Source organism: Bufo bufo, chromosome 11, assembly GCF_905171765.1.
Source record: "Bufo bufo chromosome 11, aBufBuf1.1, whole genome shotgun sequence".
In the NCBI taxonomy this organism is placed as follows: Eukaryota; Metazoa; Chordata; class Amphibia; order Anura; family Bufonidae; genus Bufo; species Bufo bufo.
The window spans coordinates 103,054,995-103,199,173 of NC_053399.1; the positions used below are offsets into that span (position 1 = coordinate 103,054,995).

Sequence of the window (144,179 nt, forward strand, 5' to 3'; positions counted from 1 at the left end):
ATCCTTTACTAAGTGTCACTTTCACAGTAATCGAAGACAAGTTGTAGGATCTACCACCCATGACGATTCACCTGCTACACCTTCCCCTCTGGATCACTGACTGATTCTGTGTATGCATGGGTGAAGCAGCCATCACTAGTCACTTGACTCATGCGTTGATACAGGAGACAACTGAGGAGAAATGGTGGGAAAGCAAGATGTATCTCCAGATCACTTATCTCCTGCGTGTATGGTGCCTGTGACAAGAAGCAGCTGGTCTGATGATCGCACATCACAGCGTTTAGACATCAGACAGACGAGCAAAGTGTGGCCAGGAGATCGTGAGGAGCGCCTTGGAGATCTGAGGTGATGCCAGCTGTCAGCCACCGTGCCAGGACCAGAAGAGAACAGCTGATCACTACACCGGGACAAGCAGGAGTTTAATTAAGACCTATCCTTTCTCATTGTCAACAAGATGGACATTTTCAGTCGTAATGGATCATTGTCCGCAAAGTGATTGAATTTCTCCAGACAGCAGCCGCGTGCTGCAGAGCCATCAACCTGATTGGGAGAAGGCAAAATCTGATTTGGAATGACTGAGCCATGAATTAGTTTTATCAATGTCACCATCAATGGGATTTCAGGTGGGTTGTGGTTAGCGGACAGTCAAGCTTCAAGGACGCCCTGAAGTCTCATCTCAATCCTTAAAATCTGAGAATTGAGGTCAAACTCAACGAAAATGAAAGAGATTGCATCAGAAGGTAGCTGACTGAGTCTACGGCACACATCTGACTGGCCAGAGCGCACCCTCCCCTAGGCTGGGGCAATGGATGGCTTGGTGTTCACATCCACCACTGGAACAAGAATCATCCTCACCAAATCGTGAAATCATCTATTTGTTTCGACATCACAATCCGCTGGATAATTGTCCTAAGATGGCTAAGGAGTCCAGATCTTGAGACATGGGCAGGAGATTTTAGTTGAGGATTGCTGTTTCTTTATGGAAATAGGGGAAGAAAAACCTAGACTAGAAACCTCCTGTCTCCTTCTCCACTAGCCTAAAATCACTGGTCTTGACAGAAATGGGTGAGCATTAATATGAAAAGTTGGGGCTTAGATGGCGTCCACCCAATCTTAATGAGCCAGCGGGAGAATGAGGAGCCATACCTGGACATTGCTGTCCCACCTTCTAACTCCACAGCACACAAAGTGACAACCAAGAGCTGAAAAGCAACTGGCATGTTCTGTAGTCAGAACCAGACCCTGATGATGACTACACTGTTCCTGGGGACACATGAAGATGTGGTGAACCTGGACTCTCCTGGTCTGGTCACATCCTTGAGATTCATCAATTCTGTAGTCAAAAGGTGGTGCACACAATGTAGCAGGAAATATAGTTACAAAGGGCCATTAACCCTTACCGCCAGAAACATCTGCAACTGGACAGTCAATTGTGGTGCTTTGCCCCCTACCGGATTGGTGTGGTATCTGCACGGAGGAGAGGACGGGTGTGCTGCCCTCTACAGGACTGGTCTGGTATCTGTACGGAGGACATGTGTGTGCTGCCCCCTACTGGTCGAGTCTGGTATGTGTACGGAGGACATGTGTGCTGCCCCCTACTGGACGAGTCTGGTATGTGTATGTTGGACGTGTGTGCTGCCCCCTACTGGACGAGTCTGGTATGTGTACGGAGGACATGTGTGCTGCCCCCTACTGGACAAGTCTGGTATGTGTACGGAGGACATGTGTGCTGCCCCCTACTGGACAAGTCTGGTATGTGTACGGAGGACATGTGTGCTGCCCCCTACTGGACAAGTCTGGTATGTGTACGGAGGACATGTGTGTGCTGTCCCCCTACTGGGCGAGTCTTGTATGTGTACAGAGGACATGTGTACTGCCCGCTACTGGACGAGTCTTGTATGTGTACAGAGGACATGTGTACTGCCCGCTACTGGACGAGTCTTGTATGTGTACAGAGGACATGTGTGTGCTGCCCCCTACTGGACGAATCTTGTATCTGTATGGATGTTAGGATGGGTTTGGGTTAGACTATGTCAGTATCTCTGCCTCTAGGTGTAAACAGATAACGTGAAATATGTTGTACAGGATGGGGCAATACACGGATGCATTTCATCCAGGAAAAACGCCTCTCCTGTCCGTGTGTGGTATTGCAGCTCTGTTACAGCGGAAGGGACTGAGCGTTAATACCACACACACAACATGGACTAGCGGTGCTGGGACTGGAAGAAAGTACAATCGTAGGGATTGGTGGAGCCACACACCATGGACTTATTGGAGTAGATGCCCACCCCTAATGTAGTGGAAGAAAGCTGCCATATTTGTTCTTCTCCTTCCTGCCGTTGATTGTTCTCTTCATCCTATCTAATAGAAGTGAAACGTCCCTTTACGTACTCCCTGCGCTCTGTCCTCCACCTCTCCTCCCTGCTTCGGCCGGTGAACAGGTCGATGGTTTCCTGATGGTTGGTGGTGAGAAGCTCCTCTCCTCCCTCTGATCTGTCCTCCCCCTCTCCTCCCTCTGATCTGTCCTCCGCCTCTCCTCCCTCTGATCTGTCCTCCCCCTCTCCTCCCTCTGATCTGTCCTCCGCCTCTCCTCCCTGCGCTCTGTCCTCCGCCTCTCCTCCCTCTGATCTGTCCTCCGCCTCTCCTCCCCGGGCTCTGTCCTCCGCCTCTCCTCCCTCTGATCTGTCCTCCGCCTCTCCTCCCTGCGCTCTGTCCTCCGCCTCTCCTCCCTCTGATCTGTCCTCCGCCTCTCCTCCCCGGGCTCTGTCCTCCGCCTCTCCTCCCTCTGATCTGTCCTCCCCCTCTCCTCCCTCTGATCTGTCCTCCGCCTCTCCTCCCTCTGATCTGTCCTCCCCCTCTCCTCCCTCTGATCTGTCCTCCGCCTCTCCTCCCTCTGATCTGTCCTCCCCCTCTCCTCTCTCTGATCTGTCCTCCGCCTCTCCTCCCTGCGCTCTGTCCTCGCCTCTCCTCCCTGATCTGTCCTCCGCCTCTCCTCCCTCTCATCTGTCCTCCCCCTCTCCTCTCTCTGATCTGTCCTCCCCCTCTCCTCCCTGCGCTCTGTCCTCCGCCTCTCCTCCCTCTGATCTGTCCTCCGCCTCTCCTCCCTCTGATCTGTCCTCCGCCTCTCCTCCCTCTGATCTGTCCTCCCCCTCTCCTCCCTCTGATCTGTCCTCCCCCTCTCCTCTCTCTGATCTGTCCTCCCCCTCTCCTCCCTCTGATCTGTCCTCCCCCTCTCCTCCCTCTGATCTGTCCTCCGGCTCTCCTCTCTCTGATCTGTCCTCCCCCTCTCCTCCCTGCGCTCTGTCCTCCCCCTCTCCTCCCTCTGATCTGTCCTCCGCCTCTCCTCCCTCTGATCTGTCCTCCGCCTCTCCTCCCTCTGATCTGTCCTCCCCCTCTCCTCCCTCTGATCTGTCCTTCCCCTCTCCTCCCTCTGATCTGTCCTCCGCCTCTCCTCCCTCTGATCTGTCCTCCGCCTCTCCTCCCTCTGATCTGTCCTCCGCCTCTCCTCCCTCTGATCGGTCCTCCGCCTCTCCTCCCTGCGCTCTGTCCTCCAACTCTCCTCCCCGTGCTCTGGTCGATGGCTTCCTGATGGTCAGTGAGGGGTCTGAGGTGAGGAGAAGCTCATGCTCCTGGTGCTGATCTGCCTTCTCCTGAGACAAACCCCGCCTCTGTGGCAGCCATTTTGAATAATTACATTTTCAACCAATAGAAATTGAGCTCATTTGCATAATTACCCATAATGCATTGCAAAAAGTCTCCCTAAGTTAAATGAGCGTTGAAAATAATATATTAAATCCAAAATTGGAGTTAGAAAACAGAATTTTAGGACAAAGTGGGCGGAGCTTAGGGGGTTCAAAGAAGATGGGCTGGCCACACCCTCCGGAGCTGCTGACGATCATGGCAGACAGAATGGGCGGAGTGCAGCACCTGAAAACTTCAGCTGTAACAATGTAGGTTAATTAGTAAAAATATTTATCTTTTTGTAACTGCTTATGTACTTTCATGTTAACCTCAGGTGTTATTACTGGTTAACCTGAGGTCCGGACAAGTAGGCAGACTGTTCCCACTCACACCGGTAAGCCTCAGGCCTCCACCAGTAAGCAGGTGTTCCCCATCATAGATGGGACAGAGTACTCTTCACATGGGTCAGCCTCCAGCCAGTGACCACTCAGGCCTCCAGCCCACATGGGCCTCCCAAGCATGTAAAGCACTCTACACCTTACCTCGATTACACACAGGGGTACCTTCACTGCAACGCTCATTAAACCTAAGGAGAGGAGCATTTCTTGCTGTGCACTATGGGTAATTTATGCAAATCAAAGAGCTGATGGTATGCATATATTAATCCTATAGGAGGAGTCACAAAAGGGAAGTGCACCACATGATCTCCTCCCTTGCTTCTCCATAGGGTGCCTTCTCCTGAGATAAACCCTGCCTCTGTGGCAGCCATTTTGAATAATTATAAAAAATTACCCATAATACATTGCAAAAAGTTTCCCTAAGTTAAATGAATGTTGGAAAAAATAAAGTTAGCCTCAGGTGTTCATAGCATTTAACCTAAGGTTTGGATAAGTTAGCAGACTTCTCCCACTCACACCAGTAAGCCTCAGGCCTCTCCCAGTGAGCAGTTGCTCCCCAACACAGATGGGGCAGAGCACTCTTCACATGGGTCAGCCTCCAGCCAGTGACCACTCAGGCTTCCAGCCAACATAGACCTCACAAGCAATAACTTGAGTACACACAGGGGTACCTTCACTGCAATGCTCATTAAACCTAAGGAGAGGAGCATTTCTTATAGGAGGAGTCACAAAAGAAAGGAAGTGCACCACATGATCTCCTCCCTTGCTTCTCCATAGGGTGCCTTCTCCTGAGATAAACCCCGCCTCTGTGGCAGCCATTTTGATTGACCTGATTTGCATAATTACCCATAATGCATTGCAAAAAATCTCCCTAAGTTAAATGAACGTAGGAAAGAATATATCAAATCCAGTAATAGCACTTAACACACAGAAATTTCTCAAGCGGGTTTTATATAGGCTACAACCCTGCACCATCTCGACCTCCTGGGCCTCGTAAAAAAAAAAAAAAATATATATATTTTATATATAAATTTTATGGATTTGATATAAATTTTTTTTTAGAATTTTTGTTTTCTCCTCCATGAAGAAGTAGCGCATTATACAGGGGGCACTATTCACACCAGTCAGCCTCCTACAACCACACTCAGCAATAGTGCAGACCTTCACCATCACAGACAGGGAGCAATGTTCACACCAGTCAGCCTCCTGCCACCATACACTGTGGTAGCTCAGGCCTCCACCAAGGAGCAGACCTCCAAGTCCACATGGATTTTATAAGGTCAAAAGGCAACCAACATATAAAACCCTGTACATACAGTGGTACCTTCACTGCAATGTTATTATAACCTAAGGAGAGGAGAGTAATGCACTATGGGAATTTATGCAAATTAAAGGGCTGATGTCACACCACGACAGAGAAGAGGAGGAGCATCACACAAGCTACTCCAGAGAAGAGGAGGAGCATCTCCAGAGAAGAGGAGGAGCATCACACAAGCTACTCTCCTGCTCTTCTATACACATCCTGACCTGCACTGTTGGGGTGGGGATAAAAACTATATGACACACCTTTCTTTAAGGTCTTCACTTTCACAGAGTCTATAATTGGTCAAATCTAGATTAATTTTCTGATTGAAACGTCTTTATTACAATCAGTCGTCATACTTTTATACTCTAGTACTGTGACGCAGCACAGGCCACGAATCAGTACATAATAAATGACTTACAGTCGTCTTTGCGAGCACGGCATTGTTATGTAGCGCACAGGCTAGCCTACACCTGCATACCTGTTCAATCACAAAACCTTCCAACAAAGCATTTAGACTGTGATGAGGGGGATGGGAGGGGGGATCACATGCCCTTAGCTTTATTGAGAAGACAAATACAAAGGGGGGGAGAGGGGGAAGGAGAGCAGGGTTTAGTCCTCTTCTTCTTAGTCGACGTCCAAGATGTTGTAGTCCCGCAGCAGACTGTGGATAAGCCTATGTCAGTCCAGGACGGACTTGTTCTCCCTCCTGAGGATGAGCCGGTTCCTAGCAAACCAAATAGCGTCCTTAAAGCAGTTGGTAAGGCGCCAGGCCTCCTGGATGGCTCCACCAGTATGAGTCCCAGGAAATAGTCCGGACAGCACCGAAGTGTATTGCAGGCTGCTCCTGGGCACAGAGTCTTTGAGTTCATGTTCCAGGGCGTCCAACAGGCGCTGTGCAAAGCGGCACTCCCAAAACAGGTGGTAAGATGTTTCCTCCACGAAAGGGCGCCTGGGGCAGCACCAGGTTTTGCACAGGTTACGGGCATGCATGAATGACCGTATTGGCAGGCCACCCTGAATGGCCATCCATGACAAGTCCTTATGCCCGTTGGTCAACCTGTTTGTAGTGATGTCCGGATCATGAACGAATCGTTCTTTTGAACCGATTCAGTTCACTGATCCGGAAGAGTCGGTTCCTCTGACTGAGCCGATCCGAATGAAACGGCTCAGTCAGATTAGCATAGAGGCAGTGTAATAGGAGCCGACAGTGGGAGCTAGCCCCGCCCCTCCCCGCCCTCCAACCAATCAGAGGCAGCCAGCACTGACTCACAGCACAGGGGAAGGAGTCGCAGGGACTGAATCGTCGGAGTCTATTAGTTAAAAGAATGGAATGAGTCAGAGACTGTGTCACCGAGTCCCTGCCGGGCTTCCTGCTCTGCGGCTCCCTGTCTCCACAAGTCCGTCAGGAGGAGGGAGGGGGCATTAGTCTAGCATGTAGCGGAGCTGTGTGTGTACAGGGTGCATGCAGCAGTGTAGCATCATGCTACACTGCTGCATGCACCCTGTACACACACAGCTCTGCTACATGCTGTAGCAGAGCAGGAAGTCTAGTAGGGACTCGGTGACACGATTCTTTTAACTAATAAACTCTCAGACAATTATCTGAGTCCCTGCAATTACTATAGCCACTACATCACAGTCTGCTCCACTGCAGCAGAGCTGTGTTTGCCTCCTGACCTTCGGTTCACTTGAGAGCCGACTCAGCAAGTGAACCGACTCAGCAAGTGAACCGAAGATCCGATGAGCTGAGCATGCGCATTGATCTTCAGTTCACTTGCTTCTGCCGGCTCAGGAAGTGAACCGAAGATACGATTCATGAATCGGTTCTTTTGAGTGAACCGATTCATGACAAAGATCCGAACTTCCCATCTCTAGCTGTTTGACGACACATTAGTTAATCTAGATTGATACAACACCCGCAGAAAGAACAATGGTCAACAACCATCTTCAAGAGATTCACCTCACTGTTGCCCAACAATTCCAAAACTTTCCAGACACCCTAGCCCCATATCCCAGGAGACTCCTTCAGTAAGACATTTAGTACACCTAAGGAGAGAAGACAATGCATTATGGGACATATGCAAATTAAACAGTTGAAGGTGTGTTTATTTTAGGTTTCCAGAAGAGGAGGAGTCAGAATAGAAGGGAAGAGCCTCACACCATGTGGAGATCACAGTGGTCACCAGATGTTTATCCAAATTTCTCTTTAACAGCCTGGATAATATGACGTTTTCTTTTCTGCTGCTCCCTTTATGGACATGGAAGAAGAATAACGACATGGTCTATAACAGGGCTGATGCTTTAGAGAAGACCTCCCAAAATAAAAATCAAACATCCCTCATGCCTGTAAACCAGAAAGTCCTAAAAAAAATTGTTACTAAACAAAAAGAAAAAAAATTCCCCCCAATGTTTTAACCTTGAGCCTAAGGCAAAGTCCAGCTACACCTTGTGGAGAAAGAAGCCAAAGAGATTGAGCAACCTGAAGGCCACACATACCCCTTAAGGTATAACCTTGTAGGTAGGAAGGGACAGCAGCAATAACTCAGGGGCCTCCTTTATTGAGACATATATTAAACCTAAGGAGAAGACAATTCATTATAGGAAATTATGCAAATGTATTTGTTGAAGGTGTGTCTATTTTACGCTTGTAGAAGAGGAGGAGTCACAGAGGAGGAGGATCACACAAGCCCTCCCTGTACTCCTTAGATCCAATGTTATTGTGATCCTGACCTGCACAATGGGAGATGTGAATGACTACATGAACAGTGCAAGGAGCTTTTCCTCAAAGTGTACCTTCATTTCTATGGAATTTACATTCTGACAAATCTTGACGGACCAACTGCCGATAGGTGTGATGTCCACAGTGGACCGCAGCTGTCTACAAGACTTCTTTCACCATCAAAAACATGCACTAAGGGTTGGTTCATCACAGGCCTTCTCCATAAGATCCCAGCCCCTCCTGGCCAGAAGGCAACTGCAAAAGACCAGGACCATCCCACACCAAAGCTGGAGAAGAGCCAGTCTTGCTCTTTTTTTTTTTACACCAAGTATTGACCAAAGGCAGCAGTCTACAGGAGATTATAACCCAGCAGAACCCATAAAAATAAAGCAAAACCCAGGAGATCTCCTTTAGTAATACTTCTATTACACCCAAGAAGAAGAGAACACCCATTGGAAGTCTTAGGTCTTAACTAAACAGACCTTTAAACCATCAGACTTCTCCACAGCCCAAAGAGAGCTCTATATATAAGACCTTATACACACAGCACTACCTTCACTGCCATGCTCATTATACCTAGGGAGAGGAGAAGGCGATGCACCATAGGAAATATGCAAATCTGAAGGACTAGTTATACCCTTTTTACAGCTCGTGACTCCTCCCGGTGAGACCAGTGATTCAGACTAGATGACACTTGTAGAAGATCTCCATACACTGAGCAGTACCAGGAGCTTCTCTATAACAGGCTCCTTCCTTTCTATATGTGTAATACTCTCTACAGAGCTGCAGTATCTAAGGCGACTTTCACACCAGCAGTTTTACTGGATCCGGCAGGGTCCAGCAAAAACACTTCCGTTACAACATCTGCATCTGTTTGAACGGATCTGGTTGTATTATCTGTAACATTTTTAACATTGATAAAAACGGATCAATTTTGAACTCCTTTGAAAGTAAGTGGGGGACGGATCTGTTTTCTATCATTTTTGCTCAGAATCCCAGGGTGGAAAGAAAACCACAGCATGCTGAACAGAACGGAATGCATTTTGGAGCGCTCCGTTCACTTCTGTTCAGTTTTGTCCCCATTGACAATGGATGGGGACAAAACTAAAGCATTTTTTTCTGTATTGACCCCCTATGACAGAACTCAATACCGGAAACTATTAATGCTAGTGTGAAAGTAATAATCCTGTCATTTGTGATACTGTCTATATTTCTCTCTACGGGACAAATCTAGTATCTGTACGGAGGAGAGTACGGGTGTGCCCTGACCTCTACTGGACGGGTCTGGTATCCGTACGGAGGAGAGTACGGGTGTGCCCTGACCTCTACTGGACGGGTCTGGTATCCGTACGGAGGAGAGGACGGGTGTGCCCTGCCCTCTACTGGACGGGTCTGGTATCCGTACGGAGGAGAGGACGGGTGTGCCCTGCCCTCTACTGGACGGGTCTGGTATCCGTACGGAGGAGAGGACGGGTGTGCCCTGCCCTCTACTGGACGGGTCTGGTATCCGTACGGAGGAGAGGACGGGTGTGCCCTGCCCTCTACTGGACGGGTCTGGTATCCGTACGGAGGAGAGGACGGGTGTGCCCTGCCCTCTACTGGACGGGTCTGGTATCCGTACGGAGGAGAGGACGGGTGTGCCCTGCCCTCTACTGGACGGGTCTGGTATCCGTACGGAGGAGAGGACGGGTGTGCGCTGCCCTCTACTGGACGGGTCTGGTATCCGTACGGAGGCGAGGACGGGTGTGCCCTGCCCTCTACTGGACGGGTCTGGTATCCGTACGGAGGAGAGGACGGGTGTGCGCTGCCCTCTACTGGACGGATCTGGTATCCGTACGGAGGAGAGAACAGGTCCGGTATCCGTACGGAGGAGAGAACAGGTCTGGTATCCGTACGGAGGAGAAGACGGGTGTGCGCTGCCCTCTACTGGACAGGTCTGGTATCTGTGCGGAGGAGAAGACGGGTGTGTGCTGCCCTCTACTGGACGGGTCTGGTATCTGTGCGGAGAAGACGGGTGTGCGCTGCCCTCTACTGGACGGATCTGGTATCCTTACGGAGGAGAGAACAGGTCTGGTATCCGTACGGAGGAGAGAACAGGTCTGGTATCCATACGGAGGAGAGGACGGGTGTGCGCTGCCCTCTACTGGACAGGTCTGGTATCCTTACGGAGGAGAGAACAGGTCCGGTATCCGTACGGAGGAGAGAACAGGTCTGGTATCCGTACGGAGGAGAAGACGGGTGTGCGCTGCCCTCTACTAGACAGGTCTGGTATCTGTGCGGAGGAGAAGACGGGTGTGTGCTGCCCTCTACTGGACGGGTCTGGTATCTGTGTTGGAGGAGAGGACGGGTCTGTGCTGCCCTCTACTGGACGGGTCTGGTATCTGTGCGTAGGAGAAGACGGGTGTGTGCTGCCCTCTACTGGACGGGTCTGGTATCTGTACGGAGGAGAAGACGGATCTGTGCTGCCCTCTACTGGACGAGTCCGGTATCCGTATGGAGGAGAGAACAGGTTCGGTATCCGTACGGCAGAGAGGACAGGTGTGCGCTACCCTCCACTGGACGGGTCTGGTATTTGTACAGAGGAGAGGACGGGTGTGCGCTGCCCTCTACTGGACGGGTCTGGTATCTCTACGGAGGAGAGGACGGGTGTGCGCTGCCCTCTACTGGACGGGTCTGGTATCTGTACGGAGGAGAGGACGGGTCTGTGCTGCCCTCTACTGGACGGGTCTGGTATCTGTACGGAGGAGAAGACGGGTGTGTGCTGCCCTCTACTGGACGGGTCTGGTATCTGTGCGGAGGAGAAGACTGGTGTGTGCTGCCCTCTACTGGACGGGTCTGGTATCTGTGCGGAGCAGAGGACGGGTGTGTGCTGCCCTCTACTGGACGGGTCTGGTATCTGTGCGGAGGAGAAGACGGGTCTGTGCTGCCCTCTACTGGACGGGTCTGGTATCTGTGCGGAGGAGAAGACGGGTGTGTGCTGCCCTCTACTGGACGGGTCTGGTATCTGTACGGAGGAGAAGACGGGTCTGTGCTGCCCTCTACTGGACGGGTCTGGTATCTGTGCGGAGGAGAAGACGGGTCTGTGCTGCCCTCTACTGGACAGGTCTGGTATCTGTGCGGAGGAGAAGACTGGTGTGTGCTGCCCTCTACTGGACGAGTCTGGTATCTGTGCGGAGGAGAAGACGGGTCTGTGCTGCCCGCTACTGGACGAGTCTGGTATCTGTACGGAGGAGAAGACGGGTCTGTGCTGCCCTCTACTGGACGGGTCTGGTATCTGTGCGGAGGAGAAGACGGGTCTGTGCTGCCCTCTACTGGACGAGTCTGGTATCTGTGCGGAGGAGAGGACGGGTGTGTGCTGCCCTCTACTGGACGGGTCTGGTATCTGTGCGGAGGAGAAGACGGGTCTGTGCTGCCCTCTACTGGACGGGTCTGGTATCTGTACGGAGGAGAAGACGGGTGTGTGCTGCCCTCTACTGGACAGGTCTGGTATCTGTGCGGAGGAGAAGACGGGTCTGTGCTGCCTTCTACTGGACGAGTCTGGTATCTGTACGGAGGAGAAGACGGGTCTGTGCTGCCTTCTACTGGACGAGTCTGGTATCTGTACGGAGGAGAAGACGGGTCTGTGCTGCCCTCTACTGGACGAGTCTGGTATCTGTACGGAGAAGACGGGTCTGTGCTGCCCTCTACTGGACGAGTCTGGTATCTGTGCGGAGGAGAAGACGGGTCTGTGCTGCCCTCTACTGGACAGGTCTGGTATCTGTGCGGAGGAGAAGACTGGTGTGTGCTGCCCTCTACTGGACGGGTCTGGTATCTGTGCGGAGGAGAAGACGGGTCTGTGCTGCCCTCTACTGGACGGGTCTGGTATCTGTACGGAGGAGAAGACGGGTGTGTGCTGCCCTCTACTGGACAGGTCTGGTGTCTGTGCGGAGGAGAAGACGGGTCTGTGCTGCCCTCTACTGGACGAGTCTGGTATCTGTGCGGAGGAGAAGACGGGTGTGTGCGCTGCCCTCTACTGGACAGGTCTGGTATCTGTGCGGAGGAGAAGACTGGTGTGTGCTGCCCGCTACTGGACGAGTCTGGTATCTGTGCGGAGGAGAAGACTGGTGTGTGCTGCCCTCTACTGGACGAGTCTGGTATCTGTACGGAGGAGAAGACGGGTCTGTGCTGCCCTCTACTGGACGAGTCTGGTATCTGTGCGGAGGAGAAGACGGGTCTGTGCTGCCCTCTACTGGACGAGTCTGGTATCTGTGCGGAGGAGAAGACTGGTGTGTGCTGCCCTCTACTGGACGGGTCTGGTATCTGTACGGAGGAGAAGACGGGTGTGTGCTGCCCTCTACTGGACGGGTCTGGTATCTGTGCGGAGGAGAAGACGGGTCTGTGCTGCCCTCTACTGGACAGGTCTGGTATCTGTGCGGAGGAGAAGACTGGTGTGTGCTGCCCTCTACTGGACGAGTCTGGTATCTGTGCGGAGGAGAAGACGGGTCTGTGCTGCCCGCTACTGGACGAGTCTGGTATCTGTACGGAGGAGAAGACGGGTCTGTGCTGCCCTCTACTGGACGGGTCTGGTATCTGTGCGGAGGAGAAGACGGGTCTGTGCTGCCCTCTACTGGACGAGTCTGGTATCTGTACGGAGGAGAAGACGAGTCTGGTATCTGTACGGAGAAGACGGGTCTGTGCTGCCCTCTACTGGACGAGTCTGGTATCTGTGCGGAGGAGAAGACGGGTCTGTGCTGCCCTCTACTGGACAGGTCTGGTATCTGTGCGGAGGAGAAGACGGGTCTGTGCTGCCCTCTACTGGACGGGTCTGGTGTCTGTGCGGAGGAGAAGACGGGTCTGTGCTGCCCTCTACTGGACGGGTCTGGTATCTGTGCGGAGGAGAAGACGGGTCTGTGCTGCCCTCTACTGGTCTGGTATCTGTACGGAGGAGAAGACGGGTGTGTGCTGCCCTCTACTGGACAGGTCTGGTATCTGTGCGGAGGAGAAGACGGGTCTGTGCTGCCCTCTACTGGACGAGTCTGGTATCTGTACGGAGGAGAAGACGGGTCTGTGCTGCCCTCTACTGGACGAGTCTGGTATCTGTACGGAGAAGACGGGTCTGTGCTGCCCTCTACTGGACGAGTCTGGTATCTGTGCGGAGGAGAAGACGGGTCTGTGCTGCCCTCTACTGGACAGGTCTGGTATCTGTGCGGAGGAGAAGACTGGTGTGTGCTGCCCTCTACTGGACGGGTCTGGTATCTGTACGGAGGAGAAGACGGGTCTGTGCTGCCCGCTACTGGACGAGTCTGGTATCTGTGCGGAGGAGAGGACAGGTGTGTGCTGCCCTCTACTGGACGGGTCTGGTATCTCTACGGAGGAGAGGACGGGTGTGCGCTGCCCTCTACTGGACGGGTCTGGTATCTGTACGGAGGAGAGGACGGGTCTGTGCTGCCCTCTACTGGACGGGTCTGGTATCTGTACGGAGGAGAAGACGGGTGTGTGCTGCCCTCTACTGGACGGGTCTGGTATCTGTGCGGAGGAGAAGACTGGTGTGTGCTGCCCTCTACTGGACGAGTCTGGTATCTGTGCGGAGCAGAGGACGGGTGTGTGCTGCCCTCTACTGGACGGGTCTGGTATCTGTGCGGAGGAGAAGACGGGTCTGTGCTGCCCTCTACTGGACGGGTCTGGTATCTGTGCGGAGGAGAAGACGGGTCTGTGCTGCCCTCTACTGGACGGGTCTGGTATCTGTGCGGAGAAGAAGACGGGTCTGTGCTGCCCTCTACTGGACAGGTCTGGTATCTGTGCGGAGGAGAAGACTGGTGTGTGCTGCCCTCTACTGGACGAGTCTGGTATCTGTGCGGAGGAGAAGACGGGTCTGTGCTGCCCGCTACTGGACGAGTCTGGTATCTGTACGGAGGAGAAGACGGGTCTGTGCTGCCCTCTACTGGACGGGTCTGGTATCTGTGCGGAGGAGAAGACGGGTCTGTGCTGCCCTCTACTGGACGAGTCTGGTATCTGTGCGGAGGAGAGGACGGGTGTGTGCTGCCCTCTACTGGACGGGTCTGGTATCTGTGCGGAGGAGAAGACGGGTCTGTGCTGCCCTCTACTGGACGGGTCTGGTATCTGTACGGAGGAGAAGACGGGTGTGTGCTGCCCTCTACTGGACAGGTCTGGTATCTGTGCGGAGGAGAAGACGGGTCTGTGCTGCCTTCTACTGGACGAGTCTGGTATCTGTACGGAGGAGAAGACGGGTCTGTGCTGCCTTCTACTGGACGAGTCTGGTATCTGTACGGAGGAGAAGACGGGTCTGTGCTGCCCTCTACTGGACGAGTCTGGTATCTGTACGGAGAAGACGGGTCTGTGCTGCCCTCTACTGGACGAGTCTGGTATCTGTGCGGAGGAGAAGACGGGTCTGTGCTGCCCTCTACTGGACGGGTCTGGTATCTGTGCGGAGGAGAAGACTGGTGTGTGCTGCCCTCTACTGGACGGGTCTGGTATCTGTGCGGAGGAGAAGACGGGTCTGTGCTGCCCTCTACTGGACGGGTCTGGTATCTGTACGGAGGAGAAGACGGGTGTGTGCTGCCCTCTACTGGACAGGTCTGGTGTCTGTGCGGAGGAGAAGACGGGTCTGTGCTGCCCTCTACTGGACGAGTCTGGTATCTGTGCGGAGGAGAAGACGGGTGTGTGCGCTGCCCTCTACTGGACAGGTCTGGTATCTGTGCGGAGGAGAAGACTGGTGTGTGCTGCCCGCTACTGGACGAGTCTGGTATCTGTGCGGAGGAGAAGACTGGTGTGTGCTGCCCTCTACTGGACGAGTCTGGTATCTGTACGGAGGAGAAGACGGGTCTGTGCTGCCCTCTACTGGACGAGTCTGGTATCTGTGCGGAGGAGAAGACGGGTCTGTGCTGCCCTCTACTGGACGGGTCTGGTATCTGTGCGGAGGAGAAGACTGGTGTGTGCTGCCCTCTACTGGACGGGTCTGGTATCTGTACGGAGGAGAAGACGGGTGTGTGCTGCCCTCTACTGGACGAGTCTGGTATCTGTACGGAGGAGAAGACGGGTCTGTGCTGCCCTCTACTGGACGGGTCTGGTATCTGTGCGGAGGAGAGGACGGGTGTGTGCTGCCCTCTACTGGACGGGTCTGGTATCTGTGCGGAGGAGAAGACGGGTCTGTGCTGCCCTCTACTGGACGGGTCTGGTATCTGTACGGAGGAGAAGACGGGTGTGTGCTGCCCTCTACTGGACAGGTCTGGTATCTGTGCGGAGGAGAAGACGGGTCTGTGCTGCCCTCTACTGGACGAGTCTGGTATCTGTACAGGGGAGAAGACGGGTCTGTGCTGCCCTCTACTGGACGGGTCTGGTATCTGTGCGGAGGAGAAGACGGGTGTGTGCTGTCCTCTACTGGACGGGTCTGGTATCTGTGCGGAGGAGAAGACGGGTCTGTGCTGCCCTCTACTGTACGGAGGAGAAGACGGGTGTGTGCTGCCCTCTACTGGACGAGTCTGGTATCTGTGCGGAGGAGAAGACGGGTCTGTGCTGCCCTCTACTGGACGAGTCTGGTATCTGTACAGGGGAGAAGACGGGTCTGTGCTGCCCTCTACTGGACGGGTCTGGTATCTGTGCGGAGGAGAAGACGGGTGTGTGCTGTCCTCTACTGGACGGGTCTGGTATCTGTGCGGAGGAGAAGACGGGTCTGTGCTGCCCTCTACTGTACGGAGGAGAAGACGGGTGTGTGCTGCCCTCTACTGGACGAGTCTGGTATCTGTGCGGAGGAGAAGACGGGTCTGTGCTGCCCGCTACTGGACGGGTCTGGTATCTGTGCGGAGGAGAAGACGGGTGTGTGCTGCCCTCTACTGGACGGGTCTGGTATCTGTGCGGAGGAGAAGACGGGTCTGTGCTGCCCTCTACTGGACGAGTCTGGTATCTGTGCGGAGAAGACGGGTGTGTGCTGTCCTCTACTGGACGGGTCTGGTATCTGTGCGGAGGAGAAGACGGGTGTGTGCTGCCCTCTACTGGACGAGTCTGGTATCTGTGCGGAGGAGAAGACGGGTCTGGTATCTGTACGGAGGAGAAGACTGGTGTGTGCTGCCCTCTACTGGACGGGTCTGGTATCTGTGCGGAGGAGAAGACGGGTCTGTGCTGCCCTCTACTGGACGAGTCTGGTATCTGTGCGGAGAAGACGGGTCTGTGCGCTGCCCTCTACTGGACAGGTCTGGTATCTGTGCGGAGGAGAAGACGGGTGTGTGCTGTCCTCTACTGGACGGGTCTGGTATCTGTGCGGAGGAGAAGACGGGTCTGTGCTGCCCTCTACTGTACGGAGGAGAAGACGGGTGTGTGCTGCCCTCTACTGGACGGGTCTGGTATCTGTGCGGAGGAGAAGACGGGTCTGTGCTGCCCGCTACTGGACGGGTCTGGTATCTGTGCGGAGGAGAAGACGGGTGTGTGCTGCCCTCTACTGGACGGGTCTGGTATCTGTGCGGAGGAGAAGACGGGTCTGTGCTGCCCTCTACTGGACGAGTCTGGTATCTGTGCGGAGAAGACGGGTGTGTGCTGTCCTCTACTGGACGGGTCTGGTATCTGTGCGGAGGAGAAGACGGGTGTGTGCTGCCCTCTACTGGACGAGTCTGGTATCTGTGCGGAGGAGAAGACGGGTCTGGTATCTGTACGGAGGAGAAGACTGGTGTGTGCTGCCCTCTACTGGACGGGTCTGGTATCTGTGCGGAGGAGAAGACGGGTCTGTGCTGCCCTCTACTGGACGAGTCTGGTATCTGTGCGGAGAAGACGGGTCTGTGCGCTGCCCTCTACTGGACAGGTCTGGTATCTGTGCGGAGGAGAAGACGGGTGTGTGCTGTCCTCTACTGGACGGGTCTGGTATCTGTGCGGAGGAGAAGACGGGTCTGTGCTGCCCTCTACTGTACGGAGGAGAAGACGGGTGTGTGCTGCCCTCTACTGGACGAGTCTGGTATCTGTGCGGAGGAGAAGACGGGTCTGTGCTGCCCGCTACTGGACGGGTCTGGTATCTGTGCGGAGGAGAAGACGGGTCTGTGCTGCCCTCTACTGGACGGGTCTGGTATCTGTGCGGAGGAGAAGACGGGTCTGTGCTGCCCTCTACTGGACGAGTCTGGTATCTGTGCGGAGAAGACGGGTGTGTGCTGTCCTCTACTGGACGGGTCTGGTATCTGTGCGGAGGAGAAGACGGGTGTGTGCTGCCCTCTACTGGACGAGTCTGGTATCTGTGCGGAGGAGAAGACGGGTCTGGTATCTGTACGGAGGAGAAGACTGGTGTGTGCTGCCCTCTACTGGACGGGTCTGGTATCTGTGCGGAGGAGAAGACGGGTCTGTGCTGCCCTCTACTGGACGAGTCTGGTATCTGTGCGGAGAAGACGGGTGTGTGCTGTCCTCTACTGGACGAGTCTGGTATCTGTGCGGAGGAGAAGACCGGTCTGTGCTGCCCTCTACTGGACGAGTCTGGTACGTGTTCATGCAGCAGTCTGGAGCTCGTTCATACAGACGGGACATGAATTAGCAGCAGGGCTCGTGTTGTCTCAGGCGGTATTGGCGCTGATGAATGCGATGCAACCAGACTGCCCCGTGGCCTCCGGCACCGCTGCATGAAGATATGCACATACATGTACACAGTGTCGGACTCACAAGTACAATTCATTCAGGGAGCCCACCGTACACAGACGCTACAAGAGGACTGATTCTGGGGGGTGGCGGCCTCTGGACCTAGATCTGACCCTGCCGATGCCTCTATAATTATAGACCGGATCGTCTACACTGCGGTTTTTGGAGATGCTGTGCTGCTGGACTGGGGGCCCACCTTCCTCGGGGGATTGGGGGAGAAGCGGACGAGTACCATGCCACGTCTGTAGTATCTGCGACTGCAGCGCCCTCTGCTGTACAGGCGCTCACACCGCAGCTTCAGTCACAGGCAAAGCTCCAACCTGCAGGGATACGGAAACAGCACAGCACTCCAAGGTGCATTGTAATAATCCTGCAGCACATTGCACCACAGAACATCATTTTCCTGAAGCACATCATTCCATTATGCATTGTAATAATCCTGCAGCACATTGCACCAAAAAACGGATCAGTGGCTAATCTTTTATTTTCCACACAATTTCTGACGTAAATCATAAAATCCTGAAATCTTCACAGAAGACAGAAAAGCCCCCAGTGTGGGGGAGGGGCAGCTGCCATATATCTGGGGGTCCTCATCTCAGCATCTCGTCTTCAGTCCTGGGGGCCCGGACCACCGAACACCTCCTGTCCCCTCGACAAACTCTGATCCAGGTCCAGAAAGGAAATCGTGGAGGAGTTACGTGGCCTGAAACAAAGGTCAGCAGACGGTCAGTCCACGCGAGGCTATCAGCCATTTCAGGGTGCACTTCAAACCCTCATCAACTACCATATCTCTGCTTGCTGTCAGTGGGTGGGGGAACAGTTACCTTTCCAATCCATCCTCTCGTCTAGGATGATCACCTACACTGTAACAAACCCACAACTGTCAGCAGGCCAAGGTGAATGCTTCCATTCAGTGACGGTAAGCAGAGATATGTGAACAGGTGAGTCATGGCACCTACCTGGCGGGAGATCGGAGGCGCAAGGTTCGGGGGTCTTTCACTACTCGTTCCGTAATAACGTGTTCAGGAGCCATCAGTGCTGCTGGGAACTCCGTCTACAGGAAGAGTGCGGGGCCCCACGGTCCAGGAGGAAGGGCCCGAGACCCCAGCGTCAGCACCAGAGGAAGATGAGACATAGAGTTAGGAGGAGGACGGAGGAGGTGAGGGGCCCGGCTGAGGAGTTTCCACTCTGCCTCCGGGAATCTGCAAGAAACATAGAACATTGAGGTCGGGGGCCACAGTATCCATATATGCTGTGCACCAAGAACGGCTACTTACCGCCCTGAGAGGGTGACCTCCTGCCAGGTTCCCCGCCCCGAGGCTGTGACTTGGGGACCTCCGTGACGGGCCGGCCTGCAGGAGAAAGACAAAAACAGAGGTCACCCCCCCAAAACTAGTAATGACCCCCATGTAATGCCATTGACCCCAGGAGGCACTTACTTGTGGGCCGACAGCAGACCGTCACGCGGAGCCTCTGACATTTACCTACACTGCCCTCGTCCGGGACCGCTGCAAGAGAGGAGATGGCGTTATATGACCTATATACCACTGGGGGCACCATCAGGCCTCTACAGACCACATCAGGCCTCTATACCACCAGGGGGCGCAGTCCAGCCTAGATATACAGATGACACCAGATATAACATGTATATAATCTATATACCACCAGGGGGCGCAGTCCAGCCTAGATATACAGATGACACCAAATATAACACATACATATAATCTATATACCACCAGGGGGCTCAGTCCAGCCTAGATATACAGATGACACCAGATATAACATGTATATAATCTATATACCACCAGGGGGCGCAGTCCAGCCTCTATATACAGATGACACCAGATATAACATGTATATAATCTATATACCACCAAGGGGCGCAGTCCAGCCTAGATATACAGATGACACCAGATATAACATGTATATAATCTATATACCACCAGGGGGCGCAGTCCAGCCTCTATATACAGATGACACCAGATATAACATGTATATAATCTATATACCACCAGGGGGCACAGTCCAGCCTCTATATACAGATGACACCAGATATAACATGTATATAATCTATATACCACCAGGGGGCGCAGTCCAGCCTAGATATACAGATGACACCAGATATAACATGTATATAATCTATATACCACCAGGGGGCGCAGTCCAGCCTCTATATACAGATGACACCAGATATAACATGTATATAATCTATATACCACCAGGGGGCGCAGTCCAGCCTAGATATACAGATGACACCAGATATAACATGTATATAATCTATATACCACCAGGGGGCGCAGTCCAGCCTCTATATACAGATGACACCAGATATAACATGTATATAATCTATATACCACCAGGGGGCGCAGTCCAGCCTCTATATACAGATGACACCAAATATAACATGTATATAATCTATATACCACCAGGGGGCACAGTCCAGCCTCTATATACAGATGACACCAAATATAACACATACATATAATCTATATACCACCAGGGGGCACAGTCCAGCCTCTATATACAGATGACACCAGATATAACATGTATATAATCTATATACCACCATGGGGCACAGTCCAGCCTAGATATACAGATGACACCAGATCTAACATACATATAAACTATATACCACCAGGGGGCGCACAGTCCAGCCTAGATATACAGATGACACTCGATATAACATGTATATAATCTATATACCACCAGGGGGCGCTGTCTGGATTCTATATACAGATGACACCAGATATAACATGTATATAATCTATATACCACCAGGAGATGTCTGGCCTCTATATACAGATGACACCAGATATAACATGTATATAATCTATATACCACCAGGGGGCGCAGTCCAGCCTAGATATACAGATGACACCAGATATAACATGTATATAATCTATATACCACCATGGGGCACAGTCCAGCCTAGATATACAGATGACACCAGATCTAACATACATATAAACTATATACCACCAGGGGGCGCACAGTCCAGCCTAGATATACAGATGACACTCGATATAACATGTATATAATCTATATACCACCAGGGGGCGCTGTCTGGATTCTATATACAGATGACACCAGATATAACATGTATATAATCTATATACCACCAGGGGGCACAGTCCAGCCTCTATATACAGATGACACCAGATATAACATGTATATAATCTATATACCACCATGGGGCACAGTCCAGCCTAGATATACAGATGACACTCGATATAACATGTATATAATCTATATACCACCAGGGGGCGCTGTCTGGATTCTATATACAGATGACACCAGATATAACATGTATATAATCTATATACCACCAGGAGATGTCTGGCCTCTATATACAGATGACACCAGATATAACATGTATATAATCTATATACCACCAGGGGGCGCAGTCCAGCCTAGATATACAGATGACACCAGATATAACATGTATATAATCTATATACCACCAGGGGGCGCAGTCCAGCCTCTATATACAGATGACACCAAATATAACACATACATATAATCTATATACCACCAGGGGGCACAGTCCAGCCTCTATATACAGATGACACCAGATATAACACATACATATAATCTATATACCACCAGGAGGAGATATCTGGCCTCTATATACAGATGACTAAGATATAACATGTATATAATCTATATACCACCAGGGGGCACAGTCCAGCCTCTATATACAGAGGACACCAGATATAACATGTATATAATCTATATACCACCAGGAGGAGATGTCTGGCCTCGATATACAAATGGTACTTACATCACATCAGGTTTATCGAGGGGGGGGTACAGCTACTTACAGATGTAGTAATAGTCTTGTCCCGCATGGAACTCGAACCCCAGAGAATATGGGGAAAATCTGTGGATCTTCTCGGAGAAATAGATGGGCCCGGCGGGAGCGTGCGGCCGGTTACATGGCCACCGTTTGTGGGACGCAGGGGTCGTGTAGCAGCCCTCATAACCCTCACGGTCCACTATATACAGCATAAAGTTCTCAGTTTGCTCTACAGGAACCTGGAGCTCATAGTGCGGACAATAGATGTCCAAGTAATCGTTAATGGCCACCTGCACCGTGTAGTCCTCCTTCAGGAACCTGCGAGGGACAAAAAAAAAGTAGTCAATGACAGTGCAAAGGGGGCAGAGGGCAGACTGGAATACTACAGAAGTTTAAAGGCAGAAGAATTCCTAAGGGAGAGGAAAGAGACTGGGGATTCCCAAAGGGAGCAGAGGGCCTCTGTAGGAGGTGAGTTAAATAGGGGAGACACATGGAGGGTTTTACAAGGGGGAGGAGTGAGACATAGGGCTTCCCGACAGGACCAATGAGATTGGCAGGGACGGATGGATGCTTGGCTCAAAACAGACCAGAAGACTTCAGGACAAGTTTACCCCAATTACCCACCTCAGATATCAGAAGTTATTATCCCTCTGATCATGTCACACCAATCCCTCTTCCGAGGAGGCCGTGGGCATCCAGCCTCCATAGTAGAAAACCATGACTGAGGGTACCAAATAAGGAAGATACTCATTTAGGCCAAGGCAGCGAACATCAGACCAGTGGAAATCCGTCCTTTGGTCTTACGAGTCCATATGAGTATTTTGGCTGTAATTGCTAGTAGCGAAGGTGAATGGACCCCATAGTGAAGAATGAAGGGTGCAACAGAGTGTGGGATGGGGACAATGCTGGAACTGAGGACACACCTAACTAGCTACTATGGTATTCTTCCACCATAACTGGTGCGCATCAACAGGACAAAACCCACCTCCAGGTTGGATAGCAGGGTGACGGGGCTGTGTCACATGACCCGACTATGGATGGAGAGGCCAGAAACTGACATCTGTCCTGCCTTCCTCCTGGGTGGCAACCACATTGAGTTCGAAGGCACAGGGCAGCTTCTGAAGAACATGAGACAGCTTTGTCACGTTGACCTCCACCAGATTTGTTCTGAAATCTGTAAATTTAAGAAACCCAAAAAACTCTTCTAGAAGAAATGGTTTCTGAATCCCTCAGCATTGCATTTATTATAAAAATTTAGCTCACAAGTCATTACTAAAAAGCACCCAGCTGACACAAGCACCCACCGCCTGGCCCTGCTCTCACACGTTATGTTCGCAGGGGCGTACAGCCAGGGAGTAAATATTTGTACAAGGAACTTGTATGCGAAAGAGGAATGTGTAAGAGTTCAGAAGGAACACGACAGGCAAGTAACACACCCCTGACTACAAATCCCAGCACGCCCTGAATACAACTATTGGATCATAAGTTTCCTGAGGAGCAGGTCTACAAACCTACACAATGGCGGCAGAAGTCTGTATGCCGAATGCCTCAAAACATCCAGAAGATGACCTGGAAACCTCACAACCAGTGATGACACGATTAAAAAGAACGCAGATGTGTCCCCAAATCCTAACCATCCAAAAATCAGATGTTCCTATGAACCTTCTGTCCTGTTATTGAGAAGGAAAGGGTCAGACCTCACTACAAGGCTGAGGCAGATGTCCTTCTATGGCCATCAAGACCATCCCATGTGACCGACGGAGTTTGGGCTCCTCCACCTTAGGGGTTCTATTCATAAGACCAAAGCAGAGGAAAATGGACAATTTCAACCCTAACAGTTTGTCAAGTGAAAAAAACATTTAGATGACTGATGATGACGACATGTTGCCCAAGGTCAGTTATGGTCAGTGTGAATGGCTTTGTCGGTTGGTAGATCAACCATCAACCTTCTAATGTTTATGGTCACCTTAAGGAAAAACTTCCTCGGTCTTTTATGACCATACACAAGAACTCTGACTTCATAAATGCCAACACCAGCCCCACCCATGGCACAACGCCACATTACACGCGCCTTGCAGGTGTGGATTGATGAGCAGACAGCATGACCCTGCAAGGAATGAGCAGACAATGGAGCTGTTGTCCCCACTGTCGTCATTGGCGGAGGGTAGAGAAGTGGTGAGGCGATGGACGTTACTGGGACCTGCCTTGCAGAGCTGACACGAGGGAGGGATGGTGGCTCCAGGTGTCATGTTTAGCCGGCACAAACCATTCATGTAAAGTTCGAGAATTGTTTCTTTGAAGTTCCAGACATAAGAGCGCAGGGCGTTGGAGCACAAGAACATGGAGGTGTCACACCACTAACTACAGAAGACCCTGCAAATGCCCAACTTCACAACCTCCTGACATGGATTGTCTGAGGTCGCCTCTACGGCCTGAAGCAGAAACTGCAAATCTACAAGACAAGGAAAAGAGAAAGAAAAATGTGCTCCCCATGGAGGAGAGCTTCATTACAATCAGATCTGGCTAAACCAGGCACGGGGGAGGGGAACAGACGAGGGGGAGGGGGCCCGCACCAGCAAGAGCAATCTACATTCTTATAAAACACAAGGGGAAGGTTCAGACTGAGACATCTGAAGAAAATGTGAAATATGTTATTAAAAAGGTCAGAGTGTCAAATACACGTCTCATCTACACGTGATCTCTATATAATCCTCACACGTCTCTTCCTCATGTGACCACAGCTCTATATAATCCTCACACGTCTCTTCTTCATGTGACCACAGCTCTATATAATCCTCACATGTCTCTTCTTCATGTGACCACAGCTCTATATAATCCTCACATATCTCTTCTTCATGTGACCACAGCTCTATATAATCCTCACACGTCTCTTCATGTGACCACAGCTCTATATAATCCTCACACGTCTCTTCATGTGACCACAGCTCTATATAATCCTCACACGTCTCTTCTTCTTCATGTGACCACAGCTCTATATAATCCTCACACGTCTCTTCCTCATGTGACCACAGCTCTATATAATCCTCACACGTCTCTTCTTCATGTGACCACAGCTCTATATAATCCTCACACGTCTCTTCCTCATGTGACCACAGCTCTATATAATCCTCACACGTCTCTTCTTCATGTGACCACAGCTCTATATAATCCTCACACGTCTCTTCTTCATGTGACCACAGCTCTATATAATCCTCACATATCTCTTCTTCATGTGACCACAGCTCTATATAATCCTCACATATCTCTTCTTCATGTGACCACAGCTCTATATAATCCTCACACGTCTCTTCATGTGACCACAGCTCTATATAATCCTCACACGTCTCTTCATGTGACCACAGCTCTATATAATCCTCACACGTCTCTTCTTCTTCATGTGACCACAGCTCTATATAATCCTCACACGTCTCTTCCTCATGTGACCACAGCTCTATACAATCCTCACACGTCTCTTCTTCATGTGACCACAGCTCTATATAATCCTCACATGTCTCTTCATATGACTACAGCTCTATATAATCCTCACACGTCTCTTCTTCTTCATGTGACCACAGCTCTATATAATCCTCACACGTCTCTTCTTCATGTGACCACAGCTCTATATAATCCTCACACGTCTCTTCTTTATGTGACCACAGCTCTATATAATCCTCACACGTCTCTTCATGTGCCCACAGCTCTATATAATCCTCACACGTCTCTTCTTCATGTGACCACAGCTCTATATAATCCTCACACGTCTCTTCTTCATGTGACCACAGCTCTATATAATCCTCACACGTCTCTTCCTCATGTGACCACAGCTCTATATAATCCTCACACGTCTCTTCTTCATGTGACCACAGCTCTATATAATCCTCACACGTCTCTTCTTCATGTGACCACAGCTCTATATAATCCTCACACGTCTCTTCTTCTTCATGTGACCACAGCTCTATATAATCCTCACACGTCTCTTCTTCTTCATGTGACCACAGCTCTATATAATCCTCACACGTCTCTTCTTCTTCTTCTTCATGTGACCACAGCTCTATATAATCCTCACACGTCTCTTCATATGACCACAGCTCTATATAATCCTCACACGTCTCTTCTTCTTCATGTGACCACAGCTCTATATAATCCTCACACGTCTCTTCTTCATGTGACCACAGCTCTATATAATCCTCACATCTCTCTTCTTCTTCTTCATGTGACCACAGCTCTATATAATCCTCACACGTCTCTTCTTCATGTGACCACAGCTCTATATAATCCTCACACGTCTCTTCATATGACCACAGCTCTATATAATCCTCATATGTCTCTTCATGTGACCACAGCTCTATATAATCCTCACACGTCTCTTCTTCATGTGACCACAGTTCTATATAATCCTCACACGTCTCTTCTTCTTCTTCTTCTTCATGTGACCACAGCTCTATATAATCCTCACACGTCTCTTCATATGACCACAGCTCTATATAATCCTCATATGTCTCTTCATGTGACCACAGCTCTATATAATCCTCACACGTCTCTTCTTCATGTGACCACAGTTCTATATAATCCTCACACGTCTCTTCTTCTTCTTCTTCATGTGACCACAGCTCTATATAATCCTCACACGTCTCTTCATATGACCACAGCTCTATATAATCCTCACATGTCTCTTCTTCTTCATGTGACCACAGCTCTATATAATCCTCACACGTCTCTTCTTCATGTGACCACAGCTCTATATAATCCTCACATCTCTCTTCTTCTTCATGTGACCACAGCTCTATATAATCCTCACACGTCTCTTCATATGACCACAGCTCTATATAATCCTCATATGTCTCTTCATGTGACCACAGCTCTATATAATCCTCACACGTCTCTTCTTCTTCATGTGACCACAGCTCTATATAATCCTCACACGTCTCTTCTTCTTCATGTGACCACAGCTCTATATAATCCTCACACGTCTCTTCTTCATGTGACCACAGCTCTATATAATCCTCACACGTCTCTTCATATGACCACAGCTCTATATAATCCTCATATGTCTCTTCATGTGACCACAGCTCTATATAATCCTCACACGTCTCTTCTTCTTCATGTGACCACAGCTCTATATAATCCTCACATGTCTCTTCTTCTTCATGTGACCACAGATCTATATAATCCTCACATATCTCTTCATGTGACCACAGCGCTATATAATCCTCACATCTCTCTTCTTCTTCTTCATGTGACCACAGCTCTATATAATCCTCACACGTCTCTTCTTCATGTGACCACAGCTCTATATAATCCTCACATGTCTCTTTTTCATGTGACCACAGCTCTATATAATCCTCACACGTCTCTTCTTCTTCATGTGACCACAGCTCTATATAATCCTCACACGTCTCTTCTTCTTCATGTGACCACAGCTCAATATAATCCTCACACGTCTCTTCTTCATGTGACCACAGCTCTATATAATCCTCACACGTCTCTTCTTCTTCATGTGACCACAGCTCTATATAATCCTCACACGTCTTCTTCTTCTTCATGTGACCACAGCTCTATATAATCCTCACACGTCTCTTCTTCATGTGACCACAGCTCTATATAATCCTCACACGTCTCTTCATGTGACCACAGCTCTATATAATCCTCACACGTCTCTTCTTCATGTGACCACAGCTCTATATAATCCTCACACGTCTCTTCTTCTTCATGTGACCACAGCTCTATATAATCCTCGAAGTCTCTTCTTCTTCATGTGACCACAGCTCAATATAATCCTCACACGTCTCTTCTTCATGTGACCACAGCTCTATATAATACTCACACGTCTCTTCTTCATGTGACCACAGCTCAATATAATCCTCACACGTCTCTTCTTCATGTAACCACAGATCTATATAATCCTCACACGTCTCTTCTTCTTCATGTGACCACAGCTCTATATAATCCTCACACGTCTCTTCTTCTTCATGTGACCACAGCTCTAGATAATCCTTACACGTCTCTTCTTCATGTGACCACAGCTCTATATAATCCTCACACGTCTCTTCTTCTTCATGTGACCACAGCTGTATATAATCCTCACACGTCTCTTCTTCATGTGACCACAGCTCTATATAATCCTCACACGTCTCTTCTTCATGTGACCACAGCTCTATATAATCCTCACACGTCTCTTCTTCATGTGATCACAGCTCAATATAATCCTCACACGTCTCTTCTTCATGTGACCACAGCTCTATATAATACTCACACGTCTCTTCTTCATGTGACCACAGCTCAATATAATCCTCACACGTCTCTTCTTCATGTGACCACAGCTCTATATAATCCTCACATGTCTCTTCTTCTTCATGTGACCACAGCTCTATATAATCCTCACACGTCTCTTCTTCTTCATGTGACCACAGCTCTAGATAATCCTTACACGTCTCTTCTTCATGTGACCACAGCTCTATATAATCCTCACACGTCTCTTCTTCTTCATGTGACCACAGCTGTATATAATCCTCACACGTCTCTTCTTCATGTGACCACAGCTCTATATAATCCTCACACGTCTCTTCTTCATGTGACCACAGCTCTATATAATCCTCACACGTCTCTTCTTCATGTGACCACAGCTCTATATAATCCTCACACATCTCTTCATGTGACCACAGACCCAGAAAACTATACATTCAACCACCAGACGGAGGCCACAAACACAATGTGAATGTGTGGAAGCTTCTGGCATGACTTAGGGCTTCCTGGCCCTGAAGACGAGACTTTCTTCGCACATCACCTTCTAATGACTGATGGCACAGTCCTGGAAAGCCAGGAGGGCGACCCATAATCTGCCCATAACAAGCGCTGACACAGCGAGTTCACGGGTCACATGTTCAATCACTGTAACGTCTTCCCATGTAAACCCTTCCACTGATTGAAAGAAACCATCGGAGGCTCATTAGCGCAGTGATCGCAACTGTTCTCAGGACATACAAGTCAATAATTGTCAGCATGTTTACATGGGGCAATGATTGGGAATGAATGATCACTTGGGCAACGGTTGCTCTATGGAGCCTTTCCTTGACACTATGTACAGTCTCCTTTAGAGCGCTCTATGGAGACTTTCCTTGACCCTACGTACAGTCTCCTTCAGAGCGCTCTATGGAGCCTTTCCTTGACCCTACATACAGTCTCCTTTAGAGCGCTCTATGGAGCCTTTCCTTGACCCTATGTACAGTCTCCTTTAGAGCGCTCTATGGAGCCTTTCCTTGACCCTACGTACAGTCTCCTTTAGAGCGTTCTATGGAGCCTTTCCTTGACCCTACATACAGTCTCCTTTAGAGCGTTCTATGGAGCCTTTCCTTGACCCTACGTACAGTCTCCTTTAGAGCGTTCTATGGAGCCTTTCCTTGACCCTACATACAGTCTCCTTTAGAGCGTTCTATGGAGCCTTTCCTTGACCCTACGTACAGTCTCCTTTAGAGCGTTCTATGGAGCCTTTCCTTGACACTATGTACAGTCTCCTTTAGAGCGTTCTATGGAGCCTTTCCTTGACCCTACGTACAGTCTCCTTTAGAGCGCTCTATGGAGCCTTTCCTTGACACTATGTACAGTCTCCTTCAGAGCGCTCTATGGAGCCTTTCCTTGACACTATGTACAGTCTCCTTCAGAGCGCTCTATGGAGCCTTTCCTTGACCCTACGTACAGTCTCCTTTAGAGCGCTCTATGGAGACTTTCCTTGACCCTACGTACAGTCTCCTTCAGAGCGCTCTATGGAGCCTTTCCTTGACCCTACGTACAGTCTCCTTTAGAGCGCTCTATGGAAGCTTTTCTGGACCTCGTGTACAGGTGCCTTTAGAGTGCTCTATGGAGACCTGATGTCCCTAGACCATCTGTGGGAGCTTCGGGGGCTAGACCATATGAGAGATCCGCAGCGGGGGGGCCCAGTTGGCACCACCACTATCACAAAGCACCATGACATCTCAATACAAATGTTTCTACGAGTGGCAAGTAGGATATGGCACTGCATGGAAGGGACCAATCACAACCACCACTGACCACACAACTGACACCAACTTCAGAAAGACACACCTCACGTCCCAGCACTGCTCGGAACAAGGGCCAAAACATTGATGTCTGGATGGATCGCAGGGAAAAAAAGAAAAAACATAAAACCCATACCCTGCAGAGTACACAGAATCAGGGGCCCCATGCAAAGCTGTCCTCACACCGAGGGGCCCAGCTGGAAACAACATGCACATCTGGTAACTATGAGCCCCACAAACAGCCCCCTGAGCTGTCACTGCAGCCAAATTGGCTGTCACCCAGCGCTGCCACCATGAGACAAGACCAGCCACAGGACTACAACTCCCAGCATGGCCTGCCGCTCATACAGCACAAAGATAAAGTTAGGAAACAAGCAGAGCTGGCGGCAGGGTGCAGAGCCAAGATAAACAGCGCCATCCATCCACGCCGCAGCCTGCGAGACGGCAAAACACAGCCCGCTCCAACATAAGCACAGGGGCCGCTGCCCAGAAAAACAAGCCCTTCCTGGAGGAGGGGAGGGGCATCGGCTCCTGGGGGCTCCGAACCTGATATAGGGGAGCCCACTGCTACAGACAATAGGGGGGCTGGGAAATGATATTCAGCTTCCAGGGCTAAGCCCCCTCTGGTTCTCATTAAAGCCTAAGCCCTCTAACAAAGGGGTGGGGGAGGGAGACAGAGTCACCAGATACAGTGTTAAGGGGTGGGGGAGCGGAAGAAAGCAGATACAGTGAGGGGTAGATAGTGTGTGTGTGTGTGTGTGTGTAAGGGGGGGGAAGACGGCAGATACAGTGTGTGTGTGTGTGTTTAGGGGGGAGACGGCAGATACAGTGTGTGTGTGTAGGGGGGGAGACGGCAGATACAGTGTGTGTGTGTGTGTGTAGGGGGGAGACGGCAGATACAGTGTGTGTGTGTAGGGGGGAGACGGCAGATACAGTGTGTGTGTGTAGGGGGGAGACGGCAGATACAGTATGTGTGTGTAGGGGGGAGACGGCAGATACAGTGTGTGTGTAGGGGGGAGACGGCAGATACAGTGTGTGTGTAGGGGGGAGACGGCAGATACAGTGTGTGTGTAGGGGGGAGACGGCAGATACAGTGTGTGTGTGTGTGTAGGGGGGAGACGGCAGATACAGTGTGTGTGTGTAGGGGGGAGACGGCAGATACAGTGTGTGTGTGTAGGGGGGAGACGGCAGATACAGTGTGTGTGTGTAGGGGGGAGACGGCAGATACAGTGTGTGTGTGTAGGGGGGGAGACGGCAGATACAGTGTGTATGTGTAGGGGGGAGACGGCAGATACAGTGTGTGTGTAGAGGGGAGACGGCAGATACAGTGTGTGTGTAGGGGGAGACGGCAGATACAGTGTGTGTGTAGGGGGGAGACGGCAGATACAGTGTGTGTGTAGGGGGAGACGGCAGATACAGTGTGTGTGTAGGGGGGAGACGGCAGATACAGTGTGTGTGTCCGTCAGTATAGGGGGGAGACGGCAGATACAGTGTGTGTGTGTAGGGGGAGACGGCAGATACAGTGTGTGTGTAGGGGGGAGACGGCAGATACAGTGTGTGTGTAGGGGGGAGACGGCAGATACAGTGTGTGTGTGTGTGTGTGTAGAAGGAGACGGCAGATACAGTGTGTGTGTGTGTGTGTGTGTGTAGGGGGAGACGGCAGATACAGTGTGTGTGTGTAGGGGGGAGACGGCAGATACAGTGTGTGTGTAGGGGGAGACGGCAGATACAGTGTGTGTGTGTAGGGGGAGACGGCAGATACAGTGTGTGTGGGGGGAGACGGCAGATACAGTGTGTGTGTGTGTAGGGGGAGACGGCAGATACAGTGTGTGTGTGTGTAGGGGGGAGACGGCAGATACAGTGTGTGTGTGTGTAGGGGGGAGACGGCAGATACAGTGTGTGTGTGTGTAGGGGGGAGACGGCAGATACAGTGTGTGTGTGTGTAGGGGGGGAGACGGCAGATACAGTGTGTGTGTGTGTAGGGGGAGACGGCAGATACAGTGTGTGTGTGTGTAGGGGGGAGACGGCAGATACAGTGTGTGTGTGTAGGGGGGGAGACGGCAGATACAGTGTGTGTGTATAGGGGGGGAGACGGCAGATACAGTGTGTGTGTGTAGGGGGGAGACGGCAGATACAGTGTGTGTGTATAGGGGGGGGAGACGGCAGATACAGTGTGTGTGTGTAGGGGGGAGACGGCAGATACAGTATGTGTGTGTGTGTGTAGGGGGAGACGGCAGATACAGTGTGTGTGTAGGGGGGAGACGGCAGATACAGTGTGTGTGTAGGGGGGAGACGGCAGATACAGTGTGTGTGTAGGGGGGAGACGGCAGATACAGTGTGTGTGTAGGGGGGAGACGGCAGATACAGTGTGTGTGTAGGGGGGAGACGGCAGATACAGTGTGTGTGTGTAGGGGGGAGACGGCAGATACAGTGTGTGTGTGTGTAGGGGGGAGACGGCAGATACAGTGTGTGTGCGTAGGGGGGAGACGGCAGATACAGTGTGTGTAGGGGGGAGACGGCAGATACAGTGTGTGTGTAGGGGGAGAGGCAGATACAGTGTGTGTGTAGGGGGGAGACGGCAGATACAGTGTGTGTGTAGGGGGGAGACGGCAGATACAGTGTGTGTGTGTAGGGGGGAGACGGCAGATACAGTGTGTGTGTGTGTGTGTGTAGGGGGAGACGGCAGATACAGTGTGTGTGTAGGGGGAGACGGCAGATACAGTGTGTGTGTAGGGGGAGACGGCAGATACAGTGTGTGTGTAGGGGGGAGACGGCAGATACAGTGTGTGTAGGGGGGAGACGGCAGATACAGTGTGTGTGTAGGGGGAGAGGCAGATACAGTGTGTGTGTAGGGGGGAGACGGCAGATACAGTGTGTGTGTGTAGGGGGGAGACGGCAGATACAGTGTGTGTGTGTAGGGGGGAGACGGCAGATACAGTGTGTGTGTGTAGGGGGGAGACGGCAGATACAGTGTGTGTGTGTAGGGGGGGAGACGGCAGATACAGTGTGTATGTGTAGGGGGGAGACGGCAGATACAGTGTGTGTGTAGGGGGGAGACGGCAGATACAGTGTGTGTGTAGGGGGGAGACGGCAGATACAGTGTGTGTGTGTAGGGGGGAGACGGCAGATACAGTGTGTGTGTAGGGGGGAGACGGCAGATACAGTGTGTGTGTGTGTAGGGGGGAGACGGCAGATACAGTGTGTGTGTAAGGGGGAGACGGCAGATACAGTGTGTGTGTAGGGGGGAGACGGCAGATACAGTGTGTGTGTAGGGGGGAGACGGCAGATACAGTGTGTGTGTAGGGGGGGAGACGGCAGATACAGTGTGTGTGTAGGGGGGAGACGGCAGATACAGTGTGTGTGTAGGGGGAGACGGCAGATACAGTGTGTGTGTAGGGGGAGACGGCAGATACAGTGTGTGTGTGTAGGGGGGAGACGGCAGATACAGTGTGTGTGTAGGGGGGAGACGGCAGATACAGTGTGTGTGTAGGGGGGAGACGGCAGATACAGTGTGTGTGTAGGGGGAGACGGCAGATACAGTGTGTGTGTAGGGGGAGACGGCAGATACAGTGTGTGTGTAGGGGGGAGACGGCAGATACAGTGTGTGTGTGTAGGGGGAGACGGCAGATACAGTGTGTGTAGGGGGGAGACGGCAGATACAGTATGTGTGTAGGGGGGAGACGGCAGATACAGTGTGTGTGTAGGGGGAGACGGCAGATACAGTGTGTGTGTAGGGGGAGACCGGCAGATACAGTGGTGTGTAGGGGGAGACGGCAGATACAGTGTGTGTGTAGGGGGGAGACGGCAGATACAGTGTGTGTGTGTAGGGGGAGACGGCAGATACAGTGTGTGTAGGGGGGAGACGGCAGATACAGTATGTGTGTGTGTGTGTGTCCGTCAGTATGGGGGGGGGGGGGGCACAGTAAACCACTCGGGGGGGGGGGGGGGGGGGTGCACAACCAGTACAGGGGGGGGGCCCATTGGGCCTCTCGGGCTCGCGCTCTCTGACCTGGGGTTGCTAGAGTTCCAGTGCACGGCGTGGTGCAGGCTCCGGGCCGGGCTCAGCCGCTCCAGCAGGGCGCACAGACACAGCAGGAGCCCCGGGCCCCTCATCTCTCGGCCGCCGCTTCTCTCTGGGCGGAGGAGTCTCTCAGCAAACTGCAAAGGTACCGGCCCCGCCCACAGGGGCGCAGCTCCAGCCAATCAGCGCCGCCGCCCACAGCCGCTCTACTACAAAGTCTCAGACAAAGTAAAGCTCGGCAATTAACCCGTCACTGCCCGGGCCGCCGCGAGCGAAACACTAACCCCCCCCCCACACACACAACCCCGAAACAATACAGAGCGCCCCGAAACAACACAGAGCTCCCCGAAACTACACAACACAGAGCTCCCCGAAACTACACAACACAGAGCTCCCCGAAACTACACAACACAGAGATCCCCGAAACTACACAACACAGAGCTCCCCGAAACTACACAATCCACAGCTCCCCGAAACTACACAACACAGAGCTCCCCGAAACTACACAACACAGAGATCCCCGAAACTACACAACACAGAGCTCCCCGAAACTACACAATCCACAGCTCCCCGAAACTACACAACACAGAGCTCCCCGAAACTACACAACACAGAGCTCCCCGAAACTACACAACACAGAGCTCCCCGAAACTACACAACACAGAGATCCCCGAAACTACACAACACAGAGCTCCCCGAAACTACACAACACAGAGCTCCCCGAAACTACACAACACAGAGCTCCCCGAAACTACACAACACAGAGCCCCCCGAAACTACACACCCACAGCTCCCCGAAACTACACAACCCACAGCTCCCCGAAACTACACAACACAGAGCTCCCCGAAACTACACAACACAGAGATCCCCGAAACGACACAACTCAGAGATCCCCGAAACGACACAACTCAGAGATCCCCGAAACGACACAACTCAGAGATCCCCGAAACGACACAACTCAGAGATCCCCGAAACTACACAACACAGAGCTCCCCGAAACTACACAACCCACAGCTCCCCGAAACTACACAACCCACAGCTCCCCGAAACTACACAACACAGAGATCCCCGAAACTACACAACTCAGAGATCCCCGAAACGACACAACTCAGAGATCCCCGAAACGACACAACTCAGAGATCCCCGAAACGACACAACTCAGAGATCCCGAAACTACACAACACGAGATCCCCGAAACTATACAACACAGAGCTCCCGAAACTACACAACACAGAGATCCCCGAAACTACACAACACAGAGACCTCGAAACTACACAACACAGAGATCCTCGAAACCTACACAACTCAGAGATCCCGAAACTACACGACACAGAGATCCCCCGTAACTACACGACACAGAGATCCCCGAAACTACACAACACAGAGATCCCCGGAACTACACAACTCTCTCTCTCCAGTCTCCTCCAGTACACATGCACTCTCAGTACAGCTGACAGCTCTCTCTCCAGACTCCTCCATACACATGCACACTCAGTACAGCTGACAGCTCTCTCTCTCTCTCCAGACTCCCCCATACACATGCACACTCAGTACAGCTGACAGCTCTCTCTCTCCAGACTCCCTCATACACATGCACTCTCAGTACAGCTGACAGCTCTCTCTCCAGACTCCTCCATACACATGCACTCTCAGTACAGCTGACAGCTCTCTCTCCAGACTCCTCCATACACATGCACTCTCAGTACAGCTGACAGCTCTCTCTCCAGACTCCCCCATACACATGCACTCAGTACAGCTGACAGCTCTCTCTCCAGACTCCCCCATACACATGCACTCTCAGTACAGCTGACAGCTCTCTCTCCAGACTCCTCCATACACATGCACTCTCAGTACAGCTGACAGCTCTCTCTCCAGACTCCTCCATACACATGCACTCTCAGTACAGCTGACAGCTCTCTCTCCAGACTCCTCCATACACATGCACTCTCAGTACAGCTGACAGCTCTCTCTCCAGACTCCTCCATACACATGCACTCTCAGTACAGCTGACAGCTCTCTCCCCAGACTCCCCCATACACATGCACTCTCAGTACAGCTGACAGCTCTCTCTCTCTCCAGACTCCCCCATACACATGCACTCTCAGTACAGCTGACAGCTCTCTCTCTAGACTCCCCCATACACATGCACTCTCAGTACAGCTGACAGCTCTCTCTCCAGACTCCTCCATACACATGCACTCTCAGTACAGCTCTCTCTCCAGACTCCCCATACACATTGCACTCTCAGTACAGCTGACAGCTCTCTCTCCAGACTCCTCCATACACATGCACTCTCAGTACAGCTGACAGCTCTCTCCAGACTCCTCCATACACATGCACTCTCAGTACAGCTGACAGCTCTCTCTCCAGACTCCACCATACACATGCACTCTCAGTACAGCTGACAGCTCTCTCTCCAGACTCCCCCATACACATGCACTCTCAGTACAGCTGACAGCTCTCTCTCCAGACTCCTCCATACACATGCACTCTCAGTACAGCTGACAGCTCTCTCTCTCCAGACTCCCCCATACACATGCACTCTCAGTACAGCTGACAGCTCTCTCTCCAGACTCCCCCATACACATGCACTCTCAGTACAGCTGACAGCTCTCTCTCCAGACTCCTCCATACACATGCACTCTCAGTACAGCTGACAGCTCTCTCTCCAGACTCCACCATACACATGCACTCTCAGTACAGCTGACAGCTCTCTCTCCAGACTCCTCCATACACATGCACTCTCAGTACAGCTGACAGCTCTCTGTCTCCAGACTCCTCCATACACATGCACTCTCAGTACAGCTGACAGCTCTCTCTCCAGACTCCTCCATACACATGCACTCTCAGTACAGCTGACAGCTCTCTCTCCAGACTCCCCCATACACATGCACACTCAGTACAGCTGACAGCTCTCTCTCCAGACTCCCCCATACACATGCACTCTCAGTACAGCTGACAGCTCTCTCTCCAGACTCCTCCATACACATGCACTCTGTACAGCTGACAGCTCTCTCCCCAGACTCCCCCATACACATGCACTCTCAGTACAGCTGACAGCTCTCTCTCTAGACTCCCCCATACACATGCACTCTCAGTACAGCTGACAGATCTCTCCCCCCCCATACACATGCACTCTCAGTACAGCTGACAGCTCTCTCTCTCCAGACTCCCCCATACACATGCACTCTCAGTACAGCTGACAGCTCTCTCCAGACTCCTCCATACACATGCACTCTCAGTACAGCTGACAGCTCTCTCTCCAGACTCCCCCATACACATGCACTCTCAGTACAGCTGACAGCTCTCTCTCCAGACTCCACTATACACATGCACTCTCAGTACAGCTGACAGCTCTCTCTCCAGACTCCCCCCATACACCATGCACTCTCAGTACAGCTGACAGCTCTCTCTCGAGACTCCCCCATACACATGCACTCTCAGTACAGCTGACAGCTCTCTCTCCCCCCCCCATACACATGCACTTCAGTACAGCTGACAGCTCTCTCTCTCCAGACTCCCCCATACACATGCACTCTCAGTACAGCTGACAGCTCTCTCTCCAGACTCCCCCATACACATGCACTCTCAGTACAGCTGACAGCTCTCTCTCTCCAGACTCCCCCATACACATGCACTCTCAGTACAGCTGACAGCTCTCTCCCCCCCTCATACACATGCACTCTCAGTACAGCTGACAGCTTTCTCTCCAGACTCCCCCATACACATGCACTCTCAGTACAGCTGACAGCTCTCTCTCCAGACTCCCCCATACACATGCACTCTCAGTACAGCTGACAGCTCTCTCTCTCCAGACTCCCCCATACACATCAACTCTCAGTACAGCTGACAGCTCTCTCTCCAGACTCCTCCATACACATGCACTCTCAGTACAGCTGACAGCTCTCTCTCTCCAGACTCCCCCATACACATGCACTCTCAGTACAGCTGACAGCTCTCTCTCCAGACTCCCCCATACACATGCACTCTCAGTACAGCTGACAGCTCTCTCTCCAGACTCCACCATACACATGCACTCTCAGTACAGCTGACAGCTCTCTCTCAGACTCCCCATACACATGCACTCTCAGTACAGCTGAACAGCTCTCTCTCGAGACTCCCCCATACACATGCACTCTCAGTACAGCTGACAGCTCTCTCTCCCCCCCCCCATACACATGCACTCTCAGTACAGCTGACAGCTCTCTCTCTCCAGACTCCCCCCATACACATGCACTCTCAGTACAGCTGACAGCTCTCTCTCCAGACTCCCCCATACACACGCACTCTCAGTACAGCTGACAGCTCTCTCTACAGACTCCTCCATACACATGCACTCTCAGTACAGCTGACAGCTCTCTCTCCCCCCCCATACACATGCACTCTCAGTACAGCTGACAGCTCTCTCTCCCAGACTCCCCATACACATGCACTCTCAGTACAGCTGACAGCTCTCTCTCTCCAGACTCCCCCATACACATGCACTCTCAGTACAGCTGACAGCTCTCTCTCCAGACTCACCCATACACATGCACTCTCAGTACAGCTGACAGCTATCTCTCTCCAGACTCCCCCATACACATGCACTCTCAGTACAGCTGACAGCTCTCTCTCCAGACTCCTCCATACACATGCTACTCTCAGTACAGCTGACAGCTCTCTCTCCAGACTCCCCCATACACATGCACTCTCAGTACAGCTGACAGCTCTCTCTCCAGACTCCTCCATACACATGCACTCTCAGTACAGCTGACAGCTCTCTCTCCAGACTCCCCCATACACATGCACTCTCAGTACAGCTGACAGCTCTCTCTCCAGACTCCCCCAATACACATGCACTCTCAGTACAGCTGACAGCTCTCTCTCGAGACTCCCCCATACACATGCACTCACAGTTACAGCTGACAGCTCTCTCTCCCCCCCCCCCATACACATGCACTCTCAGTACAGCTGACAGCTCTCTCTTCTCCAGACTCCCCACATACACATGCACTCTCAGTACAGCTGACAGCTCTCTCTCCAGACTCCTCCATACACATGCACTCTCAGTACAGCTGACAGCTCTCTGTCTCCAGACTCCTCCATACACATGCACTCTCAGTACAGCTGACAGCTCTCTCTCTAGACTCCCCCATACACATGCACTCTCAGTACAGCTGACAGCTCTCTCTCCCAGACTCACCCATACACATGCACCTCAGTACAGCTGACAGCTCTCTCTCCAGACTCCCCCATACACATGCACTCTCAGTACAGCTGACAGCTCTCTCTCCAGACTCCTCCATACACATGCACTCTCAGTACAGCTGACAGCTCTCTCTCCAGACTCCACCATACACATGCACTCTCAGTACAGCTGACAGCTCTCTCTCCAGACTCCCCCATACACATGCACTCTCAGTACAGCTGACAGCTCTCTCTCGAGACTCCCCCATACACATGCACTCTCAGTACAGCTGACAGCTCTCTCTCCCCCCCCCCCTACACATGCACTCTCAGTACAGCTGACAGCTCTCTCTCTCCAGACTCCCCCAGACACATGCTCTCAGTACAGCTGACCGCTCTCTCTCCAGACTCCCCCATACACATGCACTCTCAGTACAGCTGACAGCTCTCTCTCCAGACTCCTCCATACACATGCACTCTCAGTACAGCTGACAGCTCTCTCTCTAGACTCCCCATACACATGCACTCAGTACAGCTGACAGCTCTCTCTCCAGACTCCCCCATACACATGCACTCTCAGTACAGCTGACAGCTCTCTCTCGAGACTCCCCCATACACATGCACTCTCAGTACAGCTGACAGCTCTCTCTCTCCCCCCCCATACACATGCACTCTCAGTACAGCTGACAGCTCTCTCTCTCTCCAGACTCCCCCATACACATGCACTCTCAGTACAGCTGACAGCTCTCTCTCCAGACTCCCCCATACACATGCACTCTCAGTACAGCTGACAGCTCTCTCTCCAGACTCCTCCATACACATGCACTCTCAGTACAGCTGACAGCTCTCTCTCTAGACTCCCCAATACACATGCACTCAGTACAGCTGACAGCTCTCTCTCCAGACTCCACCTTACACATCACTCTCAGTACAGCTGACTGCTCTGCTCTCCAGACTCCTCCATACACATGCACTCTCAGTACAGCTGACAGCTCTCTCCAGACCTCCTCCATACACATGCACTCTCAGTACAGCTGACAGCTCTCTCTCCAGACTCCTCCATACACATGCACTCTCAGTAACAGCTGACACTATCTCTCCAGACTCCCCCATACACATGCACTCTCAGTACAGCTGACAGCTCTCATCTCCAGACTCCTCCATACACATGCACTCACAGTAAGCAGCTGACAGCTCTCTCTCCCAGACTCCCCCATACACATGCACTCTCAGTACAGCTGACAGCTCTCTCTCCAGACTCCTCCATACACATGCACTCACAGTACAGCTGACAGCTCTCTCTCCAGACTCCTCCATACACATGCACTCTCAGTACAGCTGACAGCTCTCTCTCCAGACTCCCCCATACACATGCACTCTCAGTACAGCTGACAGCTCTCTCTCCAGACTCCCCCATACACATGCACTCTCAGTACAGCTGACAGCTCTCTCTCCAGACTCCTCCATACACATGCACTCTCAGTACAGCTGACAGCTCTCTCTCTAGACTCCCCCATACACATGCACTCAGTACAGCTGACAGCTCTCTCTCCAGACTCCCCCATACACATGCACTCTCAGTACAGCTGACAGCTCTCTCTCAGACTCCTCCATACACATGCACTCTCAGTACAGCTGACAGCTCTCTCTCCAGACTCACCATACACATGCACTCTCAGTACAGCTGACAGCTCTCTCCCCAGACTCCCCCATACACATGCACTCTCAGTACAGCTGACAGCTCTCTCTCGAGACTCCCCCATACACATGCACTCTCAGTACAGCTGACAGCTCTCTCTCCCCCCCCCCCCCATACACATGCACTCTCAGTACAGCTGACAGCTCTCTCTCTCCAGACTCCCCCATACACATGCACTCTCAGTACAGCTGACAGCTCTCTCTCCAGACTCCCCCATACACATGCACTCTCAGTACAGCTGACAGCTCTCTCTCCAGACTCCTCCATACACATGCACTCTCAGTACAGCTGACAGCTCTCTCTCTAGACTCCCCCATACACATGCACTCAGTACAGCTGACAGCTCTCTCTCCAGACTCCCCCCTACACATGCACTCTCGTACAGCTGACAGCTCACTCTCCAGACTCCACCATACACATGCACTCTCAGTACAGCTGACAGCTCTCTCTCCAGACTCCACCATACCACATGCACTCTCAGTACTGCTGACAGCTCTCTCTCCAGACTCCCCATACACATGCACTCTCAGTACAGCTGACAGCTCTCTCTCTCTCAGACTCCCCATACACATGCACTCTCAGTACACGCTGACAGCTCTCTCTCCAGACTCACCCATACACATGCACATCTCAGTACAGCTGACAGCTATCTCTCTCCAGACTCCCCCATACACATGCACTCTCAGTACAGCTGACAGCTCTCTTCCAGACTCCTCCATACACATGCACTCTCAGTACAGCTGACAGCTCTCTCTCCAGACTCCCCCATACACATGCACTCTCAGTACAGCTGACAGCTCTCTCTCCAGACTCTCCATACACATGCACTCTCAGTACAGCTGACAGCTCTCTCTCCAGACTCCCACCATACACATGCTTCTCAGTACAGCTGACAGCTCTCTCTCCAGACTCCCCCATACACATGCACTCTCAGTACAGCTGACAGCTCTCTCTCGAGACTCCCCCATACACATGCACTCTCCGTACAGCTGACAGCTCTCTCTCTCCAGACTCCCCCATACACATGCACTCTCAGTACAGCTGACAGCTCCTCTCCAGACTCCCCATACACATAGCACTCTCAGAAGCTGACAGCTCTCTCTCCAGACTCCTCCAACACATGCACTCTCAGTACAGCTGACAGCTCTCTGTCTCCAGACTCCTCCATACACATGCACTCTCAGTACAGCTGACAGCTCTCTCTCTAGACTCCTCCATACACATGCACTCTCAGTACAGCTGACAGCTCTCTCTCCAGACTCCTCCATACACATGCACTCTCAGTACAGCTGACACGCTCTCTCTCCAGACTCCCCATACACATGCACTCTCAGTACAGCTGACAGCTCTCTCTCCAGACTCCTCCCATACACATGCACTTCAGTACAGCTGACAGCTCTCTCTCCAGACTCCCCCATACACATGCACTCTCAGTACAGCTGACAGCTACTCTCTCAGACTCCCCCATACACATGCACTCTCAGTACAGCTGACAGCTCTCTCTCAGACTCCCCCATACACATGCACTCTCAGTACAGCTGACAGCTCTCTCTCCAGACTCCCCCATACACATGCCACTCTCAGTACAGCTGACAGCTCTCTCTCTAGACTCCCCCCCCCATACACATGCACTCTACATGTACAGCATGACAGCTCTCTCTCCAGACTCCCCATACACATGCACTCTCAGGTACAGCTGACAGCTCTCTCTCCAGACTCCAACCCATACACATGCACTCTCAGTACAGCTGACAGCTATCTCTCTCCAGACTCCCCCATACACATGCACTCTCAGTACAGCTGACAGCTCTCTCTCCAGACTCCTCCATACACATGCACTCAGTACAGCTGACAGCTCTCTCTCCAGACTCCCCCATACACATGCACTCTCAGTACAGCTGACAGCTCTCTCTCCAGACTCCTCCATACACATGCACTCTCAGTACAGCTGACAGCTCTCTCTCCAGACTCCACCATACACATGCACTCTCAGTACAGCTGACAGCTCTCTCTCCAGACTCCCCCATACACATGCACTCTCAGTACAGCTGACAGCTCTCTCTCCAGACTCCACCATACACATGCACTCTCAGTACAGCTGACAGCTCTCTCTCCAGACTCCCCCATACACATGCACTCTCAGTACAGCTGACAGCTCTCTCTCCAGACTCCCCCATACACATGCACTCTCAGTACAGCTGACAGCTCTCTCTCCAGACTCCCCCATACACATGCACTCTCAGTACAGCTGACAGCTCTCTCTCTCCAGACTCCCCCATACACATGCACTCTCAGTACAGCTGACAGCTCTCTCTCCAGACTCACCCATACACATGCACTCTCAGTACAGCTGACAGCTCTCTCTCCCAGACTCCTCCATACACATGCACTCTCAGTACAGCTGACAGCTCTCTCTCTAGACTCCTCCATACACATGCACTCTCAGTACAGCTGACAGCTCTCTCTCCAGACTCCTCCATACACATGCACTCTCAGTACAGCTGACAGCTCTCTCCAGACTCCTCCATACACATGCACTCTCAGTACAGCTGACAGCTCTCTCTCCAGACTCCACCATACACATGCACTCTCAGTACAGCTGACAGCTCTCTCTCTCCAGACTCCCCCATACACATGCACTCTCAGTACAGCTGACAGCTCTCTCTCCAGACTCACCCATACACATGCACTCTCAGTACAGCTGACAGCTCTCTCTCTCCAGACTCCCCCATACACATGCACTCTCAGTACAGCTGACAGCTCTCTCTCCAGACTCACCCATACACATGCACTCTCAGTACAGCTGACAGCTATCTCTCTCCAGACTCCCCCATACACATGCACTCTCAGTACAGCTGACAGCTCTCTCTCCAGACTCCTCCATACACATGCACTCTCAGTACAGCTGACAGCTCTCTCTCCAGACTCCCCCATACACATGCACTCTCAGTACAGCTGACAGCTCTCTCTCCAGACTCCTCCATACACATGCACTCTCAGTACAGCTGACAGCTCTCTCTCCAGACTCCACCATACACATGCACTCTCAGTACAGCTGACAGCTCTCTCTCCAGACTCCCCTATACACATGCACTCTCAGTACAGCTGACAGCTCTCTCTCGAGACTCCCCCATACACATGCACTCTCAGTACAGCTGACAGCTCTCTCTCCCCCCCCCCATACACATGCACTCTCAGTACAGCTGACAGCTCTCTCTCTCCAGACTCCCCCATACACATGCACTCTCAGTACAGCTGACAGCTCTCTCTCCAGACTCCTCCATACACATGCACTCTCAGTACAGCTGACAGCTCTCTCTCTAGACTCCTCCATACACATGCACTCTCAGTACAGCTGACAGCTCTCTCTCCAGACTCCTCCATACACATGCACTCTCAGTACAGCTGACAGCTCTCTCTCTAGGACTCCTCCATACACATGCACTCTCAGTACAGCTGACAGCTCTCTCTCCAGACTCCTCCATACACATGCACTCTCAGTACAGCTGACAGCTCTCTCCAGACTCCTCCATACACATGCACTCTCAGTACAGCTGACAGCTCTCTCTCCAGACTCACCATACACATGCACTCTCAGTACAGCTGGACAGCTCTCTCTCCAGACTCCCCCATACACATGCACTCTCAGTACAGCTGACAGCTCTCTCTCCAGACTCACCCATACACATGCACTCTCAGTACAGCTGACAGCTCTCTCTCCAGACTCCCCCATACACATGCACTCTCAATACAGCTGACAGCTCTCTCTCTCCAGACTCCCCCATACACATGCACTCTCAGTACAGCTGACAGCTCTCTCTCCAGACTCCTCCATACACATGCACTCTCAGTACAGCTAGACAGCTCTCTCTCCAGACTCCTCCATACACATGCACTCTCAGTACAGCTGACAGCTCTCTCTCCAGACTCCCCCATACACATGCACTCTCAGTACAGGCTGACAGCTCTCTCTCCAGACTCCTCCATACACATGCACTCTCAGTACAGCTGACAGCTCTCTCTCCAGACTCCCCCATACACATGCACTCTCTGTTAAGATGCTGTTAGACGTCTCTGACTTTCAACGCGTCCGATCCATTTTCTTTCCCCCACTTTTGCTGAAAACTGTGGGTATCAGATAATAGTAGTCTATTCGGTTTAGGGGACTTAAAGGGGTCCCTTCAGAGTTTCCCAGGAGAGTACATGAATATTAGGGAAGCACTAGTTACACCACAGCTACAATGGAAAGACAGCGTGCAGGTGAATGATGGAGAGGATGCAGCGCTCTCACAAGCACCACAGCCTCTTCAGCATCAGGCGGGGGTGCCAGGAGTCTGACCTCCACCAATCTGACCCCGATGGCCAGTCCTGAGGATAGCTCAATCAATATCATGAAACTGACCTCCATAATGTGCCTGGGTGCATGCCAACGCTCGGCACCCCCTCCTTCCTGCTGCAAATGGCAGCCTACCAAGCAAAGCAAGGAACACAGGAGGATGACAGGAGAACAAGAGGTACCAATGCAGGCGGCATTAGAGGAAGTCGCCTGTGTAGGGGATGAGCACGCTGTCCACCGGTGATCTCCCCAGCAGCACACACCTTATCTCGGACAGGTAATTGTGCTGCTCCTCAGGCTCCAGTAATTATACAACCACTGTCTGGACAACATGGAGCCAGCAATCTGCTGATAAATGGCTGAGCCGGGATCATGTGACCCCTCAACCCTTCACCTCCCAGATATAATGCACAAGTGTGTAATACCGAGGGTTGAAGGAAGATGGACAAGGGTAGTGTATATTATACAGAGAGCTGATGCCATGTTACCGTCTGGCCCGGTCAGTAGCACTGTGTGACCTCAGGGTCTATGGTCTTATTCTGCTCTCAGGTTTCAGCTATTGGAATGTGATAATTGGATGGAGGAATTCTCCAGATCCTCACCACCCAGGACCCATCTACTGTAAGGACCAGGACGGAGAGTGGACCAGGCTTCACCTCCTCCCTGGCAGAGAAGGAGACAAGAGATGGCCATACTACGGCACCAGCTAAACACTAATCCCCTTGACCTCCCCCCATACATGTACACTCTGGGGGACGCCTCGCAAAAATGCAGAGTGGAATAGAATGCTGCCTAAATGCTGTTCCTCCGGACCCCCCTGTCCTCTCCTCTGGAAGCCCCTGTCTTCTCCTGCGGAACCCCCTGTCCTCTCCTCTGGAACCCCCTGTCTTCTCCTGCGGAACCCCCTGTCTTCTCCTGCGGAACCCCCTGTCTTCTCCTGCGGAACCCCCTGTCTTCTCCTCTGGAACCCCCTGTCTTCTCCTCTGGAACCCCCTGTCCTCTCCTCCGGAACCCTCTGTCCTCTCCTCCGGACCCCTCTGTCCTCTTCTCCGGACCCCTCTGTCCTCTTCTCCGGACCCCTCTGTCCTCTCCTCCGGAACCCCCTGTCCTCTCCTCCGGAACCCCCTGTCCTCTTCTCCAGACCCCTCTGTCCTCTTCTCCAGACCCCTCTGTCCTCTTCTCCAGACCCCTCTGTCCTCTTCTCCAGACCCCTCTGTCCTCTTCTCCAGACCCCTCTGTCCTCTTCTCCAGACCCCTCTGTCCTCTTCTCCAGACCCCTCTGTCCTCTTCTCCAGACCCCTCTGTCCTTCTTCTCCAGACCCCTCTGTCCTCTTCTCCAGACCCCTCTGTCCTCTTCTCCAGACCCCTCTGTCCTCTTCTCCAGACCCTCTGTCCTCTTCTCCAGACCCCTCTGTCCTCTTCTCCAGACCCCTCTGTCCTCTTCTCCAGACCCCTCTGTCCTCTTCTCCAGACCCCTCTGTCCTCTTCTCCAGACCCCTCTGTCCTCTTCTCCAGACCCCTCTGTCCTCTTCTCCAGACCCCTCTGTCCTCTCTCCAGACCCCTCTGTCCTCTTCTCCAGACCCCCTCTGTCCTCTTCTCCAGACCCCTCTGTCCTCTTCTCCAGACCCCTCTGTCCTCTTCTCCAGACCCCTCTGTCCTCTTCTCCAGGACCCCTCTGTCCTCTTCTCCAGACCCCTCTGTCCTCTTCTCCAGACCCCTCTGTCCTCTTCTCCAGACCCCTCTGTCCTCTCTCCAGACCCCTCTGTCCTCTTCTCCAGACCCCTCTGTCCTCTTCTCCAGACCCCTCTGTCCTCTTCTCCAGACCCCTCTGTCCTCTTCTCCAGACCCCTCTGTCCTCTTCTCCAGACCCCTCTGTAAGTCACTGGTACCTTCAGTAGATACTTCCACATGCTGATTAGCCTATTGAGTAGAACTATAGTCATGGGGGGACCCATGTTCTGCAACCATCAACCTACTTCTATCTAATATGTACGCTATCTTTAGTGAAACCCCCACCATTAGCCGGTATCTGGTCATTTACTGGACTGGTGTAACTGGTCTGACCCTTGAAGTGCTAATGAGAGGAGCACCTCCCAAATGAAAATTTTCTATGCCAATGATGACAAACCTCCCAATTAGTGCACCCATCCCCCATAACTTAATGAGGGTGAAACTGGCTCCATCCCATTTGCTGCTCCTATCTGGATAGATGAGCCGTCCACAGCGCAGATAAAGTGCGGCTGAAGGATCTGACCCATAGATGATACAAAGGGCAGGGCTGACCCCCCCTCGCTCCAGTGAAAGGGTCTGGTCACCTCACCAGGGTTAGAACTAGAGAAGCTGACGAAGTCGAATTTGTTCTGAATTTCGGATGTCACAGCCCTATCAATACGGCAGCAGTCATCTTAGAGTCTGCCATCGTACTATGTTCAGGGACAGACGTGTATGCAGGCGCTAGGGAGAGTGAAAGAAAAACTATCTGGAAAAAAGGAATAAAGCGATTTACTAACGCAGGGAGAGGATAGTGAGGAACCATTTCACAGGCAGGGAGAGACGTGTGCGGATGCTGGGGAGAGTCATCGGAAAATCCTCATAGTGAAAACCAGCGATTTACAAGTGCAGGGAAAGATGACGGGGATCCAGATAGTGATAACACAGCTCTGTCCTTCCAGCTATTAGATATCGGGCTGCAGGTGCTACGTGAGATATGTCCGAAGGTCACTTTTCCTGTTAACTGCGTTTATTGCCATATTTCACTGCAATACGAGGAAAATAGACGCAGTTCACATTTGGTGTTATTTGCGCTAAAAGCGTTTATTGCCATATTCACACTGGAGTTATTTGGTCAGTTTTGGCCCCGTGACTGCCCCAATAAGTGCAGTGTGCAGTGATTGTAAGAGCGACGCCTGTCATCTGCATGTCATACGGACTGACAGTATTATTACTACCACAGCAGAGTCCCTATGTGTGTTACTACAAGGCACCGTGTTCTACACCGCTATACAGGCACAGTGCTCTACACCGCTATACAGGCACAGTGCTCTACACCGCTATACAGGCACAGTGTTCTACACCGCTATACAGGCACAGTGTTCTACACCGCTATACAGGCACATTGTTCTACACCACTATACAGGCACAGTGTTCTACACCGCTATACAGGCACAGTGTTCTACACCCCTATACAGGCACAGTGTTCTACACCGCTATACAGGCACAGTGTTCTACACCGCTTTACAGGCACACAGTGTCTCACCACTATACAGGCACAGTGTTCTACACCACTATACAGGCACAGTTTCTACACCGATATACAGGCACAGTGTTCTACAACGCTATACAGGCACAGTGTTCTACACCCCTATACAGCACAGTGTTCTACACCGCTATACAGGCACAGTGTTCTACACCGCTATACAGGCACAGTGTTTCTACACCACTATACAGGCACAGTGTCCTACACCACTATACAGGCACAGTGTTCTACACCGATATACAGGCACAGTGTTCTACACGCTATACAGGCACAGTGTTCTACACCCCTATACAGGCACAGTGTTCTACACCGCTATACAGGCACAGTGTTCTACACCGCTATCAGGCACAGTGTTCTACACCACTATACAGGCACAGTGTTCTACACCGCTATACAGGCACAGTGTTCTACACCGCTATACAGGCACAGTGTACTACACCGCTATACAGGCACAGTGTTCTACACCACTATACAGGCACAGTGTTCTACACCACTATACAGGCACAGTGTTCTACACCGCTATACAGGCACAGTGTTCTACACCGCTATACAGGCACAGTGTTCTACACCGCTATACAGGCACAGTGTTCTACACCACTATACAGGCACAGTGTTCTACACCACTATACAGGCACAGTGTTCTACACCGCTATACAGGCACAGTGTTCTACACCGCTATACAGGCACAGTGTTCTACACCGCTATACAGGACCTCTGCAGCCAGGGAATAGCAGTTTTTAATGCGATTCGCCACTAATAAATTCGGATCTAATCAAAATCTATTTGGAAAATTCGGCAAACCGACTGAATCAAGTTTTTGAGAAATTTGCTCATCTCTAGTTATAACGGACATGTCACCAGTGATCCCCAACATCTTCCAGCTCTGCTATCAGTGCAGATGATCAGGAGTGAGGAGACCAGGCAAGGGTCACAGGACATGGCGTACATGATAGTCCAGACTAGGCTGGTACCTGTAGTTCTACATCAAAGCACCTTTATCTGGAGCTTGGAACAGGGTGCGGCCATCTAGGGACAGCCACCGCCCGGGTCATAGTCCCTGGTCTGAGCTTGTTCAACTGTTCCAACATAACACTACATAAAGGAAGGGTATCTAATCCTATCCTCTGTGATACAGTCTGCTGAGCTGTGTATCTAATCCTATCCTGTGCGATACTGTCTGCTGAGCTGTGTATCTAATCCTGTCCTGTGTGATACTGCCTGCTGAGCTGTGTATCTAATCCTATCCTGTGTGATACTGACTGCTGAGCTATGTATCTAATCCTATCCTGTGTGATACTGCCTGCTGAGCTGTGTATCTAATCCTATCCTGTGTGATACTGTCTGCTGAGCTGTGTATCTAATCCTGTCCTGTGTGATACTGTCTGCTGAGCTGTGTATCTAATCCTATCCTGTGTGATACTGTCTGCTGTGTATCTAATCCTATCCTGTGTGATACTGTCTGCTGAGCTGTGTATCTAATCCTATCCTGTGCGATACTGTCTGCTGAGCTGTGTATCTAATCCTATCCTGTGTGATACTGACTGCTGAGCTGTGTATCTAATCCTATCCTGTGTGATACTGCCTGCTGAGCTGTGTATCTAATCCTATCCTGTGTGATACTGTCTGCTGAGCTGTGTATCTAATCCTATCCTGTGTGATACTGTCTGCTGAGCTGTGTATCTAATCCTGTCCTGTGTGATACTGACTGCTGAGCTGTGTATCTAATCCTATCCTGTGTGATACTGTCTGCTGAGCTGTGTATCTAATCCTATCCTGTGTGATACTGTCTGCTGAGCCGTGTATCTAATCCTATCCTGTGTGATACTGTCTGCTGAGCTGTGTATCTAATCCTCTCCTGTGTGATACTGTCTGCTGATCTGTGTATTTAATCCTGTCCTGTGTGATACTGTCTGCTGAGCTGTGTATCTAATCCTCTCCTGTGTGATACAGTCTGCTGAGCTGTGTATCTAATCCTGTCCTGTGTGATACTGTCTGCTGAGCTGTGTATCTAATCCTCTCCTGTGTGATACAGCCTGCTGAGCTATGTATCTAATCCTATCCTGTGATACTGTCTGCTGAGCTGTGTATCTAATCCTGTCCTGTGTGATACTGTCTGCTGAGCTGTGTATCTAATCCTGTCCTGTGTGATACTGTCTGCTGAGAGGTGTATCTAATCCTATCTTGTCTGATACAGTCAGATGTCTTGGTGTATCTATACACAAGTAATATCTAGCCCCAGGAAGCAGTTCTTGAAAGGAAGCTTTCCCTCTGTGGATGTAATGATAAATATATAGCCTCTAGCCTGGACGAGACGCGGCCTTTAGCCTGGGAGAGGGACGAGACGCGGCCTCTAGCCTGGACGAGACGCGGCCTCTAGCCTGGGAGAGGGACGAGACGCGGCCTCTAGTCTGGGAGAGGGACGAGACGCGGCCTCTAGCCTGGGCGAGTGACGAGACGGCGCCTCTAGCCTGGGCGAGTGACGAGACGGCGCCTCTAGCCTGGGCGAGGGACGAAACGCGGCCTCTAGCCTGGGCGAGGGACGAGACGCGGCCTCTAGCCTGGGCGAGGGACGAGACGCGGCCTCTAGCCTGGGCGAGGGACGAGACGCGGCCTCTAGCCTGGGTATTTTATACTCGTTCTCAGCCTGTGCAACAGTAGTGGATTGTCCTCTGTATACTCGTCGCCGGTCCTCGTCTTCTGTATTGTCATTGTTGGCCTGCTCAACACCATAAGTTCCTCCTTAATATACTGGTCGTTGGCCGGTATAACAGCAAGCTCCACCAGTTTATATTCTGCGTCGGCCTGTGTAGCAGCAATGCTTCCTCCTCCTTATACTTTACATTGGCCTGTGTAGCAGCAATGCTTCCTCCTCCTTATACTTTACATCGGCCTGTGTAGCAGCAATGCTTCCTCCTCCTTATACTTTACATCGGCCTGTGTAGCAGCAATGCTTCCTCCTCCTTATACTTTACATTGGCCTGTGTAGCAGCAATGCTTCCTCCTCCTTATACTTTACATTGGCCTGTGTAGCAGCAATGCTTCCTCCTCCTTATACTTTACGTCAGCCTGTGTAGCAGCAATGCTTCCTCCTCCTTATACTTTACATTGGCCTGTGTAGCAGCAATGCTTCCTCCTCCTTATACTTTCCGTCGGCCTGTGTAGCAGCAATGCTTCCTCCTCCTTATACTTTACATTGGCCTGTGTAGCAGCAATGCTTCCTCCTCCTTATACTTTACATTGGCCTGTGTAGCAGCAATGCTTCCTCCTCCTTATACTTTACGTCGGCCTGTGTAGCAGCAATGCTTCCTCCTCCTTATACTTTACATCGGCCTGTGTAGCAGCAATGCTTCCTCTTCCTTATACTTTACATCGGCCTGTGTAGCAGCAATGCTTCCTCCTCCTTATACTTTACGTCGGCCTGTGTAGCAGCAATGCTTCCTCCTCCTTATACTTTACATTGGCCTGTGTAGCAGCAATGCTTCCTCCTCCTTATACTTTACATCGGCCTGTGTAGCAGCAATGCTTCCTCCTCCTTATACTTTACGTCAGCCTGTGTAGCAGCAATGCTTCCTCCTCCTTATACTTTACATTGGCCTGTGTAGCAGCAATGCTTCCTCCTCCTTATACTTTACATTGGCCTGTGTAGCAGCAATGCTTCCTCCTCCTTATACTTTACGTCGGCCTGTGTAGCAGCAATGCTTCCTCCTCCTTATACTTTACATCGGCCTGTGTAGCAGCAATGCTTCCTCCTCCTTATACTTTACGTCGGCCTGTGTAGCAGCAATGCTTCCTCCTCCTTATACTTTATGTCGGCCTGTGTAGCAGCAATGCTTCCTCCTCCTTATACTTTACGTCGGCCTGTGTAGCAGCAATGCTTCCTCCTCCTTATACTTTACGTCGGCCTGTGTAGCAGCAATGCTTCCTCCTCCTTATACTTTACGTCGGCCTGTGTAGCAGCAATGCTTCCTCCTCCTTATACTTTACGTCGGCCTGTGTAGCAGCAATGCTTCCTCTTCCTTATACTTTACATCGGCCTGTGTAGCAGCAATGCTTCCTCCTCCTTATACTTTACGTCGGCCTGTGTAGCAGCAATGCTTCCTCCTCCTTATACTTTACATTGGCCTGTGTAGCAGCAATGCTTCCTCCTCCTTATACTTTACGTCGGCCTGTGTAGCAGCAATGCTTCCTCCTCCTTATACTTTACATCGGCCTGTGTAGCAGCAATGCTTCCTCCTCCTTATACTTTACGTTGGCCTGTGTTGCAGCAATGATTTTTCTGCCGTATAGTTTGCTCGACCCTTTTACTCTCCGGGGTTTCTCTGTCCTCCTGATAGCGGAGCCATAACTGTATGGAGACAGGAGAGATAGGTGTCGTCTTAACGACCGACAACTATTGATGGTGTATGGCAGCTTCTCTCCTCTTCCTCCATATCTGTAGAGGTGTCAATGAGTGAAGGGTGAGCCCCGTATCTACACCTTTCATCACTTGTAGTGGAACGAACTCTTCAATCCCTCAGAACATTCACTTTCGTCAGACACCGGAATGGTCTTCTGCCTTGAAGTGGGGTTTTCTATGGTTTCCGAGGCTTCCAGATGACGATGAGCAGTAACTTTGGGTTGTAAAGATTTTACTTGGGTCTGATCGGGGCCATTACCTCTCACATTCCCCTTAATCTACTTGATACAAAGACAGGGTCCCCAAGATATAAGGGACTGACCCCCGCCCAGTAACTGTCCTCACACTTCAGCCATTGTTCTTCAGACCCGTGGAAAGTCCATATTCTGATTTCCTTTACAACCTTGGCTGGGTGCGATCAGCTGCAGACTCGTACTGTTATAATTTATTACATGTAGTGAAGAGATGACGCCTTGCGAGATTACACGTCAGTGCGCTCACGTATGTTCCTTGACGTTTACCACTTGTACTACTGTGTCCTACGTCCTTTCATCGGCTACGTTCACATCTGCGTTTTTAGTTCCGGTTTTGAGAACTGGCAGAGGATCTCATACCCTGAATTAGAAGGATCCCTTCCACTTAATACATCCTGATGGCTCAGTCTTGGACGGATACGGCTCTATTAAATCAAAACTGAACAAACCTGCTGATCAGGCACGAAAATCCACGCAAGTCAATGGGAGTCTCCTTATGTAACACAAAAAACGGATCAGGCACCATTGACCTACATTGGGGGTCATGACGGATCTGTCTTGCTCTGCATCCCAGGACGGAAAGCAAACCGCAGCACGCTGCTCTCCGTATGAGAACGGATTGTATTCTGGTGACTCCGTTCTGTTCAGTTACGTTTTGTCCCGACTGACAATGAATGGCGACAAAACTGAAGCGTTTTTTCCCCCAGTATTGTGATCCTATGACGGTTCTCAATACCAGAAGATATTAACACTAGTGTGAAAGTCGCCTCAGGGTACGTTCACACTGGCGTTATTCTTTTCCGGCACAGAGTTCCATCCTAGGGGCTCAATACCGGAAAAGAACTGATCAGTTTTCTCCCCATGGATTCTGAATGGAGAGCGATCCGTTCACGATGCAGCAGTTCAGTGCCTCTTACGTTTTATGGCCGGAGATTATACCACAGAATGCCGGATTCCATTGAAATGTATTAATGCCAGATTCGGTACCACCGGATCCAGTTTCCCGATCTGCGCATGCACAGACCTTTAAAAATGTGAAAAAAATAAATACCAGATCTGTTTTTCCGGATGACACCAGAAAGACGGATCCGGTATTGCAATGCATTTGTCAGAGGGATCCGCATCTGGATCCGTCTCACAAATGCATCCATTTGCGTCCGGATTGCTGGATCCGGCAGGCAGTTCCGGTGCCAGAACTGTAGTACCTTACATTGACCTTCATGCTGCTTCCAGACTTTTTTTTTGTTGATCAGTTTTGTCCTCATTGACAATTAATGGGGAAAAACGGAACCGTTAAAGGGTACTTTCACACGAGCATTAATATTCAGTTTTGTCGCCATTCAGTGTCAATAGGGACAAAACGTAACTGAGCACAACAGTCACCAGAATGCGTTCCGTTCTCATACCGGAGAGCAGCGTGCTGCGGTTTTCTTTCAGTCATGGGATGCAGAGAAAGACGGATCCGTCATAAGGAAAACAGAGGTGGTGCGCTCACCTGGAGCCAATAGAAGGACGCACGGACAACGCCGGGAACCTAGGCGTAAAGGTGCGTATCCAAAATGAAAAGAGGGAGAGTCCAGCTTCCAAATATACCTGGTAACTCTAATAATTCAGTGCAGTAAAAACCAAAGACAATCCACGTCTACGCGTTTCAGATCTCGTGATGTTGATCCTTAATCATGACAAAAGAAGGATGGTGTGAACCAGGACTAAATAATGGCCGGCTGGGTCATAGCCACAAGGCAAGTCAATGGGGGCGGATCCGTTTTCTCGGACACAATAGAAAACGGATCCGTCCCCTATTGACTCTCAGTGGAGTCCATGACGGATTGGCTATGTTACAGATAACACAACTGGATTTAAAACGCAAATGTGAAAGTCGCCTTGATTGGACAGAAAGCTGGATTGTGAGCTCCAATGACAAGTTGGCCAATTAACAGAAAACATCAATCGATTTGGAATTGTTTCTTAGGATCTCCAGGCCCTGGTCCACGGGAAAGGTCTGAATGAAGATGTCCGTTCTGGCGGTCACCACAATGACAAGAAAGGACACCACAGATCACAGCAGTCTCTTTATCACATATCATATATACACAACCAGATGTACAAAGCCCGTGCTGTCCACCTACTGCCCCGCCAGTCACAGGAAGAAGTGCTGCCCCCGCCAGACAGTCACCGGAAGAAGTGCTGCCCCCGCCAGACAGTCACCGGAAGAAGTGCTGCCCCCGCCAGACAGTCACCGGAAGAAGTACTGCCCCCGACAAACAGTCACCGGAAGAAGTACTGCCCCCGCCAGACAGTCACAGGAAGAAGTACTGCCCCCGCCAGACAGTCACCGGAAGAAGTACTGCCCCCAACAAACAGTCACCGGAAGAAGTACTGCCCCGCCAGACAGTCACCGGAAGAAGTACTGCCCCCGCCAGTCACCGGAAGAAGTACTGCCCCCCGCCAGACAGTCACAGGAAGAAGTACTGCCCCCGCCAGACAGTCACCGGAAGAAGTACTGCCCCCAACAAACAGTCACCGGAAGAAGTACTGCCCCGCCAGACACAGGAAGAAGTGCTGCCCCCGCCAGACAGTCACCGGAAGAAGTACTGCCCCCGCCAGACAGTCACCGGAAGAAGTACTGCCCCCGCCAGACAGTCACAGGAAGAAGTACTGCCCCCGCCAGACAGTCACAGGAAGAAGTACTGCCCCCAACAAACAGTCACAGGAAGAAGTACTGCCCCCGCCAGACAGTCACAGGAAGAAGTACTGCCCCCAACAAACAGTCACCGGAAGAAGTGCTGCCCCCGCCAGTCACAGGAAGAAGTGCTGCCCCCGCCAGACAGTCACCGGAAGAAGTACTGCCCCCGCCAGACAGTCACAGGAAGAAGTACTGCCCCCGCCAGACAGTCACAGGAAGAAGTACTGCCCCCAACAAACAGTCACCGGAAGAAGTGCTGCCCCCGCCAGACAGTCACAGGAAGAAGTACTGCCCCCCGCCAGACAGTCACAGGAAGAAGTACTGCCCCCGCCAGACAGTCACAGGAAGAAGTACTGCCCCCGCCAGACAGTCACCGGAAGAAGTACTGCCCCCGCCAGACAGTCACCGGAAGAAGTACTGCCCCCGCCAGACAGTCACCGGAAGAAGTACTGCCCCCGCCAGACAGTCACCGGAAGAAGTACTGCCCCCGCCAGACAGTCACAGGAAGAAGTACTGCCCCCGCCAGACAGTCACCGGAAGAAGTGCTGCCCCCGCCAGACAGTCACCGGAAGAAGTGCTGCCCCCGCCAGACAGTCACCGGAAGAAGTGCTGCCCCCGCCAGACAGTCACCGGAAGAAGTGCTGCCCCCGCCAGACAGTCACCGGAAGAAGTGCTGCCCCCGACAGACAGTCACAGGAAGAAGTACTGCCCCGCCACACAGTCACAGGAAGAAGTACTGCCCCCACCAGACAGTCACAGGAAGAAGTGCCGCCCTCTGCCTGATGGTCACAGGAAGAAGAAGTGCTGACCTGCCGCTCAGAGGAAGAGCCAGAAGCGCTGCCCTCTACCTGCCGCTCAGAGGACGAGCCAAAGTGCTGCCCTCTACCTGCCGCTCAGAGGACGAGCCAAAGCGCTGCCCTCTACCTGCCGCTCAGAGGAAGAGCCAGAAGCGCTGCCCTCTACCTGCCGCTCAGAGGAAGAGCCAGAAGCCCTGCCCTCTACCTGCCGCTCAGAGGAAGAGCTAGAAGCGCTGCCCTCTACCTGCCGCTCAGAGGAAGAGCCAGAAGCGCTGCCCTCTACCTGCCGCTCAGAGGAAGAGCCAGAAGCGCTGCCCTCTACCTGCCGCTCAGAGGACGAGCCAAAGTGCTGCCCTCTACCTGCCGCTCAGAGGAAGAGCCAGAAGCGCTGCCCTCTACCTGCCGCTCAGAGGAAGAGCCAGAAGCCCTGCCCTCTACCTGCCGCTCAGAGGAAGAGCTAGAAGCCCTGCCCTCTACCTGCCGCTCAGAGGAAGAGCTAGAAGCGCTGCCCTCTACCTGCCGCTCAGAGGAAGAGCCAGAAGCGCTGCCCTCTACCTGCCGCTCAGAGGAAGAGCCAGAAGCGCTGCCCTCTACCTGCCGCTCAGAGGAAGAGCCAGAAGCGCTGCCCTCTACCTGCCGCTCAGAGGAAGAGCCAGAAGCGCTGCCCTCTACCTGCCGCTCAGAGGAAGAGCCAGAAGGGCTGCCCTCTACCTGCCGCTCAGAGGAAGAGCCAGAAGCGCTGCCCTCTACCTGCCGCTCAGAGGAAGAGCCAGAAGGGCTGCCCTCTACCTGCCGCTCAGAGGAAGAGCCAAAGTGCTGCCCTCTACCTGCCGCTCAGAGGAAGAGCCAGAAGCGCTGCCCTCTACCTGCCACTCAGAGGAAGAGCCAGAAGCGCTGCCCTCTACCTGCCACTCAGAGGAAGAGCTAGAAGCGCTGCCCTCTACCTGCCGCTCAGAGGAAGAGCCAGAAGCGCTGCCCTCTACCTGCCGCTCAGAGGAAGAGCCAGAAGCGCTGCCCTCTACCTGCTGCTCAGAGGAAGAGCCAGAAGTGCTGCAGCCTGCTGACCTTTCACAGGAGGTTCTAGAAGAGCTGTCCTCTGTCGGCCATTGATCTGACTGGGCAGAGGTTCAGCCGTCTGCCAGGAGCCATCATCCTATCCCTGCCCAAACCCTTCCCATCACAGTCAGCTCCTGCCGGGGGATGGAGGCAGATATGGAGTGATTCCATTCAGCACACAGTGCGTCGTTCCCTGCCCCTCACCCATCGGGCTCCCCAATTATTGCACGTAAGTATGTAAACTTGGCACACAAACAGTCATTCCAAACGTTCACTCAGCAATATAATAAAAAGGTAAATGTCTCAAAGAAAAGGGGGCCCCACGAGTCCAGCTGAGGGGGTGTACAAAGGCACGCTCGTCCTATATGAGGCAAGCCTCAATGTGCAGTAGTCACTATGCAGTCACTTGCTTCACCCAGGGACTCTCCTGGGGTCTCCTCCGACCTCTTCCACACATTACACTTTGGGGGTTCTTCTCGCATATGGGGGTCGTAGGGCATGCCTAAAAAAACACAACAGAGGAAAATCACAAGATGGCAGCACAAGTGTCAACACATGATAACGGATGTCCTCCCTCACATCAATGAGGAGGTCACCTGTGTGCTGGATGATGTCCCTGCAGAAGGAGTCTTACCGTGCTGGAAGCGCAGCGACATGGTCAGAGAAGGCGTCCACCCCGAGCAGAGGGTCCTGGCACTGCGCTATAGGACTAAGTGGTAATGGCTTCTTGGGAGGAGAGGGTTTGGTAAAAGAAGACACCTGCACAGGAGAAAATGCCCTTGAGATGGATGACTGTGAGCAGACCTGGAAAGTGTGCTCCATAAGTCCAGATACAGAGGAGACATCAGACCCCCCAACAAATCACGGCATCAGCCCCTGAGACGTGAAGATTTCATATTCTCCCACCTTCATCTGATCATGTTTGCCATGTTCACCCCAAGACTTCTGCCCCCCAACGTGTGTCACTTCTCCCCCTGCATTACGCCCCCAATCCCTTCATCCCCACGGAGGTACACAGAGCCTTGCTTGTTACCTGGGCCCGACGTGGAAAGGGGTCCACAGGGAGGGGCCGAGTTGGGGCAGGTGGCCTGTCCTGAGCAGCAGCCTGGATGAAGAGAGCGGCAAGAGTGACTGGCAGCCATGCAGTGCCAAGCAATGAGGGAGGCTCCAGGATTATTGGGGGCAGGGGATTATCAAGAGATGAGACATGCAGAGATTATGACAGGGGTCAGCACCGGCCCACCAGCTCACACCACAGCACCCGAGGTCGTTACCTGGCTGCGCCTCTGAACTGGGTCAGGTGGGAGAGGCTTGGATGGAGGATCGGGCCGGTCACAGCCTTCATAATCAGACTGAGTGGGTGCACAGAAGACCGTGGAGGATGGGGTGACATGGACACGGAGTGTGAGGAGCATAATGGAGGTAAACAGTCACACATTGGTCGAAAGCAGAGAAAAAGAGAAAAACAAGACATGTTAATACTGTAAGAGGTTAGTCCCGTGTTAAGCTTTAGTCTGGAGGTCACACGGAGAACACGTCAAGTGCATGCATGGCCAGCAGTGCTCTTACTAGGACAGACCTAGACCCCTGGACTACTGCTCCTGAGGAGAGAGGTCATGAGACTCCTCCTGTCCCCCGAGGATGAGACAGTGTTATCTGTGGGATGCTGCTGCGTCTTCTTCTCACCTGGTTACTCGCGGACATCACCTGCAGCTCAGTACTCTGTGTCCGGTGCGGTGGTGGTGGCCGCTGGGGTCGGAGCGGGCCGCTGCTGTGGGTGACTCTGTAGGTATAATGTAGAGGGTCACAGGGTGCAGTGTGCTGGCCAGATTACCAGACACAGGGTTACAGCCTCACCTGTACTGACATTTACTGCTACTGCTGAAGACCCCGCACAGCATCCTCTGCAGACATCCCCGTTTCAGGTAACAGAAGAAGAGGACGACAACGAGGCAGATGACCAGGAGAACCAGGAAGACAGTGCCGGCCACTGAACTGCTGGCTGCAAAGAGCGATCAGAAGGATCAGTCGTGTGCGGACAGCAGCGGGCGAACCAGGCGCGCTCTGACAGCAGCGGACGGACCAGGCGCGCTCTGACAGCAGCGGACGGACCAGGCGCGCTCTGACAGCAGCGGACGGACCAGGCGCGCTCTGACAGCAGCGGACGGACCAGGCGCGCTCTGACAGCAGCGGACGGACCAGGCGCGCTCTGACAAAAGCAGACGGAGCAGGCGCGTGCTGACAGAAGCAGACGGAGCAGGCGCGTGCTGACAGAAGCAGACGGAGCAGGCGCGTGCTGACAGAAGCAGACGGAGCAGGCGCGTGCTGACAGAAGCAGACGGAGCAGGCGCGTGCTGACAGAAGCAGACGGAGCAGGCGCGTGCTGACAGAAGCAGACGGAGCAGGCGCGTGCTGACAGAAGCAGACGGAGCAGGCGCGTGCTGACAGAAGCAGACGGAGCAGGCGCGTGCTGACAGAAGCAGACGGAGCAGGCGCGTGCTGACAGAAGCAGACGGAGCAGGCGCGTGCTGACAGAAGCAGACGGAGCAGGCGCGTGCTGACAGAAGCAGACGGAGCAGGCGCGTGCTGACAGAAGCAGACGGAGCAGGCGCGTGCTGACAGAAGCAGACGGAGCAGGCGCGTGCTGACAGAAGCAGACGGAGCAGGCGCGTGCTGACAGAAGCAGACGGAGCAGGCGCGTGCTGACAGAAGCAGACGGAGCAGGCGCGTGCTGACAGAAGCAGGCGCGTGCTGACAGAAGCAGACGGAGCAGGCGCGTGCTGACAGAAGCAGACGGACCAGGCGCGTGCTGACAGAAGCAGACGGAGCAGGCGCGTGCTGACAGAAGCAGACGGAGCAGGCGCGTGCTGACAGAAGCAGACGGAGCAGGCGCGTGCTGACAGAAGCAGACGGAGCAGGCGCGTGCTGACAGAAGCAGACGGAGCAGGCGCGTGCTGACAGAAGCAGACGGAGCAGGCGCGTGCTGACAGAAGCAGACGGAGCAGGCGCGTGCTGACAGAAGCAGACGGAGCAGGCGCGTGCTGACAGAAGCAGACGGAGCAGGCGCGTGCTGACAGAAGCAGACGGAGCAGGCGCGTGCTGACAGAAGCAGACGGAGCAGGCGCGTGCTGACAGAAGCAGACGGACCAGGCGCGTGCTGACAGAAGCAGACGGAGCAGGCGCACGCTGAGAACAGCGGAGGATCAGGCAGGCATTGACAGCAGCGGACGGGCAAGGCACGCGCTGACAGCAGCGGACAGAGCAGGTGTGCGCTGACAGCAGCGGAGGATCAGGCAGGCACTGACAGCAGTGGACAGATCAGGCAGGCGCTGACAGCAATGGATGGATCAGGCAGGCGCTGACACCAGCAGAGGATCAGGCAGGCGCTGACACCAGCAGAGGATCAGGCAGGCGCTGATAGCAGCGGACAGAGCAGGTGTGCGCTGACAGCAGTGGAGGATCGGGCAGGCACTGACAGCAGTGGATGGATCAGGCAGGCACTTACAGCAGTGGATGGATCAGGCAGGCACTGACACCAGTGGACAGATCAGGCAGGCGCTGACAGCAGTGGACGGATCAGGCAGGCACTGACAGCAGTGGACGGATCAGGCAGGCACTGACAGCAGTGGACGGATCAGGCAGGCGCTGACAGCAGCGGAGAGATCAGGCAGGCGCTGACAGCAGTGGATGGATCAGGCAGGCGCTGACACCAGCAGAGGATCAGGCAGGCGCTGACACCAGCAGAGGATCAGGCAGGCGCTGACACCAGCAGAGGAGGATCAGGCAGGCGCTGACAGCAGTGGATGGATCAGGCAGGCACTGACACCAGTGGACAGATCAGGCAGGCACTTACAGCAGTGGACAGATCAGGCAGGCGCTGACACCAGCAGAGGATCAGGCAGGCGCTGACAGCAGCGGACAGAGCAGGCAGGCACTGACACCAGTGGACAGATCAGGCAGGCACTTACAGCAGTGGATGGATCAGGCAGGCACTGACACCAGTGGACAGATCAGGCAGGCACTTACAGCAGCGGATGGATCAGGCAGGCGCTGACAGCAGTGGATGGATCAGGCAGGCACTGACACCAGTGGACAGATCAGGCAGGCACTTACAGCAGTGGATGGATCAGGCAGGCACTTACAGCAGTGGATGGATCAGGCAGGCACTGACACCAGTGGACAGATCAGGCAGGCACTGACACCAATGGATGGATCAGGCAGGCGCTGACCCCAGCAGAGGATCAGGCAGGCGCTGACAGCAGTGGACAGAGCAGGCAGGCACTGACACCAGTGGACAGATCAGGCAGGCACTTACAGCAGCGGATGGATCAGGCAGGCACTGACACCAGTGGACAGATCAGGCAGGCACTTACAGCAGTGGATGGATCAGGCAGGCACTGACACCAATGGATGGATCAGGCAGGCGCTGACCCCAGCAGAGGATCAGGCAGGCGCTGACCGCAGCGGATGGTCAGACAGGTGCTGACAACAGTAGAGGACACTAAAGAAATAAGGCCAAACCTCACCAGAATCCTGGGAAATCGGCCCACTGTCCTGGCTTCCACCATGGCCAGACGAGTCGCAGTGCGGCGGAGCCCAGCCGGGATCGCAGTGACAGTTACCATTACTGTTACACACCTGCAAATCAGAACAAAAGGGAAGATCAAGACTGGGGACTAAGCGCAAGACGGGACTCATGTGGACCGCCAGTGAGCTGCTGTGAGGAAGGGAAGGTAAATGGCTGGTGACATGGACCTCTGTGCGGCTGAGTCAGCAGAGAGGAGAGACAATACACACAGGGACCCCCTCTCTCACCCCATGGCCCCCACATCTGCACGCCTGGGCCTTCAGTTCTGCAGCATCTCGACACTGCCGATTAACACAAACCTAGAACAAGAGGAACATGAGGTAAGTCAATCAGAGAAGGACAGCGGGTGGGGCAGCAGGCACAGTATGGAGGGTATGGAGGTACAATGTCTCATGTGAGACCTCCAGAGAGTCACAAAACCATGACTAGTGATGGGAGAACATGGTCTACATGCCACCAATAGCTCTGGTTAATGGACAACCAGCGGTCTGTAGTACTCACCTGTCCCGGCCTGCACACCGTCCCCGTCTTTACCAGAACAGAGTCCCAAACATCATCTCCCAGATTAAAGTATGTGCCCCGACACGAGACCTCCGTTCCATTCACTGATATCTTCACTGAGATCACTTCTGCACTGGTGCCCAACAGTGGGCGATCTCTGCCACCCAGGCACTGAATGCGGCCACAGAGGACATTCCTGGAAGAGAAACCAAGAGACGAGGTAGGTGGAGCGGATACATACGGCAGGACACACGGTAGGTGGAGCGGATACATACGGCAGGACACACGGTAGGTGGAGCAGATACATACGGCAGGACACACGGTAGGTGGGGCGGATACATACGGCAGGACACACGATATGTGGAGCGGATACATACGGCAGGACACACGGTAGATGGAGCGGATACATACGGCAGGACACACGGTAGGTGGGGCGGATACATACGGCAGGACACACGGTAGGTGGAGCGGATACATACGGCAGGACACACGGTAGGTGGAGCGGATACATACGGCAGGACACACGGTAGGTGGAGCGGATACATACGGCAGGACACACGGTAGGTGGAGCGGATACATACGGCAGGACACACGGTAGGTGGAGCGGATACATACGGCAGGACACACGGTAGGTGGAGCGGATACATACGGCAGGACACACGGTAGGTGGAGCGGATACATACGGCAGGACACACGGTAGATGGAGCGGATACATACGGCAGGACACACGGTAGGTGGGGCGGATACATACGGCAGGACACACGGTAGGTGGGGCGGATACATACGGCAGGACACACGGTAGGTGGCGCGGATACATACGGCAGGACACACGGTAGGTGGGGCGGATACATACGGCAGGACACACGGTAGATGGGGCGGATACATACGGCAGGACACACGGTAGGTGGAGCGGATACATACGGCAGGACACACGGTAGGTGAAGCGGATACATACGGCAGGACACACGGTAGATGGAGCGGATACATACGGCAGGACACACGGTAGGTGGAGCGGATACATACGGCAGGACACACGGTAGGTGGAGCGGATACATACGGCAGGACACACGGTAGGTGGAGCGGATACATACGTCAGGACACACTGTAGATGGAGCGGATACATACGGCAGGACACACGGTAGGTGGAGCGGATACATACGGCAGGACACACGGTAGATGGAGCGGATACATACGGCAGGACACACTGTAGATGGAGCGGATACATACGGCAGGACACACTGTAGGTGGAGCGGATACATACGGCAGGACACACGGTAGGTGGAGCGGATACATACGGCAGGACACACGGTAGGTGGAGCGGATACCTACGGCAGGACACACGGTAGGTGGAGCGGATACATACGGCAGGACACACGGTAGGTGGAGCGGATACATACGGCAGGACACACGGTAGGTGGAGCGGATACATACGGCAGGACACACGGTAGGTGGAGCGGATACATACGGCAGGACACACGGTAGGTGGAGCGGATACATACGGCAGGACACACGGTAGATGGAGCGGATACATACGGCAGGACACGCGGTAGGTGGAGCGGATACATACGGCAGGACACGCGGTAGGTGGAGCGGATACATACGGCAGGACACGCGGTAGGTGGAGCGGATACATACGGCAGGACACGCGGTAGGTGGAGCGGATACATACGGCAGGACACACGGTAGGTGGAGCGGATACATACGGCAGGACACACGGTAGATGGAGCGGATACATACGGCAGGACACACGGTAGGTGGAGCGGATACATACGGCAGGAAACACGGTAGGTGGAGCGGATACATACGGCAGGACACACGGTAGGTGGAGCGGATACATACGGCAGGACACACGGTAGGTGGAGCGGATACATACGGCAGGACACACGGTAGGTGGAGCGGATACATACGGCAGGACACACGGTAGGTGGAGCGGATACATACGGCAGGACACACGGTAGGTGGGGCGGATACATACGGCAGGACACGCGGTAGGTGGAGCGGATACATACGGCAGGACACGCGGTAGGTGGAGCGGATACATACGGCAGGACACGCGGTAGGTGGAGCGGATACATACGGCAGGACACGCGGTAGGTGGAGCGGATACATACGGCAGGACACGCGGTAGATGGAGCGGATACATACGGCAGGACACGCGGTAGGTGGGGCGGATACATACGGCAGGACACACGGTAGATGGAGCGGATACATACGGCAGGACACACGGTAGGTGGAGCGGATACATACGGCAGGAAACACGGTAGGTGGAGCGGATACATACGGCAGGACACACGGTAGGTGGAGCAGATACATACGGCAGGACACACGGTAGGTGGGGCGGATACATACGGCAGGACACACGGTAGGTGGGGCGGATACATACGGCAGGACACACGGTAGATGGAGCGGATACATACGGCAGGACACACGGTAGATGGAGCGGATACATACGGCAGGACACACGGTAGGTGGAGCGGATACATACGGCAGGACACACGGTAGGTGGAGCGGATACATACGGCAGGACACACGGTAGGTGGAGCGGATACATACGGCAGGACACACGGTAGGTGGAGCGGATACATACGGCAGGACACACGGTAGGTGGAGCGGATACATACGGCAGGACACACGGTAGGTGGAGCGGATACATACGGCAGGACACACTGTAGATGGAGCGGATACATACGGCAGGACACACGGTAGATGGAGCGGATACATACGGCAGGACACACGGTAGGTGGAGCGGATACATACGGCAGGACACACGGTAGATGGAGCGGATACATACGGCAGGACACAAGGTAGATGGAGCGGATACATACGGCAGGACACACGGTAGGTGGAGCGGATACATACGGCAGGACACACGGTAGGTGGAGCGGATACATACGGCAGGACACACGGTAGATGGAGCGGATACATACGGCAGGACACACGGTAGGTGGAGCGGATACATACGGCAGGACACACGGTAGGTGGAGCGGATACATACGGCAGGACACACGGTAGATGGAGCGGATACATACGGCAGGACACACGGTAGGTGGAGCGGATACATACGGCAGGACACACTGTAGGTGGAGCGGATACATACGGCAGGACACACGGTAGGTGGAGCGGATACATACGGCAGGACACACAATAGGTGGAGCGGATACATACGGCAGGACACACGGTAGGTGGAGCGGATACATACGGCAGGACACACGGTAGGTGGAGCGGATACATACGGCAGGACACACGGTAGGTGGAGCGGATACATACGGCAGGACACACGGTAGGTGGGGCGGATACATACGGCAGGACACACGGTAGGTGAAGCGGATACATACGGCAGGACACACGGTAGATGGAGCGGATACATACGGCAGGACACACGGTAGGTGGAGCGGATACATACGGCAGGACACACGGTAGGTGGAGCGGATACATACGGCAGGACACACGGTAGGTGGAGCGGATACATACGGCAGGACACACGGTAGGTGGAGCGGATACATACGGCAGGACACACGGTAGGTGGGGCGGATACATACGGCAGGACACACGGTAGGTGGGGCGGATACATACGGCAGGACACACGGTAGGTGGGGCGGATACATACGGCAGGACACACGGTAGGTGGGGCGGATACATACGGCAGGACACACGGTAGGTGGAGCGGATACATACGGCAGGACACACGGTAGGTGGGGCGGATACATACGGCAGGACACACGGTAGGTGGGGCGGATACATACGGCAGGACACACGGTAGGTGGGGCGGATACATACGGCAGGACACGCGGTAGGTGGAGCGGATACATACGGCAGGACACACGGTAGATGGAGCGGATACATACGGCAGGACACACGGTAGGTGGAGCGGATACATACGGCAGGACACACGGTAGATGGAGCGGATACATACGGCAGGACACACGGTAGGTGGAGCGGATACATACGTCAGGACACACGGTAGATGGAGCGGATACATACGGCAGGACACACGGTAGGTGGAGCGGATACATACGGCAGGACACACGGTAGATGGAGCGGATACATACGGCAGGACACACGGTAGATGGAGCGGATACATACGGCAGGACACGCGGTAGGTGGAGCGGATACATACGGCAGGACACGCGGTAGGTGGAGCGGATACATACGGCAGGACACACGGTAGGTGGAGCGGATACATACGGCAGGACACACGGTAGATGGAGCGGATACATACGGCAGGACACACGGTAGATGGAGCGGATACATACGGCAGGACACACGGTAGGTGGAGCGGATACATACGGCAGGACACGCGGTAGGTGGAGCGGATACATACGGCAGGACACACGGTAGGTGGAGCGGATACATACGGCAGGACACGCGGTAGGTGGAGCGGATACATACGGCAGGACACACGGTAGATGGAGCGGATACATACGGCAGGACACACGGTAGGTGGAGCGGATACATACGGCAGGACACACGGTAGATGGAGCGGATACATACGGCAGGACACACGGTAGATGGAGCGGATACATACGGCAGGACACACGGTAGGTGGAGCGGATACATACGGCAGGACACACGGTAGATGGAGCGGATACATACGGCAGGACACACGGTAGATGGAGCGGATACATACGGCAGGACACACGGTAGATGGAGCGGATACATACGGCAGGACACACGGTAGGTGGAGCGGATACATACGGCAGGACACACGGTAGATGGAGCGGATACATACGGCAGGACACACGGTAGATGGAGCGGATACATACGGCAGGACACACGGTAGGTGGAGCGGATACATACGGCAGGACACACGGTAGATGGGGCGGATACATACGGCAGGACACACGGTAGATGGGGCGGATACATACGGCAGGACACACGGTAGGTGGAGCGGATACATACGGCAGGACACACGGTAGGTGGAGCGGATACATACGGCAGGACACACGGTAGGTGGAGCGGATACATACGGCAGGACACACGGTAGGTGGAGCGGATACATACGGCAGGACACACGGTAGATGGAGCGGATACATACGGCAGGACACACGGTAGATGGAGCGGATACATACGGCAGGACACACGGTAGGTGGAGCGGATACATACGGCAGGACACACGGTAGATGGAGCGGATACATACGGCAGGACACACGGTAGATGGAGCGGATACATACGGCAGGACACACTGTAGATGGAGCGGATACATACGGCAGGACACACGGTAGGTGGAGCGGATACATACGGCAGGACACACGGTAGGTGGAGCGGATACATACGGCAGGACACACGGTAGGTGGAGCGGATACATACGGCAGGACACACGGTAGGTGGAGCGGATACATACGGCAGGACACACGGTAGGTGGGGCGGATACATACGGCAGGACACACGGTAGATGGGGCGGATACATACGGCAGGACACACGGTAGGTGGAGCGGATACATACGGCAGGACACACTGTAGGTGGAGCGGATACATACGGCAGGACACACGGTAGGTGGAGCGGATACATACGGCAGGACACACGGTAGGTGGAGCGGATACATACGGCAGGACACACGGTAGGTGGAGCGGATACATACGGCAGGACACACGGTAGGTGGGGCGGATACATACGGCAGGACACACGGTAGATGGGGCGGATACATACGGCAGGACACACGGTAGGTGGAGCGGATACATACGGCAGGACACACTGTAGGTGGAGCGGATACATACGGCAGGACACACGGTAGATGGAGCGGATACATACGGCAGGACACACGGTAGGTGGAGCGGATACATACGGCAGGACACACGGTAGGTGGAGCGGATACATACGGCAGGACACACGGTAGGTGGAGCGGATACATACGGCAGGACACACGGTAGGTGGAGCGGATACATACGGCAGGACACACGGTAGGTGGAGCGGATACATACGGCAGGACACACGGTAGGTGGAGCGGATACATACGGCAGGACACACGGTAGGTGGAGCGGATACATACGGCAGGACACACGGTAGGTGGAGCGGATACATACGGCAGGACACACGGTAGATGGAGCGGATACATACGGCAGGACACACGGTAGGTGGGGCGGATACATACGGCAGGACACACGGTAGATGGGGCGGATACATACGGCAGGACACACGGTAGATGGGGCGGATACATACGGCAGGACACACGGTAGGTGGGGCGGATACATACGGCAGGACACACGGTAGGTGGAGCGGATACATACGGCAGGACACACTGTAGATGGAGCGGATACATACGGCAGGACACACGGTAGATGGAGCGGATACATACGGCAGGACACACGGTAGGTGGGGCGGATACATACGGCAGGACACACGGTAGATGGGGCGGATACATACGGCAGGACACACGGTAGATGGGGCGGATACATACGGCAGGACACACGGTAGATGGGGCGGATACATACGGCAGGACACACGGTAGGTGGAGCGGATACATACGGCAGGACACACGGTAGATGGGGCGGATACATACGGCAGGACACACGGTAGGTGGAGCGGATACATACGGCAGGACACACGGTAGGTGGGGCGGATACATACGGCAGGACACACGGTAGGTGGGGCGGATACATACGGCAGGACACACGGTAGGTGGGGCGGATACATACGGCAGGACACACGGTAGGTGGAGCGGATACATACGGCAGGACACACGGTAGGTGGAGCGGATACATACGGCAGGACACACGGTAGGTGGAGCGGATACATACGGCAGGACACACGGTAGATGGAGCGGATACATACGGCAGGACACACGGTAGGTGGAGCGGATACATACGGCAGGACACGCGGTAGGTAGGGCGGATACATACGGCAGGACACACGGTAGGTGGAGCGGATACATACGGCAGGACACACGGTAGATGGAGCGGATACATACGGCAGGACACGGTAGGTGGAGCGGATACATACGGCAGGACACACGGTAGGTGGAGCGGATACATACGGCAGGACACACAGTAGGTGGAGCGGATACATACGGCAGGACACACGGTAGGTGGAGCGGATACATACGGCAGGACACGCGGTAGGTAGAGCGGATACATACGGCAGGACACACGGTAGGTGGAGCGGATACATACGGCAGGACACACGGTAGGTGGAGCGGATACATACGGCAGGACACACGGTAGGTGGAGCGGATACATACGGCAGGACACACGGTAGGTGGAGCGGATACATACGGCAGGACACACGGTAGATGGAGCGGATACATACGGCAGGACACACGGTAGATGGAGCGGATACATACGGCAGGACACACGGTAGGTGGGGCGGATACATACGGCAGGACACACGGTAGGTGGAGCGGATACATACGGCAGGACACACGATATGTGGAGCGGATACATATGGCAGGACACACGGTAGGTGGAGCGGATACATACGGCAGGACACACGGTAGGTGGAGCGGATACATACGGCAGGACACACGGTAGGTGGGGCGGATACATACGGCAGGACACACGGTAGATGGAGCGGATACATACGTCAGGACACACGGTAGGTGGAGCGGATACATACGGCAGGACACACTGTAGATGGAGCGGATACATACGGCAGGACACACGGTAGGTGGAGCGGATACATACGGCAGGACACACGGTAGGTGGAGCGGATACATACGGCAGGACACACGGTAGGTGGAGCGGATACATACGGCAGGACACACGGTAGGTGGGGCGGATACATACGGCAGGACACACGATATGTGGAGCGGATACATACGGCAGGACACACGGTAGGTGGAGCGGATACATACGGCAGGACACACGGTAGATGGAGCGGATACATACGGCAGGACACACGGTAGGTGGAGCGGATACATACGGCAGGACACACGGTAGATGGAGCGGATACATACGGCAGGACACACGGTAGGTGGGGCGGATACATACGGCAGGACACACGGTAGGTGGGGCGGATACATACGGCAGGACACACGGTAGGTGGAGCGGATACATACGGCAGGACACACGATATGTGGAGCGGATACATACGGCAGGACACACGGTAGGTGGAGCGGATACATACGGCAGGACACACGGTAGGTGGAGCGGATACATACGGCAGGACACACGGTAGGTGGGGCGGATACATACGGCAGGACACACGGTAGGTGGGGCAGTATCTGACCTGCAGCCATGTTTATGCACATGTAGGTATGAGTGGCGGCAGGTATGTTACCCATTTAACCCTTTGTTAACCTCTCACCCTGCATTCCTTCTGTATGGGACAGAGCAGAGCACAGCGCTCACCTACCTCCAGCAGTCACACAGACTATACACACAAGGGGCATGCACTAGCGCTGGTCCCCATCGTCTGACCCCTGCTGGTCAGACAGGGGATAACTTTTCCAGCGGCCAGCAGAGTAACCCTTACATCTACAGGCTGCGGGCGATGCACAAGATTTTTAGATTTAATGTATGTAATCCACATTTCATGATACCAACATTTTGATTCGGTTTCGATACCATAAAAAAGTACTGCGATACCATTCGATACCACGCGAAAAAAAGATAACACCCAAAAAGCAGCGTGCATTCTGCATTTTTAAAAACGTTCGGCCCATAATCGAAGAGTCCTATCCTATATCTTGGGGGGGACAAGGGACTAAAAATAGCGAATCGCGCAGTTTTTATTGATTTTTCTGTTACGGCGCTCACTGAATAGGAGATTTCTTTAAATAGTTTGGACTTTTCGGGCGTGGCGATATGTTTAGTTATGGTTTATAAATTTTATATGTAAAATTGGGAAAGGGGGCGATTTATACTTATTAAATGAAAAACACTGATATAATAACTATCCCCCCCCCCCTTATGGGGCTGGATCCCTTGTCCTATTCCCCCTCTATTGTGGTGACTAGGACCTCACACTCACTGCTGCCCTGGGCTCTGTGCACACAGCAGCAGGGAGCTGACCATGGGCGGCTTCAGCAGCGTCCTGGCTGCCATGGTAACCGATCGGAGCCCCAGGATTACACTGCCAGGGCTCCGATCAGAAGCTGCCACTGCACCACCGATGATGATAACTAACGTTTAATACAAATACATAGCACCCAACCTCTATGACAGGAAGCTGACCATGGGCGGCTTCAGCAGCGTCCTGGCTGCCATGATAACCGATCGGAGCCCCAGGATTACACTGCCAGGGCTCCGATCAGAAGCTGCCACTGCACCACCGATGATGATAACTAACGTTTAATACAAATACATAGCACCCAACCTCTATGACAGGAAGCTGACCATGGGCGGCTTCAGCAGCGTCCTGGCTGCCATGATAACCGATCGGAGCCCCAGGATTACACTGCCAGGGCTCCGATCAGAAGCTGCCACTGCACCACCGATGATGATAACTAACGTTTAATACAAATACATAGCACCCAACCTCTATGACAGGAAGCTGACCATGGGTGGCTTCAGCAGCGTCCTGGCTGCCATGGTATCCGATCGGAGCCCCAGGATTACACAGCTGGGGCTCCGATCAGAAGCTGCCACTGCACCACCGATGATGATAACTAACGTTTTAATACAAATACATAGCACCCAACCTCTATGACAGGGAGCTGCGATCAGCGGCAGTTAACCCCTCAGGTGCCGCACCCAGCTGAATCACAAAGTCGGCACCCACCTCCTGTATTTGTATTAATGGGTTAATTTTTCGTTTCTCTGATATCAAAATAGACCGCAATTTTCAAAAAAAATGTGTATTTTTAACTTTTTCTGGTAAAATTGTTCAAATATAATTACATTTCTATACAAGTTTGTGTCAGAATTTATTGTGCTACATGTCTTTTAAGCAGCTCTGCCTTTCTGAGCACCTGTCATGTTTCTTGAGGTGCTAGAATGCCAGGATAGTATAAATACCCCCCAAATGACCCCAATTTAGAAAGAGGACACCCCAAAGTATTCGCGGAGGGGCATGGTGAGTTCATGTATGATTAAATTTTTTTTCACAAGTTAGCAGAAAATGACACTCTGAGGAAAAATAATAATAACAAAGTTTCCATTTCTGCTAACTTCTGGCAAAAAAAATAAAATCTCCCACGGACTCACTATGCCCCTCAGTGAATACCTTGGGGTGTCTACTTTCCGAAATGGGGTCATTTGTGGGGTGTGTTTACTGTTCTGGCATTTTGGGGGGGGCTAAATTGTGAGCAACCCTGTAAAGCCTAAAGGTACTCGTTGGACTTGCGGCCCCTTTACGCATCTAGGCTGCAAAAGTGTCACACATGTGGTATCGCCGTACTCAGGAGAAGTAGGGCAATGTGTTTTGGGGTGTATTTTTACATATACTCATGCTGTGTGAGAAATATCTCTGTAAATTACAACTTTGTATAAAAAAAATTAAAAAGTTGTCATTTACAGAGATATTTCTCTCACACAGCATGGGTATATGTAAAAATACACCCCAAAACACATTGCCCAACTTCTCCTGAGTACGGCGATACCATATATGTGACACTTTTTTGCAGCCGAAATGCGTAAAGGGGCCCACATTCCAAAGAGCACCTTTAGGATTTCACAGGGCATTTTTACGCATTTGGATTCCAGACTTCTTCTCACGCTTTAGGGCCCCTAAAATGCCAGGGCAGTATAAATACCCCACAAGTGACCCCATTTTGGAAAGAAGACACCCCAAGGTATTCCATGAGGGCATGGCGAGTTCATAGAAGTTTTTTTTTTTGGCACAAGTTAGCGGAAAATGATTTTCTTTTGTTTTTTTATAAGAAAGTCTCCCTTTCCGCTAACTTGTGACAAAAAGTTCAATCTTTCATGGACTCACTATGCCCCTCAGCGAATACCTTGGGGTGTCTTCTTTCCAAAATGGGGTCATTTGTGGGGTGTGTTCACTGTTCTGGCATTACATGTATGGCCAGCATTAGGAGTTTCTGCTATTCTCCTTAGGCCTCATGCACACGACCGTTGTTTGGGTCCGCATCTGAGCCGCCGTTTTGGCGGCTCAGATGCGGACCTATTCATTTCAATGTGGCCACAAAAGATGCGGACAGCACTCCGTGTGCTGTCCGCATCCGTGGCTCCGTTCCGCGGCCCCGCTAAAAAAATATAACATGTCCTATTCTTGTCTGCAATTGCAGACAAGAAAAGGCATTTTCTATATAGTTCTGGCAATGTGCGGATCCGCAAAATGCGGAAAGCACATTGCCGGTGTCCGTGTTTTGTGGATCCGCAAAACACATACGGACGTCTGAATGGAGCCTTACAGGGGGGGTGATCAATGACAGGGGAGTGATCAGGGAGTCTATATGGGGTGATCAGGGGTTAATAAGTGACAGGGGGGGGTGTAGTGGTGTTTGGTGCTACTTCCAGAGCTGCCTGTGTCCTCTGGTGGTCGATCCAAGCAAAAGGGACCAGAGGAGCAGGTAGCAGGTATATTAGACGCTGTTAACAAAACAGCGTCTAATATACCTTTCAGGGGTTAAAAAAAAATCGCATCTCCAGCCTGCCAGCGAACGATCGCCGCTGGCAGGCTGTAGATCTACTCGTTTACCTTCCGATCCTGTGAACGCGCGCCCCTGTGAGCGTGCGTTCACAGGAAATCTCGGCTCACGTGAGATGACGCGCCAATGCGTCAAGGAGGAATAACCCGGCCGCCCGCAGGACGCATCCCTGCGTTGGGCGGTCGGGAGGTGGTTAATAACGGATCCGTTTGGCTCCGCATCGTCAGGCGGACACCAAAACGCTGCAAGATGCGTTTTAGTGTCCGCCTGAAAAGCGCAACGGAGACCAAGCGCAGCCAGACTGATGCATTCTGAGCAGATCCTTATCCATTCAGAATGCACCAGGGCTGAACTGATCCGTTTTGGAGCGCTGAGCCCTGAACGGACCCAGAAACGGCAGTGTGAGAGTAGCCTTAGTTATCATCATTGGTGGCAGCAGTGGTCACAGCCCCTCCTCTCACTTGTCATTGGTGGCAGCAGTGGTCACAGCCCCTCCCCTCCTCTCACTTGTCATTGGTGGCAGCAGTGGTCACAGCCCCTCCCCTCCTCTCACTTGTCATTGGTGGCAGCAGTGGTCACAGCCCCTCCCCTCCCCTCACTTGTCATTGGTGGCAGCAGTGGTCACAGCCCCTCCTCTCACTTGTCATTAGTGGCAGCAGTGGTCCAGCCCCTCCCCTCACTTGTCATTGGTGGCAGCAGTGGTCACAGCCCCTCCCCTCACTTGTCATTAGTGGCAGCAGTGGTCCAGCCCCTCCCCTCACTTGTCATTGGTGGCAGCAGTGGTCACAGCCCCTCCCCTCACTTGTCATTGGTGGCAGCAGTGGTCACAGCCCCTCCCCTCACTTGTCATTGGAGGCAGCAGTGGTCACAGCCCCTCCCCTCACTTGTCATTGGTGGCAGCAGTGGTCACAGCCCCTCCCCTCACTTGTCATTGGTGGCAGCAGTGGTCACAGCCCCTCCTCTCACTTGTCATTGGTGGCAGCAGTGGTCACAGCCCCTCCCCTCACTTGTCATTGGTGGCAGCAGTGGTCACAGCCCCTCCCCTCCTCTCACTTGTCATTGGTGGCAGCAGTGGTCCAGCCCCTCCCCTCACTTGTCATTGGTGGCAGCAGTGGTCACAGCCCCTCCTCTCACTTGTCATTGGTGGCAGCAGTGGTCCAGCCCCTCCCCTCACTTGTCATTGGTGGCAGCAGTGGTCACAGCCCCTCCCCTCACTTGTCATTGGTGGCAGCAGTGGTCCAGCCCCTCCCCTCACTTGTCATTGGTGGCAACAGTGGTCACAGCCCCTCCCCTCACTTGTCATTGGTGGCAGCAGTGGTCACAGCCCCTCCTCTCACTTGTCATTGGTGGCAGCAGTGGTCACAGCCCCTCCTCTCACTTGTCATTGGTGGCAGCAGTGGTCACAGCCCCTCCCCTACTCTCACTTGTCATTGGTGGCAGCAGTGGTCACAGCCCCTCCTCTCACTTGTCATTGGTGGCAGCAGTGGTCACAGCCCCTCCCCTCACTTGTCATTGGTGGCAGCAGTGGTCACAGCCCCTCACTTGTCATTGGTGGCAGCAGTGGTCACAGCCCCTCCTCTCCCTTGTCATTGGTGGCAGCAGTGGTCCAGCCCCTCCCCTCACTTGTCATTGGTGGCAGCAGTGGTCACAGCCCCTCCCCTCACTTGTCATTGGTGGCAGCAGTGGTCACAGCCCCTCCTCTCACTTGTCATTGGTGGCAGCAGTGGTCACAGCCCCTCCTCTCACTTGTCATTGGTGGCAGCAGTGGTCCAGCCCCTCCCCTCACTTGTCATTGGTGGCAGCAGTGGTCACAGCCCCTCCCCTCACTTGTCATTGGTGGCAGCAGTGGTCACAGCCCCTCCTCTCACTTGTCATTGGTGGCAGCAGTGGTCACAGCCCCTCCCCTCCTCTCACTTGTCATTGGTGGCAGCAGTGGTCACAGCCCCTCCTCTCCCTTGTCATTGGTGGCAGCAGTGGTCCAGCCCCTCCCCTCACTTGTCATTGGTGGCAGCAGTGGTCACAGCCCCTCCCCTCACTTGTCATTGGTGGCAGCAGTGGTCACAGCCCCTCCTCTCACTTGTCATTGGTGGCAGCAGTGGTCACAGCCCCTCCTCTCACTTGTCATTGGTGGCAGCAGTGGTCCAGCCCCTCCCCTCACTTGTCATTGGTGGCAGCAGTGGTCACAGCCCCTCCCCTCACTTGTCATTGGTGGCAGCAGTGGTCACAGCCCCTCCCCTCACTTGTCATTGGTGGCAGCAGTGGTCACAGCCCCTCCCCTCACTTGTCATTGGTGGCAGCAGTGGTCACAGCCCCTCCCCTCACTTGTCATTGGTGGCAGCAGTGGTCACAGCCCCTCCCCTACTCTCACTTGTCATTGGTGGCAGCAGTGGTCACAGCCCCTCCCCTCCTCTCACTTGTCATTGGTGGCAGCAGTGGTCACAGCCCCTCCCCTCCTCTCACTTGTCATTGGTGGCAGCAGTGGTCACAGCCCCTCCCCTCCTCTCACTTGTCATTGGTGGCAGCAGTGGTCCAGCCCCTCCCCTCACTTGTCATTGGTGGCAGCAGTGGTCACAGCCCCTCCCCTCCTCTCACTTGTCATTGGTGGCAGCAGTGGTCACAGCCCCTCCCCTCCTCTCACTTGTCATTGGTGGCAGCAGTGGTCACAGCCCCTCCCCTCCTCTCACTTGTCATTGGTGGCAGCAGTGGTCACAGCCCCTCCCCTCACTTGTCATTGGTGGCAGCAGTGGTCACAGCCCCTCCCCTCACTTGTCATTGGTGGCAGCAGTGGTCACAGCCCCTCCCCTCACTTGTCATTGGTGGCAGCAGTGGTCACAGCCCCTCCCCTCACTTGTCATTGGTGGCAGCAGTGGTCACAGCCCCTCCCCTCACTTGTCATTGGTGGCAGCAGTGGTCACAGCCCCTCCTCTCACTTGTCATTGGTGGCAGCAGTGGTCACAGCCCCTCCCCTCCTCTCACTTGTCATTGGTGGCAGCAGTGGTCACAGCCCCTCCCCTCACTTGTCATTGGTGGCAGCAGTGGTCACAGCCCCTCCCCTCACTTGTCATTGGTGGCAGCAGTGGTCACAGCCCCTCCTCTCACTTGTCATTGGTGGCAGCAGTGGTCACAGCCCCTCCCCTACTCTCACTTGTCATTGGTGGCAGCAGTGGTCACAGCCCCTCCCCTCACTTGTCATTGGTGGCAGCAGTGGTCACAGCCCCTCCCCTCACTTGTCATTGGTGGCAGCAGTGGTCACAGCCCCTCCTCTCACTTGTCATTGGTGGCAGCAGTGGTCACAGCCCCTCCCCTACTCTCACTTGTCATTGGTGGCAGCAGTGGTCACAGCCCCTCCCCTCCTCTCACTTGTCATTGGTGGCAGCAGTGGTCACAGCCCCTCCCCTCCTCTCACTTGTCATTGGTGGCAGCAGTGGTCACAGCCCCTCCCCTCCTCTCACTTGTCATTGGTGGCAGCAGTGGTCACAGCCCCTCCCCTCCTCTCACTTGTCATTGGTGGCAGCAGTGGTCACAGCCCCTCCCCTACTCTCACTTGTCATTGGTGGCAGCAGTGGTCACAGCCCCTCCCCTACTCTCACTTGTCATTGGTGGCAGCATTGGTCACAGCCCCTCCCCTCCTCTCACTTGTCATTGGTGGCAGCAGTGGTCACAGCCCCTCCCCTCCTCTCACTTGTCATTGGTGGCAGCAGTGGTCACAGCCCCTCCCCTCACTTGTCATTGGTGGCAGCAGTGGTCACAGCCCCTCCCCTCCTCTCACTTGTCATTGGTGGCAGCAGTGGTCACAGCCCCTCCTCTCACTTGTCATTGGTGGCAGCAGTGGTCACAGCCCCTCCCCTCACTTGTCATTGGTGGCAGCAGTGGTCACAGCCCCTCCCCTACTCTCACTTGTCATTGGTGGCAGCAGTGGTCACAGCCCCTCCCCTCCTCTCACTTGTCATTGGTGGCAGCAGTGGTCACAGCCCCTCCTCTCACTTGTCATTGGTGGCAGCAGTGGTCACAGCCCCTCCTCTCACTTGTCATTGGTGGCAGCAGTGGTCCAGCCCCTCCCCTCACTTGTCATTGGTGGCAGCAGTGGTCACAGCCCCTCCTCTCACTTGTCATTGGTGGCAGCAGTGGTCACAGCCCCTCCCCTCCTCTCACTTGCCATTGGTGGCAGCAGTGGTCACAGCCCCTCCTCTCACTTGTCATTGGTGGCAGCAGTGGTCACAGCCCCTCCCCTCCTCTCACTTGCCATTGGTGGCAGCAGTGGTCACAGCCCCTCCTCTCACTTGTCATTGGTGGCAGCAGTGGTCCAGCCCCTCCCCTCACTTGTCATTGGTGGCAACAGTGGTCACAGCCCCTCCCCTCACTTGTCATTGGTGGCAGCAGTGGTCACAGCCCCTCCTCTCACTTGTCATTGGTGGCAGCAGTGGTCACAGCCCCTCCTCTCACTTGTCATTGGTGGCAGCAGTGGTCACAGCCCCTCCCCTACTCTCACTTGTCATTGGTGGCAGCAGTGGTCACAGCCCCTCCTCTCACTTGTCATTGGTGGCAGCAGTGGTCCAGCCCCTCCCCTCACTTGTCATTGGTGGCAGCAGTGGTCACAGCCCCTCCCCTCACTTGTCATTGGTGGCAGCAGTGGTCACAGCCCCTCCTCTCACTTGTCATTGGTGGCAGCAGTGGTCACAGCCCCTCCTCTCACTTGTCATTGGTGGCAGCAGTGGTCACAGCCCCTCCCCTCACTTGTCATTGGTGGCAGCAGTGGTCACAGCCCCTCCCCTCACTTGTCATTGGTGGCAGCAGTGGTCACAGCCCCTCCTCTCACTTGTCATTGGTGGCAGCAGTGGTCACAGCCCCTCCCCTCCTCTCACTTGTCATTGGTGGCAGCAGTGGTCACAGCCCCTCCTCTCCCTTGTCATTGGTGGCAGCAGTGGTCCAGCCCCTCCCCTCACTTGTCATTGGTGGCAGCAGTGGTCACAGCCCCTCCCCTCACTTGTCATTGGTGGCAGCAGTGGTCACAGCCCCTCCTCTCACTTGTCATTGGTGGCAGCAGTGGTCACAGCTAGGGTTGTCCCGTTACCACTTTTTTAGGACCGAGTACAAGTACCGATACTTTTTTTCAAGTAGTCACCGATACCGAATACCGATACTTTTTTTAAATGTCATGTGACCGTTTTGGGGGATCTGTGGATGACGCACTGTCATGTGGGGGATCTGTGGATGGCACTGTTATGGGGGACCTGTGGATGGCACTGTTATGGGGGATCTGTGGATGGCACTGTTATGGGGATCTGTGGATGGCACTGTTATGGGGGATCTGTGGATGGCACTGTTATGGGGGATCTGTGGATGGCACTGTTATGGGGGATCTGTGGATGGCGCTGTTATGGGGATCTGTGGATGGTGCTGTTATGGGGGATCTGTGGATGGCACTGTTATGGGGATCTGTGGATGGCACTGTTATGGGGGATCTGTGGATGGCACTGTTATGGGGGATCTGTGGATGGCACTGTTATGGGGGATCTGTGGATGGCACTGTTATGGGGGATCTGTGGATGGCGCTGTTATGGGGATCTGTGGATGGCGCTGTTATGGGGGATCTGTGGATGGCACTGTTATGGGGATCTGTGGATGGCACTGTTATGGGGATCTGTGGATGGCACTGTTATGGGGGATCTGTGGATGGCACTGTTATGGGGATCTGTGGATGGTGCTGTTATGGGGGATCTGTGGATGGCACTGTTATGGGGATCTGTGGATGGCACTGTTATGGGGTGGGATATCTGTGGATGGCATTGTTATGGGGTGGGGGGATCTGAGGATGGCATTGTTATTTGGTGGGGGATCTGTGGATGGAACTGTTATGGGGAGGATCTGTGGATGACACTGCTATATGTCATCCACAGATCCCCCTCATAACAGTGTCCCCCAATACACCGGGCCCCGCCGCTCACCGAAGTATTTATAAACGTGAATCCTTATCCTGTTGTTAAGTTGAACTAACGCTGCCCTCTCCCATGTTCCCCTGTATCCCCCTGTATCCCCACAGCACTTACTTAAGCTTCCATAGCAGGCAGAGCGGACGGCACCAGTAACGTCACTCACTGACGTCGCGCGCCTGCTCCGCCTGCTTCACTCATAAAGTGGTCGGAGCAGACGCTCGACGTCAGTGAGTGACGTTACTGCTGCCGTCTGCTCTGCCTGCTATGGAAGCTTAAGTAAGTGCTGTGGGGATACAGGGGGATACAGGGGAACATGGGAGAGGGCAGCGTTAGTTCAACTTAACAACAGGATAAGGATTCACGTTTATAAATACTTCGGTGAGCGGCGGGGCCCGGTGTAAGAGTACAGTGACTGCACCGGGCCCCGCCCATAGTTACGCCCATAGTATTCTATTTATGTATCGGGGCGGGGTATCGGCGGCTGAGTACCGCCGAGAAAACTCGGAATCGGTCCCGATACCGATACTAGTATCGGTATCGGGACAACCCTAGTCACAGCCCCTCCTCTCACTTGTCATTGGTGGCAGCAGTGGTCCAGCCCCTCCCCTCACTTGTCATTGGTGGCAGCAGTGGTCACAGCCCCTCCTCTCACTTGTCATTGGTGGCAGCAGTGGTCCAGCCCCTCCCCTCACTTGTCATTGGTGGCAGCAGTGGTCACAGCCCCTCCCCTCACTTGTCATTGGTGGCAGCAGTGGTCACAGCCCCTCCTCTCACTTGTCATTGGTGGCAGCAGTGGTCACAGCCCCTCCCCTCCTCTCACTTGTCATTGGTGGCAGCAGTGGTCACAGCCCCTCCCCTCCTCTCACTTGTCATTGGTGGCAGCAGTGGTCACAGCCCCTCCCCTCCTCTCACTTGTCATTGGTGGCAGCAGTGGTCACAGCCCCTCCTCTCCTCTCACTTGTCATTGGTGGCAGCAGTGGTCACAGCCCCTCCCCTCCTCTCACTTGTCATTGGTGGCAGCAGTGGTCACAGCCCCTCCCCTACTCTCACTTGTCATTGGTGGCAGCATTGGTCACAGCCCCTCCCCTCCTCTCACTTGTCATTGGTGGCAGCAGTGGTCACAGCCCCTCCCCTCCTCTCACTTGTCATTGGTGGCAGCAGTGGTCACAGCCCCTCCCCTCCTCTCACTTGTCATTGGTGGCAGCAGTGGTCACAGCCCCTCCCCTCCTCTCACTTGTCATTGGTGGCAGCAGTGGTCACAGCCCCTCCTCTCACTTGTCATTGGTGGCAGCAGTGGTCACAGCCCCTCCCCTCACTTGTCATTGGTGGCAGCAGTGGTCACAGCCCCTCCCCTACTCTCACTTGTCATTGGTGGCAGCAGTGGTCACAGCCCCTCCCCTCCTCTCACTTGTCATTGGTGGCAGCAGTGGTCACAGCCCCTCCTCTCACTTGTCATTGGTGGCAGCAGTGGTCACAGCCCCTCCTCTCACTTGTCATTGGTGGCAGCAGTGGTCCAGCCCCTCCCCTCACTTGTCATTGGTGGCAGCAGTGGTCACAGCCCCTCCTCTCACTTGTCATTGGTGGCAGCAGTGGTCACAGCCCCTCCCCTCACTTGTCATTGGTGGCAGCAGTGGTCACAGCCCCTCCCCTACTCTCACTTGTCATTGGTGGCAGCAGTGGTCACAGCCCCTCCCCTCCTCTCACTTGTCATTGGTGGCAGCAGTGGTCACAGCCCCTCCTCTCACTTGTCATTGGTGGCAGCAGTGGTCACAGCCCCTCCTCTCACTTGTCATTGGTGGCAGCAGTGGTCCAGCCCCTCCCCTCACTTGTCATTGGTGGCAGCAGTGGTCACAGCCCCTCCTCTCACTTGTCATTGGTGGCAGCAGTGGTCACAGCCCCTCCTCTCACTTGTCATTGGTGGCAGCAGTGGTCACAGCCCCTCCTCTCACTTGTCATTGGTGGCAGCAGCGGCACATAACATGGTGCGCGCTGACGCAGTAGCACAGCCTAGTATCGGTAAAAAATATAAAATCCCGGTATCGATTGGCACAACGCGCACTTACAGCCTGCGCTCCTATGCCGGGGTACCTGGGGCCGCAGGGCAGGTAGGAGCCGTTTGTCGCTCGTCCACAGTTTCCATATTTGTCTCCTCTCACGTTCACTTTAGCAAAACAGGAATCCGGTGCTGGAGAAGACCCTGCGGGAGAAGAAAGGTGAGGGCTGCAGGAGCATGCTGCAAATTCATCTCTGGTAGCCCCCTGGAGCTCCAAGACCCACCCGCCCACTGACCTCATATCCACCAGGACCCCATACGTCTTGGCACTGTTTCTGGAGGGTCCGGCACCCCCGCCCACTGGCCTCATGCCCCCATGTACGGTGGCTTACCAGGACCCCATACGTCTTGGCACTGTTTCTGGAGGATCCGGCACGCCCAGCCACACCCCTCCGCCCACTTGCCTCATGCCCCCATGTACGGTGGCTTACCAGGACCCCATACGTCTTGGCACTGTTTCTGGAGGATCCGGCACGCCCAGCCACACCCCTCCGCCCACTGGCCTCATGCCCCCATGTACGGTGGCTTACCAGGACCCCATATGTCGTGGCACTGCTTTTGGAGGATCCGGCACGCCCGCCCACACCCTGCCGCTCACTGGCCTTGTCCCCCCTGTCCTGTGACCTACCAGGACCCCATACGTCTTGGTACTGTTTCTGGAGGGTCCGGCACCCCCGCCCACTGGCCTCATGCCCCCATGTACGGTGGCTTACCAGGACCCCATACGTCTTGGCACTGTTTCTGGAGGGTCCGGCACGCCCAGCCACACCCCTCCGCCCACTTGCCTCATGCCCCCATGTACGGTGGCTTACCAGGACCCCATATGTCGTGGCACTGCTTTTGGAGGATCCGGCACGCCCGCCCACACCCTGCCGCTCACTGGCCTTGTCCCCCCTGTCCTGTCACCTACCAGGACCCCATACGTCTTGGTACTGTTTCTGGAGGGTCCGGCACCCCAGCCAACTGGCCTCATGCCCCCATGTACGGTGGCTTACCAGGACCCCATATGTCGTGGCACTGCTTTTGGAGGATCCGGCATGCCCGCCCACACCCTGCCGCTCACTGGCCTTGTCCCCCCTGTCCTGTGACCTACCAGGGCGCCATACGTCTTGGAACTGTTTCTGGAGGATCCGGCAATACTGCCCACATCCCCCCCGGTCACTGGTCTTGTGACCCCATGTCCTATGGCCTACCATGTCTTGGCACTGTTTCTGGAGGATCTGGCACCCCCGCCCACATCCCTCTGCGCACTGGCCTTGTGCCCCCACGTCCTGTGGCTTACCAGGACCCCATATGTCGAGGCACTGTTTCTGGAGGGTCCGGCATTCTCCTTGGTAGCAGTGTGCATGCCCGCTTTCACAGGGCTCCCCATTCTGCAGGTAGACATTGGCGGGGCAGTGAGGAGACACTCCATTGCAGTACTCCGGGAGATCACACTCCCCCAAAGGCTGCCGACATAATGTCCCGGGGGACTTTACCTGCGGAGAGCAGCGTCAGGACCGTCACCACAAGGAACATGGCAATAACCAGAGCAGAGAGCAGCATGACTTACCTTACACTGCTCACAACACAACCCATCTGAGGCGCACTCAGCCCCGGGCATCAGCTGGCAGCTGCTGGCATTACAGCAAGGATCCAAGCACTCCTGCGGGTAAAGGAATGGTAAGCAGCATGGAGTGGGGGACACCAGAGCGGCAAGTGACAGCCGCTTCAGCCATATTAGAACATTCATTCCATTACACTGAATGCCCCCCAAACCACACTGAAAGCACATGGCAATGCCGCTCGGTAGAAAAGGACAGCACCTCCTGAAGACGGAGAAACAGGACTCTTCAGGCGCAGCGTCTACGACTGCAGAACAGGAGTCATGGAGGGGCTGTTCCCATTGTGGACAGATCCACTGGACCTGCACCTCTGCTCCTCCACCCTGCTCCGCCAGACCCTCCACCCCTGCTCCGCCCGACCCTCCACCCCTGCTCCTCCACCCTGCTCCGCCAGACCCTCCACCCCTGCTCCGCCAGACCCTCCACCCCTGCTCCTCCACCCTGCTCCGCCAGACCCTCCACCCCTGCTCCGCCAGACCCTCCACCCCTGCTCCGCCAGACCCTCCACCCTGCTCCGCCCTTGCTCCTCCAGACCCTCCACCCCTGCTCCTGCAGACCCTCCACCCCTGCACCTCTGCTCCTCCCGACCCTGCACCCCTGCTCCTCCCGACCCTCCACCCCTGCTCCTCCCGACCCTCCACCCCTGCTCCTCCCGACCCTGCACCCCTGCTCCTCCCGACCCTCCACCCCTGCTCCTCCCGACCCTCCACCCCTGCTCCTCCCGACCCTGCACCCCTGCTCCTCCCGACCCTGCACCCCTGCTCCTCCCGACCCTGCACCCCTGCTCCTCCCGACCTTGAACCCCTGCTCCTCCGGACCCTGCACCCCTGCTCCTCCGGACCCTCCACCCCTGCTCCTCCGGACCCTCCACCCCTGCGCCTCCCAAACCTCCCCCCCTGCTCATCCCGACCTGCACCCCTGCTCCTCCCGACCCTCCACCCCTGCTCCTCCCGACCCTCCACCCCTGCTCCTCCACCCTGCTCCACCAGACCCTCCACCTCTGCTCCTCCACCCCTGCTCCTCCTGACCCTGCACCTCTGCTCCTCCCGACCCTCCACCCCTGCTCCTCCCGACCCTCCACCCCTGCTCCTTCCGACCCTGCACCCCTGCTCCTCCCGACCCTGCACCCCTGCTCCTCCCAACCCTCCACCCCTGCTCCTCCCAACCCTCCACCCCTGCTCCTCCCAACCCTCCACCCCTGCTCCTCCCAACCCTCCACCCCTGCTCCTCCCAATCCTCCACCCCTGCTCCTCCCGACCTGCACCCCTGCTCCTCCCGACCTGCACCTCCTGACCTCCAATCCTTCTCCTCCCGACACCTGCTCCTCCCGACCCTCCACCCCTGCTCCTCCACCCTGCTCCACCAGACCCTCCACCTCTGCACCTCTGCTCCTCCACCCCTGCTCCTCCTGACCCTGCACCTCTGCTCCTCCCGACCCTCCACCCCTGCTCCTCCCGACCCTCCACCCCTGCTCCTCCCGACCCTCCACCCCTGCTCCTCCGGACCCTCCACCCCTGCTCCTCCGGACCCTCCACCCCTGCTCCTCCCGACCTGCACCTCCTGACCTCCAATCCTTCTCCTCCCGACCCTGCTCCTCCCGACTCTCCACCCCTGCTCCTCCCGACCCTCCACATCTGCTCCTCACAACCCTGCACCTCTGCTCCTCCCGACCTGCACCTCCTGACCTCCAATCCTTCTCCTCCCGACCCTCCACCCCTGCTCCTCCCGACCCTGCACCTCTGCTCCTCCCGACCCTGCACCCCTGAGCCTCCCAACCCTGCACCCCTGAGCCTCCCGACCCTCCACCCCTGCTCCTCCCGACCCTGAACCCCTGTTTCTCCGGACCCTCCACCCCTGCTCCTCCGGACCCTCCACCCCTGCTCCTCCACCCTGCTCCACCAGACCCTCCACCTCTGCACCTCTGCTCCTCCACCCCTGCTCCTCCTGACCCTGCACCTCTGCTCCTCCCGACCCTCCACCCCTGCTCCTCCCGACCCTCCACCCCTGCTCCTTCCGACCCTGCACCCCTGCTCCTACAGACCCTGCACCTCCCAACCCTGCACCCCTGCTCCTCCCAACCCTCCACCCCTGCTCCTCCCAACCCTCCACCCCTGCTCCTCCCAACCCTCCACCCCTGCTCCTCCCAACCCTCCACCCCTGCTCCTCCCGACCTGCACCCCTGCTCCTCCCGACCTGCACCTCCCGACCTCCAATCCTTCTCCTCCCGACACCTGCTCCTCCCGACCCTCCACCCCTGCTCCTCCACCCTGCTCCACCAGACCCTCCACCTCTGCACCTCTGCTCCTCCACCCCTGCTCCTCCTGACCCTGCACCCCTGCTCCTCCCGACCTTGAACCCCTGCTCCTCCGGACCCTGCACCCCTGCTCCTCCGGACCCTGCACCCCTGCTCCTCCGGACCCTCCACCCCTGCTCCTCCGGACCCTCCACCCCTGCTCCTCCCGACCTGCACCTCCTGACCTCCAATCCTTCTCCTCCCGACCCTGCTCCTCCCGACTCTCCACCCCTGCTCCTCCCGACCCTCCACATCTGCTCCTCACAACCCTGCACCTCTGCTCCTCCCGACCTGCACCTCCTGACCTCCAATCCTTCTCCTCCCGACCCTCCACCCCTGCTCCTCCCGACCCTGCACCTCTGCTCCTCCCGACCCTGCACCCCTGAGCCTCCCGACCCTGCACCCCTGAGCCTCCCAACCCTCCACCCCTGCTCCTCCCGACCCTGAACCCCTGTTTCTCCGGACCCTCCACCCCTGCTCCTCCGGACCCTCCACCCCTGCTCCTCCGGACCCTCCACCCCTGCTCCTCCGGACCCTCCACCCCTGCTCCTCCCAATCCTCCACCCCTGCTCCTCCCGACCTGCACCCCTGAGCCTCCCAAACCTCCCCCCCTGCTCATCCCGACCTGCACCCCTGCTCCTCCCGACACTCCACCCCTGCTCCTCCCGACCCTCCACCCCTGCTCCTCCACCAGACCCTCCACCCCTGCTCCTCCAGACCCTCCACCCCTGCTCCTGCAGACCCTCCACCTCTGCTCCTCCACCCCTGCACCTCTGCTCCTCCCGACCCTCCACCCCTGCTCCTCCACCCTGCTCCACCAGACCCTCCACCCCTGCTCCGCCAGACCCTCCACCTCTGCTCCTCCACCCTGCTCCGCCCTTGCTCCTCCAGACCCTCCACCCCTGCTCCTGCAGACCCTCCACCCCTGCTCCTCCCGACCCTCCACCCCTGCTCCTTCCGACCCTCCACCCCTGCTCCTACAGACCCTGCTCCTACAGACCCTGCACCCCTGCTCCTCCCAACCCTCCACCCCTGCTCCTCCCAACCCTCCACCCCTGCTCCTCCCAATCCTCCACCCCTGCTCCTCCCGACCTGCACCTCCTGACCTCCAATCCTTCTCCTCCCGACCCTCCACCCCTGCTCCTCCCGACCCTCCACCCCTGCTCCTCCCGACTCTTCACCTCTGCTCCTCCCGACCCTGCACCTCTGCTCCTCCCGACCTGCACCTCCTGACCACCAATCCTTCTCCTCCCGACCCTCCACCTCTGCTCCTCCCGACCCTGCACCCGAGCCTCCCGACCCTGCACCCCTGAGCCTCCCGACCCTCCACCCCTGCTCCTCCCGACCCTCCACCTCTGCTCCTCCACCCTTGCTCCTCCAGACCCTCCACCCCTGCTCCTGCAGACCCTCCACCTCTGCTCCTCCACCCCTGCTCCTCTGCTCCTCCCGACCCTCCCGACCCTCCACCCCTGCTCCTCCCGACCCTCCACCCCTGCTCCTCCCGACCCTCCACCCCTGCTCCTCCCGACCCTCCACCCCTGCTCCTCCCGACCTGCACCTCCTGACCTCCAATCCTTCTCCTCCCGACACCTGCTCCTCCCGACCCTCCACCCCTGCTCCTCCCGACCCTCCACCCCTGCTCCTCCCGACCTGCACCTCCTGACCTCCAATCCTTCTCCTCCCGACACCTGCTCCTCCCGACCCTCCACCCCTGCTCCTCCCGACCCTGCACCTCTGCTCCTCCCGACCTGCACCTCCTGACCTCCAATCCTTCTGCTCCCGACCCTCCACCCCTGCTCCTCCCGACCCTCCACCTCTGCTCCTCCCGACCCTGCACCCCTGAGCCTCCCGACCCTCCACCCCTGCTCCTCCTGACCCTGAACCCCTGCTCCTCCGGACCCTCCACCCCTGCTCCTCCCGATCCTCCACCCCTGCTCCTCCCGATCCTCCACCCCTGCTCCTCCCGATCCTCCACCCCTGCTCCTCCCGATCCTCCACCCCTGCTCCTCCCGATCCTCCACCCCTGCTCCTCCCGATCCTCCACCCCTGCTCCTCCCAAACCTCCCCCCCTGCACCCCTGCTCCTCCCGACCCTCCACCCCTGCTCCTCCTGACCCTGAACCTCTGCTCCTCCCGACCTGCACCCTTGCTCACACCTCACCTGCAGCAGCCCCGATGCCCCCTCCTCACCTGCAGCAGGCCGCAGTCACACTGCTCCCCTTTCTCCACCAGCAAGTTTCCACATGTGGCCCTCCCGTACAGGCTGCCCGGGCTGGGCAGGTTATACAGGCAGAGGCCTCCTCCTTGGCGCAGACTGGAGATCAGGTCTTTCCTGCTGCAGTTACTGAACTCCAGGCCCGGCATAAACCTGGCAAAGAAATCACACCCATCAGGAGCACTGCCCATGCCCTGGCTGATGGCAGCGCCTCACCCCCTGACACTCACCCTGTGGACTGCGCCATTATCCACTGTTTTCCCATCTTTGGCTGCCCGCACGTCCCGTCTCCGACATCGTGATTCAAGCCCAGATTGTGCCCCAGTTCATGTGCCATTGTGGACGCCACAGCTAGAACGCTCACAGAGTGATCCTGTACAGAGGGAGCAGAGTGACAGGAGGGGCCGCAGCCAGACAGGATCATGTAGATCCCCTTCAGATCATCACTTACCCTTGTGACCCCTCCAGAGCGATCCACCGTGCACATAGAGTTGATTGTGGCCATGCCAACAGAAGAGTCTTTAAATGTCACCCCCCTGCAGAGACATAAAGAGTTAATATGCGGACCCCACGTCACCTCGTGGTCACACGCAGGAGAGACACATACGTTAGGAGCTGAGCGTTATCATGATGTACTCGGCGGACCAGATCCTTCTCTCTCCAGGCCAGGAACCTGTTCAGAGTCTCAGCGGGATCTTCACTGACTGAGATCAGGTCCTTCTGGCTCCAGACCTCCACCATGACCAGCACCACCCGGAGATTCAGCGTGCGGTAAAACTGGGAGAGGAGAAGTGACGTCATAATGGAGTCTCACAGCATGGGAGACACAGGAATCGTAAATACAAAGGAGAAGAGACTCTGGGGTGCACAGGAGAGACGGGTACAGAGGAGGAGAGACCATGGGGTGCACAGGAGTGACGGGTACAGGGGAGGAGAGACCATGGGGTGCACAGGAGTGACGGGTACAGGGGAGGAGAGACCATGGGGTGCACAGGAGTGACGGGTACAGGGGAGGAGAGACCATGGGGTGCACAGGAGTGACGGGTACAGGGGAGGAGAGACCATGGGGTGCACAGGAGTGACGGGTACAGGGGAGGAGAGACCATGGGGTGCACAGGAGTGACGGGTACAGGGGAGGAGAGACCATGGGGTGCACAGGAGTGACGGGTACAGGGGAGGAGAGACCATGGGGTGCACAGGAGTGACGGGTACAGGGGAGGAGAGACCATGGGGTGCACAGGAGTGACGGGTACAGGGGAGAAGAGACCATGGGGTGCACAGGAGTGACGGGTACAGAGGAGGAGAGACCATGGGGTGCACAGGAGTGACGGGTACAGAGGAGGAGAGACCATGGGGTGCACAGATATATTAAATGATGTAGTATATTTGGCTACTCACAGCATCCACCCTGTTGGCGATCTCCATCATCCTGACATGGAGGCCCCTCAAATCCTGGTGAAGCATGGTGAACTACAAAAACAGACAGTGGAGATATGTGACCGTTCACACTCACCTCACTACACAGTATAAGAACAGACAGTGGTGATATGTGACCGTTCACACTCACTACACAGTATAAGAACAGACAGTGGTGATATGTGACCGTTCACACTCACTACACAGTGTAAGAACAGACAGTGGAGATATGTGACCGTTCACACTCACCTCACTACACAGTATAAGAACAGACAGTGGAGATATGTGACCGTTCACACTTACCTCACTACACAGTATAAGAACAGACAGTGGTGATATGTGACCGTTCACACTCACCTCACTACACAGTATAAGAACAGACAGTGGAGATATGTGACCGTTCACACTCACCTCACTACACAGTATAAGAACAGACAGTGGTGATATGTGACCGTTCACACTCACCTCACTACACAGTATAAGAACAGACAGTGATGATATGTGGCCGTTCACACTCACCTCACTACACAGTATAAGAACAGACAGTGATGATATGTGACCGTTCACACTCACCTCACTACACAGTATAAGAACAGACAGTGATGATATGTGACCGTTCACACTCACCTCACTACACAGTATAAGAACAGACAGTGATGATATGTGACCGTTCACACTCACCTCACTACACAGTATAAGAACAGACAGTGGTGATATGTGACCGTTCACACTCACCTCACTACACAGTATAAGAACAGACAGTGATGATATGTGACCGTTCACACTCACCTCACTACACAGTATAAGAACAGACAGTGGTGATATGTGACCGTTCACACTCACTACACAGTATAAGAACAGACAGTGATGATATGTGGCCGTTCACACTCACACTCACTACATAGTATAAGAACAGACAGTGGTGATATGTGACCGTTCACACTCACCTCACTACACAGTATAAGAACAGACAGTGATGATATGTGACCGTTCACACTCACCTCACTACACAGTGTAAGAACAGACAGTGCTGATATGTGACCGTTCACACTCACCTCACTACACAGTATAAGAACAGACAGTGGTGATATGTGACCATTCACACTCACCTCACTACACAGTATAAGAACAGACAGTGGTGATATGTGGCCGTTCACACTCACCTCACTACACAGTATAAGAACAGACAGTGGTGATATGTGACCGTTCACACTCACCTCACTACACAGTATAAGAACAGACAGTGATGATATGTGACCGTTCACACTCACACTCACTACATAGTATAAGAACAGACAGTGGTGATATGTGACCGTTCACACTCACCTCACTACACAGTATAAGAACAGACAGTGATGATATGTGACCGTTCACACTCACCTCACTACACAGTGTAAGAACAGACAGTGCTGATATGTGACCGTTCACACTCACCTCACTATACAGTATAAGAACAGACAGTGGTGATATGTGACCGTTCACACTCACCTCACTACACAGTATAAGAACAGACAGTGGTGATATGTGACCGTTCACACTCACCTCACTACACAGTATAAGAACAGACAGTGGTGATATGTGACCGTTCACACTCACCTCACTACACAGTATAAGAACAGACAGTGGTGATATGTGACCGTTCACACTCACCTCACTACACAGTATAAGAACAGACAGTGGTGATATGTGGCCGTTCACACTCACCTCACTACACAGTGTAAGAACAGACAGTGGTGATATGTGACCGTTCACACTCACTACATAGTATAAGAACAGACAGTGATGATATGTGACCGTTCACACTCACCTCACTACACAGTATAAGAACAGACAGTGGTGATATGTGACCGTTCACACTCACCTCACTACACAGTGTAAGAACAGACAGTAATGATATGTGACCGTTCACACTCACTACACAGTATAAGAACAGACAATAGTGATATGTGACCGTTCACACTCACCTCACTACACAGTATAAGAACAGACAGTGGTGATATGTGACCGTTCACACTCACCTCACTACACAGTGTAAGAACAGACAGTAATGATATGTGACCGTTCACACTCACTACACAGTATAAGAACAGACAATAGTGATATGTGACCGTTCACACTCACCTCACTACACAGTGTAAGAACAGACAGTGGAGATATGTGACCGTTCACACTCACCTCACTACACAGTATAAGAACAGACAGTGATGATATGTGACCGTTCACACTCACTACACAGTATAAGAACAGACAGTGGTGATATGTGGCCGTTCACACTCACCTCACTACACAGTATAAGAACAGACAGTGGTGATATGTGACCGTTCACACTCACCTCACTACACAGTATAAGAACAGACAGTGATGATATGTGACCGTTCACACTCACCTCACTACACAGTATAAGAACAGACAGTGGTGATATGTGACCGTTCACACTCACCTCACTACACAGTATAAGAACAGACAGTGATGATATGTGACCGTTCACACTCACCTCACTACACAGTATAAGAACAGACAGTGGTGATATGTGACCGTTCACACTCACTACACAGTATAAGAACAGACAGTGATGATATGTGGCCGTTCACACTCACACTCACTACATAGTATAAGAACAGACAGTGGTGATATGTGACCGTTCACACTCACCTCACTACACAGTGTAAGAACAGACAGTGCTGATATGTGACCGTTCACACTCACCTCACTATACAGTATAAGAACAGACAGTGGTGATATGTGACCGTTCACACTCACCTCACTACACAGTATAAGAACAGACAGTGGTGATATGTGACCGTTCACACTCACCTCACTACACAGTATAAGAACAGACAGTGGTGATATGTGACCGTTCACACTCACCTCACTACACAGTATAAGAACAGACAGTGGTGATATGTGACCGTTCACACTCACCTCACTACACAGTATAAGAACAGACAGTGGTGATATGTGACCGTTCACACTCACCTCACTACACAGTATAAGAACAGACAGTGATGATATGTGACCGTTCACACTCACCTCACTACACAGTATAAGAACAGACAGTGGTGATATGTGGCCGTTCACACTCACCTCACTACACAGTGTAAGAACAGACAGTGGTGATATGTGACCGTTCACACTCACTACATAGTATAAGAACAGACAGTGATGATATGTGACCGTTCACACTCACTACACAGTATAAGAACAGACAGTGGTGATATGTGGCCGTTCACACTCACCTCACTACACAGTATAAGAACAGACAGTGGTGATATGTGACCGTTCACACTCACCTCACTACACAGTATAAGAACAGACAGTGGTGATATGTGACCGTTCACACTCACCTCACTACACAGTATAAGAACAGACAGTGATGATATGTGACCGTTCACACTTACCTCACTACACAGTATAAGAACAGACAGTGATGATATGTGGCCGTTCACACTCACCTCACTACACAGTGTAAGAACAGACAGTGGTGATATGTGACCGTTCACACTCACCTCACTACACAGTGTAAGAACAGACAGTGGTGATATGTGACCGTTCACACTCACCTCACTACACAGTGTAAGAACAGACAGTGATGATATGTGGCCGTTCACACTCACCTCACTACACAGTATAAGAACAGACAGTGATGATATGTGGCCGTTCACACTCACCTCACTACACAGTATAAGAACAGACAGTGGTGATATGTGACCGTTCACACTCACTACACAGTATAAGAACAGACAGTAGTGATATGTGACCGTTCACACTCACCTCACTACACAGTATAAGAACAGACAGTGATGATATGTGACCGTTCACACTCACCTCACTAAACAGTATAAGAACAGACAGTGGTGATATGTGACCGTTCACACTCACCTCACTACACAGTATAAGAACAGACAGTGGAGATATGTGACCGTTCACACTCACTACACAGTATAAGAACAGACAGTGGTGATATGTGACCGTTCACACTCACCTCACTACACAGTATAAGAACAGACAGTGGTGATATGTGGCCGTTCACACTCACCTCACTACACAGTATAAGAACAGACAGTGGAGATATGTGGCCGTTCACACTCACCTCACTACACAGTGTAAGAACAGACAGTGGTGATATGTGACCGTTCACACTCACCTCACTACACAGTATAAGAACAGACAGTGGTGATATGTGGCCGTTCACACTCACCTCACTACACAGTATAAGAACAGACAGTGATGATATGTGACCGTTCACACTCACCTCACTACACAGTGTAAGAACAGACAGTGATGATATGTGACCGTTCACACTCACCTCACTACACAGTATAAGAACAGACAGTGGTGATATGTGACCGTTCACACTCACCTCACTACACAGTATAAGAACAGACAGTGGTGATATGTGACCGTTCACACTCACCTCACTACACAGTATAAGAACAGACAGTGATGATATGTGGCCGTTCACACTCACCTCACTACACAGTATAAGAACAGACAGTGCTGATATGTGACCGTTCACACTCACTACACAGTATAAGAACAGACAGTGATGATATGTGGCCGTTCACACTCACCTCACTACACAGTATAAGAACAGACAGTGATGATATGTGACCGTTCACACTCACCTCACTACACAGTATAAGAACAGACAGTGATGATATGTGACCGTTCACACTCACCTCACTACACAGTATAAGAACAGACAGTGGTGATATGTGACCGTTCACACTCACCTCACTACACAGTATAAGAACAGACAGTGATGATATGTGGCCGTTCACACTCACCTCACTACACAGTATAAGAACAGACAGTGGTGATATGTGGCCGTTCACACTCACCTCACTACACAGTATAAGAACAGACAGTGGAGATATGTGGCCGTTCACACTCACCTCACTACACAGTGTAAGAACAGACAGTGGTGATATGTGACCGTTCACACTCACCTCACTACACAGTATAAGAACAGACAGTGGTGATATGTGGCCGTTCACACTCACCTCACTACACAGTATAAGAACAGACAGTGATGATATGTGACCGTTCACACTCACCTCACTACACAGTGTAAGAACAGACAGTGATGATATGTGACCGTTCACACTCACCTCACTACACAGTATAAGAACAGACAGTGGTGATATGTGACCGTTCACACTCACCTCACTACACAGTATAAGAACAGACAGTGATGATATGTGGCCGTTCACACTCACCTCACTACACAGTATAAGAACAGACAGTGCTGATATGTGACCGTTCACACTCACTACACAGTATAAGAACAGACAGTGATGATATGTGGCCGTTCACACTCACCTCACTACACAGTATAAGAACAGACAGTGATGATATGTGACCGTTCACACTCACCTCACTACACAGTATAAGAACAGACAGTGATGATATGTGACCGTTCACACTCACCTCACTACACAGTATAAGAACAGACAGTGGTGATATGTGACCGTTCACACTCACCTCACTACACAGTGTAAGAACAGACAGTGATGATATGTGACCGTTCACACTCACCTCACTACACAGTATAAGAACAGACAGTGGTGATATGTGCCCGTTCACACTCACCTCACTACACAGTATAAGAACAGACAGTGGTGATATGTGACCGTTCACACTCACCTCACTACACAGTGTAAGAACAGACCGTTCACACTCACCTCACTATTATCGGCCACCATTACCAGTTCCACGTACTTCACCTCACTTTCCACCTGTGGGGACACAAATCATTAGACCCTCATGTGGTCGTGCTACCCTGGACCCCAGTAGACTGCCCCTCACCCGGTGTGGACGTGCACTCTCATCGGATAAGCTGAGCAGCACTCTCCCGGGTCTCTTGTTCACAGCTGTATCTTCCTCGTGCGTCTCACGCGTGATGTTCTTTTTCTCGATGATGAGGCGCACTATGTGTTTGTGGGAGCGGGTCCCCTGGGCTGGCTCAATGCTGAACCACTGCTCCGCAGGCAGGATGACGGTCCCCCTGGAGAGAGGAGACAGCGCTACAAGTGATGTACACAGACCCCTAGACAAGTAGGATTGTATTACATGGGGGGCTGTGAGCCTGTACATACAGGGCGGGGGATGGTGGGTGGAGCAGACGTCTCCTGAAGACCCCCACATTACCAATCCAGGACATACGAGGACTGTATTATATGGGGGGCACTGACTCTCACACATCATCCTGTATATACAGGGGAGAGCAGACGTCTCCTGAAGACCCCCACATTACCAATCCAGGACATGCGAGGACTGTATTATATGGGGGGCACTGACTCTCACACATCATCCTGTATATACAGGGGGAGAGCAGACGTCTCCTGAAGACCCCCACATTACCAATCCAGGACATACGAGGACTGTATTATATGGGGGGCACTGACTCTCATACATCATCCTGTATATACAGGGGGAGAGCAGACGTCTCCTGAAGACCCCCACATTACCAATCCAGGACATACGAGGACTGTATTATATGGGGGGCACTGACTCTCACACATCATCCTGTATATACAGGGGGAGAGCAGACGTCTCCTGAAGACCCCCACATTACCAATCCAGGACATACGAGGACTGTATTATATGGGGGGCACTGACTCTCACACATCATCCTGTATATACAGGGGAGAGCAGATGTCTCCTGAAGACCCCCACATTACCAATCCAGGACATACGAGGACTGTATTATATGGGGGGCACTGACTCTCACACATCATCCTGTATATACAGGGGGAGAGCAGACGTCTCCTGAAGACCCCCACATTACCAATCCAGGACATACGAGGACTGTATTATATGGGGGGCACTGACTCTCACACATCATCCTGTATATACAGGGGGAGAGCAGACGTCTCCTGAAGACCCCCACATTACCAATCCAGGACATGCGAGGACTGTATTATATGGGGGGCACTGACTCTCACACATCATCCTGTATATACAGAGGAGAGCAGACGTCTCCTGAAGACCCCACATTACCAATCCAGGACATACGAGGACTGTATTATATGGGGGGCACTGACTCTCACACATCATCCTGTATATACAGGGGGAGAGCAGACGTCTCCTGAAGACCCCCACATTACCAATCCAGGACATACGAGGACTGTATTATATGGGGGGCACTGACTCTCACACATCATCCTGTATATACAGGGGAGAGCAGACGTCTCCTGAAGACCCCCACATTACCAATCCAGGACATACGAGGACTGTATTATATGGGGGGCACTGACTCTCACACATCATCCTGTATATACAGGGGGAGAGCAGACGTCTCCTGAAGACCCCCACATTACCAATCCAGGACATGCGAGGACTGTATTATATGGGGGGCACTGACTCTCACACATCATCCTGTATATACAGGGGGAGAGCAGACGTCTCCTGAAGACCCCCACATTACCAATCCAGGACATACGAGGACTGTATTATATGGGGGGCACTGACTCTCACACATCATCCTGTATATACAGGGGGAGAGCAGACGTCTCCTGAAGACCCCCACATTACCAATCCAGGACATACGAGGACTGTATTATATGGGGGGCACTGACTCTCACACATCATCCTGTATATACAGGGGGAGAGCAGACGTCTCCTGAAGACCCCCACATTACCAATCCAGGACATACGAGGCCTGTATTATATGGGGGGCACTGACTCTCACACATCATCCTGTATATACAGGGGGAGAGCAGACGTCTCCTGAAGACCCCCACATTACCAATCCAGGACATACGAGGACTGTATTATATGGGGGGCACTGACTCTCACACATCATCCTGTATATACAGGGGGAGAGCAGACGTCTCCTGAAGACCCCCACATTACCAATCCAGGACATGCGAGGACTGTATTATATGGGGGGCACTGACTCTCACACATCATCCTGTATATACAGGGGGAGAGCAGACGTCTCCTGAAGACCCCCACATTACCAATCCAGGACATACGAGGACTGTATTATATGGGGGGCACTGACTCTCACACATCATCCTGTATATACAGGGGGAGAGCAGACGTCTCCTGAAGACCCCCACATTACCAATCCAGGACATACGAGGACTGTATTATATGGGGGGCACTGACTCTCACACATCATCCTGTATATACAGGGGGAGAGCAGACGTCTCCTGAAGACCCCCACATTACCAATCCAGGACATACGAGGACTGTATTATATGGGGGGCACTGACTCTCACACATCATCCTGTATATACAGGGGAGAGCAGACGTCTCCTGAAGACCCCCACATTACCAATCCAGGATATACGAGGACTGTATTATATGGGGGGCACTGACTCTCACACATCATCCTGTATATACAGAGGAGAGCAGACGTCTCCTGAAGACCCCCACATTACCAATCCAGGACATACGAGGACTGTATTATATGGGGGGCACTGACTCTCACACATCATCCTGTATATACAGGGGGAGAGCAGACGTCTCCTGAAGACCCCCACATTACCAATCCAGGACATACGAGGACTGTATTATATGGGGGGCACTGACTCTCACACATCATCCTGTATATACAGAGGAGAGCAGACGTCTCCTGAAGACCCCCACATTACCAATCCAGGACATACGAGGACTGTATTATATGGGGGGCACTGACTCTCACACATCATCCTGTATATACAGGGGGAGAGCAGACGTCTCCTGAAGACCCCCACATTACCAATCCAGGACATACGAGGACTGTATTATATGGGGGGCACTGACTCTCACACATCATCCTGTATATACAGGGGAGAGCAGACGTCTCCTGAAGACCCCCACATTACCAATCCAGGACATACGAGGACTGTATTATATGGGGGGCACTGACTCTCACACATCATCCTGTATATACAGGGGGAGAGCAGACGTCTCCTGAAGACCCCCACATTACCAATCCAGGACATACGAGGACTGTATTATATGGGGGGCACTGACTCTCACACATCATCCTGTATATACAGGGGGAGAGCAGACGTCTCCTGAAGACCCCCACATTACCAATCCAGGACATGCGAGGACTGTATTATATGGGGGGCACTGACTCTCACACATCATCCTGTATATACAGGGGGAGAGCAGACGTCTCCTGAAGACCCCCACATTACCAATCCAGGACATACGAGGACTGTATTATATGGGGGGCACTGACTCTCACACATCATCCTGTATATACAGGGGGAGAGCAGACGTCTCCTGAAGACCCCCACATTACCAATCCAGGACATGCGAGGACTGTATTATATGGGGGGCACTGACTCTCACACATCATCCTGTATATACAGGGGGAGAGCAGACGTCTCCTGAAGACCCCCACATTACCAATCCAGGACATACGAGGACTGTATTATATGGGGGGCACTGACTCTCACACATCATCCTGTATATACAGGGGAGAGCAGACGTCTCCTGAAGACCCCCGATACTCCCACTGCCAGCACACAAGTGTCTCAGACAGGGCAGATGGTGGAATACCTGAGGCCGGAGCACAGGCTGAGGTCGCTCCAGGGGCCATCGCGTCCCACCAGAGTCCCGTGGTAGTAACAGTTCACCTGGAGAAACAGAAATCAGAGTAAAGGCGCCGTCCGCCCATCTAAAGCACAGCAACCAATCACAATGATGGGAAAGAAAGTACAGCCCAGGAGTGGGTGGTCGTATCACCTCTTAGATTGTGGTGCACGTGGGAAGGACCCCCTGCACCACAATGGACGTCCAGATCCTCGCAACCATGGGCGAAAAATATGAGGGTCCCCTTACCTGATGAGGTCTCCGCGCACCCACAGAGGGACATACGAGGGTCCCCTTACCTGATGAGGTCTCTGCACACCCACAGAGGCACATACGAGGGTCCCCTTACATGATGAGGTCTCCGCGCACCCACAGAGGGACATACGAGGGTCCCCTTACATGATGAGGTCTCCGAGCACACACAGAGGGACATACGAGGGTCCCCTTACCTGATGAGGTCTCCGCGCACCCACAGAGAGACATACGAGGGTCTCCTTACCTGATGAGGTCTCCGCGCACCCACAGAGGGACATACAAGGGTCCCCTTACATGATGAGGTCTCCGCGCACCCACAGAGGGACATACGAGGGTCCCCTTACATGATGAGGTCTCCGCGCACCCACAGGGACATACGAGGGTCCTCTTACCTGATGAGGTCTCCGCGCACCCACAGAGGGACATACGAGGGTCCTCTTACCTGATGAGGTCTCCGCACACCCCAGAGGGACATACGAGGGTCCTCTTACATGATGAGGTCTCCGCACACCCCAGAGGGACATACGAGGGTCCTCTTACCTGATGAGGTCTCCGCACACACACAGAGGGACATACAAGGGTCCCCTTACATGATGAGGTCTCCGCGCACCCACAGAGGGACATACGAGGGTCCCCTTACATGATGAGGTCTCCGCGCACCCACAGAGGGACATACAAGGGTCCCCTTACATGATGAGGTCTCCGCGCACGCACAGAGGGACATACGAGGGTCCTCTTACCTGATGAGGTCTCCGTGCACCCACAGAGAGACATACGAGGGTTCCCCTTACATGATGAGGTCTCCGCGCACACCCACAGGGACATACGAGGCTCCTCTTACCTGATGAGGTCTCCGCGCACCCACAGAGAGACATACGAGGGTCCCCTTACCTGATGAGGTCTCCGCGCACCCACAGAGAGACATACGAGGGTCCTCTTACATGATGAGGTCTCCGCGCACCCACAGAGACATACGAGGGTCCTCTTACCTGATGAGGTCTCCGCACACCACAGAGGGACATACGAGGGTCCTCTTACATGATGAGGTCTCCGCGCACCCACAGAGGCACATACGAGGGTCTCCTTACCTGATGAGGTCTCCGCACACCCCAGAGGGACATACGAGGGTCCTCTTACATGATGAGGTCTCCGCGCACCCACAGAGGGACATACGAGGGTCCTCTTACATGATGAGGTCTCCGCGCACCCACAGAGGGACATACGAGGCTCCTCTTACCTGATGAGGTCTCCGCGCACCCACAGAGAGACATACGAGGGTCCTCTTACATGATGAGGTCTCCGCGCACCCAGAGGGACATACGAGGGTCCTCTTACCTGATGAGGTCTCCGCACACCCCAGAGGGACATACGAGGGTCCTCTTACATGATGAGGTCTCCGAGCACCCACAGAGGGACATACGAGGGTCCTCTTACATGATGAGGTCTCCGCGCACCCACAGAGAGACATACGAAGGTCCTCTTACCTGATGAGGTCTCCGCGCACCCACAGAGGGACATACGAGGGTCCTCTTACATGATGAGGTCTCCGCGCACCCACAGAGAGACATACGAGGCTCCTCTTACCTGATGAGGTCTCCGCGCACCCACAGAGGGACATACGAGGGTCCTCTTACCTGATGAGGTCTCCGCACACCACAGAGGGACATACGAGGGTCCTCTTACATGATGAGGTCTCCGCGCACCCACAGAGGCACATACGAGGGTCCTCTTACCTGATGAGGTCTCCGCGCACCCACAGAGGGACATACGAGGGTCCTCTTACATGATGAGGTCTCCGCGCACCCACAGAGGCACATACGAGGGTCTCCTTACCTGATGAGGTCTCCGCGCACCCACAGAGAGACATACGAGGGTCCTCTTACCTGATGAGGTTTCCGCGCACCCACAGAGGGACATACGAGGGTCCTCTTACATGATGAGGTCTCCGCGCACCCACAGAGGGACATACGAGGGTCCTCTTACATGATGAGGTCTCCGCGCACCCACAGAGGCACATACGAGGGTCCTCTTACCTGATGAGGTCTCCGCACACCACAGAGGGACATACGAGGGTCCTCTTACATGATGAGGTCTCCGCGCACCCACAGAGGCACATACGAGGGTCCTCTTACCTGATGAGGTCTCCGCACACCACAGAGGGACATACGAGGGTCCTCTTACATGATGAGGTCTCCGCGCACCCACAGAGGCACATACGAGGGTCTCCTTACCTGATGAGGTCTCCGCGCACCCACAGAGAGACATACGAGGGTCCTCTTACCTGATGAGGTCTCCGCGCACCCACAGAGGGACATACGAGGGTCCTCTTACATGATGAGGTCTCCGCGCACCCACAGAGGGACATACGAGGGTCCTCTTACATGATGAGGTCTCCGCGCACCCACAGAGGCACATACGAGGGTCCTCTTACCTGATGAGGTCTCCGCACACCACAGAGGGACATACGAGGGTCCTCTTACATGATGAGGTCTCCGCGCACCCACAGAGGCACATACGAGGGTCCTCTTACCTGATGAGGTCTCCGCACACCACAGAGGGACATACGAGGGTCCTCTTACATGATGAGGTCTCCGCGCACCCACAGAGGCACATACGAGGGTCTCCTTACCTGATGAGGTCTCCGCGCACCCACAGAGGGACATACGAGGGTCCTCTTACCTGATGAGGTCTCCGCGCACCCACAGAGGGACATACGAGGGTCCTCTTACATGATGAGGTCTCCGCGCACCCACAGAGGGACATACGAGGGTCCTCTTACATGATGAGGTCTCCGCGCACCCACAGAGGGACATACGAGGCTCCTCTTACCTGATGAGGTCTCCGTTCTGTGACACGGCGACCATCGGGATGGTAATAGCTGACAGTGTGAAAGTCCGGCAGTAACTGTCTGGAAGAAAAAGTGAGGAAAGAGTTAAACTCTATAACTACAACACAAACTGGCTCTATACATGTGCAGATGTAGCAGAGCCAAGAGAAAAATTCTGACACTTTCTAATTGTTTTCCATTTTCAGGATCTCTGCTTACTAACTGATCCCCTGACTAAATTCACTGACAGCAAGCATAATCCTGAGATGCCTCCTCAGCATGTGTGAACAGGACTGACCCGCTCACAGTCAGGGGGCGCTGTGGCCACAGGCAGGGTGATGCCCATTATCCAGCCGCCATCTGCATTCCTCTTCCTATGGGCTAAGCACATCTATTTCCTGAGGCCCCGCTCCCTGACACCTTCCTAGCCTCCCCCCAGCCCTGACACCTTCCTAGCCTGCCCCTTCCCCCCATCTCCTCAAAGAACGAGAGGAAACGCTTTCCGGACATAGTGTAAATAAAACATTGCTACACTAACCCCCATCATTGTGTGCAGAAAACTCCCATCCTGTAGTGCCCATGTGCTCCTGCAGGTGTGGTGAGCACTCACCGGCTCCGGTGCAGATCCATGTGGGCGCTCCGTGTGCCCAGCGCCAGGCTCAGCTGCAGGCGGTCAGGAAGAGTCTGAGGAGAACAACAGATCAGGGATTATCCACCAGCGATGGTCGGGGGGAGACATTTACATGCAGCGATCTCCTCCACAGTACAGGGAGCAGTGATCACTAAAGCCATCGCTCACCCCGATGCGGTCTTGTGGTTTGCCGATTGTTATTAGAAGCCATGATCTGCAGCTGGTAAACAAAAGATTTGGACTATCCGACGTACGTTCACAGGGCAATCGGCGGCAGTATAAGCGTCCATTCACACGGACACCGACCTCACATCGCCGGCACTCTCATAGAAAATTGCGGAACGGAGGTGCGGATCCACAAATGCGGACAGCACATTCCGGACCCATTGAAAATGAATGGGTCCGCAGGAGAGAGAAGGTGCAGGGCAGGGATCAGGCACGTGCACACAGACCACTGAGGAGTAAGGAGCGGGCCGCGGCCCGGGGGAAAAAGGCGACGTGGGGGAGGGCAGGTGAGAAGCCTGCAGAGGGCGGGTGAGAAGCCTGCAGAGGGCGGGTGAGAAGCCTGCAGAGGGCGGGTGAGAAGCCTGCAGAGGGCGGGTGAGAAGCCTGCAGAGGGCGGGTGAGAAGCCTGCAGAGGGCGGGTGAGAAGCCTGCAGAGGGCGGGTGAGAAGCCTGCAGAGGGCGGGTGAGAAGCCTGCAGAGGGCGGGTGAGAAGCCTGCAGAGGGCGGGTGAGAAGCCTGCAGAGGGCGGGTGAGAAGCCTGCAGAGGGCGGGTGAGAAGCCTGCAGAGGGCGGGTGAGAAGCCTGCAGAGGGCGGGTGAGAAGCCTGCAGCATTTCCAAGATGGAGGAACAAGCTTCCATCTATTTGAAGGTGACAATGTCCACAGATACATCCGGGGGGGGCGGGGGGCCCCGTCCACAGATACATCCGGGGGGGGGGACCCCGTCCACAGATACATCCGGGGGGGGGGACCCCGTCCACAGATACATCCGGGGGGGGGGACCCCGTCCACAGATACATCCGGGGGGGGGGGGGACCCCGTCCACAGATACATCCGGGGGGGGGGGGACCCCGTCCACAGATACATCCGGGGAGGGGGGGACCCCGTCCACAGATACATCCGGGGGGGGCGACCCCGTCCACAGATACATCCGGGGGGGGGGACCCCGTCCACAGATACATCCGGGGGGGGGGGACCCCGTCCACAGATACATCCGGGGGGGGGGGGACCCCGTCCACAGATACATCCGGGGGGGGGGACCCCGTCCACAGATACATCCGGGGGGGGGGGACCCCGTCCACAGATACATCCGGGGGGGGGGGACCCCGTCCACAGATACATCCGGGGGGGACGACCCCGTCCACAGATACATCCGGGGGGGGGGGGGGGGGGGGGGGACCCCGTCCACAGATACATCCGGGGGGGGGGGGGGGGACCCCGTCCACAGATACATCCGGGGGGGGGGGGGACCCCGTCCACAGATACATCCGGGGGGGGGGGGGGGACCCCGTCCACAGATACATCCGGGGGGGGGGGGGGGACCCCGTCCACAGATACATCCGGGGGGGGGCCCCCGCCCACAGATACATCCGGGGGGGGGGGGGGGGGGACCCCGTCCACAGATACATCCGGGGGGGGGGGGGGACCCCGTCCACAGATATATCCGGGGGGGGGGGGACCCCGTCCACAGATACATCCGGGGGGGGGGGGGACCCCGTCCACAGATACATCCGGGGGGGGGGGGGACCCCGTCCACAGATACATCCGGGGGGGGGGGGGACCCCGTCCACAGATACATCCGGGGGGGGGACCCCGTCCACAGATACATCCGGGGGGGGGGGGGGACCCCGTCCACAGATACATCCGGGGGGGGGGGGGGGGGGGGGACCCCGTCCACAGATACATCCGGGGGGGGGGGGGACCCCGTCCACAGATACATCCGGGGGGGGGCCCCGTCCACAGATACATCCGGGGGGGGGGGGGGGGGACCCCATCCACAGATATATCCGGGGGGGGGACCCCGTCCACAGATATATCCGGGGGGGGGGACCCCGTCCACAGATATATCCGGGGGGGGGACCCCGTCCACAGATATATCCGGGGGGGGGACCCCGTCCACAGATATATCCGGGGGGGGGACCCCGTCCACAGATACATCCGGGGGGGGGACCCCGTCCACAGATACATCCGGGGGGGGGGACCCCGTCCACAGATACATCCGGGGGGGGGGACCCCGTCCACAGATACATCCGGGGGGGGACCCCGTCCACAGATACATCCGGGGGGGGGCCCCGTCCACAGATACATCCGGGGGGGGGGGGCCCCGTCCACAGATACATCCGGGGGGGGGGGGGGGGGGGGCCCGTCCACATCCAGGGGTCTATCTTGCCTGCACTGTAACACACGTGTCTACAGGCCCCCAGCGTCCAGTAGATGAGCGGTGTTCATGACCTCCACGCTTCCAGAACATATTACATGTCAGGGGTCACGTGTCCTCTGGGCGGCAGTCCCTAGGGCCACATACTGGGCGGCACTGTACACCCCACCTTGTAGATTGTGGACAGAGCCAGGCCGCTCCTGGGGCTCAGAGGAGCAGAGACGTGGAAGATATGTGCAGCACAGAGGATTAGGAAGTGAGAGGTGGGTGTACCCGCACGCCCATCCCCCATCATTGTTCCAGGGTGCAGGAGGAAGGAACCCCTCCCTGTGAAGCTGACATGTCTGTGAAACCCCCGGCCACGGGGAGAGGAGGAAGCGTCTCATTCCTTCCAGGGCCGTGCAACACCGACAGAAGACGAGGGGGAGGAGCCTGGTCACCACCTCACCTGTAATACTGGGAGACAGCTCCGCCCAGAACCGCTGCATCACCACACTCTGTGTGAACCAGCAAGCTCAGGATGAACACTGCACCAGATAAAGGGAATCAAGGAGGACACTGCCCACTACAACTCCCAATCTCCACTCCGGACCCCACCACCACCTACTTGACACTTCAAATCTCTCCTGATATGAGCTCCTTCACTACAGGGACAGACATGACACTATTGCCACTATGAAGGATGATGGGGGTGCTGATCCTGTGGCACAGATACTAAAATGACATGGTTACTGTCTGGCCGATGGAGCAGATCTCCAACAAGGGGGTCATCAGCAGAAGGGTGGTCCGCTGATACAGGTGGGATGAGGAGAGGCCCACCTGAAGGACATCATCCAGGGTCAGCGGGCGCCCGTCACAGCTCAGCTCCGGAACCACCTCCCAGTGTGGGGTCTGCAGAGACGCAGGACTACCCTCATCTGAAAGAGAGAAAAGATGGGGGTTATGATGAGCCTCTGGGTATTAGTCAGTATGATAACATGTAACCCCCCCACACACAGCTGAGGTCAGCCACCCTCAGGACCACCCCTCACATCCTGACCGAGTGAGGGACTCCGGCACTGAAAGGGTTACAGTTCCAGAAAGAGCACAACGAGGAGGGGCAGATTGTGTCTCATTCACATCTGGAGGAGCGGACGGGGCCCGACTAGGACGGGGCCACACCCAGTGCAGAGCAGTACAGAGAGACCCTGAGAGGCTGCCCCGGGGGGCACTGTACCATCACAGAGACCCAGAGACCCTGAGAGGCTGCCCCGGGGGGCACTGTACCATCACAGAGACCCTGAGAGGCTGCCCCGAGGGGCACTGTACCATCACAGAGACCCAGAGACCCAGAGAGGCTGCCCCGGGGGGCACCGTACCATCACAGAGACCCAGAGACCCAGAGAGGCTGCCCCGGGGAGCACCGTACCATCACAGAGACCCAGAGACCCTGAGAGGCTGCCCCGGGGGGCACCGTACCATCACAGAGACCCAGAGACCCTGAGAGGCTGCCCCGGGGGGCACCGTACCATCACAGAGACCCTGAGAGGCTGCCCCGGGGGGCACCGTACCATCACAGAGACCCAGAGTCTCCTCACACGCACAGTGACGGGTCTCCTCACACGCACAGTGACGGGTCTCCTCACACGCACAGTGACGGGTCTCCTCACACGCACAGTGACGGGTCTCCTCACACGCACAGTGACGGGTCTCCTCACACGCACAGTGACGGGTCTCCTCACACGCACAGTGACGGGTCTCCTCACACGCACAGTGACGGGTCTCCTCACACGCACAGTGACGGGTCTCCTCACACGCACAGTGACGGGTCTCCTCACACGCACAGTGACGGGTCTCCTCACACGCACAGTGACGGGTCTCCTCACACGCACAGTGACGGGTCTCCTCACACGCACAGTGACGGGTCTCCTCACACGCACAGTGACGGGTCTCCTCACACGCACAGTGACGGGTCTCCTCACACGCACAGTGACGGGTCTCCTCACACGCACAGTGACGGGTCTCCTCACACGCACAGTGACGGGTCTCCTCACACGCACAGTGACGGGTCTCCTCACACGCACAGTGACGGGTCTCCTCACACGCACAGTGACGGGTCTCCTCACACGCACAGTGACGGGTCTCCTCACACACACAGTGACGGGTCTCCTCACACACACAGTGACGGGTCTCCTCACACACACAGTGACGGGTCTCCTCACACACACAGTGACGGGTCTCCTCACACACACAGTGACGGGTCTCCTCACTCACACAGTGACGGGTCTCCTCACTCACACAGTGACGGGTCTCCTCACACACACACAGGTCTCCTCACACACACAGTGACGGGTCTCCTCACACACACAGTGACGGGTCTCCTCACACACACAGTGACGGGTCTCCTCACACACACAGGTCTCCTCACACGCACAGTGACGGGTCTCCTCACACACACAGTGACGGGTCTCCTCACACACACAGTGACGGGTCTCCTCACACACACAGTGACGGGTCTCCTCACACACACAGTGACGGGTCTCCTCACACACACAGTGACGGGTCTCCTCACACACACAGTGACGGGTCTCCTCACACACACAGGTCTCCTCACACGCACAGTGACGGGTCTCCTCACACACACAGTGACGGGTCTCCTCACACACACAGTGACGGGTCTCCTCACACACACAGTGACGGGTCTCCTCACACACACAGTGACGGGTCTCCTCACACACAGGTCTCCTCTCACACACAGTGACGGGTCTCCTCACACGCACAGTGACGGGTCTCCTCACACGCACAGTGACGGGTCTCCTCACACACACAGTGACGGGTCTCCTCACACACACAGTGACGGGTCTCCTCACACACACAGTGACGGGTCTCCTCACACACACAGTGACGGGTCTCCTCACACACACAGTGACGGGTCTCCTCACACACACAGTGACGGGTCTCCTCACACACAGGTCTCCTCACACACACAGTGACGGGTCTCCTCACACACAGGTCTCCTCACACACACAGTGACGGGTCTCCTCACACGCACAGTGACGGGTCTCCTCACACGCACAGTGACGGGTCTCCTCACACACACAGTGACGGGTCTCCTCACACGCACAGTGACGGGTCTCCTCACACGCACAGTGACGGGTCTCCTCACACGCACAGTGACGGGTCTCCTCACACACACAGTGACGGGTCTCCTCACACACACAGTGACGGGTCTCCTCACACACACAGTGACGGGTCTCCTCACACACACAGGTCTCCTCACACGCACAGTGACGGGTCTCCTCACACGCACAGTGACGGGTCTCCTCACACACACAGTGACGGGTCTCCTCACACACACAGTGACGGGTCTCCTCACACACACAGTGACGGGTCTCCTCACACACACAGTGACGGGTCTCCTCACACGCACAGTGACGGGTCTCCTCACACGCACAGTGACGGGTCTCCTCACACGCACAGTGACGGGTCTCCTCACACGCACAGTGACGGGTCTCCTCACACGCACAGTGACGGGTCTCCTCACACGCACAGTGACGGGTCTCCTCACACGCACAGTGACGGGTCTCCTCACACGCACAGTGACGGGTCTCCTCACACGCACAGTGACGGGTCTCCTCACACGCACAGTGACGGGTCTCCTCACACGCACAGTGACGGGTCTCCTCACACGCACAGTGACGGGTCTCCTCACACGCACAGTGACGGGTCTCCTCACACGCACAGTGACGGGTCTCCTCACACGCACAGTGACGGGTCTCCTCACACGCACAGTGACGGGTCTCCTCACACGCACAGTGACGGGTCTCCTCACACGCACAGTGACGGGTCTCCTCACACGCACAGTGACGGGTCTCCTCACACGCACAGTGACGGGTCTCCTCACACGCACAGTGACGGGTCTCCTCACACGCACAGTGACGGGTCTCCTCACACGCACAGTGACGGGTCTCCTCACACGCACAGTGACGGGTCTCCTCACACACACAGTGACGGGTCTCCTCACACACACAGTGACGGGTCTCCTCACACACACAGTGACGGGTCTCCTCACACACACAGTGACGGGTCTCCTCACACACACAGGTCTCCTCACACGCACAGTGACGGGTCTCCTCACACGCACAGTGACGGGTCTCCTCACACGCACAGTGACGGGTCTCCTCACACGCACAGTGACGGGTCTCCTCACACGCACAGTGACGGGTCTCCTCACACGCACAGTGACGGGTCTCCTCACACGCACAGTGACGGGTCTCCTCACACGCACAGTGACGGGTCTCCTCACACGCACAGTGACGGGTCTCCTCACACGCACAGTGACGGGTCTCCTCACACGCACAGTGACGGGTCTCCTCACACGCACAGTGACGGGTCTCCTCACACGCACAGTGACGGGTCTCCTCACACGCACAGTGACGGGTCTCCTCACACGCACAGTGACGGGTCTCCTCACACGCACAGTGACGGGTCTCCTCACACGCACAGTGACGGGTCTCCTCACACGCACAGTGACGGGTCTCCTCACACGCACAGTGACGGGTCTCCTCACACGCACAGTGACGGGTCTCCTCACACGCACAGTGACGGGTCTCCTCACACGCACAGTGACGGGTCTCCTCACACGCACAGTGACGGGTCTCCTCACACGCACAGTGACGGGTCTCCTCACACGCACAGTGACGGGTCTCCTCACACGCACAGTGACGGGTCTCCTCACACGCACAGTGACGGGTCTCCTCACACGCACAGTGACGGGTCTCCTCACACGCACAGTGACGGGTCTCCTCACACGCACAGTGACGGGTCTCCTCACACGCACAGTGACGGGTCTCCTCACACGCACAGTGACGGGTCTCCTCACACGCACAGTGACGGGTCTCCTCACACGCACAGTGACGGGTCTCCTCACACGCACAGTGACGGGTCTCCTCACACGCACAGTGACGGGTCTCCTCACACGCACAGTGACGGGTCTCCTCACACGCACAGTGACGGGTCTCCTCACACGCACAGTGACGGGTCTCCTCACACGCACAGTGACGGGTCTCCTCACACGCACAGTGACGGGTCTCCTCACACGCACAGTGACGGGTCTCCTCACACGCACAGTGACGGGTCTCCTCACACGCACACAGTGACGGGTCTCCTCACACGCACACAGTGACGGGTCTCCTCACACGCACACAGTGACGGGTCTCCTCACACGCACACAGTGACGGGTCTCCTCACACGCACACAGTGACGGGTCTCCTCACACGCACACAGTGACGGGTCTCCTCACACGCACACAGTGACGGGTCTCCTCACACGCACACAGTGACGGGTCTCCTCACACGCACACAGTGACGGGTCTCCTCACACGCACACAGTGACGGGTCTCCTCACACACACAGTGACGGGTCTCCTCACACACACAGTGACGGGTCTCCTCACACACACAGTGACGGGTCTCCTCACACACACAGTGACGGGTCTCCTCACACACACAGTGACGGGTCTCCTCACACACAGTGACAGGTCTCCTCACACACACACGGGTCTCCTCACACGCACAGTGACGGGTCTCCTCACACGCACAGTGACGGGTCTCCTCACACGCACAGTGACGGGTCTCCTCACACGCACAGTGACGGGTCTCCTCACACGCACAGTGACGGGTCTCCTCACACGCACAGTGACGGGTCTCCTCACACGCACAGTGACGGGTCTCCTCACACGCACAGTGACGGGTCTCCTCACACACACAGTGACGGGTCTCCTCACACACACAGTGACGGGTCTCCTCACACACACAGTGACGGGTCTCCTCACACACACAGTGACGGGTCTCCTCACACACACAGTGACGGGTCTCCTCACACACACAGTGACGGGTCTCCTCACACGCACAGTGACGGGTCTCCTCACACGCACAGTGACGGGTCTCCTCACACGCACAGTGACGGGTCTCCTCACACACACAGTGACGGGTCTCCTCACACACACAGTGACGGGTCTCCTCACACACACACAGGTCTCCTCACACACACAGTGACGGGTCTCCTCACACACACAGTGACGGGTCTCCTCACACACACAGTGACGGGTCTCCTCACACACACAGTGACGGGTCTCCTCACACACACAGTGACGGGTCTCCTCACACACAGTGACAGGTCTCCTCACACACACACGGGTCTCCTCACACGCACAGTGACGGGTCTCCTCACACGCACAGTGACGGGTCTCCTCACACGCACAGTGACGGGTCTCCTCACACACACAGTGACGGGTCTCCTCACACACACAGTGACGGGTCTCCTCACACGCACAGTGACGGGTCTCCTCACACGCACAGTGACGGGTCTCCTCACACGCACAGTGACGGGTCTCCTCACACGCACAGTGACGGGTCTCCTCACACGCACAGTGACGGGTCTCCTCACACACACAGTGACGGGTCTCCTCACACACACAGTGACGGGTCTCCTCACACACACAGTGACGGGTCTCCTCACACACACAGTGACGGGTCTCCTCACACACACAGTGACGGGTCTCCTCACACACACAGTGACGGGTCTCCTCACACACACAGTGACGGGTCTCCTCACACGCACAGTGACGGGTCTCCTCACACGCACAGTGACGGGTCTCCTCACACGCACAGTGACGGGTCTCCTCACACACACAGTGACGGGTCTCCTCACACACACACAGGTCTCCTCACACACACAGTGACGGGTCTCCTCACACACACAGTGACGGGTCTCCTCACACACACAGTGACGGGTCTCCTCACACACACAGTGACAGGTCTCCTCACACACACACAGGTCTCCTCACACACAGTGACAGGTCTCCTCACACACAGTGACAGGTCTCCTCACACGCACAGTGACGGGTCTCCTCACACACACAGGTCTCCTCACACACACAGTGACGGGTCTCCTCACACGCACAGTGACGGGTCTCCTCACACACACAGTGACGGGTCTCCTCACACACACACAGGTCTCCTCACACACACAGTGACGGGTCTCCTCACACACACAGTGACGGGTCTCCTCACACACACAGTGACGGGTCTCCTCACACACACAGTGACAGGTCTCCTCACACACACACAGGTCTCCTCACACACAGTGACAGGTCTCCTCACGCACAGTGACGGGTCTCCTCACACGCACAGTGACGGGTCTCCTCACATGCACAGTGACGGGTCTCCTCACACGCACACAGTGACGGGTCTCCTCACACGCACACAGTGACGGGTCTCCTCACACGCACACAGTGACGGGTCTCCTCACACGCACACAGTGACGGGTCTCCTCACACGCACACAGTGACGGGTCTCCTCACACGCACACAGTGACGGGTCTCCTCACACGCACACAGTGACGGGTCTCCTCACACGCACACAGTGACGGGTCTCCTCACACGCACACAGTGACGGGTCTCCTCACACGCACACAGTGACGGGTCTCCTCACACACACAGTGACGGGTCTCCTCACACACACAGTGACGGGTCTCCTCACACACACAGTGACGGGTCTCCTCACTCACACAGTGACGGGTCTCCTCACTCACACAGTGACAGGTCTCCTCACACACACAGTGACAGGTCTCCTCACACGCACAGTGACGGGTCTCCTCACACGCACAGTGACGGGTCTCCTCACACGCACAGTGACGGGTCTCCTCACACGCACAGTGACGGGTCTCCTCACACGCACAGTGACGGGTCTCCTCACACGCACAGTGACGGGTCTCCTCACACGCACAGTGACGGGTCTCCTCACACGCACAGTGACGGGTCTCCTCACACGCACAGTGACGGGTCTCCTCACACGCACAGTGACGGGTCTCCTCACACGCACAGTGACGGGTCTCCTCACACACACAGTGACGGGTCTCCTCACACACACAGTGACGGGTCTCCTCACACACACAGTGACGGGTCTCCTCACACACACAGTGACGGGTCTCCTCACACACACAGGTCTCCTCACACGCACAGTGACGGGTCTCCTCACACGCACAGTGACGGGTCTCCTCACACGCACAGTGACGGGTCTCCTCACACACACAGTGACGGGTCTCCTCACACACACAGTGACGGGTCTCCTCACACACACAGGTCTCCTCACACGCACAGTGACGGGTCTCCTCACACGCACAGTGACGGGTCTCCTCACACACACAGTGACGGGTCTCCTCACACACACAGTGACGGGTCTCCTCACACACACAGTGACGGGTCTCCTCACACACACAGTGACGGGTCTCCTCACACACACAGTGACGGGTCTCCTCACACGCACAGTGACGGGTCTCCTCACACACACAGGTCTCCTCACACGCACAGTGACGGGTCTCCTCACACACACAGGTCTCCTCACACGCACAGTGACGGGTCTCCTCACACGCACAGTGACGGGTCTCCTCACACGCACAGTGACGGGTCTCCTCACACGCACAGTGACGGGTCTCCTCACACGCACAGTGACGGGTCTCCTCACACGCACAGTGACGGGTCTCCTCACACGCACAGTGACGGGTCTCCTCACACGCACAGTGACGGGTCTCCTCACACGCACAGTGACGGGTCTCCTCACACGCACAGTGACGGGTCTCCTCACACGCACAGTGACGGGTCTCCTCACACGCACAGTGACGGGTCTCCTCACACGCACAGTGACGGGTCTCCTCACACGCACAGTGACGGGTCTCCTCACACGCACAGTGACGGGTCTCCTCACACGCACAGTGACGGGTCTCCTCACACGCACAGTGACGGGTCTCCTCACACGCACAGTGACGGGTCTCCTCACACGCACAGTGACGGGTCTCCTCACACGCACAGTGACGGGTCTCCTCACACACAGTGACGGGTCTCCTCACACACAGTGACGGGTCTCCTCACACGCACAGTGACGGGTCTCCTCACACACACAGTGACGGGTCTCCTCACACACACAGTGACGGGTCTCCTCACACACAGTGACGGGTCTCCTCACACACAGTGACGGGTCTCCTCACACGCACAGTGACGGGTCTCCTCACACACACAGTGACGGGTCTCCTCACACACACAGTGACGGGTCTCCTCACACACACAGTGACGGGTCTCCTCACACACACAGTGACGGGTCTCCTCACACACACAGTGACGGGTCTCCTCTCACACACAGTGACGGGTCTCCTCACACGCACAGTGACGGGTCTCCTCACACACAGTGACGGGTCTCCTCACACACAGTGACGGGTCTCCTCACACGCACAGTGACGGGTCTCCTCACACACACAGTGACGGGTCTCCTCACACACACAGTGACGGGTCTCCTCACACACACAGTGACGGGTCTCCTCACACACACAGGTCTCCTCACACGCACAGTGACGGGTCTCCTCACACACACAGTGACGGGTCTCCTCACACGCACAGTGACAGGTCTCCTCACACACACAGTGACGGGTCTCCTCACACACACAGTGACGGGTCTCCTCACACACACAGTGACGGGTCTCCTCACACACACAGTGACGGGTCTCCTCACACACACAGTGACGGGTCTCCTCACACACACAGTGACGGGTCTCCTCACACACACAGGTCTCCTCACACACACAGTGACGGGTCTCCTCACACACACAGTGACGGGTCTCCTCACACGCACAGTGACAGGTCTCCTCACACACACAGTGACGGGTCTCCTCACACACACAGTGACGGGTCTCCTCACACACACAGTGACGGGTCTCCTCACACACACAGTGACGGGTCTCCTCTCACACACAGTGACGGGTCTCCTCACACGCACAGTGACGGGTCTCCTCACACACACAGGTCTCCTCACACACACAGTGACGGGTCTCCTCACACACACAGTGACGGGTCTCCTCACACACACAGTGACGGGTCTCCTCACACACACAGTGACGGGTCTCCTCACACACCTGCCGTCCTCCTCCTCAGGCTCCCGCCCGGACGTCCCGCGCTCAGGCCCAGCACGAGCAGCCACAGCCGGAGCCTCATCCTCCGCTCTCCCGGCAGTAGTGAGGGACAGGCCGGGAAGTGCTGGAAGAGCAGAGGAACAGCGGACGGGGCGGGGCCAATGTCTAGGGGGCGGGGCCAATGTCTAGAGGGCGGGAAAATCTGACCAGAGCAGAGAGAGCTGCAGTTTATGTGACAGGACAAGTATGTGAGGGGAAGGTACATGTATGTGACAGGACGGTACAAGTATGTGACAGGAAGGGACATGTATGTGACAGGACATGTATGTATGTGACAGGACGATATATGTATGTGACAGGACAAGTATGTGACAGGACGGTACATGTATGTGACAGGACGGTACATGTATGTGACAGGACGGTACATGTATGTGACAGGACGATATATGTATGTGACAGGACGGTACATGTATGTGACAGGACGATATATGTATGTGACAGGACGGTACATGTATGTGACAGGACGATATATGTATGTGACAGGACGATATATGTATGTGACAGGACGATATATGTATGTGACAGGACGGTACATGTATGTGACAGGACGGTACATGTATGTGACAGGACGGTACATGTATGTGACAGGACGATATATGTATGTGACAGGACGGTACATGTATGTGACAGGACGATATATGTATGTGACAGGACGGTACATGTATGTGACAGGACGGTACATGTATGTGACAGGACGATATATGTATGTGACAGGACGGTACATGTATGTGACAGGACAAGTATGTGACAGGACGGTACATGTATGTGACAGGACAAGTATGTGACAGGACGGTACATGTATGTGACAGGACAAGTATGTGACAGGACGGTACATGTATGTGACAGGACAAGTATGTGACAGGACGGTATATGTATGTGACAGGACAAGTATGTGACAGGACGATATATGTATGTGACAGGACAGTACATGTATGTGACAGGACAAGTATGTGACAGGACGATATATGTATGTGACAGGACAAGTATGTGACAGGACAAGTATGTGACAGGACAAGTATGTGACAGGACGGTACATGTATGTGACAGGACAAGTATGTGACAGGACGGTATATGTATGTGACAGGACAAGTATGTGACAGGACGGTACATGTATGTGACAGTACATGTATGTGACAGGACAAGTATGTGACAGGACAAGTATGTGACAGGACAAGTATGTGACAGGACGGTACATGTATGTGACAGTACATGTATGTGACATGACAAGTATGTGACAGGACAAGTATGTGACAGGACAAGTATGTGACAGGACAAGTATGTGACAGGACAAGTATGTGACAGGACGATATATGTATGTGACAGGACAAGTATGTGACAGGACAGTACATGTATGTGACAGGAATATATATGTATGTGACAGGACGATATATGTATGTGACAGGACAAGTATGTGACAGGACGGTACATGTATGTGACAGTACATGTATGTGACAGGACAAGTATGTGACAGGAAGATATATGTATGTGACAGGACAAGTATGTGACAGGACAGTACATGTATGTGACAGGAATATATATGTATGTGACAGGACAAGTATGTGACAGGACGATATATGTATGTGACAGGACGGTACATGTATGTGACAGTACATGTATGTGACAGGACAAGTATGTGACAGGACAAGTATGTGACAGGACGATATATGTATGTGACAGGACGGTACATGTATGTGACAGTACATGTATGTGACAGGACAAGTATGTGACAGGACGATATATGTATGTGACAGGACAAGTATGTGACAGGACGGTACATGTATGTGACAGTACATGTATGTGACAGGACAAGTATGTGACAGGACGATATATGTATGTGACAGGACAAGTATGTGACAGGACGGTACATGTATGTGACAGGACAAGTATGTGACAGGACGATATATGTATGTGACAGGACGATATATGTATGTGACAGGACAAGTATGTGACAGGACGATATATGTATGTGACAGGACGATATATGTATGTGACAGGACAAGTATGTGACAGGACAGTACAAGTATTTGACAGGACAAGTATGTGACAGGAAGATATATGTATGTGACAGGACAAGTATGTGACAGGACAGTACATGTATGTGACAGGAATATATATGTATGTGACAGGACGATATATGTATGTGACAGGACGGTATATGTATGTGACAGGACAAGTATGTGACAGGACGATATATGTATGTGACAGGACGGTACATGTATGTGACAGGACAGTACATGTATGTGACAGGACAAGTATGTGACAGGACGATATATGTATGTGACAGGACAAGTATGTGACAGGACGGTACATGTATGTGACAGTACATGTATGTGACAGGACAAGTATGTGACAGGACGATATATGTATGTGACAGGACAAGTATGTGACAGGACAAGTATGTGACAGGAAGATATATGTATGTGACAGGACAAGTATGTGACAGGACGGTACATGTATGTGACAGGACAAGTATGTGACAGGACGGTACATGTATGTGACAGGACACGTATGTGACAGGACGATATATGTATGTGACAGGACGATATATGTATGTGACAGGACAAGTATGTGACAGGACGATATATGTATGTGACAGGACAAGTATGTGACAGGACGATATATGTATGTGACAGGACAAGTATGTGACAGGACGGTACATGTATGTGACAGGACAAGTATGTGACAGGACGGTACATGTATGTGACAGGACACGTATGTGACAGGACGATATATGTATGTGACAGGACGATATATGTATGTGACAGGACAAGTATGTGACAGGACGATATATGTATGTGACAGGACAAGTATGTGACAGGACGATATATGTATGTGACAGGACAAGTATGTGACAGGACAGTACAAGTATGTGACAGGACAAGTATGTGACAGGACAGTACAAGTATGTGACAGGACAAGTATGTGACAGGACGATATATGTATGTGACAGTACATGTATGTGACAGGACGATATATGTATGTGACAGGACAAGTATGTGACAGGACAGTACAAGTATCTGACAGGACAAGTATGTGACAGGACGATATATGTATGTGACAGGACAAGTATGTGACAGGAAGGGACATGTATGTGACAGGACGATATATGTATGTGACAGGACAAGTATGTGACAGGACGGTACATGTATGTGACAGGACAGTACATGTATGTGACAGGAAGATATATGTATGTGACAGGACGATATATGTATGTGACAGGACAAGTATGTGACAGGACAGTACAAGTATGTGACAGGACAAGTATGTGACAGGACAGTACATGTATGTGACAGGAAGATATATGTATGTGACAGGACGATATATGTATGTGACAGGACAAGTATGTGACAGGACGATATATGTATGTGACAGGACGATATATGTATGTGACAGGACAAGTATGTGACAGGACAGTACATGTATGTGACAGGAAGGGACATGTATGTGACAGGACAAGTATGTGACAGGAAGATATATGTATGTGACAGGACAAGTATGTGACAGGACGGTATATGTATGTGACAGTACATGTATGTGACAGGACAAGTATGTGACAGGACAGTACATGTATGTGACAGGAAGGGACATGTATGTGACAGGACAGTACATGTATGTAACAGGAAGGGACATGTATGTGACAGGACAAGTATGTGACAGGACAAGTATGTGACAGGACGATATATGTATGTGACAGGAAGGGACATGTATGTGACAGGACAAGTATGTGACAGGACGGTATATGTATGTGACAGGACAGTACATGTATGTGACAGGACAAGTATGTGACAGGAAAGGACATGTATGTGACAGGACGGTACATGTATGTGACAGGACGGTACATGTATGTGACAGGAAGGTATATGTATGTGACAGGACGGTATATGTATGTGACAGGACGGTATATGTATGTGACAGGACGATATATGTATGTGACAGGAAGATATATGTATGTGACAGGACGGTATATGTATGTGACAGGAAGATATATGTATGTGACAGGACGGTATATGTATGTGACAGGAAGATATATGTATGTGACAGGAAGATATATGTATGTGACAGGACGATATATATATATGTGACAGGACAAGTATGTGACAGGACGATATATGTATGTGACAGGACAAGTATGTGACAGGACAGTACATGTATGTGACAGTACATGTATGTGACAGGACGATATATGTATGTGACAGGACAAGTATGTGACAGGACGATATATGTATGTGACAGGACAAGTATGTGACAGGAAGATATATGTATGTGACAGGACGATATATGTATGTGACAGGACAGTACATGTATGTGACAGGAAGATATATGTATGTGACAGGACAAGTATGTGACAGGAAGATATATGTATGTGACAGGACAAGTATGTGACAGGAAGATATATGTATGTGACAGGACGATATATGTATGTGACAGGAAGATATATGTATGTGACAGGACAAGTATGTGACAGGAAGATATATGTATGTGACAGGACGATATATGTATGTGACAGGACGGTATATGTATGTGACAGGAAGATATATGTATGTGACAGGACAGTACATGTATATGACAGGACGGTACATGTATGTGACAGGAAGATATATGTATGTGACAGGACAAGTATGTGACAGGACGATATATGTATGTGACAGTACATGTATGTGACAGGAAGGGACATGTATGTGACAGGACAAGTATGTGACAGGACAAGTATGTGACAGGACGATATATGTATGTGACAGGAAGGGACATGTATGTGACAGGACAAGTATGTGACAGGAAGGGACATGTATGTGACAGGACGGTACATGTATGTGACAGGACGGTACATGTATATGACAGGAAGGTATATGTATGTGACAGGACGGTATATGTATGTGACAGGACGGTATATGTATGTGACAGGAAGATATATGTATGTGACAGGACGATATATGTATGTGACAGGACAAGTATGTGACAGGACGATATATGTATGTGACAGGACAAGTATGTGACAGGAAGGGACATGTATGTGACAGGACGGTACATGTATGTGACAGGACTGTATATGTATGTGACAGGACGGTATATGTATGTGACAGGAAGATATATGTATGTGACAGGACGGTACATGTATGTGACAGGAAGGTACATGTATGTGACAGGACGGTATATGTATGTGACAGGACGATATATGTTTGTGACAGGACGATATATGTATGTGACAGGACGATATATGTATGTGACAGGACGGTATATGTATGTGACAGGACGGTACATGTATGTGACAGGAAGGTATATGTATGTGACAGGACGGTATATGTATGTGACAGGACAAGTATGTGACAGGACGATATATGTATGTGACAGGACAAGTAAGTGACAGGACGATATATGTATGTGACAGGACAAGTATGTGACAGGACGGTATATGTATGTGACAGGAAGATATATGTATGTGACAGGACGGTATATGTATGTGACAGGAAGATATATATATGTGACAGGAAGATATATGTATGTGACAGGACGATATATATATGTGACAGGACAAGTATGTGACAGGACGATATATGTATGTGACAGGACGATATATGTATGTGACAGGACGATATATATATGTGACAGGACAAGTATGTGACAGGACGATATATGTATGTGACAGGACAAGTATGTGACAGGACGATATATGTATGTGACAGGACAAGTATGTGACAGGACAGTACATGTATGTGACAGTACATGTATGTGACAGGACGATATATGTATGTGACAGTACATGTATGTGACAGGACGATATATGTATGTGACAGTACATGTATGTGACAGGACGATATATGTAGGTGACAGGACAAGTATGTGACAGGACGATATATGTATGTGACAGGACAAGTATGTGACAGGACGGTATATGTATGTGACAGTACATGTATGTGACAGGAAGATATATGTATGTGACAGGACAAGTATGTGACAGGACGATATATGTATGTGACAGGACAGTACATGTATGTGACAGTACATGTATGTGACAGGACGATATATGTATGTGACAGGACAAGTATGTGACAGGAAGATATATGTATGTGACAGGACGATATATGTATGTGACAGGACAGTACATGTATGTGACAGGAAGATATATGTATGTGACAGGACAAGTATGTGACAGGACGATATATGTATGTGACAGGACGATATATGTATGTGACAGGACGATATATGTATGTGACAGGACGATATATGTATGTGACAGGACAAGTATGTGACAGGACGATATATGTATGTGACAGGACGATATATGTATGTTACAGGACAAGTATGTGACAGGACAGTACATGTATGTGACAGGACAGTACATGTATGTGACAGGACAGTACATGTATGTGACAGGACAAGTATGTGACAGGAAGATATATGAATGTTACAGGACAAGTATGTGACAGGACAGTACATGTATGTGACAGGACAAGTATGTGACAGGAAGATATATGAATGTGACAGGACAAGTATGTGACAGGACAGTACATGTATGTGACAGGACAAGTATGTGACAGGACGATATATGTATGTGACAGGACAAGTATGTGACAGGACGGTACATGTATGTGACAGTACATGTATGTGACAGGACAAGTATGTGACAGGACGGTATATGTATGTGACAGTACATGTATGTGACAGGACGATATATGTATGTGACAGGACAAGTATGTGACAGTAAGGGACATGTATGTGACAGGACAAGTATGTGACAGGACGGTATATGTATGTGACAGGACAGTACATGTATGTGACAGGACGGGACATGTATGTGACAGGACGGTACATGTATGTGACAGGACGGTACATGTATGTGACAGGAAGGTATATGTATGTGACAGGACGGTATATGTATGTGACAGGACGGTATATGTATGTGACAGGAAGATATATGTATGTGACAGGAAGATATATGTATGTGACAGGACGATATATGTATGTGACAGGACAAGTATGTGACAGGACGATATATGTATGTGACAGGACAAGTATGTGACAGGAAGGGACATGTATGTGACAGGACAAGTATGTGACAGGACGATATATGTATGTGACAGGACAAGTATGTGACAGGACGGTATATGTATGTGACAGGAAGATATATGTATGTGACAGGACGATATATGTATGTGACAGGAAGATATATGTATGTGACAGGACGATATATGTATGTGACAGGACAAGTATGTGACAGGACGATATATGTATGTGACAGGACAAGTATGTGACAGGACAGTACATGTATGTGACAGGACAAGTATGTGACAGGACGGTACATGTATGTGACAGGACAAGTATGTGACAGGACGGTACATGTATGTGACAGGACAAGTATGTGACATGACGATATATGTATGTGACAGGACAAGTATGTGACAGGAAGGGACATGTATGTGACAGGACAAGTATGTGACAGGACGATATATGTATGTGACAGGACAAGTATGTGACAGGACGATATATGTATGTGACAGGACAAGTATGTGACAGGACGATATATGTATGTGACAGGACAAGTATGTGACAGGACGGGACATGTATGTGACAGGAAGGGACATGTATGTGACAGGACTATACATGTATGTGACAGGAAGGGACATGTATGTGACAGGAAGGGACATGTATGTGACAGGACAAGTATGTGACAGTACATGTATGTGACAGGACAGTACATGTATGTGACAGGAAGGTATATGTATGTGACAGGACGGTATATGTATGTGACAGGAAGATATATGTATGTGACAGGACGATATATGTATGTGACAGGACAAGTATGTGACAGGAAGGGACATGTATGTGACAGGACAAGTATGTGACAGGACAGTACATGTATGTGACAGGACGATATATGTATGTGACAGGACAAGTATGTGACAGGAAGGGACATGTATGTGACAGGACGGTACATGTATGTGACAGGACGGTATATGTATGTGACAGGAAGGTATATGTATGTGACAGGACGGTATATGTTTGTGACAGGACGATATATGTATGTGACAGGACGATATATGTATGTGACAGGACGATATATGTATGTGACAGGACTGTATATGTATGTGACAGGACGGTATATGTATGTGACAGGAAGGTATATGTATGTGACAGGACGGTATATGTATGTGACAGGACGATATATGTTTGTGACAGGACGATATATGTATGTGACAGGACGATATATGTATGTGACAGGACGGTATATGTATGTGACAGGACAAGTATGTGACAGGACAAGTATGTGACAGGACGGTATATGTATGTGACAGGACAAGTATGTGACAGGACGATATATGTATGTGACAGGACAAGTATGTGACAGGACGATATATGTATGTGACAGGACAAGTATGTGACAGGACGGTACATGTATGTGACAGGACAAGTATGTGACAGGAAGGGACATGTATGTGACAGGAAGGGACATGTATGTGACAGGACAAGTATGTGACAGTACATGTATGTGACAGGACGGTACATGTATGTGACAGGACAAGTATGTGACAGGACGGGACATGTATGTGACAGGAAGGGACATGTATGTGACAGGAAGGGACATGTATGTGACAGGACAAGTATGTGACAGTACATGTATGTGACAGGACAAGTATGTAACAGGACGGTACATGTATGTGACAGGACGATATATGTATGTGACAGGACTGTATATGTATGTGACAGGACGGTATATGTATGTGACAGGAAGGTATATGTATGTGACAGGACGGTATATGTATGTGACAGGACGATATATGTTTGTGACAGGACGATATATGTATGTGACAGGACAAGTATGTGACAGGACGGTATATGTATGTGACAGGACAAGTATGTGACAGGACGGTATATGTATGTGACAGGACAAGTATGTGACAGGACGATATATGTATGTGACAGGACGATATATGTATGTGACAGGACAAGTATGTGACAGGAAGGGACATGTATGTGACAGGAAGGGACATGTATGTGACAGGACAAGTATGTGACAGTACATGTATGTGACAGGACGGTACATGTATGTGACAGGACAAGTATGTGACAGGACGGGACATGTATGTGACAGGAAGGGACATGTATGTGACAGGAAGGGACATGTATGTGACAGGACAAGTATGTGACAGTACATGTATGTGACAGGACAAGTATGTAACAGGACGGTACATGTATGTGACAGGACGGTACATGTATGTGACAGGAAAAGTATGTGACAGGACGGTACATGTATGTGACAGGAAGGGACATGTATGTGACAGTACATGTATGTGACAGGACAAGTATGTGACAGGAAGGGACATGTATGTGACAGGACGGTACATGTATGTGACAGGACGGTACATGTATGTGACAGGAAGGTATATGTATGTGACAGGACAGTATATGTATGTGACAGGACGGTATATGTATGTGACAGGAAGATATATGTATGTGACAGGACGATATATGTATGTGACAGGACAAGTATGTGACAGGAAGGGACATGTATGTGACAGGACAAGTATGTGACAGGACGGTATATGTATGTGACAGGACAAGTATGTGACAGGACAGTACATGTATGTGACAGGACGAGTATGTGACAGGACGATATATGTATGTGACAGGACGGTATATGTATGTGACAGGACAAGTATGTGACAGGACAGTACATGTATGTGACAGGACAAGTATGTGACAGGAAGGGACATGTATGTGACAGGACGGTACATGTATGTGACAGGACTGTATATGTATGTGACAGGACGGTATATGTATGTGACAGGAAGATATATGTATGTGACAGGACGATATATGTATGTGACAGGACAAGTATGTGACAGGACGATATATGTATGTGACAGGACAAGTATGTGACAGGAAGGGACATGTATGTGACAGGTCAAGTATGTGACAGGACAGTACATGTATGTGACAGGACAAGTATGTGACAGGAAGGGACATGTATGTGACAGGACGGTACATGTATGTGACAGGACTGTATATGTATGTGACAGGACGGTATATGTATGTGACAGGACAAGTATGTGACAGGACAGTACATGTATGTGACAGGACGATATATGTATGTGACAGGACAAGTATGTGACAGGAAGGGACATGTATGTGACAGGACGGTACATGTATGTGACAGGACTGTATATGTATGTGACAGGACGGTATATGTATGTGACAGGAAGATATATGTATGTGACAGGACAGTACATGTATGTGACAGGACGGTATATGTATGTGACAGGACGATATATGTTTGTGACAGGACGATATATGTATGTGACAGGACGATATATGTATGTGACAGGACGGTATATGTATGTGACAGGACGGTACATGTATGTGACAGGAAGGTATATGTATGTGACAGGACGGTATATGTATGTGACAGGACAAGTATGTGACAGGACGATATATGTATGTGACAGGACAAGTATGTGACAGGACGATATATGTATGTGACAGGACAAGTATGTGACAGGACGGTATATGTATGTGACAGGAAGATATATGTATGTGACAGGACGGTATATGTATGTGACAGGAAGATATATATATGTGACAGGAAGATATATGTATGTGACAGGACGATATATATATGTGACAGGACAAGTATGTGACAGGACGATATATGTATGTGACAGGACGATATATATATGTGACAGGACAAGTATGTGACAGGACGATATATGTATGTGACAGGACAAGTATGTGACAGGACGATATATGTATGTGACAGGACAAGTATGTGACAGGACGGTATATGTATGTGACAGGACAAGTATGTGACAGGACGATATATGTATGTGACAGGACAAGTATGTGACAGGACAGTACATGTATGTGACAGGACAATATATGTATGTGACAGTACATGTATGTGACAGGACGATATATGTATGTGACAGTACATGTATGTGACAGGACGATATATTTATGTGACAGGACAAGTATGTGACAGGACGATATATGTATGTGACAGGACAAGTATGTGACAGGACGGTATATGTATGTGACAGTACATGTATGTGACAGGAAGATATATGTATGTGACAGGACAAGTATGTGACAGGACGATATATGTATGTGACAGGACAGTACATGTATGTGACAGTACATGTATGTGACAGGACGATATATGTATGTGACAGGACAGTACATGTATGTGACAGGAAGATATATGTATGTGACAGGACAAGTATGTGACAGGACGATATATGTATGTGACAGGACGATATATGTATGTGACAGGACGATATATGTATGTGACAGGACGATATATATATGTGACAGGACAAGTATGTGACAGGAAGGTATATGTATGTGACAGGACGATATATGTATGTGACAGGACAAGTATGTGACAGGACAGTACATGTATGTGACAGGACAGTACATGTATGTGACAGGACAGTACATGTATGTGACAGGACAAGTATGTGACAGAAGGATATATGAATGTGACAGGACAAGTATGTGACAGGACGGTATATGTATGTGACAGTACATGTATGTGACAGGACGATATATGTATGTGACAGGACAAGTATGTGACAGGACAGTACATGTATGTGACAGGACAAGTATGTGACAGGACGGTATATGTATGTGACAGGACAGTACATGTATGTGACAGGACGGGACATGTATGTGACAGGACGGTACATGTATGTGACAGGACGGTACATGTATGTGACAGGAAGGTATATGTATGTGACAGGACGGTATATGTATGTGACAGGACGGTATATGTATGTGACAGGACGGTATATGTATGTGACAGGAAGATATATGTATGTGACAGGACGATATATGTATGTGACAGGAAGGGACATGTATGTGACAGGACAAGTATGTGACAGGACGATATATGTATGTGACAGGACAAGTATGTGACAGGACGGTATATGTATGTGACAGGACAAGTATGTGACAGGACGATATATGTATGTGACAGGACAAGTATGTGACAGGACAGTACATGTATGTGACAGGACAAGTATGTGACAGGACGGTACATGTATGTGACAGGACAAGTATGTGACAGGACGATATATGTATGTGACAGGACAAGTATGTGACAGGAAGGGACATGTATGTGACAGGAAGGGACATGTATGTGACAGGACTATACATGTATGTGACAGGAAGGGACATGTATGTGACAGGAAGGGACATGTATGTGACAGGACAAGTATGTGACAGTACATGTATGTGACAGGACAGTACATGTATGTGACAGGACAGTACATGTATGTGACAGGAAGGTATATGTATGTGACAGGACGGTATATGTATGTGACAGGACGGTATATGTATGTGACAGGAAGATATATGTATGTGACAGGACGATATATGTATGTGACAGGACAAGTATGTGACAGGAAGGGACATGTATGTGACAGGACAAGTATGTGACAGGACAGTACATGTATGTGACAGGACGATATATGTATGTGACAGGACAAGTATGTGACAGGAAGGGACATGTATGTGACAGGACGGTACATGTATGTGACAGGACGGTATATGTATGTGACAGGAAGGTATATGTATGTGACAGGACGGTATATGTTTGTGACAGGACGATATATGTATGTGACAGGACGATATATGTATGTGACAGGACGATATATGTATGTGACAGGACTGTATATGTATGTGACAGGACGGTATATGTATGTGACAGGAAGGTATATGTATGTGACAGGACGGTATATGTATGTGACAGGACGATATATGTTTGTGACAGGACGATATATGTATGTGACAGGACGATATATGTATGTGACAGGACGGTATATGTATGTGACAGGACAAGTATGTGACAGGACGATATATGTATGTGACAGGACAAGTATGTGACAGGACGATATATGTATGTGACAGGACAAGTATGTGACAGGACGGTACATGTATGTGACAGGACAAGTATGTGACAGGACGATATATGTATGTGACAGGACGATATATGTATGTGACAGGACGGTATATGTATGTGACAGGACAAGTATGTGACAGGACGATATATGTATGTGACAGGACAAGTATGTGACAGGACGGTACATGTATGTGACAGGACAAGTATGTGACAGGACGATATATGTATGTGACAGGACAAGTATGTGACAGGAAGGGACATGTATGTGACAGGAAGGGACATGTATGTGACAGGACTATACATGTATGTGACAGGAAGGGACATGTATGTGACAGGAAGGGACATGTATGTGACAGGACAAGTATGTGACAGTACATGTATGTGACAGGACAGTACATGTATGTGACAGGACAGTACATGTATGTGACAGGAAGGTATATGTATGTGACAGGACGGTATATGTATGTGACAGGACGGTATATGTATGTGACAGGAAGATATATGTATGTGACAGGACGATATATGTATGTGACAGGACAAGTATGTGACAGGAAGGGACATGTATGTGACAGGACAAGTATGTGACAGGACAGTACATGTATGTGACAGGACGATATATGTATGTGACAGGACAAGTATGTGACAGGAAGGGACATGTATGTGACAGGACGGTACATGTATGTGACAGGACGGTATATGTATGTGACAGGAAGGTATATGTATGTGACAGGACGGTATATGTTTGTGACAGGACGATATATGTATGTGACAGGACGATATATGTATGTGACAGGACGATATATGTATGTGACAGGACTGTATATGTATGTGACAGGACGGTATATGTATGTGACAGGAAGGTATATGTATGTGACAGGACGGTATATGTATGTGACAGGACGATATATGTTTGTGACAGGACGATATATGTATGTGACAGGACGATATATGTATGTGACAGGACGGTATATGTATGTGACAGGACAAGTATGTGACAGGACGATATATGTATGTGACAGGACAAGTATGTGACAGGACGATATATGTATGTGACAGGACAAGTATGTGACAGGACGGTACATGTATGTGACAGGACAAGTATGTGACAGGACGATATATGTATGTGACAGGACGATATATGTATGTGACAGGACGGTATATGTATGTGACAGGACAAGTATGTGACAGGACGATATATGTATGTGACAGGACAAGTATGTGACAGGACGGTACATGTATGTGACAGGACAAGTATGTGACAGGACGATATATGTATGTGACAGGACAAGTATGTGACAGGAAGGGACATGTATGTGACAGGAAGGGACATGTATGTGACAGGACTATACATGTATGTGACAGGAAGGGACATGTATGTGACAGGAAGGGACATGTATGTGACAGGACAAGTATGTGACAGTACATGTATGTGACAGGACAGTACATGTATGTGACAGGACAGTACATGTATGTGACAGGAAGGTATATGTATGTGACAGGACGGTATATGTATGTGACAGGACGGTATATGTATGTGACAGGAAGATATATGTATGTGACAGGACGATATATGTATGTGACAGGACAAGTATGTGACAGGAAGGGACATGTATGTGACAGGACAAGTATGTGACAGGACAGTACATGTATGTGACAGGACGATATATGTATGTGACAGGACAAGTATGTGACAGGAAGGGACATGTATGTGACAGGACGGTACATGTATGTGACAGGACGGTATATGTATGTGACAGGAAGGTATATGTATGTGACAGGACGGTATATGTTTGTGACAGGACGATATATGTATGTGACAGGACAAGTATGTGACAGGACGATATATGTATGTGACAGGACAAGTATGTGACAGGACGGTATATGTATGTGACAGGAAGATATATGTATGTGACAGGACGGTATATGTATGTGACAGGAAGATATATGTATGTGACAGGACGATATATGTTTGTGACAGGACGATATATGTATGTGACAGGACGATATATGTATGTGACAGGACGGTATATGTATGTGACAGGACAAGTATGTGACAGGACGATATATGTATGTGACAGGACAAGTATGTGACAGGACGGTACATGTATGTGACAGGACAAGTATGTGACAGGACGATATATGTATGTGACAGGACAAGTATGTGACAGGAAGGGACATGTATGTGACAGGAAGGGACATGTATGTGACAGGACTATACATGTATGTGACAGGAAGGGACATGTATGTGACAGGAAGGGACATGTATGTGACAGGACAAGTATGTGACAGTACATGTATGTGACAGGACAGTACATGTATGTGACAGGACAGTACATGTATGTGACAGGAAGGTATATGTATGTGACAGGACGGTACATGTATGTGACAGGACGGTATATGTATGTGACAGGACGGTACATGTATGTGACAGGACGATATATGTATGTGACAGGACAAGTATGTGACAGGACGATATATGTATGTGACAGGACAAGTATGTGACAGGAAGGGACATGTATGTGACAGGAAGGGACATGTATGTGACAGGACGGTACATGTATGTGACAGGACGGTATATGTATGTGACAGGACGGTATATGTATGTGACAGGAAGATATATGTATGTGACAGGACGATATATGTATGTGACAGGACAAGTATGTGACAGGAAGGGACATGTATGTGACAGGACAAGTATGTGACAGGACAGTACATGTATGTGACAGGACGATATATGTATGTGACAGGACAAGTATGTGACAGGACGATATATGTATGTGACAGGACAAGTATGTGACAGGACGATATATGTATGTGACAGGACAAGTATGTGACAGGAAGGGACATGTATGTGACAGGAAGGGACATGTATGTGACAGGACTATACATGTATGTGACAGGAAGGGACATGTATGTGACAGGAAGGGACATGTATGTGACAGGACAAGTATGTGACAGTACATGTATGTGACAGGACAGTACATGTATGTGACAGGACAGTACATGTATGTGACAGGAAGGTATATGTATGTGACAGGACGGTATATGTATGTGACAGGACGGTATATGTATGTGACAGGAAGATATATGTATGTGACAGGACGATATATGTATGTGACAGGACAAGTATGTGACAGGAAGGGACATGTATGTGACAGGACAAGTATGTGACAGGACAGTACATGTATGTGACAGGACGATATATGTATGTGACAGGACAAGTATGTGACAGGAAGGGACATGTATGTGACAGGACGGTACATGTATGTGACAGGACGGTATATGTATGTGACAGGAAGGTATATGTATGTGACAGGACGGTATATGTTTGTGACAGGACGATATATGTATGTGACAGGACGATATATGTATGTGACAGGACGATATATGTATGTGACAGGACTGTATATGTATGTGACAGGACGGTATATGTATGTGACAGGAAGGTATATGTATGTGACAGGACGGTATATGTATGTGACAGGACAAGTATGTGACAGGACAGTACATGTATGTGACAGGACGATATATGTATGTGACAGGACAAGTATGTGACAGGAAGGGACATGTATGTGACAGGACGGTACATGTATGTGACAGGACGGTATATGTATGTGACAGGACGGTATATGTATGTGACAGGACGGTATATGTTTGTGACAGGACGATATATGTATGTGACAGGACGATATATGTATGTGACAGGACGATATATGTATGTGACAGGACTGTACATGTATGTGACAGGACGGTACATGTATGTGACAGGACGGTATATGTATGTGACAGGAAGGTATATGTATGTGACAGGACGATATATGTTTGTGACAGGACGATATATGTATGTGACAGGACGATATATGTATGTGACAGGACGGTATATGTATGTGACAGGACAAGTATGTGACAGGACGATATATGTATGTGACAGGACAAGTATGTGACAGGACGGTATATGTATGTGACAGGACAAGTATGTGACAGGACGGTACATGTATGTGACAGGACAAGTATGTGACAGGAAGGGACATGTATGTGACAGGAAGGGACATGTATGTGACAGGACAAGTATGTGACAGTACATTTATGTGACAGGACGGTACATGTATGTGACAGGACAAGTATGTGACAGGAAGGGACATGTATGTGACAGGAAGGGACATGTATGTGACAGTACATGTATGTGACAGGACGGTACATGTATGTGACAGGACAAGTATGTGACAGGACGGGACATGTATGTGACAGGAAGGGACATGTATGTGACAGGAAGGGACATGTATGTGACAGGACAAGTATGTGACAGTACATGTATGTGACAGGACAAGTATGTGACAGGACGGTACATGTATGTGACAGGACGGTATATGTATGTGACAGGAAGATATATGTATGTGACAGGACAGTACATGTATGTGACAGGACGGTACATTTATGTGACAGGACAGTACATGTATGTGACAGGACAAGTATGTGACAGGAAGGGACATGTATGTGACAGGAAGGTATATGTATATGACAGGCAAAAACATTGTTTTTTGCCTGTTGAGCCGTAGGAACGCGCTGTAAAGCGCTCAGGTGTGAACCTAGCACCATTCTCCGCATTCTAGTGGATGCTCCTCACTGTTTAGCGGTCCGTCCCTTATTTCCTTCAGAAAACACTTTAATCCAATATGCAAATTAGGTCTGAAGGTGCCCGGGGGCGGCGTCCAAGCGGCCGGTGCCCTATTCAAATGAAACCCCTCCCCTTTCACCCCTCAGTCCGGCCCTAGGTTCTTCTTATTACCGCCTCTCTTCAGTGTGAAATGCAGCGCCTGCGCCGTGCTTCCGAATCGCTGCGCACAGCATTACCTATTATGGGCATCGGCATCCGAGCGTTTATTGCACATGCGCTGGCACCAACATCCCGATCTAGCCAGCGATTTGGATGCACGGCGCAGGCGCGGCATTTCACACTGAAGGGAGGCGGTAATAAGAAGAACCTAGGGCCGGCCTGAGTGTTTAACCCCTTACGGACACATGACGTACCGGTACGGCATGTTTCCCGAGTCATTAAGGACACATGACGTACCGGTACGGCATGTTTCCCGAGTCCTTAAGGACACATGACGTATCGGTACGGCATGTTTCCCAAGTCCTTAAGGACACATGACGTACCGGTACGGCATGTTTCCCAAGTCCTTAAGGACACATGACGTATCGGTACGGCATGTTTCCCAAGTCCTTACGGACACATGACGTACCGGTACGGCATGTTTCCCAAGTCCTTACGGACACATGACGTATCGGTACGGCATGTTTCCCAAGTCCTTACGGACACATGACGTACCGGTACGTCATGTGTTGTTCCGATCACCGGCGGGCGGTGATCGGAACAAGGTGCCTGCTCAAATCATTGAGCAGGCACCTCGGCTAAATGCGCAGGGGGGGGTCCCGTGATTCCCCCCCCCCGTGTCGGCGATCGCCGCAAACCGCAGATCAATTAAAAAAAAATCCTACCCTACCCAAGGTAATCGCCCAAAAACTGAAAAAATTATGGCTCTCAGAATATGGAAACACTAAAACATGATTTTTTTTGCTTCAAAAATGAAATCATTGTGTAAAACTTACATAAATAAAAATAAGTATACATATTAGGTATCGCCGCATCCGTGACAACCTGGTCTATAAAAATATCACATGACCTAACCTGTCAGATGAATGTTGTAAATAACAAAAAATAAAAACTGTGCCAAAAACTTGTTATCACAAAAAGTGTAATATAGAGCAACCAAAAATCATATGTACCCTAAACTAGTACCAACAATACTGCCACCCTATCCCGGAGTTTCTAAAATGGGGTCACTTTTTTGGAGTTTCTACTCTAGGGGTGCATCAGGGGGGCTTCAAATGGGACATGGTGTCAAAAAACCAGTCCAGCAAAATCTGCCTTCCTAAAACCGTATGGCGTTCCTTCCCTCCTGCGCCCTGCCGTGTGCCCGTACAGCGGTTTACGACCACATATGGGGTGTTTCTGTAAACTACAGAATCAGGGCCATAAATATTGAGTTTGGTTTGGCTGTTAACCCTTGCTTTGTAACCGGAAAAAAAATATAAAAATGGAAAATCTGCCAAAAAAGGGAAATTGTGAAATTGTATCTCTATTTTCCATTAATTCTTGTGGAACACCTAAAGGGTTAACGATGTTTGTAAAATCAGTTTTGAATACCATGAGGGGTGTAGTTTATAGAATGGGGTCATTTTTGGGTGGTTTCTATTATGTAAGCCTCGCAAAGTGACTTCAGACCTGAACTGGTCCCTAAAAATTGGGTTTTTGAAAATTTCTGAAGAATTTCAAGGTTTGCTTCTAAACTTCTAAGCCTTGTAACATCTCCAAAAAATAAAATATCATTCCCAAAATGATCCAAACATGAAGTAGACATATGGGGAATGTAAAGTAATAGCTATTTTTGGAGGTATTACTATGTATTATACAAGTAGAGAAATTGAAACTTGGAAATTTGCAATTTTTTGCAAATTTTTGGTAAATTTGGTATTTTTTTATAAATAAAAATGAATTTTTTTTACTTTATTCTACCAGTGTCATGAAGTACAATATGTGACGGAAAAACAATCTCAGAACGGCCTGGATAAGTCAAAGCGTTTTACAGTTATCAGCACTTAAAGTGACACTGGTCAGATATGCAAAAAATGTCCGGGTCCTTACGATGAAATAGGGCTGAGTCCTTAAGGGGTTAAAGGGGAGGGGTTTGAAGAGTGAAGAGGGGCCTGGGCACCGGCCGCTTGGACGCCGCCCCCGGGCACCTTCAGACCCAATTTGCATATTGAATAAAAGTGTTTTTTGAAGGAAATAAGGGACGGACAGCTAAACAGTAAGGAGCATCCACATATGGGGACTATAATGCGGAGAATGGTGTTAGTGTTCTAGAACGGTCAGTATAGGTGAAAGACTCCTTTTAAAGTTACTTTTATTCAACCAGCAAGTAATTTTTTGAGGGGAAATGACATCGGTGTCTCCCAAAAGATAATGACGATGGACAAGAGGCATTAATGTGGAAAAAACATTTCTCAGCTTTTATTTACATTTGAGCAAAAAGTGTCCAGTCCAAGATTATTCATCCCCTTCTCAATAATCAATAGAAAAGCCTTTATTGGCTGTTACAGCGATCAGACGCTTCCTATGATAGCACTGTATATAGGACAGGACATGTATATAGGGCAGGACAGTACATGTATGGGAGGGGGGACATGTACATAGGAACGTACATGTATGTGAGGTGCGGGGAATAGGGATTCATTTTGGCAGTCAGACAAAGGACAAGTTCTTGGTTCAAAACATCAGTGTTTATTCACACGTGAAAGAAAAACAAAAACACAAGTTGCTTGGTGATCGTTCACACACATGAAAAGTTCATATACAAAACATTCCCCTTTTCTCCTGGGTGTTACTTCACACCCTGTTGGAAGTTCTGGCTTGTCAAGTCCACAGGCAGGCGTTAGGCGGCTGTTCACCCTCACAGGTCTGAGCCCTCCAGATCCCACCACAGCCCTCAGATCCCAGCACACAGCCCTCAGATCCCAGCACAGCCCTCAGATCACAGCACAGCCCTCAGATCCCAGCACACAGCCCTCAGATCCCAGCACAGCCCTCAGATCACCGCACAGCCCTCAGATCCCAGCACACAGCCCTCAGATCACCGCACAGCCCTCAGATCCCAGCACAGCCCTCAGATCCCAGCACACAGCCCTCAGATCCCAGCACACAGCCCTCAGATCCCAGCACAGCCCTCAGATCACCGCACGGCCCTCAGATCCCAGCACACAGCCCTCAGATCCCAGCACAGCCCTCAGATCACCGCACAGCCCTCAGATCCCAGCACACAGCCCTCAGATCCCAGCACACAGCCCTCAGATCACTGCACAGCCCTCAGATCCCAGCACAGCCCTCAGATCCCAGCGCACAGCCCTCAGATCCCAGCACACAGCCCTCAGATCCCAGCACACAGCCCTCAGATCCCAGCACACAGCCCTCAGATCCCAGCACACAGCCCTCAGATCCCAGCACACAGCCCTCAGATCCCAGCACAGCCCTCAGATCACCGCACAGCCCTCAGATCCCAGCACAGCCCTCAGATCACAGCCCTCAGATCACCGCACAGCCCTCAGATCCCAGCACAGCCCTCAGATCACCGCACAGCCCTCAGATCACAGCACACAGCCCTCAGATCACCGCACAACCATCAGATCCCAGCACACAGCCCTCAGATCCCAGCACACAGCCCTCAGATCCCAGCACACAGCCCTCAGATCCCAGCACACAGCCCTCAGATGCCAGCACACAGCCCTCAGATGCCAGCACACAGCCCTCAGATGCCAGCACACAGCCCTCAGATCCCAGCACAGCCCTCAGATCACTGCACAGCCCTCAGATCACCGCACAGCCCTCAGATCCCAGCACACAGCCCTCAGATCCCAGCACACAGCCCTCAGATCCCAGCACACAGCCCTCAGATCCCAGCACAGCCCTCAGATCACAGCACACAGCCCTCAGTTCCCAGCACACAGCCCTCAGATCCCAGCACACAGCCCTCAGATCACAGCACACAGCCCTCAGATCCCAGCACAGCCCTCAGATCACCGCACAGCCCTCAGATCCCAGCACAGCCCTCAGATCCGAGCACACAGCCCTCAGATCCCAGCACAGCCCTCAGATCACCGCACAGCCCTCAGATCCCAGCACAGCCCTCAGATCACCGCACAGCCCTCAGATCCCAGCACATCCCTCAGATCACCGCACAGCCCTCAGATCACAGCACACAGCCCTCAGATCCCAGCACACAGCCCTCAGATCCCAGCACACAGCCCTCAGATAACCGCACAGCCCTCAGATCCCAGCACACAGCCCTCAGATCCCAGCACACAGCCCTCAGATCCCAGCACACAGCCCTCAGATCCCAGCACAGCCCTCAGATCCCAGCACACAGCCCTCAGATCACCGCACAGCCCTCAGATCCCAGCACACAGCCCTCAGATCCCAGCACAGCCCTCAGATCACCGCACAGCCCTCAGATCCCAGCACAGCCCTCAGATCACCGCACAGCCCTCAGATCACAGCACACAGCCCTCAGATCACCGCACAACCATCAGATCCCAGCACACAGCCCTCAGATCCCAGCACACAGCCCTCAGATCCCAGCACACAGCCCTCAGATCCCAGCACACAGCCCTCAGATCCCAGCACACAGCCCTCAGATGCCAGCACACAGCCCTCAGATGCCAGCACACAGCCCTCAGATGCCAGCACACAGCCCTCAGATCCCAGCACAGCCCTCAGATCACTGCACAGCCCTCAGATCACCGCACAGCCCTCAGATCCCAGCACACAGCCCTCAGATCCCAGCACACAGCCCTCAGATCCCAGCACACAGCCCTCAGATCCCAGCACACAGCCCTCAGATCACAGCACACAGCCCTCAGTTCCCAGCACACAGCCCTCAGATCCCAGCACACAGCCCTCAGATCACAGCACACAGCCCTCAGATCCCAGCACAGCCCTCAGATCACCGCACAGCCCTCAGATCCCAGCACAGCCCTCAGATCCGAGCACACAGCCCTCAGATCCCAACACAGCCCTCAGATCCCAGCACAGCCCTCAGATCACCGCACAGCCCTCAGATCCCAGCACAGCCCTCAGATCACCGCACAGCCCTCAGATCCCAGCACATCCCTCAGATCACCGCACAGCCCTCAGATCACAGCACACAGCCCTCAGATCCCAGCACACAGCCCTCAGATCCCAGCACACAGCCCTCAGATCCCAGCACACAGCCCTCAGATAACCGCACAGCCCTCAGATCCCAGCACACAGCCCTCAGATCCCAGCACACAGCCCTCAGATCCCAGCACACAGCCCTCAGATCCCAGCACACAGCCCTCAGATCACCGCACAGCCCTCAGATCCCAGCACACAGCCCTCAGATCCCAGCACAGCCCCCAGCACACAGCCCTCAGATCCCAGCACACAGCCCTCAGATCCCAGCACACAGCCCTTAGATCCCAGCACACAGCCCTCAGATCCCAGCACAGCCCTCAGATCCCAGCACAGCCCTCAGATCCCAGCACAGCCCTCAGATCCCAGCACAGCCCTCAGATCACCGCACAGCCCTCAGATCACAGCCCTCAGATCCCAGCACACAGCCCTCAGATCACAGCCCTCAGATCCCAGCACAGCCTTCAGATCCCAGCACAGCCCTCAGATCACCGCACAGCCCTCAGATCCCAGCACAGCCCTCAGATCCGAGCACACAGCCCTCAGATCCCAGCACACAGCCCTCAGATCCCAGCACACAGCCCTCAGATCACCGCACAGCCCTCAGATCACCGCACAGCCCTCAGATCACAGCACACAGCCCTCAGATCACAGCACACAGCCCTCAGATCCCAGCACACAGCCCTCAGATCCCAGCACACAGCCCTCAGATCCCAGCACAGCCCTCAGATCACCGCACAGCCCTCAGATCACCGCACAGCCCTCAGATCACAGCACACAGCCCTCAGATCACAGCACACAGCCCTCAGATCCCAGCACACAGCCCTCAGATCCCAGCACACAGCCCTCAGATCCCAGCACAGCCCTCAGATCCCAGCACAGCCCTCAGATCACCGCACAGCCCTCAGATCCCAGCACAGCCCTCAGATCCGAGCACACAGCCCTCAGATCCCAGCACAGCCCTCAGATCCCAGCACACAGCCTGCAGATCCCAGCACACAGCCCGCAGATCCCAGCACACAGCCCTCAGATCACCGCACAGCCCTCAGATCCCAGCACACAGCCCTCAGATCCCAGCACACAGCCCTCAGATCCCAGCACACAGCCCTCAGATCCCAGCACACAGCCCTCAGATCCCAGCACACAGCCCTCAGATCCCAGCACAGCCCTCAGATCCCAGCACAGCCCTCAGATCCCAGCACAGCCCTCAGATCACCGCACAGCCCTCAGATCCCAGCACAGCCCTCAGATCCGAGCACACAGCCCTCAGATCCCAGCACAGCCCTCAGATCACCGCACAGCCCTCAGATCCCAGCACAGCCCTCAGATCACCGCACAGCCCTCAGATCCCAGCACAGCCCTCAGATCCCAGCACAGCCCTCAGATCCCAGCACACAGCCCTCAGATCCCAGCACAGCCCTCAGATCCCAGCACACAGCCCGCAGATCCCAGCACACAGCCCACAGATCCCAGCACACAGCCCTCAGATCACCGCACAGCCCTCAGATCCCAGCACACAGCCCTCAGATCCCAGCACACAGCCCTCAGATCCCAGCACAGCCCTCAGATCCGAGCACACAGCCCTCAGATCCCAGCACAGCCCTCAGATCACCGCACAGCCCTCAGATCCCAGCACAGCCCTCAGATCCGAGCACACAGCCCTCAGATCCCAGCACAGCCCTCAGATCCCAGCACACAGCCCGCAGATCCCAGCACACAGCCCGCAGATCCCAGCACACAGCCCTCAGATCACCGCACAGCCCTCAGATCCCAGCACAGCCCTCAGATCCCAGCACACAGCCCCCAGCACACAGCCCTCAGATCACCGCACAGCCCTCAGATCCCAGCACACAGCCCTCAGATCCCAGCACACAGCCCTCAGATCCCAGCACACAGCCCTCAGATCACAGCACAGCCCTCAGATCACAGCACAGCCCTCAGATCCCAGCACAGCCCTCAGATCCCAGCACACAGCCCCCAGATCACAGCATAGAGCCCTCAGATCACCTCACAGCCCTCAGATCACCGCACAGCCCTCAGATCCCAGCACACAGCCCTCAGATCCCAGCACACAGCCCTCAGATCCCAGCACAGCCCTCAGATCACCGCACAGCCCTCAGATCCGAGCACACAGCCCTCAGATCCCAGCACAGCCCTCAGATCCGAGCACACAGCCCTCAGATCCCAGCACAGCCCTCAGATCCCAGCACACAGCCCGCAGATCCCAGCACACAGCCCGCAGATCCCAGCACAGCCCTCAGATCCCAGCACACAGCCCTCAGATCCCAGCACACAGCCCTCAGATCACCGCACAGCCCTCAGATCCCAGCACACAGCCCTCAGATCCCAGCACACAGCCCTCAGATCACAGCACAGCCCTCAGATCCCAGCACAGCCCTCAGATCCCAGCACACAGCCCTCAGATCACAGCACAGAGCCCTCAGATCCCAGCACACAGCCCTCAGATCCCAGCACACAGCCCTCAGATCCCAGCACACAGCCCTCAGATCACAGCACAGCCCTCAGATCCCAGCACAGCCCTCAGATCCCAGCACAGCCCTCAGATCCCAGCACAGCCCTCAGATCCCAGCACACAGCCCCCTGATCACAGCACAGAGCCCTCAGATCACCTCACAGCCCTCAGATCACCGCACAGCCCTCAGATCCCAGCACAGAGCCCTCAGATCACCGCACAGCCCTCAGATCACAGCACACAGCCCTCAGATCACAGCACAGAGCCCTCAGATCACCTCACAGCCCTCAGATCACCGCACAGCCCTCAGATCACAGCACACAGCCCTCAGATCACAGCACACAGCCCTCAGATCCCAGCACACAGCCCTCAGATCCCAGCACACAGCCCTCAGATCACAGCACAGAGCCCTCAGATCACCGCACAGCCCTCAGATCACAGCACATCCCTCAGATCACCACACAGCCCTCAGATCACCGCACAGCCCTCAGATCACCGCACAGCCCTCAGATCACAGCACAGCCCTCAGATCCCAGCACAGCCCTCAGATCACAGCACAGAGCCCTCAGATCACCTCACAGCCCTCAGATCACCGCACAGCCCTCAGATCACAGCACACAGCCCTCAGATCCCAGCACAGAGCCCTCAGATCACCTCACAGCCCTCAGATCACCGCACAGCCCTCAGATCACCGCACAGCCCTCAGATCCCAGCACAGAGCCCTCAGATCCCAGCACACAGCCCTCAGATCACAGCACAGCCCTCAGATCACAGCACACAGCCCTCAGATCACAGCACACAGACTCCTGAGCTCCACTGTCAGAGGGAGGTAATCCTCTCCACCTGCCAGTGCTGGCTGTTTTATACCTGGCAAAACCCAGGAACCTCAGTGACACGTACCTATCATCCACAATGATTCCTTGTACCTCCTTACAGGGGGGGAGACATGTACTATATACATGTCCTCCCCTCACATACATGTCCTCCCCTTTACATACATGTTCTGTCCTATAAATATGTCCTCCCCTCACATACATGTCCTGTCCTATATACATGTCCCCCTCACATACATGTCCTGTCCTAAAAACATGTCTTCCCTTACATACATGTCCTGTCCTATATACATGTCCTCCCCTCCCATACATGTACAGTCCTATACACATGTACTGTCCTATATACATGTTCTCCTCTCACATACATGTACTATATACATGTCCTCCCCTCACATATATGTACTGTCCTGTCTTATTTACATGTATGTGAGAGGAGAACATGTATATAGGACAGTACATGTGTATAGGACTGTACATGTATGGGAGGGGAGGACATGTATATAGGACAGGACATGTATGTAAGGGAAGACATGTTTTTAGGACAGGACATGTATGTGAGGGGGACATGTATATAGGACAGGACATGTATGTGAGGGGAGGACATATTTATAGGACAGAACATGTATGTAAGGGCTCATTCAGACGGCCGTATGCTGTCCGCAAAAATACTGAATGCTATCCGTTTTTTTGCGGATCCGCAAAAAAAACGGATCTGCAAAAAAACGGATAGCATTCAGTATTTTTGCGGACCTATAGACTTCAATGGGGCCATGTCCTGATTTTCACGGACAAGTATAGGACATGTTTCATTTTTTTTGCGGATCCGCAAAAAAACGGATAGCATTCAGTATTTTTGCGGACAGCATACGGCCGTCTGAATGAGCCCTAAAGGGGAGGACATGTATGTGAGGGGACATGTATGCAAGGGGAGGACATGTACATAGGACATGTGCAATATGTATCGTGTGTGGTGTTGACTGTAGTACACGTAGCATCAGGCAGGGTGTTTTGTATGTTGTAGCCGTGTTCAGCTTTCTGCACTGATTGGCTGCTTTGTATGTCTTCACAGCAGCAGACACACTGCTCCAGATCCTCTGCTGAGCTGCAGTCATTTCTTCATCGGGCACTAGATGTCACTGGGGAGCCATGTCCTGAGACTGCACTGTGTGCTGAGGTAAAGGATAGAGGAACTTACATGATGTGTGTCATACATGTCGCGTGTAGCGCTCCTGTTACTGATTTCCATCAGTCCATCTCTACTCTATTTCACTTACAGCCTGTCAGGCACCTGGAAAAGCTGCGTGTTCAGCTGGTTTTACATGTATGTTAAAGGGGTTTTCTGACATTTTACTATTGATGACCTACCCTCAGGATAGGTCGATATCAGATCGGGGGGTCCGACACTGCTGCTGGCAAAGACCGCAGCAGCGGACAGGAAGAGAGGCGGCACGTGCTCACTGCGCGTGTCGTCTCCTCATACAGCTAATGGGCGGGGGGGTGCCGGGTGTCAGACACCTGCCAATCCTGAGGATAGGTCATCAATAATAAAAGCCTGGACAACCCCTTTAATTCCACCCATCACGGACGTGCATAGGTGTCATTGCAGTCATGTGAGCTCAGGAGCTGCGCTCACGTCATCGCCTACGGGTGCCATCTTTATTGCACCCAGATCTTACTGCCAAGATTGGAGATAACACCTCAAAAAATGCAATCAAAAGTTCAGAAAGTGGTACATACTCCAGAGTGGACCCAATAAAGCACCAGGGCCCCCCAAAAAGGTGCTATTCAAAAATACAACCTGCAATAAACAAGCCCTCAATGGCTGTGTCAGCGGAAAAGCTCTGGCCTCTGGGGTGTAGAGATGAAAAAACTCTGCGTCCTGAAGTCCAAAATAGACAAGGTGGGGGGGGGGGGGGGGGGGGGGGGGGGGGGGGGGGGGTTTATATACAATAACCCTGTCTTAACAAGGCTTAATGCATAGCTACAGCAGGGAGGCCGATGAGGAAGGGAAGCGGATAAGGAAGGGAAGCATGGGAGGCGGATGAGGAAAGAGAAGCAGGAGAGGCGGATGAGGAAAGAGAAGCAGGAGAGGCGGATGAGGAAAGAGAAGCAGGAGAGGCGGATGAGGAAAGAGAAGCAGGAGAGGCGGATGAGGAAAGAGAAGCAGTAGAGGCGGATGAGGAAAGAGAAGCAGGAGAGGCGGATGAGGAAAGAGAAGCAGGAGAGGCGGATGAGGAAAGAGAAGCAGGAGAGGCGGATGAGGAAAGAGAAGCAGGAGAGGCGGATGAGGAAAGAGAAGCAGTAGAGGCGGATGAGGAAAGAGAAGCAGGAGAGGCGGATGAGGAAAGAGAAGCAGGAGAGGCGGATGAGGAAAGAGAAGCGGGAGAGGCGGATGAGGAAAGAGAAGCAGGAGAGGCGGATGAGGAAAGAGAAGCAGGAGAGGAGGATGAGGAAGGGAAGCAGGAGAGGCGGATGAGGAAAGAGAAGCAGGAGAGGCGGATGAGGAAAGAGAAGCAGGAGAGGCGGATGAGGAAGGGAAGCAGGAGAGGCGGATGAGGAAGGGAAGCAGGAGAGGCGGATGAGGAAAGAGAAGCAGGAGAGGCGGATGAGGAAAGAGAAGCAGGAGAGGCGGATGAGGAAAGAGAAGCAGGAGAGGCGGATGAGGAAAGAGAAGCATGGGAGGCGGATGAGGAAAGAGAAGCAGGGGAGGCGGATGAGGAAAGAGAAGCATGGGAGGCGGATGAGGAAAGAGAAGCATGGGAGGCGGATGAGGAAAGAGAAGCAGGAGAGGCGGATGAGGAAAGAGAAGCAGGAGAGGCGGATGAGGAAAGAGAAGCAGGAGAGGCGGATGAGGAAAGAGAAGCAGGAGAGGCGGATGAGGAAAGAGAAGCAGGAGAGGCGGATGAGGAAAGAGAAGCAGGAGAGGCGGATGAGGAAAGAGAAGCAGGAGAGGCGGATGAGGAAAGAGAAGCATGGGAGGCGGATGAGGAAAGAGAAGCATGGGAGGCGGATGAGGAAAGAGAAGCAGGAGAGGCGGATGAGGAAAGAGAAGCAGGAGAGGCGGATGAGGAAAGAGAAGCAGGAGAGGCGGATGAGGAAAGAGAAGCAGGAGAGGCGGATGAGGAAAGAGAAGCAGGAGAGGCGGATGAGGAAAGAGAAGCAGGAGAGGCGGATGAGGAAAGAGAAGCAGGAGAGGCGGATGAGGAAAGAGAAGCAGTAGAGGCGGATGAGGAAAGAGAAGCAGGAGAGGCGGATGAGGAAAGAGAAGCAGGAGAGGCGGATGAG

The 144,179-nt window shown here is 53.0% G+C and overlaps 3 protein-coding genes across 12 annotated transcripts; 1 reads left to right on the plus strand and 2 right to left on the minus strand.

The window, feature by feature from the left end:
* Window positions 1–18,173: 18,173 nt before the first annotated feature.
* Window positions 18,174–33,676, minus strand: LOC120982256 (ephrin-A4-like). The gene is made up of 6 exons (XM_040412269.1): window positions 33,546–33,676; window positions 21,529–21,821; window positions 19,147–19,215; window positions 18,985–19,059; window positions 18,667–18,909; window positions 18,174–18,410 (listed from the first exon to the last, which is right to left on the minus strand). The coding sequence occupies exons 1-5, from the start codon at window positions 33,647–33,649 to the stop codon at window positions 18,818–18,820; spliced, it is 633 nt and encodes a 210-aa protein (XP_040268203.1). The 5' UTR covers window positions 33,650–33,676; the 3' UTR covers window positions 18,174–18,410; window positions 18,667–18,817.
* A 20,959-nt stretch (window positions 33,677–54,635) lies between these two features.
* Window positions 54,636–56,194, plus strand: LOC120982393 (serine/arginine repetitive matrix protein 1-like). Its single transcript, XM_040412507.1, has 2 exons — window positions 54,636–55,010; window positions 55,074–56,194. The coding sequence occupies exons 1-2, from the start codon at window positions 54,673–54,675 to the stop codon at window positions 56,158–56,160; spliced, it is 1,425 nt and encodes a 474-aa protein (XP_040268441.1). The 5' UTR covers window positions 54,636–54,672; the 3' UTR covers window positions 56,161–56,194.
* ADAM15 (ADAM metallopeptidase domain 15) lies at window positions 54,726–114,990 on the minus strand. 10 transcript variants are annotated; one of them, XR_005774890.1, is made up of 25 exons: window positions 114,868–114,990; window positions 105,746–105,843; window positions 102,523–102,596; window positions 101,915–101,993; window positions 98,798–98,874; window positions 95,102–95,300; window positions 94,978–95,031; window positions 89,276–89,347; window positions 88,485–88,654; window positions 88,329–88,413; window positions 88,108–88,250; window positions 87,853–88,030; window positions 83,319–83,411; window positions 83,049–83,244; window positions 81,802–81,910; window positions 62,295–62,490; window positions 62,021–62,092; window positions 61,732–61,843; window positions 59,063–59,207; window positions 58,892–58,988; window positions 58,480–58,557; window positions 58,239–58,310; window positions 57,840–57,964; window positions 56,510–57,707; window positions 54,726–56,471 (listed from the first exon to the last, which is right to left on the minus strand). XR_005774890.1 is itself a non-coding variant. In XM_040412499.1 (24 exons), the coding sequence occupies exons 1-24, from the start codon at window positions 114,944–114,946 to the stop codon at window positions 57,662–57,664; spliced, it is 2,649 nt and encodes an 882-aa protein (XP_040268433.1). In that variant the 5' UTR covers window positions 114,947–114,990; the 3' UTR covers window positions 54,726–57,661. The 10 variants fall into 10 exon arrangements, 7 of the variants coding, with proteins under 7 accessions (XP_040268433.1, XP_040268435.1, XP_040268434.1 ...); XR_005774891.1 differs by having other exon boundaries at window positions 54,726–56,200; window positions 56,277–57,707; XM_040412499.1 differs by having other exon boundaries at window positions 54,726–57,707.
* Window positions 114,991–144,179: the final 29,189 nt, after the last annotated feature.

What these genes read in the sequence shown, in the direction of transcription:
- LOC120982256 (XM_040412269.1), bottom strand. Translation starts at nt 33,649, where the DNA reads ATGAGGGGCCCGGGGCTCCTGCTGTGTCTGTGCGCCCTGCTGGAGCGG. An exon ending in ACAAGACTATTACTACATCT is followed by an intron (nt 19,216 to 21,528) that starts GTAAGTAGCTGT and finishes CCTCTCTTGCAG; the next exon opens with CGGTCCCGGACGAGGGCAGT. An exon ending in GAGGTCACCCTCTCAGGGCG is followed by an intron (nt 18,910 to 18,984) that starts GTAAGTAGCCGT and finishes TGTTTCTTGCAG; the next exon opens with ATTCCCGGAGGCAGAGTGGA.
- LOC120982393 (XM_040412507.1), top strand. Translation starts at nt 54,673, where the DNA reads ATGAAGATGTCCGTTCTGGCGGTCACCACAATGACAAGAAAGGACACC. An exon ending in CCAGACAGTCACCGGAAGAA is followed by an intron (nt 55,011 to 55,073) that starts GTACTGCCCCCA and finishes TCACCGGAAGAA; the next exon opens with GTACTGCCCCCGCCAGTCAC.
- ADAM15 (XM_040412499.1), bottom strand. Translation starts at nt 114,946, where the DNA reads ATGAGGCTCCGGCTGTGGCTGCTCGTGCTGGGCCTGAGCGCGGGACGT. An exon ending in CCCTGGATGATGTCCTTCAG is followed by an intron (nt 102,597 to 105,745) that starts GTGGGCCTCTCC and finishes TGTTCTCCTCAG; the next exon opens with ACTCTTCCTGACCGCCTGCA. An exon ending in GCTCTGGAGGGGTCACAAGG is followed by an intron (nt 88,251 to 88,328) that starts GTAAGTGATGAT and finishes CCCTCTGTACAG; the next exon opens with GATCACTCTGTGAGCGTTCT.